The sequence below is a fragment of the Phyllostomus hastatus genome, unplaced genomic scaffold (assembly GCF_019186645.2).
Source record: "Phyllostomus hastatus isolate PE091 unplaced genomic scaffold, TTU_PhHast_1.1 phas_contig_38, whole genome shotgun sequence".
NCBI lineage: Eukaryota > Metazoa > Chordata > Mammalia > Chiroptera > Phyllostomidae > Phyllostomus > Phyllostomus hastatus.
Window position 1 is genome coordinate 1,327,863 of NW_025333869.1, and position 144,179 is coordinate 1,472,041.

A 144,179-nucleotide genomic window follows, 5' to 3' on the forward strand; every position below is an offset into this window, starting at 1 on the left:
ACTGAAAAATACTCAAACTCATGGAGATTAAATACATGCTATTAAAGAAAAATGAATGGTTCAAGAATGAGAACAAGGAGAAAAACAAAATGTTTCTCAAAACAACTGTAATGAACTCACAAAAACCCAAAACTTCTGGGACACAGCAAAGGCAGTCCTGAGAGGGGAGTTCATAGTGATACAGCCGTACCCAAAAGAAAAACAGAAATATTTCAAATAAACAACCTAACCCTACACCCACAAGAACCTGAAGAACAACAAAGATAGCCTAGAGCAAGTACAAGGAGGGAAATAACCAAGATCAGAGCAGAATTAAACAACATAGAGACTAAAAGCACAATTCTAAGGATCAATGAATTCAGGAAATGGTTCTTTGAAAAGATAAACAAAATTGACAAACCTTTAAGCAGACTGATTAAGAAAAAAAAGAGAGAGGACCCAAATAAACACAATCAGAAATGAAAAAGGAGAGGTCACAACTGACACCACAGAAACACAAAGGATTGGAACAAATTACTATGAAGAATTATATGCCAAGAAATTTGAAAACCTAGATAAAATGGACAAATTTCTAGAAAAAAAATCTTCCAAAACTGAATGAAGAAGCAGAAAATATGAACAGACCAATAACAGCTGATGAAATTGAAGCAGTAATAAAAAATCTTCCAACACACAAAAGCCCTTGACCAGATGGTGTCACAGGAGAATTCTACAAAGCATTTAAGGAGCTAATGTGGATGGGTTCCACTTGCAGAGTGCCCTTGTAACCACCAAGGATGAGAATAAGTCTACCAAGACATAATCTGCTTGGGGAGGAAAGATGGCCAATATCTCAAAGAAGAAGTGCCAGGAGCTTGTTCCTCAGTGCCCTTTTATTGGGTTCAATTTGCACAGGAATACAGGTAAATCTCATCAATCACTGTCAGGAAGTTAGGATCAAATGATAGCTAACATACAAAGAACTCTGAGCGCTTATTCTGAGTCAGAGTCAGATAGCTAAAGGAACAGAAACCTTTGGGGAGCCAAATTCATTCTATGCTTGGACCATTATCATTTAAATTGAGGGTATTAGCAAAGAAGATTTCACAGGATCTTATACATTCTTTCTTAGGCCTCATTGCCCTGGGTTACCTGCCCTTTCCTGCACAAGGCTGCACCAACCTCTGGCATTGTTTCAGACTTAAGTCATGATGGGAAGTAAGGCAGCCAAGAGGTTAGGAGACTTTGCACAGACAAAATGAGAATTCAGGCTTTGTGAAACCAGAGGAGCAAAAGTCCATAAAATTCTTTTTCTATAGTCCCCCAAGTTCTTCCCTGAGGGCCCCTTCATGACTATGCCTGTCTTAGGTTATTCCACCCTTGAAGAATCTTACCCATCACTGGCTAGCTAGTCATCTGCCTGCAGCCAAGCAGGGTGAAGTAAAGGTGGGCAGAGGCGGTGACCCTACCAGGATGATAAGTTTTGTCTCCTTAGTAGCTGATGGTCCCAAGGTCTCTTTACTAAGTCTTAGCCATGGGGGTTTAGAGTTTCTAAAACGAGGTGAGGTGGTTCCCCAAAAGCTGACCTCTATCATTCACAGACTATTCCAAAAAAATCCAAAAAGATGGAAGACTCCCAAACTCTTTTTATAAAGCCAGTATCATCCTAATCCCAAAACCAGATAAAGACACAACAAAGAAAGAAAACTTCAGTTCAATATCACTGATGATCATAGACACTAAAACCCTCAACAAAATGTTGGCAAACTGCATCCAACAATACATTAAAAAGATTATACAGCATAACCAAGTGGGATTCATCACAGAGATGCAATGATGGTTCAATATTCACAAATCAATAAACATACTACATCACATAAACAAAACAAAAGACAAAAATCACATGGTCTAGTGTCCAGGGTTCAATTCCCAGTCAGGGTACATGCCTGGGTTGCAGGCCATGACCCCCAGCAACCGCACACTGATGTTTCTCTCTCTCTCTTTCTCCCTCCCTTCCCTCTCTAAAAAATAAATAAATAAAATCTTAAAAAAAAAGATTCTCTCTAAAAAAATCACATGGTTTTATCAATAGATGAAGAAAAAGCATTTGATAAGGTACAGCACCCTTTTATGATAAAAAAAAAATCAGCAAAGTGGGAATAGAAGGAGCATTCCTCAATCTAAAAAAGGTCATATATGAGAGATGTACAGCCAACATCATACTCAATGGGAAAAAACTAAAATCTCTCTTACTAAGATCAGGAATAAGACAAGGTTGTCCACTTTCACCACTCTTAGTGAACATAGTATTGGAAGTCCTAGACACAGCAATCTGACAAGAAAAGGAAATAAAAGGTATCCATATTGGAAAAGAATAAGCAAACTGTTATTGTTTGAAGATGACATGATAGTATACATAGAAAGTTCTAGACACCACAAAAAAAAAACTGCTGGCCTAATAAACCAATTTGGCAAAACAGCAAGATACAAAGTCAGTATTCAGAAATCAAAGGAATTTTTGTATACCAACAATGAAACATCAGAAGCAGAAATAAAAAAAAATCCCATTTGATATAGCAACAAGAAAAATAAAATACCTAAGAATAAACTTAACTAAAGAGGTAAAATACCTGTACTCAGAAAACTACAGAAAACTGAAGAGGAAATCAAGGAAGACACAAACAAATGGAGACATATACTGTGTTCATGGATTGGAAGAATTAACATCATCAAAATGTCCTTACTACCCAAAGTAATTTACAGATTCAATGCAATACCTATTAAAGTACCAATGGCATATTTCACAGACATAGAACAAACACTTCAAAAATGTATATGGAACCATAAATGACCCCTAATAGCTTCAATGATTTTTAGAAAAAAGAGCAAAGTAGGAGAGATCACAATACCTAATATTACACTGTATTACAAGGCCGCTGTTCAAAACAGCCTGGTACTGGCATAAGGACAGACACATTGACCAATGGAACAGAATAGAGAGCTGAGAAACACACCCAAGTCTCTATGATTAATTAATATTCAACAAAGTGGGAAGCAGCACAAGATGGAGGAAAAAATAGCCTCTTCAACCAATGGTGTTGGGAGAGCTGGAGAGCTACAAGCAAAAAATGAAACTCAAGCACCAACTCACACCATACACAAAAATGAATTCAAGGAGGATAAAAGAATTAAATATCCCTGGCTGGCCTAGCTCAGTGGATTGAGCGCGGGCTGGGAACCAAAGTGTCCCAGGTTCGATTCCCAGCCAGGGTACATTCCTGGGTTGCAGGCCAAAACCCCCAGCAACCACACATTGATGTCTCTCTCTCTCTCTCTCTCTCTCTCTCTCTCTCTCTCTCTCTCTCTCTCTCTCTCTCTATCTATCTATCTCCCTCCCTTCCCTCTCTAAAAATAAACAAATAAAATCTTAAAAAAAAGAATTAAATATAAGTTGTGATACCATAAAAGTTCTAGAGGAGAATGTAGGCAGGAAAATCTCAGATATTCCACACAGCAATATTTTCACTGATATGTCCCCTAGAGCAAGGGACATCATGAAAGAATAAGCAAATGGGATCTCATCAAAATAAAAAGCTTCTACACAGCTAAAGAAAACAGCATTAAAATGAAAAGAGAACCAACCATATGTGAAAACATATTTGCCAATGATACCTCAGACAAGGGTTTAAACTCCAAAATATATAAAGAACTCACATAACTCCACTAAAAGAAGACAATCAACCCAATTAAAAAATGGGCAAAGGACTTGAACAGACACTTCTCCAAGGAGGACATACAGAGGATCCAAAGACACATGAAAAGATGCTCAGTATCTCTAGCTATCAGAGAGATGCAAATTAAAACCACAATGAGATACCACTTCACACCAGTCAGAATGGCCATCATAAACAAAACAACAAACAACAGTGTTGGAGAAGTTGTGAAGAAAAGGGAACCCTAGTGCACTGTTGGTGGGAATGAAGACTGGTACAGCAGCTATGAAAAACAGTATGGAATTTCATCAGAAAACTAAAAATGGAACTACCCTTTGACCCAGTAGTTCCAATGCTAGGATTATACTCTAAGAACCCTGAAACACTGATTCAAAAGAACCTATGCACCCCAATGTTCATAGCAGCACAATTTACAATAGCCAAGTGCTGGAAGCAACCTAAGTACCCCATCAGTAAATGAATGGATCAAAAACTATGGTACATTTACACAATGAAATTCTATGCAGCAGAAAGAAAGAAGGAACTCTTACCTTTTGCAACAGCATGGATTAAACTGGAGAGCATTATGCTATGTGAAATAATTCAGGCAGTGAGGGACAAATACCATATGATCTCACCTTTAACTGGAGCTTAATCAACAAAACAAACAAGAAAGAAAATATAACCAAAGACATCAAAATTGAGAACAGGCTGACAGTGACCAGAGGGGAGCAGGAAGGGGATAATGGGAGAAAAGAGTGAATGATTTGCAGGAACAATTATAAAGGACACATGGACAGTAACAGGGAGAATGGAAACAGGAGAAGGAGGTGGGAAGGACTGTGGTGGAGGGGAGGGATGTGTGGAATGGCAGAAAACTGTACTTGAACAACAATTTTAAAATGTTTTAAAAAAAGAATTTAACTTTTTGAAATAACTAGTGACTTAAAATGTTAAATAGCTGGAGTATCATAAAAGTTCAAAGATAATTTTATGGGCAAGTATCTTTTATTAATGTTCCCTCTTTAAAATATTTTTAAATATCAAAAATCCATATTGGGTAAAAATCAAAAGTATGTTTAAACCTATTAAAAAGAAGTGTTATTAAATTACATATAAGCTATAGAAATGTTATTACAGTTATAAAACCAATCTGTGTAACTTGAGGAGAAACACATATCCACTAGCATCCTCATAAATTATAGGGGTTTCTGCTTTTTTTCTCATCCTTTATAATGAGCATAAAGTACTAGATAAGATTATTTAATTAAAACAAGTATAAAACAGTGTTGTGGGAGAGAGACTAGTAACATTGCTTTTACTTCCTAGTGCACTCAGCTTCAGGTCTTAACTGTCTGTCTATCTTCAAATTGCAATATAACTCATTCAGTGTGTCACTTGATCCTTGAAACTGACATTAGAAAAGAAAGGTAAATTTCTTTTCCTATTCTAATTTTTTAAAGTCCATTTGTGATATTCATATATTCTAACATACATACCATGTGTCATTAACTCACCAACTGAACTTACTATTACAACCTTAAAACCAAAGACTTGTGCATAATTTTATTAACAACAATTTGTGACTCATTAATTTGTGAAAAACAGGAATGTTATTTATTTAACAGTTATAGTTGTCCAAATAATTCAAATGCACATCTGCAGTGGAGCCCAAGGCTCTTCCCTTGGCTGTGTAGGACCCAACCACCTCCAAGCATCATATTTGAACATCTCTGTATCTTGTCCCTATTCAGACAGTGCATTAGCCTAGGAGAGGAGCAGTTCCATACACCATTACAGAGCTCAGAGCTTGCTCACATGACACAGAAACAACATTCCAAGTTGAGAACTCATGCCCAGCTCAGTCTGTCTTCATACCCACATGGGAAATACTTTATAATTCAGAAATGTCACAGTGAGTTGTTATGCCCCCTCATGATTACACACCACTAGTCAATGCTTACCACCTGGTCACATCATGCATATACAAGTATGTAGCCCTTCATGCATTTCAATTATTACATAAATGATAAGTGAGTGACACTCTGGCTTCTGGCCTACACACATATGCACACACAGACACACATGGACACACACACACATAAACATATTTATGGGGTCTCAGGTGACCATGGGAGGATGAAAGAAAGTCCTGAAATATGACAGACATAAGTGATCTAACTTAGAGAAAAAGCAAATTTTATAGGTAATAGAGACTCAGAGAAATGAATGATTTTCTGAACATATATGCTCCCCATCTGCAATGCCTATGTCATTCTTCCCTGAATTAAATACATATGTCAAATTCTGATTTCTCGTCCCATTCTGTATTAGAATTCTGAGTGTGGAGTTGTCTAAACAGGGCCTCCCTTACAGTTATTCTGGTTTTAGGTGAAATGGAGTAAGGGAAGAAGCCTCACATCCATTAGTCATATAAATAATTGGAAGTGGCACAAATGCATGTCAGTTACTGCAGCACTCATAGCAGCCAGTAATGTATCACAAGAATGTCCAAATTCACACTGCATTTGAACTTTCTTTATATTTTTCTTCTTTCTAAATGTTTCATCTTTATATGATTCTCTGTGCCAGAATGAGAAACCAGAGAAGAAACACAGGTGAGCAGAAATGGTAAAAACCAGCTGAATTTGGTTTTGTTTCATATTGTCTCTTATTTTTTCTTTTTTAAAGTATATTTTATTGACTATGCTATTATAGTTGTCCCGTTTTTTCTCCCATTTATTTCCCTCCACCCTGCACCCCCATAAAAGCCCAACAGCATCCTCACCCCTTTAGTTCATGTCCATGGGTCTTACATGTAAGTTCTTTGGCTTCTTCATTTCCTGTACTATTCTTAAACTCTCTCTGTCTTTGTTGAACCTACCATTTATGCTTCATGTTCCCTGTGCCTTTTCCCACATTGTGCCCCCTCCACCTCCCCATGGATAACCCTCCATGTGATTTCCATTTCTGTGATTCTGTTAATGTTATAGATGTTTGCTTAGTTTGCTTTAGTTTTTGTTTTTAGGTTCAGTAGTTGATAGCTGTGAGTTTGTTGTCATTTTACTGCTCCTATTTTTTATCTACTTCAGTATTTTTTTGGTAAGTCCCTTTAACATTTCATATAATAAGGTCCTGGTGATGAAGAACTCCTTTAACTTGTCCTTATCTGGGAAGTACTACATCTGTCTTCCTATTCTAAATGATAGCTTTGCTAAACACAGTAACCTTGGATGTAGGTCCTTGCCTTTCATGACTTTGAATACTTCTTTCCAGCCCCTACTTGGCTGTAAGGTTTCTTTTGAAAAATCAGCTGACAGTCTTACGGGAACTCCTTTGTAGGTAACTGTCTCCTTTTCTCTTGCTGCTTTTAAGATTCTCTCCTTGTCTTTCATCTTGGGTAATGTAATGATGTGTCTTTTGTGTGTGTTTCCTTGGGTCCAAATTCTTTGGGGCTCTCTGAGCTTCCTGGGCTTCCTGGAAGTCTATTTCTTTTGTGAGAGTGGAAAAGTTCTCCATTATTTTTCCAAATAAGTTTTTAATTTCTTGCTCTTCCTCTTCTACTTCTGGAACTCCTATGTCCAGATGTTGGAATGTTTAAAGTTGTCCTGGAGGTTCCTAAGCCTTTCCTCATTTTTTTCATTTTTCTTGTTCCGTTTATTCTGTTCTGATTGAATGTTTCTTTCTTCTGTCTGCTGCAAACCATTGATTTGAGTCCTGATTTCCTTTCCTTCACTGTTGTTTCCCTGTACATTTTTCTTTATTTCATGTTGCATAGCCTTCACTTTTTACTCTATTTTTTTTTTACCATACTCAACCATTTCTGTGAACATCCTGATTATCAGTGTTTTGAAATGTGTATCTGATAAATTGGCTCTCTTTTCGTTGCTTAGTTCTATTTTTAGTGTTTTAATCTGTTCTTTCATTTGGGTTATGTCTCTTTGCTTGAATGCAGCTGTTACATTGTAAGGGGTGGAGCCTTAGGTATTCAACGGGAAGGGGAAGCCACTTGGCTGCATTTTTGTATGTGGAGGAGAGGTAAGAGAGGGAATAATGCCATTTGTTCTGTGACCAGCCAGCCTTGAATCACTTCCTATCTACCCACAAGCAAATTGGGCCCTTCTGGTACTGATTCCAGGTGGGTGGGTCTGTGCACATTCTAGGACCTTGTGGATCTCTTCCACAAACACTCCTGTGAGGCTGGGAGTTTTTCTCACCACCACAACCCCCACATGATTTTACAACCAGAGGTTTTGAGGCTTTCTTTTCCCATTCTGGAGCTCTAGTTTGCACAGTTTGCCTCAGTCTCCAGCTGTTCCTTCCCGCTTATCCACAAGCAAATATGGGACTGCCTAGTCCTCCAGCTGTCTTGCAGTGCCTCCTCTCTGCCTGGCTGCCACCTGTGCCCTTTCTACCAGTCTGAATGAATGTTTCTTCTTTAACTCCTTGATTGTTGGGCTTCCATATATTTCAATTTTCTATCAGTTTTGGTAGTTGTTTTTTTTTTTTAATTTGTTGTTGTCCTTCTTTTGGTTGTGTGACAAGGCAAAGTGTATCTACTTTTACCACCATCTTGGCTGGAAGTATTCTATTTCTTCTTTTTTCTTCTTTGTATTGTTGTTCAAGTACAGTTGTCTCCATTTTCCTGCTGCCACTTCCCACTTCCCCACTCATCCACACTTCCCACTTTCAATCCTTTGCCCCTTTGGCTTTATCCATGTGTCCTTTATACATGTTCCTTGATGACCCTTCCCTTTATTTCCCCTGTTATCCTCCTCTCCTCTCCACTCTGGTTACTGTCAGTTTGTTCTTTATTTCAATGTCTCTAGTTATATTTTATTTGCTTGTTTCTTTTGTTGATTAGGTTCCACTTATAGGTGGGATCATATGGTATTTGTCTTTCACCACTGTTCCCTAGAGCATCAGAGCTCCAAAAGGGAATATATTGTCTTTTAGACACAAGTTTGTTAAGCACAGTTTAGAACAAAATGTTATCATTCAGTATTGAGGTTAATATTTTGTTCAGAAATAATGATAAAGCCACATTTCCAGTCTCCAACAAAATTGGTAGAATAATGCCACAATTTAGCTAATTTTGGCACTAGGCCTTAAGCTGTGCTTGGGACTCAACTGTAGAAACTCATAATGTAACAAGAACTAGAATAAAGTTAAAGTTACTTATTAAGGAAAAGCAATTACTTGTCTAAAGTTTGTTTTCTTATTTTTCCACTTTTTGAAAAGTGAGATCAAGAGTTGAATTTTGGGAAAGGGAAATGGTGAAGGAGTGAATGGAAGTCACACTGACCTCCCAGGACCAATCTGGAATTACAATTCAATTGTGGAGAAACTACTCAGAACAAACAACTAAAAAATAGCCAGAGATATGAATATAACTTCAGACAGACAGAAAAACCACTTCAGCATCACCTGTGTTGTAAGGAGTACGGCAGAGACTTGAGAAGGCTGGCTGGATGTCCAAAGGCAGCAGCATAGGCTGGATATTTAAGCAGCTGGTTAGATACCCCAGAAAAGACTGGATATAAACTTTAAGATAGGATCCCCAGCCTAGAATACCAGAGCCCAAAAACTACACAAATAACAACCAGTGGTGAAAGGTGGCAGGCCTGTTCTCTAGCAGAGACAGACAGCTGGAGATGCAAGTGTCAATGTAAAGGGCCAACAAAAATTTTCATTTGCAGCCACTTACATTGGGCTTTGGCAAAACTAGGAGCAAAATTGGCTGGAGACAACTGAGGAGAGACAGGGGATGGAATCACTGGAGACAGAATTGAGAAAGTAGCCACTGGGATCCCAGTGCAGAGTCATCCCCCATACACAGCAACCATCCTGCTCAGGCAGACCACTCCTCTCTGAGTGGCAGTAACCTGAAGGGAAGCAATAGCCCCTACACAAGGAGGGTCTAAGCTCTGGCCCATTGCTGCTTAAGCCTGACTGCTAGGTCCTAGTGACCAGATGAACAACCAAAGGAGATAGCCAGAGACAATAGATCACTGGCAAAGGTGGAGCAGAGTGGACTAGAGGGACTTAGGAGAGACTGGGGTTGGAGTCCTTGGTGAGAAAATGAGAAAGTAGCCACTGGAAGCCAATACTCTTCCAACCCCTATATGCAGCAACCAGCCTGCTAGGCAGACCAATCCCTACCACCAGCAGCAGCCTGAGGGGAAACAATAGCACCCACCCAAGGAGGGATTCTTCCCTACCCTATGCTGCTTAAGCCTGACTGCTAAGTGCAGAGTGACCAGATCAACAATTGAAGAAGACAGGCAGAGACAGCACATCACTGCAAGTATTGAACAGTCTGCCTCAAGGCAGATAGGTTCAACATTTTACATCAACAGAGGCAGATCCAGAAAGGGGAAAAAAAACAGAGTGATTCCTTGCAGGTCCTCAGAGCACAGATCTCAACCAGAGCTGAACAGTGGGGAAAGTGCGCTAAACTCTGAGTCAGCAGCCAAGTTGGAATTAGTGCCTGAAACACAGGCTCAAGCGATCAAAGATCAGCTCTGGGGAAGTACATTACTCTCCAGAAACCACTCCTTATAAGAGAATTTGAAGTGGCAAAAGCAGCAGTGGAGTCTCTTTAAGCCTATTTCTAAGAAGGAGAAATACTTTGCTCTGGAGGGTGCCAAGCCTGAATTTTTGTTGTGCTGAATGAAGTTTCAGCATAACTTTGGATTGGTGCTGAAAAAGAGTAGGTGGGAGCTGTGAACATGAGGTACCTGCTGGAAGAGAAACCCCACCAACAAAGGAACTACTAATAGATAACAACAGAAGAAGGTGAAGAAAGGAATGGAAGCCACACTAAGCTCCACCCAGGACCAATCTAGAAATACAACTAAATGGTGGAGAAATTACTCAAACAACCAACTGAACAAGAGCAAGAGAGAATCCTCAAAACTTTATACACATGGAAGAATCAGCTTCAACACAACCTGCCCACACCTGCACAATAGAATACGAGAGGTGGTGGACCAAATGGCTCTCAGTTAACCAGCTGGAGGGAAGGACCCAGCAAAGAAAGGCCCAACAACAATCAAAACACAAATACATACAGAAAGCCAACATAAATGAAAGCCCATGAACAGTGAGTTCAGGAGATCAAGGAGATTGCACCACTGAAACTCACAGGTTTTCTACCATAGAAACAAACACCATAAACCCAGGGAGTCAGAACTACACTTCAAAAAGCAGATACTAACAAGAACAGTCTCATAAAAAAAGAAAAGACAAAGAAACAATCCTCAAATGAATGGAAAGGAGGAAGCCTCAGAAAGAAAGCTAAATATAACAGAGGCAAATCACCTATCAGATACTGAGTTCAAAGCACTGGTGATCAGGAAGTTCCATGAGGTCACAGAGAATTACCAGAAACTACAAGGAAACTACAATGAACTCACTGAAACCTATATAAACATGAAAAAGGAAATACAAATTATCAACAAGGGCCAAGAGGAAATGAGGAATACAATTTCTGAACTGAAGAACACAGTAGAAGGAATTAAAACCAGGATCAATGAAGCAGAGGACTGGATCAGCGAACTGGAGGACAAGGTAGAAAAAAAAAACACCCAGAAAGAGCAAGAAAAGGAAAAAGAGGCTCAGAAAGAATGAAGAGTAGTTAATGAAAATGCAGGACAACATGAAACATAATAATATTTGTATAATAGGAATACCAGAAGGAGAAGAAGAAGAGCAAGGGATAGAAAAACTAGTTGAAAAAATAATGATAGAAAACTTCCCTAATTTGATGAGAGAAAAAGTCACACAAATAGGGGAAATATAGAGAGTTCCATTCCAGAGGAACCCAAAGAGGCCCACTTTAAGACACATCATAATTAAAATGGCAAAATTTCAAGACAAAGAGAGAACCTTAAAGGCAGTAAGGGAGAAACAGGAAGTAACATACAAGAGAGACCCAATAAGACTAGCAGCTAACATCTCAATGGAAATGCTCCAAGCCAGAAATGGAATGGGAAGAAATATTCCAAGCAGTGAGAACCAGAGACCTGCAACCAAGACTACTTTACACAGCAAAGTTCTCAATTAAAATGCAAGCCCAAAGAAGGAACTTCCCGGACAAAAACAAAACAAAGCAAAACAAACAAACAAACGAAACCTCAAACAATATACTGCCTCCAAACCAACTCTGCAGGAGATACTAAAGGATTTGCTTTAGAGAAATGGAAGAAAAAATAGTGAAAGAGAGAGGAAAATAGAAAAAATGGCAACAAATAAGTACCAATTACTAATAACCTTAAATGTAAATGGATTAAATGCACCAATCAAAATACATAGAATAGCTGAATGCATAATAAAGCATGACCCACACACATGCTGCCTACAAGAGATCCACTTCAGGACAAAAGACTTACAAAGACTGAAAGTAAAGTCTAGAAATAAATATTCCAAACAAATGGACAGGAAAAAAAGCCAGAATAGCAATAATCATATCAGACAAAATAGACTTCAAAAAAAGAGCCATAAAAAGAGGCCCAAAAAGTGACTTGATAATAGTCAAGGGAAGAATCCATCAAGAAGACATAAACATTGTAAATATATATGCACCCAACATAGGAACACCCACATAGAAAAAGAAAATTTTGGAGGACTTTAAGGAAGATATTGACAGCAACACAATCATAGTAGGGGATTTTAACACCCCACTGTCAAATATGAACAGATCTTTCAAACAAAATATCAACAAAGATATTGTGGCATTGAACAATGCCATAGATTAAATGGAATTGACAGATGTATAGAGAGACAGCTTTTCATCCCAAAAAGCAAAAAATAAATAAATAAATTATTTTCAAATTCACATGGATCATTTTCAAAGATACACCTCATGACAGGACACAAACAAGCCTCAACAAATTCAAGAAAATTGAAATCATACCAAGCATTTCTTGGGATCACAAGGGACTGAAGCTAGAAACCAACCTTAAGGAAAAAATCCCAAAACACTCAAACTAATGGAGGTTGAATAGCATGATATTAAACAATGAATGGGTCAAGAATGAGATCAAGGAAGAGAAAAACTTTCTGGAAACTCATGAAAATGAACTCACAAGAACCCAAAACTTATGGGACATGGTGAAGGCAGTGCTGAGAGGGAAGTTCAGATCATTACAGGCTTACCTAAGAAAGACAGAAACATTTCAAATAAACAACCTAACTCTGCATATACAAGAATTCTAGGAATAACAACAAAGACACCCCAGAGAAAATAGAATGTAACAAACATCCAAAATCATAGCCAAATTAAAATGACATAGATTCCAAAGGAACAATTCTAAGGATCAATAAATCCAAGAGCTGGTTCTTTCAAAATATAAACAAAATTGGCAAGCCTTTAAGCAGGCTCATCAAGAAAAACAGAGAGGACCCAAATAAACACAATAAAAAAAGAAGACAAATTATAACTGACACCGCAGAAATACAAAGAATAGTAAGAAATTACTATGAAGCACTATGTGCCAGGAAATTTTAAAACCTAAGTGAATTGGACAAATTTCTAGAAAAACATATCCTTCCAAAACCAAATGAAGAAGAAGCAGAAAGCCTGAACAGACCAATAACAGCAGATGAAATTGAAGCACAAGTAAAATAACTCCCAATACACAAAAGCCCTGAACTGGACAGATTCACAGGAGAATTCTACAAAGCATTTGAAGAAGAGCTAACCCCTATACTTCACAGATGATTCTAAAAAATGGAAGACTTCCAATCCCTTTTTATGTAGCCAGTATCATATTAATCCCCAAACCAAATACATACACAACTAAGAAAGAAAACTACAAGCTAATACTGCTGATGAACATAGGTGCTAAAATCCTCAACAAAATATTGGCAAACTGCATCCAGCAATACATTAAAAAGATCATACAGCATAACCAAGTGGGATTGGTTCCAGAGATGTGAGGATGGTACAATATTCGCAAATCAATAAACATAATACACCACATAAACAAAACAAAAGACAAAAATCACGTGATCATATCAATAGATGTGGAAAAACATTTGATAAGGTACAACACCCAATTATGACAAAAATGCTCAGCAAAGGGGGAGTAGAGGGAGCATTCCTCAACATAATAAGGGCCATATATGAGAGACCTATAGCCAACATCATACTCAATGGAAAAAAATTTAGAGCTTTCCCACTAAGATCAGGAGCAAGACGAGGATGCCTGCTTTCACCACTTCTATTCAACATAATATTGGAAGTCTTAGCCACAGCAATCAGACAGAAAAAGAAATATAAGTCATCAAAATTGGAAAGGAGGCAGTAAAACTGTCATTGTTTGCAGATGACATAATAGTGTACATAGAAAATCCTATGGACTCCACCAAAAAACTACTCGGTTTAACAAATGAATTTGTTAAAATAGCAGGATACAAAATCAATACTCAGAAATCAAAGGCATTTTTGTACACCAACCATGAAATATCAAAACAGAAATCAGAAAAAAAATCTCATTCAATATAACAAGAAGAAAAATAAAATACCTAAGAATAAACATAACCAAGAAAGATAAAGACCTGTACTCAGAACACTATACAACACTGAAGAAAGAAATTAAGAAAGACACAAATGGAAGCATGTACCATGTTCATGGATTGGAAGAATTAACATCATCAAAATGTCCATATTGCCAAAGCAATTTTTAGATTCAATACAATCCGTATTAAAATACCAATGACATATGCCACAGATATAGAACAAACATTTCAAAAATATATATGAAACCATGAATGACCCCAAATAAGTGGAGCAAGTTTGAGAAAGAACAAAGTAGGTAGGATCACCATACCTGATATTAAAGTGTATTACAAGGCCATGGTAATCAAAACAGTCTGGTACTGGTATAAGAACAGACACATAGATTAATGGAACAGAATAGAGAGCACAGAAATAAACCCAAGTCTCTATGGTGAGTTAATATTTGACAAATGGGGAAGAAGTATAAAATGGAGTAAAAATAGCCTCTTTGACAAGTGATGTTAGGAGACCTAGATAGCTACATGCAAAAAAAAAAAAAGAGAAAACAAAAGAAACTCAACCACCAACTTACACTACACACACAAATCAACTCAAGATGGATAATACACTTAGATGTAAGTCGTGACATCATAAGTGTCCTAGAGGAAAACATCAGCAGGAATATCTCAGACATTCCACAGAGCAACATTTTCCTTGATATGTCCCCTAGAGAAAGGAGCATAAAGGAAAAAATAAACAAGTGGGACTTCATCAAATAAAAACCTTCTGCATGGCTAAAGAAAACAGCATTAAAATGAAAAGGGACACACCTGTATGGGAATATATATTTGCCAATGATATTTCAGACAAGGGTTTTATCTCCAAAATATATAAAGAACTCATATGACTAGACACAAGGAAAATAAAAATTCATTTGAAAAATGGGTAATGGACCTGAACAGACACTTCTCCAAGGAGGACATATAGTGGGCCAAGAGATATATGAAAGGATGCTCAGCAACAATACCTATTAGAGAGATGCAAATTAAAACTGCAATGACATACCACTTCACACCAGTGAGAATGGCCATCATAAACAAATCAACAGGACTTCTGGCCAAGATGGAGGCATAGGTAGACACACTGTGCCTTCTTGCAAAATCACAAGAAGGACAACAATAAATTTTAAAACAAAAGCAACAAGAACTGCCAGAAAATTGAAGTGTATGGAACTGCAACAACCAAGAATATAAAGAAGAAAGATTCATCCAGACTGGAAGTAGGGGCAGAAATGGGTAACCAGAGTGGAGAGGACTCACAGCAAGGTAGGAGCTGGCAGAGCAGGTGGACCCACATTTCTATGCAGGTAAACTGGGGGGATCAATTGGTGAACGATACAGACCATGCAACCCAGGGTCCCAGCTTTGGAAAGTAAAGCCTCAAAACCTCTGACCAAAACACCTGTGAGAGTTGTGGCATCAGAAAAAAACTCCCAGCCTCATGGAAGAGTTTGTTGGAGAGACCCACAGGGTCCTAGAACATGCAGAAACTCACCCACCCAGGATTCAGCACCAGAAGGGTCCACTTTGCTTGTGGGTAGGCCCAGAAGTGAGTGAAAGCTGGCAGAGAGCTGAGCAAGTGTCACTGTTCTCTCTCGGATCCCTCCCCCACTGTCAGCATCACAGCACAGTGACTTGGGTTGCCCTGCCCTGGTGAAAACCTAAGGCTCCACCCTTTACTACATAACAGGTGCACTGAGAGGAAAAAAATGGCCCAAATGAAAGAAGAGACTAAAGCTCCAGAAAGAAATACAACTAAGTAATAAAGAGATAGACAATCTATCAGATGCACAGTCCAAAACACTGGTAACCAGAAAGCTCACAGAATTGGTTGAGTATGGTAGCAAAATAGAGGGAAAAATAAAGGCTATCAAAAGTGAAATAAAGGAAAATTTACAGGGAACCAACAGCGATGGGAAGGCAACCTGGACTCAAATCAATGGTTTGCAGCAGAAGGAAGAAAGAAACATTCAACCAGAACCGAATGAAGAAATAAGAGTTCAAAAAATGAGGAGAGGCTGAGGAACCTCCAGGACAACTTCCAATGCTCCAACATCCAAATCATAGGAAGACCAGGAGAAGAGGAAGAGCAAGAAATTGATAACTTATTTGAAAAAATAATGAGAGGGGGAGAAAGATGGCGGCATGGTAGGAAGGAGTGGATTTCCCTTCCCTCTATGCATGGGAGAGAAACTAGCCCATCTGCAGGTGAACAGAGCAAGGGGCCAACAATACCGCAACATTTATGAAAATAGGACATCAAAAATTATCGCAGACATTGAAAAACCAGACAGTTAGGAGACTGCTTTAGGATAAGAAGGGTTCAGGGATCAGTGCAAGGAGCAGGGAGGTTGCATGCCCCAGGCCAGGTGCTCCCTGGTCTACCTCAGGGAACTCAGGAGTGAGCTGGGTCAACCGCTCCCTCCCCAGCCAAACAAGGATTGAGCAGCACTGGGGGAGGAGGTTTTGTTGCTTAAGGCACAGAGAGAGGAGCAAAGACTGAGAGACAATCACACAGGGGCTGCAAGCACCCATGCATAGCTCTGGGAAGAGTGAGTGCTCCAGCCTGCACAACCAAGGGCAACCTGGCCGTGCTCCCGCACCCTCAACCCTGAGATAGTGTGGTTTTCTGGAAGACCCAGACCCCACTTCCCTGAACAAAGAAAGGGCACGAGCAACTCGGAGGAAGTGCGAGCCCCCTCAGGATCCCCAGAGCTTGCACCATGAAGTGCGAAGTGCTCGCCCCCTTGGTACACACAGGACTTACACCATGAACCCAGAAAAGACTTGGGTGCTCTGTGAGACCCTGGAGCCTGGGAACCCCTGGCAGTGAGCTCCAGTGAACATGTTTGGGAGCACTCAGACCCACACCCAGGGCCCTGTGGAGAGGCAACAGATTGGCTCTGGGGAGAGCACACCGCACCACTAGCACTGGGGACAGTACTCCAAAGACTGAATGAATTCTGATTCAGAATGGTGAAAAGCATTCCAATCACCCCTTAGCCTGCTGAAGCCAGCAAGACCAGAAAAACTGGTTTGACCAGTTAGAAATCCACAAGAGGGTTTTTTTTATTGTTGTGGTTTTTTTATTGTTGTTTTGTTTTGTTGTTTTGTTTTTTATGTTTTGTTTTTAAATACGCACATACTCCAGCACCTTTTTTAAAGATTTTATTTTTTTTAGAGAGGGAAAGGAGGGAGAAAGACAGAGAGAAAAACCAATGTGCGGTTGCTGGGGGCCATAGCCTACAACCCAGGCATGTGTCCTGACTGGGAATCAAACCTGCAATGCTTTAGTTCTCAGCCCATGCTCAATACACTGAGCTATGCCAGCCAGGGCTTGTTTTGTTTTTTGTTGTTGTTTGATTTTGGATTTTATCTTTTTAAAGTAACTTTTTATTTTACTGTTATTCCTTCCTTTCCAAATTTATCTCTCCTTCATTCCATCTTCTGCATTTTTCCCTTTTTTTTGAACCTGCAAGTTACTACAAGTTTGTATTATCTTTTTTTATTATTCTTACATTTTTTATTTTAATAGTATTTTGGTATTACTCTTCTTTCTGTATAGTCTTCTTTGCTTGGCTGGTTATACTGTACCATTTGATAGATTTCCTCAGTTATCTTATTCACAGTGTATTGCTAATTTATTGTCCTTCACTTGTGTTCCATTAGTACATTATTCACAGCTCTATACTCCCTATTCTTATTATCTACATCCCATAGATTCTTCCATATGATTGTTGCTCTAATATTACTGTAAATAAGACCTATTCCATACAACTGTAAATATTACACAACACCCCTCCCAGATCTCAGCACACTTCGAGGTTTCCTGAACTCTATTAATCTAGTGGTTAACTCTATTTTCTTACACACTACTCCTATTTACTATTCTTTACTCCCACCCTACCTCAGAATCTGACCTCCCACAGCCTCACTGCTTTGTAGATCAAACTCCCAAACTTTTCCTCATGAATAAGAGTCTTATCTTCTTCCATCATTTATAAAATGTGGCTAGTGGGGTGGAAGATCATGGATAACACTATAAGTAGGCAAAGGATCTCCTATCTTTTTCCTACTGGCTGATATTCTAAATATGATAGAATACTCTCTTGCTGTCTTAAACCATTTTGCCTTACTCCTCCAACTAATCACAAAAAAAGAGTAGGGGGAAGCTGTGAACACCAGGATAACAGAAGGAGACTACATCATTGAATCTCACAGGTATTCTATGACAGAAGTTCACACCATAAACCCAGGGAACCAGAACAGATCAATTTAAGAAACAGAGGCTAACAAGAAGAGTCTCACAAACAACGAGAAGACAAAGAAACAATCCCCAAATGAAGGGAAAGGAGGAAGCTTCAGAAAAAAATGCTAAATGAAATAGAGGCAACTCAACTATCAGATATTTAGTTCAAAGAAATGATTATCAGGAAGCTCAATGAGCTCACAATGAGCTACCAGAAACTAGAGGGAAGCTACAACCAACTCACTGAAAATTATATCAACATGAAAAAGGAAATAAAAACTACCAACAAGGGCCAAGAGGAAATGAACAATGCCATTTCTGAACTGAAGAATACAGTAGAAGGAATGAAAAGCAAGATCGATGAAGCAGAATATTGGATCAGCGAGCTGGAGGACAGCGTTGCAAAAAACACCTAGAAATAGCAAGAAAAGGAAGAGAGGCTCAGAAAGAATGAAGAGAAATTAAGAGAAGTGCAAGACAACATGAAACGTAATAATATCCATATAATAGGGATGCCAGAAGGAACAGAAGAAGAGCAAGGGATAGAAAACCTATTTGAAAAAGTAATGATGGAAAAATTCCCTAATTTGATGAGAGAAAAAGCCACACAAATTCAGGAAACACAGAGAGTCCCAATCAAGAGGAACCCAAAGAGGTTCACCTCAAGACATGTCATAATTAAAATGGCAAAATACCAAGACAAAGAGAGAATCTTAAAGGCAGCAGGGCAGAAACAGGAAGTAACATACAAGGGAACCCCAATAGGGTTAGCAGCTGGCTTCTCAATGGAAACACTCCAAGCCAGAAGAGAATGGCAAGAAATACTCCAAGTAATGAGGACCAGAGGCCTGTAACCAAGGTTACTTTACCCAGCAAGGCTCTCAAGAGGCCAAATAAGAAGCTTCCCAGACAAAGAAATCTAAAAGAATACACCTCCACCAAACCAATTTTCCAATAGATGCTAAAGGAACTGCTTTAAGGAAAGGAAGGAAAAGAGAGAGAGAGAGGAACATAAGTACAAAAACATGGCAATGAATAAGTACCTATCAATAATAACCTTAAATGTAAATGGATTAAATGCACCAATTAAAAGACATAGAATAGCTGAATAGGTAAGAAAGCATGACCCACATATATGCTACCTACAAGAGACCTACCTCAGGTTAAAAGACCGACACAGGCTGAAAGTGAATGGCTAGAAACAAATTTTCCAAGCAAACAGGCAGGAAAAAAAAGCCGGGGTAGCAATCAGACAAACTAGGCTTCCAAAAAAGGGCCGCAGAGAGAGACCCAGAAGGTCACTTCATAATACTTAAGGAAAGAATCCACCAAGAAGACTTAAACATTGTAAATATATATACACCCAACATAGGAGCACCCAAATACATAAAGAAAATCTTAGAGGACTTCAAAAAACATATTGATAGCAACACAATTATACAGGGCATTTTTAACACCCCACTGTCAAAAATAGACACATCTTCCAAACAAAATATCAACAAAGATATTGTGCCATTGAGCAATGCCCTAGATAAAATGGACTTCACTGATATATACAGAACTCTCCATCCCAAAGAGGCTAAATACATATTCTTTTCAAATGTACATGGAACATTTTCAAAGAAAGACCAAATGATACGACACAAAACAAACCCCAACAAATTCAAGAAAATTGAAATCATACCAAGCATTTCCTTGGATTGCAAGGGACTGAAACTAGAAACCAACCCCATTGAGAAAAAAAAAAACAACTCAACATCATGGAGATTAAATAGCATGCTATTAAACAATGAATGAGTAAAGAATGAAATTAGGGAAGAAATCAAAAGGTTTCTGGAAGCAAATGAAAATGAACTCACAACAAACCAAAACCTATGGAACACAGTGAAGGCAGTCCTGAGAGGGAAGTTTGTAGCGATACAGGCATATCTAAAAAAGATAGAAACATTTCAAAGAAACAAACTAACCCTACGTCTACAAGAACTCAAGGAACAACAACAAACACAGACCAGAGCAAGTAGAAGGAAGGAAGTAACCAACATCAGAGCAGAATTAAATGACATAGAGACTAAAAGCACAATTAAAAGGATCAATGAATCCAAGAGCTGGTTCTTTGAAAAAATAAACATAATCGACAAACATGTAAGCAGATTCATCAAGAAAAAAAGAGAGAAGACCCAAATAAACACAATCAGAAATGAAAAAAGGAGAGATTACAACTGATACCACAGAAATGCAAAGGAGTGTAAGAAATTACTACAAAGAACTGTATGCCAAGAAATTTGAAAACCTAGGTGAAATGGACAAATTTCTAGAAAAGTATAATCTTCCAAAACTCAATGAAGAAGAAGCAGAAAGCCTGATCAGACCAATAATAGCAAAGGAAATTGAAGCAGTAATCAAAAAACTCTGGACACACAAAAGCCCTGGACCAGATGGTTTCACAGGACAATCCTGTGCAGCATTCAAGGATGAGCTAACCCCAATCCTTCACAGAATATTCCAAAAATCCAAAACGATGGAAGACTCTCAAACTCTTTTTATGAGGCCAACATCATCCTAATCCCAAAACCAGATAAAGACACAACAAAGAAAGAAAACTTCAGACCAATATCACTGATGAACACAGATGCTAAAATCCTCAACAAAATATTAGCAAACTGCATCCAACAATACATTAAAAAGATCATGCACCATGACCAAGTGGGATTCATTCCAGGGATGAAAGGATCGTACAATATTTGCAAATCAGTAAATGTAATACGCCACATAAACAAAATCAAAACAAAAATCACATGATCATATCAAAAGATGTGGAAACAGCATTTGATAAGGTACAGGACCCATTTATGATAAAAAACACTCAACAAAGTGGGAATAGACGGAGCATTCCTCAACATAATAAAGGCCATATATGAGAGACCTACAGCCAACATCATTCTCAATGGGCAAAAGTTAAAATCTTTTCCACTAAGATCAGGAACAAGACAAGGCTGTCCACGTTCACCACTTCTATTCAATATAGTTCTGGAAGTTTTAGCCACAGCAATCAGACAGGAAAAAGAAATAAAAGGCATCCAAATCGGAAAGGAGAAAACAAAACTGTCACTCTTTGCAGATGACATGATAGTGTACGGAGAAAATCCTACGGACTCCACAAAAAAACTGCTTGACCTAATAAATGAATTTGGCAAAACAGCGGGATACAAAGTCAATATCCAGAAATCAAAGGCATTTCTGTACACCATCAGTGAAACAGCAGAAGCAGAAATCAAGAAAAAAATCCCACTTGATATAGCTACAAGAAAAATAAAATACCTAGGAATACACCTACCAAAAAAGTAAAAGACCTGTATTCAGAAAACTACGTAACACTGAGGAAAGAAATCAAGGAAGACACAAACAAAAGGAAACATAAATCATGTTCATGGATTGGAACAATTAACATCATTAAATGTCCATACTACCCAAAGCAATTTACAGATTCAAGAAATACGTATTAAAGTACCAAAGGCATATTTCACAGGCATAGAACAAACACTTTGAAAATTTAAATGGAACCATAAATGACCCTGAATAGCTGCTACAGTTTTGAGAAAAAAAAAATGAAGTAGGTGGGATCACAATACCTGATACTAAACTGTACTACAAAGCCACTATAATCAAAACAGTGTGGTCCTGGCATAAAAACAGGCACATGGACCAATGGAGCAGAACAGAGAGCCCACAAATAAACCCAAGTCTCAATGGTCAATTAATATTTACAAAGGGGTCAGCAACATAAAATGGAGTAAAAATAGCCTCTTCAACAAATGGTGTTGGGAGAACTGGACAGCTACGTGCAGAAAAAAAAAAAGAAAGAAAGAAAAAAAGAAAAGAAAGAAAGAAAGAAACTGAAGCACCAATTTACACATTACACAAAAATAAATTCAAGGTGGATAAAAGACTTAAATATAAACTGTGACACCATTAAGGTCCTAGAGTAGGATGTAGGTAGAAAAATCTCAGATATTTTATGCAGAAACATTTTTACTGACATGTCCCCTAGAGCAGGGGACATAAAGGAAAGAATAAACAAATGGGATCTCATCAAAATAAAAAGCTTCTGCACAGCTAAAGAAAACAGCATTAAAATGAAAAGAGAACCAACTGTATGGGAAAACATATTTGCCAATGATACTTCAGACAAGGGTTTAATCTCCAAAATACGTAAAGAACTTACATGACTCCACTCTAAGACAAGCAACCCAGTTAAAAAATGGGCAAAAGGCTTGAACAGACACTTCTCCAAGGAGGACATACAGAGGACCCAGAGACACATGAAAAGTGTCAATACTGCTAGCTATCAGAGAGATGTAAATTAAAACCACAATGAGATACCACTTCACACCAGACAGAATGGCCATCATAAACAAAACAACAACCAACAAGTGTTAGAGAGGTTGTGGAGAAAAGGGGACCCTAGTGCACTGTTGGTGGGGCTGCAGACTGGTACAACCACTATGGAAAACAGTATGGAAATTCCTCAGAAAACTAAAAATGGTTCTTCCTTTTGACCCAGAAATTCCACTGCTAGTATTATATCCTAAGAACCCTGAAACTCCAATCCAAAAGAACCTATGCACCCCAAAGTTCATAGCAGCCCAATTTACAATAGCTAAGTGCTGGAAGCAACCTAGGTGCCTATCATTAAATTAATGGATTAAAAAACTAAGGTACATTTACCCAATGGAATTCTATGTAGCAGAAAGAAAGAAGTAGTTCCTACCTTTTCCAACAGCACTGAGGGAGCTAGAAAGCATTATGCTAAGTAAAATAAGCCAGGCAGTGAAAGACAAATACCATATGATCTCACCTTTAACTGGAACCTAAACAACAAAACAAAGAAACAGGCAAAATATAGTCAAAGACACTGAAATAGAGAACAAGCTGACAGTGACCAGAGGAGAGAGAAGAGGGAATTTCAGGGGAGAATTGGAAGGGTTTGCAAGAACAAATATAAAGAACACATGGACAAAAAAAAGGGGGGTGGAAAAGGGGGACAGGTGGGGAAGGATGGGTGGGTGGGCTGGAATGGGAATAAAAGGCAGAAAACTGTACTTGAACAATGACTAAAATTAAAAAGATAATAATAATGAAAGATAACTTCCCCAATCTGGCAAAGGAAATAGACTTCCAGGACGTCCAGGAAGCTCAGGGCATCCCAAAGAATCTGAATTTAAGGAAGCACACATCAAGACACATCATCATTACATTACCCAAGATGAATGATAAAGAGAGAACCTTAAAAGCAGCAAGAGAAAAAGATACAGGTACCTACAAAGGAGTTCCCATAATTCTACCAGCTGATTTCTTTAAGGAAACCATTAGTTAAGAATGGGCTGGAAAAATGCATTCAAAGTCAAGCAAGGCAATGACCTACATCCAAGATTACTCTATCCAGCAAAGCTGTCATTTAGAGTGGAAAGGCAAATAAAGTGCTTTCCAGAAGAGGTCAAGTTGAAGGAGTTCTTCATCACCAAGCCCTTATTATATGAAATGTTAAAGGGACTTATCTAAGAAAAAGAAGATCAATACTAAGAACAGTAAAATGACAACAAACTCATAACTGTTAACAACGAAACCTAAAAATATCAAAAACAAAAATGACCTAAGAAAACAACTAGAACAGGAACAGAATCACAGAAATGGAGATCACATGGAAGTTTATCAGTGGGTGAGTAGGAATGGAATAGAGAAGGAAAGGGTAGAGGGAATAAGTAGCATAAATGCAAGGTAGATAGGAGGAGATTAAGAATAGTATAGGAAACATAAAAGCCAAAGAACTTATATGTATGACCCATGGACATGAACTAAAGTGGGGGGATGCAGGTGGGAGGTGGTGTGCAGGGAAGAGGGGAATAAAAAGGGGGAAATGGGACAACTGTAATAACATAATCAATAAAATATCATGCAAATAAGTAAAGATAAACAAATTAACACACAGCAAATGTTGGAAAGGATGTGGAGAAAAGGGATCCCTAGTGAACTGTTGTTGGGAATGAAGACTGATGAAGCCACTGTGGGAAACAGTATGTAATTTCCTCAAGTAACTAAAATTGGAATTGCCTTTTGACCTGGCAATTCCACTGCTAGGATTATATCCTAAGAACCCTGATACACTAATCCAAAAGGACCCATGCACCCCAATGTTCATAGCCAAACAATTTTTTTTAAAGATTTTATTTATTTATTTTATTTTTAGGGAGGGAAGGGAGAGAGAGAGAGAGAGAGAGAGAGAGAGAGAGAGAGAGAGAGAGAGAGAGAGACATCAATGTGCGGTTGCTGGGGGTTATGGCCTGGAACCCAGGAATGTACCCTGGCTGGGAATCGAACCTGGGACACTTTGGTTCCCAGCCCGTGCTCAATCCACTGAGCTACGCCAGCCAGGGCCATAGCCGAACAATTTATAAGAGCCAAACACTGGAAGCAAACTTGGTGCCCTTCAGTAAATGAGTGGATCAAAAAACAATGGTTAATTTACACAATGGAATACTATGCAAAAGAAGGAGGGAGGGAGGAAGGAGGGAGGGAGGGAGGGAGGGAGGGAGAGAGAGAGAGGAAGGAAGGAAGGAAGGAAGGAAGGAAGGAAGGAAGGAAGGAAGGGGAAAGAGGAAGGAAGGAAGGAGGGAGAGAGAAAGAAAGAAAGAGAGAGAGAGAGAGAGAGAGAGAGAGAGATCCTACCCTTTGTGGCAATATGGATAGAACTGGAGAATATTGTGCTAAGTGAAGTAAGCTAGACAGTGAAAGACAAATACCATATGATTTCATCTGTAAGTGGAACCTAATTAACAAAACAAAACAAAAAAAAAAACAAGCAAAATATAACCAGACATTGAAATTAACAACAAACTGACTATAACCAGAGGTAAGAGGGAAATAATGTGGGAAAGAAGGAAAAGGGTAATAAATGAACATGTATTAAGGACCCATGGAAAAAGCCAAAGGGGGTAAGATTCATGGTGGGTGGGGAAGGTGGGTAATTTGGGGGAATGTGGTGGTGGGAAAGTGGATACAACTGTATTTGAACATCAATCAAAAACAAAGGAAAGGAAAAAAAGTTTTGAATTTTCAACAAAATCATAATGATTAACATGTCCAAGTATTTTACATATATTTATATATTTTTTCATGGTCTTTGTCTTAGAGAGGTGACAAAAGGCAAAATGGCAGATTTTTTCTTTTATTGATATATAACTTATTTTTAATAATATTATATATAGTCCAAACTAAAACTTTTATTTTATATGATGTATTTAAAAATAAGTGTTTTATTGATATTTTTAGAATTGTCTCCATAAGTCATGTCAAGAGAGAAATAAAGAACTTTTTATGCCCGTCTTACTTTTTCTAAGGCTTTAACATACCCCAAGAAATTTTATAGGGTATTTTATGCTGATGACAATTTTTAAAAGCTTATATTTAAAACTAAATATAAGATTTAATATAATAAATTATCACCTTCCAAAATAAGTCTTTCATTTCTTTTATTTTGCAATGGTATAAATCTTATAAATTTGAAGCAATCCCTCTAGAAAATTCCAGGCAAGAGACACTTCACTCCCAGTAAATATAAAATATCTTTCAGAACCTGTCAACATAAGTGGTCTGAAATCTGTCTATTTGATCATCTACACTGTTCCTCTCAGTAGAAAACATTTCTGAATTGTCTATTAAAGTTCCTTGTACACTAAACAACACCAAGCCTCAGCATATCTAGAAATGTCTTAACAAGGATCTGGAGTTTTCATCAGTGACTTTGATATGAGCTTGAACCCTGGTGGAATTACAATGAATGAGTGTATTATTTACTAGGATGAACTCAATAATTATACATGATAACAAGAATTTTTCACCCAACCCCTTTCTTGCAAACTTCTTTTTAAAGAATTCAGAAATACATATGCCCTACCTATTCTTCAGGTAGCACCAAGATTTCTCAGGTAACAAATCCTAATCATTAGCAGGAGTTTCATGCAAAGACCTTATAAGTGATCTGACTTCATGATCAACATGATAGTGTACAATTTCCTTCTTCATCTGTACAAGGTAAATAATAACACTTCTGAAAATCACCATGAGGATGTCAAGGTCACATTTAACGCAGAACATGAGCAAAATTGCAGTGTGTACATTCTGAGGAGACAAGGGTAGGGAGATGTACTTGAGCCAACAGGACTAGCATCTGCTCAACAGCCATGGCACCTGCTTCTCCAATCTATTCTTCCACTAGTTGTCAATGACTCGATCTGCTTAGATATCAAAATTCAGAATGTTTGTTATTTGAATACCAAGGTTCTAGCCCACTCCTCTTTTCTGCAAATACCCTGCAGCTTATCCTGAATGACTTCTTCTATATCTGGCCTCCCATTAGCTGCCTGCTAGGTCCTGTCTTAACCATGTCTCTATTCAATAACCCTGATCTATGTGGCATCACCTTGCTCTCTTGCAAACACAAAACCTCCAACAAGCATGGATCTAAGAAGTCAATCCCTTTCTCCTCCAACACCGGAAGCAGAAACAACAAAACCCAAGACCTTCTTTTCTTTTATATGTCACTGGTTTAAATTAGCAATCTAGCATTATCTCAGATTCTTTCTTTCCTCATCTCATAGTCATCACAAGCCTCACAATGTTGTTCACAAATAGGTTTGAATCTCTTTGCTTCTCCCATTTCCACAGAAGACTAGGACATAGGGATTCAATCCTTACTTCCCCCTAGATGAATGCAATAGGCCCTCAACTGCTCTCACTTCTTGTCTATTTCTGGGTTATCTGTTCATTTACTCTAACACTGTTCCTGAGAAAGAAGTAAAGTGTAAGGTGTCTCAATCCAAGAAAACCTATATAATACAATTTTCTGAAAGATGAAAGTGTTTAAATACATGCCTTTCTCTAACTTGTGTGGACACTGTCTATGGCTGATGGGTGTCTCTATTTCTTCCCCATACCCCTACAATCCCTTCCCCACACAACAAGCCACAGCAACCTCATTTAAACCAGATGTGCATCATGTTAAGCCTTTGCTTAAAACACTCCCATGATTCTCACTGCATTCTGAATAAGTTTCTCATTCCCTATCCTGCTCCTCTGACCAAGAACCTGACCCTGGCCTATATAAGCTCACCTCAAACCTGTCCCCCTGCCATGTGGTTAAGGTTCCCTGTGATCACTTTGGTCTTTCCCAACAAGCTGTCAACACACTAGAGTCAAGGTGATGTGGTTTTACATCTCAGGTTAACCTAGGGTGATGTTCAGAGAGTGTTTGAAGGTGAATGAATAAAAGAAAAAAATCAATGAATAATAAATAAGCAAGTGGGGAACAGGAAAAAACAATTATACAAAGGGTAAGGCAATTCCTCCCAACTGTCAGAGTTTATATTCCTAAAAATACCATGGTTAACATGCCTGAGATTGGCAGGCAAACTTGAGATCTCAGAAAATAAGTGACTAAAAACACATATTTATAGAGAACTAATTAGCATGGCAGTGGCAAATGTATCCCAGCATTGATCCAGAAAACCAGTCGAATGTGGGGTGGCACACAGGAGCCAGGTGTGCAGATTGGTGTTCCCATGGGGGATTAGGCCTGCATTGTACCTAGGCTGCTATGAGACTTGCTTTTGCTAAAACTACCTCACCCTGAGATAAGACTGCAGATGTTTAATGTATATCTCTGCAACAACTCCCTAAATCTGTGCTAAGATGTCCCAAGGACAAAATGTAACCAAATCATTTTATCACTCCCTTGCATTTGCAACATTTTTTCTTTTTTGTTATCTGTAATAAACAATAACTTAATGTAAATCTAAGAATAATAAATGAGAACCTTCTTTGATGTAATGCAACTAGAAAGCAATAAAAGCCTGTCCAGGCAAGGGTCAGTGCTTCTCCTCTTGAGAGAGTGGCCAAGGTGCTCTCTCTCTCTCAGAGAGTGGCCATGCTGTCCCTTTTTCTCCACAGGACTTCTGTAGTCTGTATGAATTTGTTTACCGTATCCACAACACATAGACCCTGCTGGCTGGTGTCTGCATCACATATGTAGTTGTATGTGTGTATGTCTATATAGGTCATATGTATATGAGTATGTGTGTGTATGTGATCACTACAAATTTAATTTTAGAAGAAAACAGCTGTCAAAACATACTATTTTTAAAAAAAGAGTTAAGCCTGTTCTGCTAGGTAACCATTTTCCTGAATCTTTCATTCAATTGTTAGGATATCACCAGTCAGCAATCTGCTGAGTGAGCTTCTCCCAGTTTTATCCTGCAGATGAAATCCTGTCTTACAATATTTTGACCCAGAACTTAAGGGTTGAATTGCATTCTCACCTGTAAATTCCCTTTTGCCACTTAATGAAACACATTCACAAGTTCTGGGGAGTTGGATAAGGACATCTTCTAGGAGCCACTGGCCCACCAACCACAAAGGTATTGTGCAATAGAAGCAGAACCCGTACCTGTGATTTTCTGGACCTACCATCTACCAAATAGTACTAAGGAAATCTATTTGTCATAATCTATAAAGGAGAGGGCAAAAGATTTTAGGTACTCTATAAAAGACTGCACCAAATGTATATAATAAGATGAAAATTTAAGAATTATCATAAAAACATCAGCCTGATTAATCTTATTTATTTAATATTGCTGTTCAGTTACAGTTGTCCCACCTTTTTCCCCATTGCTCACCCCAACCTGTCTCCTCCATTCCCACAGTCAATCCCCACCCCCCAAATTGTACATGCCCATGAGTCCTCTGTTGGTGTTCCTTTGCCTGCCCTTTCCCTTTATTCCCCCTGTTGTCTGCCTCCACCCTCCCCTCTGGTCACTGTCACTTTGTTCTTTATTTCCAAGTTCATTAATCTAAAATAAGTATTGATTAGAGATACTTAAATAAAACTTTCAATGTATACAATGGAATAAAACACACAGCTGCTTTATTCAGTGTTTTTTTTTCAGTATTTTTTAGTCAGAATACACTTAAATGCAGAAACTATCAGATTGGCTAATAACAAATTAAAATCTAAGTATATACTGTCTTCAATAAAACTAATTTAAACATAATGACATGTAGGTAAAAGGATAACAAAAAATTAGTGAGTGAACACAATTTTTTAAAAAAGTAGAAGTAGGTACATTAATGTTACAAAAATGTAGATTTCAGACCAAAAATTTCCTAAGGAGAAAGAGGGCCATTACCTGGTTACAAAGGGTCAATTCATCAAGAAGAAATAGATGTGTTAAATGTCTATGCACCTAGCAATAACACCAAATTCATGAAGCAAAAATTTTAAAAATTGAAAGCAGTAACAGGCACATATATCCTAAGAGTTTAATACTTCTCTATCAATCACAGATAAAACAAATGGATAGATAATAAACAAAAATACAAAAAAAACTACCAACCACATGATCTAATTATTATTTATAGAAATCTCCATCCAATAACCGCAGAATCCATATTCTTCTCAAACATATGTGAGACCTTCACAAACATAGACCATATTCTTAAGCACAAAACTTCCAGCAGCAGAATCCACATTCTTCTCAAGAGTATGTGGAACCTTCACAAACATACACCATATTCTCTCTCTTTTAATTTTTTATTGTCATTCAATTACAGTTATCCCTACTCCCCTCCCATTACTATCCCCTGCCCTGCCCACCCCCACCTTCCAGTTTCAGTCCTCCCTGCCTTTGTCCATGGGTCCTTTATTCTTAAGCACAAAACAAAATTTTATATATTGAAAAGGATAGAAATCATACAAAGTACAATGTCTGTCTAGAGCATATCCAGCCATATAATATGAAAAATAGAGACATTTATTTAAGATACAAGATACAAGAAACATTATAAATAGAGCAATGATGCCTCAGTCTCCTACAAAGTAGGCACCAAAGTAGGCAACTGACACAGTTCTCCCAATCACCATCAGCTGCCCTGTCATATTTTCCTTAATCTCATCAATGGTCTGAAATCTCTTCCCTTTCAACGGTAATTTTAGTTTTTAGAAAAGCCAGAAAGTTGCAGTGTGCCAAATCTGGGCTTTAGGGATGGGACTGCATCACCTGGATTATTTAATGTTTTGCCAGAAAACTCTGAATGAGAAGTGATGCATGATCAGGCGTGCTGTTATGGTGAAGCTGTTAATCACCAGTTCCACTGAGAAATGTTCAAGCTTAATGCAAAATTGGATGTAGATTAATTGCTCTACTCACTCATTCTGAATTCAAGAGTCTCACAGTACACATGCTCACTCAATGATGTCTATCACCCACACTGACTAGTACTGTGAAGTCATTATTGTTCATGAATGCACATTCCAGTCCACTCTCCTTAGATGCCAGGTTACATTGATGTCATGCAAATCATTCTCATTATATTAACAATTGTTGGACTTTTTCTGGACAGACCTTGTATATTCTTAGACCACAACACAATTAAACTAGAAATCCAAAATAGAAAGATAACTGAAAAATTCCCAATATTGGGATTTAAAATAATATGTACTCATATAATTCATGGAACAAAGAAAAAGCCTCAAAGAAATTAGAAAATATTTTAACTGGATGAATGAAAATAAAACATCAAAATTTTATGAGGTAAAGCAATGTTTGTGGGAAATTTACAGCATTAAAATGCCTTTATTGGGGAAAAAGGGTCTCTGTGGCAATTTAAAATGTGTTATCAAACCTTTTTATTCTCCCACATTCAAGAGGCAGTGCTTCTCTCTTGAAGTTGGACTGAATGCTAAGTAATTTCAGGATGGATTACAAAGCTACAGTAATTAAGAAAGGTTGCTGTTAGTGTCACAATAGACAGTTAGATCAATGCTCCAACATGGGGGTCCCACACATGTATAGGGATAACTGAATATTGTAAAAGACACACAGACAGTTTTGTAGAAAAAGGATCATCTTTTCAACAAGTAGTGTTGACACAATGGGACTTTCATCCTAAGCAAAAACAACAACAAAACTTCACCCCACCCCATCTACAAAATTAACTCAAAGTAAATCACACTTAAATATAAAATGTAGAGCTATAAAACTTTTAGAACAAAACATTGAGGAAAAGCCTCATGACCTTAGATTAGGCAAAAATTTAGATATAATGAAAAAAGCACAATCTATAAAAGAAAAACCAGATAACTGAATTTCATCAAAATTAGGAAATTTTATTCTCTTAATGAGAATGAAGAGAAGCCAGATGTCTGATTAAAGACTAGTCTTAGGATTATGTAATGTGCTTTCAAACTGAACAATATGGGGACAACACTACTGTATTTAAAAATGGGCAAAATATTTTAATAGACACTTCACTCAAAGATATGTGTATGGCAAATAAGTCCATGAAAAGATGCCTGTAGAATAACTCAGGACATGGCCTCAGAGAACAGATTGCCTGGCCAGCAGCCCTAAGAAACAAGGAAAACAATCTGAACCCAAATGTCCCAGTCTCCTTTGTTTATCATAAGAATGTAGAGCTTTCACTGACCCTTGCTGTTTCCTCCACTGCTGCTACCCTCTCCCTAACCCTATAAGTAGTTCCAAGGCCAGAGGCAGAGTATGGTCTCTTGCCTCATCCCCTGACATTGGTGCACTACCCTGTAGCATGAGTAATAAACAGTATGTCCACATCTACTAGTCCTCTGGGTGGTTTATTCGGAATATGACAAGCACAAGTGTACCTCCCCAGTTTGGAGCTCTTCCATTACAATTGGCATAGTCATAAGGGTAGTACAGAAAAACACCCCTGTTGAGTCAATCAAGAGTACCAACATGCTGAGTGTGGGATTACCGGGGGGGATCCCAAGCAGGTTCTTTCGTTCAATGTAGTATGAGATGGCAAGACTGCGGCCCTCTTCAGGATGGAGGGATGCCTCCAACACTCCCTTAGGCCTGGTAGAACTTTAAAAAGTGGTGGAGGTACACTGCCACTAGGGAAAGAAAAAAGAATAGTGTGCTGCAGTGGCAGCAGTGGGCTGGCTCCTACTTCATGAGCTACATGATTGCACCTCCAAGCAGCTGGTAGCTGAAGCAAAAATAAGACAGTTAGTTAAAGGTGAAATTAAGTTGAGGAGGGATATGAGGTTGATTCAGACAGATCCTGAGGAACCCCTAGGGTGACAACTGGAACAGACCAGCAAGTAGTTTAAGGAACTGGTCTGTTGGTGTGTGCATGTTCATGGGCATAGGCTGACAAGGGCTAGAGTGAAAAAAGTCATAGCCCAGTCAGACTGGAATCCATGTAAGTGAGATCCTACAGCAAAAAGTGAAACTAAATTGGGTGAAAAGATAGAGATCACAGACAAGGAGCCAAGTGAGAGCCATGTCATTCAGCCAGTCATTATCCAAAAAACTGAAAACACAGCAGGAGAGATTTGACAAGGAGGATGCAGCCCTCTTGCTGCCATCCTTAAAGTATATGCACACATCAGCTCAGCCATACACCCCTTTGAGCTCCTAGAGCTCGCAGGAAAGTTCACACAGAAGAGATCTGAGTTTACTGCAGGTGGATGTTGTGTCTCTGGGACTCAGGGACTGATGGCATTGTGTTGTCTGGAGATAAACTGACCAGGATGGTGTGAGTGACCATGCAATTGTTATGGAAACACAATCATGAGACCTAAGGATATGATGAAAATGCCTCTCTGCTCACATGTTTGATGGCAGATTGCCACCCGCTTAGCCCAATGAGGGAGAACTCCATGTATCAAAGCCACATTGGACCTCCATTCTTGAATTACAACCATTCCTCTGGGAAATGGGCACACACCATGCCATTTACCTAGATGAGTTTAAGGGACCCGAAGCAATCTCATTCACTGCTGGGATGTGCGACTGTCATCCAGGCATCACCTCCTGCATACTATGGAACTTTAATACCTGTCCTATCTACTCTGGTGGATGAGACAGTCCAATGAGCAGCCCAAACCATAGCAGATTTGGGAGAAGTAACATTGTCAAAACTGTATAAGGGAGTAAGGAAGGTCAAAGAGAAAGACATTCCTCAGTAGCTTACAACCAAGGCCAAGGGAAAAGGAGAACTGGTCAAGTAACCCATAATCAACTCTGGGTAGATATGATCAAGGTAGGATCATATCTACCTTGAAAAAAAAATAGATAAACAACCCAATCAGGTGTTGGTAGCCTTGTGGCAATAGCTAAAGCCACACCAAGGTTTCTAATCTCTGCCTGAGAAAAAACTGACTGTCCATATTCTGGAATGGGCTCCCTAGTGGATCTTTCAGGGAGTGACCCTTTTGGCCACCCTGTTGCATCGCTCTGCTGATTTCATGGGCTCACACCAAGGTCATGGCCCAGAGGTAAGCCTCCCTCAGGCCCACCCAGAAGACAAACCATGTCATGGCTTGTTCTGGTACAGAGGAGGCCAAGGACCCCAGTGAGTGGGGGACTCAACCTCTGGGAATTAGATGCCACATATGGAAATAGCTATTTATTGGTTCCTCAATAGTGTATAATAAACATTGTCCCTAGTGGACATGGGGGCTGAATGTACCCTCATTCATGGCAACCCAGAATGTTTTTCAGGACTCTTCCATGCCATTGATGATTATGGAGGCCAATATTTCAAGATATATAAGGTCACCCTAATCCTAGCAACTGGCCAGCTGAATCTGTAGCCCTGTGTGGCCTATATCTCCCCTACCCCAGAGTACACCTTAGGGATGAATATCCTCTTGATATTGCAGCTACAGACAACTGTAGGTGATTTCTGCCTGTGGGTTCAGGTGGTCAAGGCAGTTCTGCAGGGAAAAGCCAAACATCCCCCTGTACAATTTCTTATCCTTCATTGGGTAGTTGCAGTGAAGCAATACAAGCTGCCCGGGGATATCAGGAAATTGAAGAGACCATCCAGGAACTTGCAAAAGTAGGTATCATCTGTCCCACACACATCCCATATAATACACCAGTGTGGCCGGTCTGAAAATCCAATGACACCTGGCAAATGACAGTAAATTACTAAGAGTTGAAAAAAATCAGTCCCCCTCTGTATGATGTAGTGCCTACATCACAGACCTCTTAGATACCTTGAGCCATGAATTAGGCCCTTACCATTCTTTTTAGATCTTGCTGTCTAAACTAACTTCTTCTAACTTTTTCTGTATTGACATCCATCCATATTTCTAGGAACAGTTTGCCTTTACTTGGAGGGCTGGCAGTAAACATTCAATGTCCTACCACAGAGGTATTTACATAGTTTGCTATTTGCCATGACTTGGTGGTGGGGCATATGGCATCCTGGCATCATTCAGATACCATAAAGTTATATAAGTACATTGATGATACCATACTAATCTCTGATTCTGTTCCAGACTTAGAGAAAGCTGCCCCACTCCAGGTTCATCACCTACAGGAGCAAGGATGGGCAGTCAACACAAATTATAGGGACCCCTCATATTCTTAGGGGTTATCTAGTCAGATAAGACAAAAGTCATGCCTTCAGCAGTGGTGGATAAAATCCAAGATTTTTCCACCCAACAACCCAATGGAAATTGCAGGATTTCATTGGGCTTTATGATATTGGTAGGTGTTCATTCCCCAGTTAGCTCAGCTGTTGTGCCCCTGTACTTGTTAATACAGAAAGGAACTAGGTAGAAGACACAACAGGAAGTCTATACAGCTTTTAAGAAGGCCATGGCTATTATCCAAGCCTTAGGGGGTTTTAGATCAGACCCAGCCTTGTGAGCTGGATGTTAATATAACACCAGACAGCTGTGCCTGGGCTCTGACAATGACAAGGGCAAACCCGATACCCATTGCTTTATGGTCAGAACTATGAAAAGGGACAAAGGTAAGATACAGTCTCATTAACAACAAGTCAATGCCATGTACAAAGCTCTGTTGGCAACCAAACCACTATCAGGGCCTGTAGTGGTCATAGTCTGAACCACCTACTCCACAGCATGATGGATCCACAATGTGACAATACAACCACACAGTTTGGTAGCACATACATCTACCATCACCAAATGGAGTGCCTCCCTGCTACAATGCAACTCATACTCAAGCGGCCCTCTGAATCATAAATTATGATAACTTTGGGGACCTGTCACCTATTGTGATGACAATAAGGTAACCCCAGCTAACCCAATCATATTGGAATCACCAATCAAGGAAGGCCATCTGCTAATCTTCAAGGATGCCTGGTACACAGATGGCTTCTGCAAAGGATAACCAGCATCCTGGAGAGATGTCTACCAACCACTGACTGACAGTATCTGGATGGAAGATAGAATGGGGCACAGTAGTCAGTGGGCTGGACTAAGCACCATCTGGATTGTCATTACTCGAGAACACAGACCTCTAATTATCTGTACAGAAAGTTGGGCAGACTTCCATAGGGTGACCCTTTGGCAGCCTTGGTGGAAACACTAACAGTAGAAGATAATGGAAAAACCGTACTGTGGGCAGAAAATATGGAGAGATATGTATCTCTAAAGCAAGGAGAAGGACCTCACACTCTACATGTTTCTGGTTACTCACCCTTGCAATGTTCTGATAACAATGAAGCAGATGTGTTAGTATGAATCTGATTGCTAGAAGGTCCAGTGTAAGATACAGATGCCTGACTGCATTGTATGTTAAAACATTTGAGACAAAAACTTTATGGGAAGTGGCCAAAGCTTGAGGACTGCCACAGCCCTATGCTGACAGTTGCTGCCTGTCAGTCCTGTCTACTGTATCCTGAAAGGTACTTTCACTGGCTTCCCCAAACTCCCAGAGGTCTCCAACATGGAAATATTCTTCCCTTCATGTGCTAGAAATTCGATGACATTGGCCCTTTACCCAGCTCTGAGGGGACCTGATTTGATCTGACCTTTGTGAAGACCATAACTGGCCTTCCCCAGGCCTACCCATGCCAGCTCGGCACTCAATGAGTTAACATTTGAGGCCTTTGACAGCTTTGCACCACTGTTGCCATGACCAAACTCATTGACAGTGACTAAGCCATTTCAGAGGCCACCAGGTCCAGCAATGAGTGGACCAGATAGACATTGACTGGTGATTCCATCTCCCCTACAATCTCATAGGAGTGAGACTAATAGAATGGTACAATGTTTTGCTGAAAGACACCTTCTGCACCAATCAGTAGTCTTTTGCAGGGTAGACAGCATGCCTACATGAAGCACTCCAGGTACTCTATGAATGGCTGAGAGTGGGGTAAGCTACCCCTGTGAACCTGCTCACCCAGCCCTGGACTGCCCCCATCAAGATGCATATCCATACCACTCATAAGGTGAAATTACCAAGGATAGGTCAACAGAACAAAGTGGTGTTGCCAGAACTGACATAGCCCCAAGGAAGTTTACCCTGTGCTGGCCCTTGGAAACCCTGGTTGCTACACATTGGTGTTCCCTGATGGCTCCTTGAGGGAAAGGGATGACCCATGACCTGCTGCTCCAACCACTAATTTCCAATACCTGGCTACTCATCATTTAATGTCAAAACCCAGAAAACTCTACCTTTCCTCAGGGAATATTTATTGCATCTCCATGGCAAATATGAATGCCCTCCCTTTAGCTTTAACTATCTTTGATCACACCCATCCAGGACCTGACCAGGCTTAGTACACCTGACTAAGGTGTACTAAGGACACCTTAGTATGGACAAGCCCCCATAGTAGTCATGGTTCTTACCCAGCCAAGACTGAATGGTTGCATGTGTCTTACCAGATGGGCAGGATCTGCCCCTGTTGGTGCATCTTAAACATTTTTCCTATTAGTCTTATATTCTGTGGAAGCAATAACTTCCTCCAATGGGTGGGAATTATGGCAACTGCTCCAACTGTTGGATCTGAAAAGAGTTCCTGAATGCAGCTTCCACAGGACTCTCCTGGTGGATCCACCCCACCAATCAGACTGAATGGGGTTGGCTGCAAACTTGGAACAACTCCAACACCCTCTACAGTCTCACCCATGCCTTGGTGTTTGTGCTTGTATGGGAACAGGTAAGCCAGTCCAAACTGTGGCTTAGCTACAAAGTTTGAGACAGATTGCAGTAGTTGGCAGCCCTACAGGTAGAACTGTGGCAACTTGTGCCACCATTCACTGAATGTTGTAATGGAACCACCAATGAAACCACCCAACTAATGGGTGGACCCCAGAGATCTCTGCCAGTACATCACCACCTCATAGCAGAAGACTTCTGGGGGAAACAAAATGCTTCATTCTGAACAGGGGCTCACCCTGTACCATGGAGAACCCTCTGGGTTTGTGGACCCTATGAGTGGTCCTACCTGCCCTATAATTGGACTGGACTCTGTACCTGGATAAAGCCCTATGTCCTGGGTTGAGTGCTGGGCACCCTCCTGGACATCCCCCAGAACTGGTACTCCTTTTGGGACCACCACCAACTCAGATGGACTGACTTGTAGTTCCACACTTTAGCTATATTTGTACCCCCTGCTTGACAATCCTCATGCACACTGCCATAAATGCTTTATCAAATCACACTGCTTTAGCTCTTAACCACACCAGAAATGCTGTCTCCCTAGTGTGTGAGGAAGTCTCACAGATAGGAGGGGCTCTTTTTCAGAACTTCATGGTCATAGACTTATTAACAGAAGCCCAGGCAGGAACCTGTGCCATCCTACATACTGAATGCTGTGCATACATCCCTGATGACTCCCATAATGTGTCTCAGGCCCTGGTCACATTGGGTGATGAAATCACACACATTTTGGCTTTGACCACAGACCCTTTCACCTCTTAGTATAATTCTTTGAGAAGCAAGTAGCATCATATCCTCTTTGGCCTTCTTGGTCTCAGCCTCTTCTTGGGGTGTAGCCTGTACTGTCTTTGTGGTATATGGATGTGATTTGTCAATGTTCTCATCACCCTGAGACTTCCTGTACAGAAGAAATAATGTAAGTATTTGTAAGTTGTAGGAGCAAGGTGGAGCATAGAGTAAATCAGAACATGGCCCCTCAACAACCTCTAGGAACTGATGGATGCCTGGCCAGCAGCCACAAGGAACAAGGAAAACAGTCTTCACCTGTATGTCCCAGACCCCATTTTTTAAATAAGAATGTAGAGCTTGCGCTCACCACTACTATTCCCTCCACTACCACTTCCCTAACCCAATAAGTAGTGCCAAGGCCAGAGATGGAGTGTGGTCTCTTGCCCCAACCATTGCCACTGGTGCAGTCCCCTGTAACATGAGCAATAAATGATATGTCCACATCTCCTGGTCCTCCAGGTGTTTTTTCAGAATATCATGAGCACAAGTGCAGCTCCCCAGTTTGGATCTCCTGAATTACAATGTTCAACATCACTATTCAGAAAACAAAAATTAAAGTCACAATGAGATACTACTAAAGGCTCGTTTAAGTGGCTAAAAGTTAAAAGAAATAAAATACAGTGAACTGTCACACATTTCTGGTGAGAGAGCAGCCTGACTCGGGTACTTTTCAAAGAAAAATTAATTTAGTTCCTACAAAAACCTGTATGTGACTATTTAAAGCAACTTCATCCATAACTTCAAAAACCTGAAGTAACACAGACATTCTTACACAAATACATGAATTAAGAATGGTAGTCCACCCCAGTGATGGAGATTCAGTAGTAACAGGAAAAGCTTTAGAAGCACAGCAGTGTAGTTGAATGCCAGCTGCATGGAAGGTGGGCTCTAGGTACAGGATAGAGTGGCAGCTGCCAGGCTGCACAGAGCCATGGGGAATATTCTGGGTGGAATAGTGGCCAAAGAGTTTGATAATGAATTTTTCAAAATCCTTACAAAAAATTTTCAAAACAACTTTTCTTCCCTTCTTAAAAAAATAATTTTTTGGTAGAAACAATTTTCATTGAAGGGTGACTAGATCCTGCAACAAATGTACACACACACACATACATATACACAAACACACACACAAATGTGCATGTTCATATACACATACATATGTGCACACACAAACATTCTGGCACATGTGTGCAGATGTGTGTTTGTGTATACACATGAATGTGCATGCAATGTGTACACATATGCAAATACATGTGCACATGTGTTTGTAGCTTCATAGTCAGTGTCCACAATGCTTCCAGTCATCTGTGGTATGTGCTCATCTGGGGTTGTGATATGCACATTCCAGCCTAGATTGAACAGGCTAGCAAATTGAGTTCTTTTTTTAATTGTTGTTCAAGTATAGTTGACTCCATTTTCCCTCCAACCCTTGATCCTAACCCCCTTTGGCTTTTTCCATGTGGCCTTTATACATGTTTCTTGATAACCCTTCCCATTTCACCCCACATAATCACCTCCTCCCTGTCTTTTTGTTACTATCAGTTTGTTCTTTATTCCAATGTCTCTGGTTATATTTTGCTTGCTTGTTTGTTCTGTTGATTAGGTTCCACTTATAGGTGAGATCATATGGTATTTGTCTTTCACTGCCTGGCTTATTTCACTTAGTATAATGCTCTCCAGATTCATCCATGCTCTCATGAAGGGTGTGAGATTCTTCTTTCCTTCTGCTTCCTAGAATTCCACTGTGTAAATGTACCCTAGTTTTTTGATCCACTCATTCACTGATGAGCACTTAGGTTGCTTCCAACACTTGGCCATTGTAAATTGTGCTACTATGAACATTGGGATGCATAGTTTCTTTTGGATTGGTGTTTCAGGGTTCTTAGGATATAATCCTAGCAGTGGAATTGCTGGGTCAAAAGGCAGTTCCATTTTTAGTTTTCTGAGGCAATTCCATACTGTTTTCCACAGTGGCCACCATGTACTAGGGTTCCTTTTTCACCACAGCCTTGTCAGCACTTGTTGTTTGTTAATTTGTTTATGATGGCCATTCTGACCTATGTGAAATGGTATCTCATTGTGGTTTTAATTTGCATCTATCTCATGGATAGTGATGCTCAGCATCCTTTCATACATATCTGGGCTTTCTGTATAGAACAAACATTTCAGAAATGTATATGGAACCATAAATGACCCCAAATAGCTGCAACAATTTTTAGAAAGAAGAACAAAGTAGGAGGGATCACAATACCTAACATCAAATTATATTACAAGGCCATGCTAATCAAAACAGCTTGGTACTGGCATAAGAACAGACATGTACATCAATGGAAAAGAATAGAGAGCCCAGAAATAAACCCAAGTCTCTATGGTCATTGAATTCTTATTCTGTAAACACACCTTCTTTTTGTGGTCTACCCAGTGCCACACTTTTCATATGATGTGGTTTAGTTTTTGACTTCACTGTGTATAATGTCCCCAGTGAAGTACTGTCTCATGTCTAAGAGCAGAAAGGCTGTAAGGCACCTTGTGCAGCAAATGCTCATATAAGAGAAGGTGGTTCAGGCAGGTATTACAGTGCTGTTGGATGGGAATCCAATGTAAATGAACCAAAAACTCTATGAAATAAGGGGTGTTTAACCAGAAATACACACAAATCCAGGCTATGCATTGATCAATTGAGGAAATGCTGTGATCAGTGTCTCAGAGGATTCTGCCCAGGAGCACAATTCAGCTTTACTAAGTCATCATTCACAGTGACATGGCATCACCTATGTGACTAATGAAAACTGAGTGTATTACTTAGGTATATACATACAACTTATGTACATAATTATGTAAATTTAATTTTAAATATTAAAAACATTTATAAGCAGCCATTTTTTTAATTCCTAGACTAGATTTAACACTTGTACAATGTCTGCTGAAATCTTTGCCATCATCTCCCATATGACCCTGATTCTCATTTCAATGACTTTCTATAGGTTTGGTGTCATAAGTCCCTTTTCATAGTCTCCCTCAATTTTCAAGTGGTTTGGTGATAAGGGACACTGGAAGGGCATAACTTAATGCCTCATTCCGTGTAGAAGGAATGTAATAAACATTTTGTTCAATACATGCTTTATCAGAGCCCTAAATTGAATCTCTCCCTCTCTTAACTAACAGAAAAATGAATTATATGAGAAAAAGACATCTTTCCTTCTCTCCAGTCTCTGCTTTTACTTTCATTTCTAACACATAAACACACAATCAAACAAACAATGCCATATAATGTTTTCATCTACATTTGAAGGTCATGGCTACCATCACTTATTCAATAATCATAAAGAATATGTATTGCACCTTGGATGGCGTAGCTCAGTGGGTTGAGTGTGGGCTTTGAAGCAAAGTGTTGCCAGTTCAACTCCCAGTCAGGGCCCATACCTGGGTTGCAGACCAGGTCCCCACTGGGGGCCACATGAGAGGCAACCACACATTGATACTTCTCTCCCTCTTTTTCTACCTCCCTTCCCCTCTCTAAAAATAAATAAATAAAATCTTTTAAAAAAAATTTATTGCTCTTTCTGAAAATTAGAGAACTTTTTTTATAAATAAAAGTTATAGAATTTAACTGCTCCACAGAGGTTCCTGGAAATACACTAACACTTCTCTTACAAGCTGTCACATCCAGCATCAGAAACGCTTTTAAGCTTCTTTAGTTAAAGGGACAAACACATCTGTCACTGAAATTTAAAAAACATTAAAGGTTACTTAGGTTTTTATATAAAGGATATTTAAAATGTTCTCAAAAACTCCATTAAATTGAAACATGCTTGAGGAAGTGGCAACAAAGAAACATGAAACCAACATTTCAATGAGATGATATAGTCTTAAGTTTCATTAGCTCCCTTCCTTCCTTCATATTTCTTTTTTCCTTTTGATTTCATTCATTTATTGATTGCTTACCAAGTTTTTGACCTTTTGCAGGACTGTATTCCACCTAGTTCAGCTTATTTTACTTTATCTTTTATAAGAGTATTTGTAGCCCTGGCTGGTGTAGCTCAGTGGATTGAGCGCGGGCTGTGAACCAAAGTGTCGCAGGTTCGATTCCCAGTCAGGGTACATGCCTGGGTTGCAGGCTATGACCCCCAGCAACCACATATTGATGTTTCTCTCTCTCTCTCCCTCCATTCCCTCTCTAAAAATAAATAAATAAAATCTTTTAAAAAAGAATATTTGTTTTATATTCTACATAAGTAAAATCATATTGCTGTTGTTTTTCTGACTTATTTCACTTACCATAATGTTCTCAAATTTTATCATGTTGTCTCAAATGGCAATATTTATCTTTTTAAATTTTTTAAATAATTTATATATATTTTTAAGATTTTCAAAATGGCGTCAGAGTAGGAAGGAACATGTTCGTCTTCCTTCTACACATGGTAGAGAATCCTGGCCGATCTACGGAGTGGAGGAGCAAGCAACCAACACACCTCAGCGTATGTGAAAATAGGGGACCAAGGATTGTGGCAGAACTGAAAAACCAGACAGTGAGAGGAGTGCTGAAACATGGTAGGGTCCCAGGGACCAGCATGGGGTCTGGAGGGGCTGCAGCTCCAGGCCCAGCGCCCGCTGCTGGGTTTGCCACAGAGTACTTGGGAGAGAGCTGGGACAACTGCTCCCTCCCCAACCAAACAGGGTCTGACTAGCACCCAGAGGAACCCAGTGGCTAGCAAACACACAAGGGTTGTGAGCACCCTGGGCCCTGACTCCCACAGTCACCAGTCTGGCTGGAGAGTTGGGCTGTGGGAGAAGTCAGGCCACAGTGTGAAGCAGCAGGCTTGAATAGGAGGAATTTCTCAAGAGGAAGGAGTGAAAAGACAGACACTGTTTGGGAAATTCTCCTATAGCAATCGCTGGCCTCTCTGCCACCTAGCTGGGCAGTGATCCCGAGTTTGCACAGAGGGTTGTGCTGCTGTGGAAGAACTGCACACCCCCATAGCCCTGGGAAGGGTGAGGCAGTTGGCCAACGGCACCTGCGCTAGTGCCTGGGAGCCCATCACCAGCACTTCACAGCACCCCAGTCCACAGCAGTAACCCTGCAGAAAGACCTGATTCCCACACTCAGGACGCAGGGCCTAGGAGCCACCATAGCTCCCCAGACAATGTGCGCCACTGACCAAGTGCTGATTCCAAAGGAAGAAAAGCCATACCAATCACCCTTCAGTCTGCTGCAGTCAGCAAGACCAGAAAAACTGGTTTGACCACTTTGAAACTGAGGGATTTTTAATTACATTCTATTTTATTAAACAGTTCTTAATTTTTTAATTTTTATTATTTTTATTCTTTTTAAAGTTTTTCCTTCTCTTTTCTGCTCTCTTGTTTTATTCCTTCCTCCTTTCTTTCCTCCAATTTTATCTCTTCTTCCTTCTTTTGTCTGCCTTTTTTATTTTTATTTTTTAAATACTTAAAAGTGAGACAAAAACCTGGATCTGTGAAAAGAGCAGAGTTGAACCCAAAGAAGGGAAATCACAACAGCTGTGACAGTGAGACAAATTTCACTCTGCTATTAGAGAACCTGTAAGTTACTGCATATTTGTATTATTATTTTTCTATTATTCTTACATCTTTTTAAATAGTATTTTTGTATTCCTCTTTTTTCTCTATAGTATGCTTTGCTAGGCTGGTATATTGTATCACTTGACAGGTTTCCCCTGATATATCTTTTATAGTGTATTGCTAATGTACTGTCCTTCACCTCACCTGTGTCCCATTAGCACACTAATCAAGGTTCTATACTCTCTATTCTTATTATCTCAATCTCATAGATTCTGTCATATGATTATTGCTCTAATATTATTGTAAATAATTGCTGTTCCATGAAATTGTAAATAATTCACAACACCCCTCCCAGATCTTAGCCCACTTCAAAATTTCCTGAACTCTATTACTGTAGTGATTAAGTCTATTCTCTCACACACTACATCTATTTATTATCCTTTACTCTCACCTTACCTCAGAATCTGACCTCCCACAACCTCACTGCTTTATAGATCCAATTCACAATCCTTCCTTTCCCAACAAGAGTCTTATCTTCTTTCCATCCTTTCTAAAAATCAGTTAGCTGGGTGGAAAATCACAGTTAATACTATACATAGTCAAAAGATCACATATCTCTTCTCTTCTGGCTGCTACTGTAAATATCATAGAATACTCTCTTGCTGTCTTAAACCATTTTCCCTTCCCCCTACAACGGATCACAAAAAAAGTGTAGGTGGCAGTGGTGAACACCAGGATACCCACTGGAAGAGGAAACACAACAAAAAAAGAACCACTAACAGATAACAACAGAAGAAGGTGAAGGAGGGAGTGGAAACCACACAAATCTGAATCCAAGACCTCTCTGGAAATACAAATAAACAGTAGAGACAGTACCTGATACAAACAACGGAACAAGAGCAAGTCAGAATCCTTAAAACTTTATACACATGGAAGAACGAGCTTCAACAAAACCTGCCCTCACCAGCACAACAAAATACAAGAGGTGGTGGATAGAGTGACCCTCATTTAATCAGCTGGAGGGAAGGAACCACTAAAGAAAGACCCAACAACAATCAAAACCCAAAGACAAACACAGAACCAACTTAAATGACAGCCCAACACCAGTAAGCTTGGGAGGTCAAGGAAACTGCACCACTGAAACTAACTGGTATTCTACCACAGAAGTTCATACTATAAAACCAGGGAGCCAGAACAGATCAATTTAAGAAGCTGAGGCTAACAAGGAGAGTCTCACAAACAATGCGAAGACAAAGAAACAATCCCCAAATGAAAGGAAAGGAGGAAGCCTCAGAAAGAATGCTAAATGAGATAGAGGAAACTCAATTATCAGATACTGAGTTCAAAGCAATGGTTATCAGGAAGCTCAATGAGCTCACAATGAGCTACCAGAAACTATAGGGAAGCTACAATGAGCTCACTGAAAACTATATCAACATAAAAAAGGAAATAGAAACTATCAACAAGGGCCAAGAGGAAATGAAGAGTACAATTTCTGAACTGAAGAGCACAGATGGAGTAATGAAAAGCAGGATTGATGAAGCAGAAGATCGGATCAGCGAGCTGGAGGACAAAGTAGAAGAAATCACCTAAAAGGAGCAACAACAAAAAAAAAAAGGAGACTCAAAAAGAACGAAAAGGGATTAAGAGAAATTCAAGAAAATATGAAACATAATAATATCCATATAATAGGGGTACCAGAAGGAGAAGAAGAAGAGCAAGGGATAGAAAACCAATTTGAAAAAGTAATGATGCAAAACTTCCCTAATTTGATGAGAGAAAAAGTCACACAAATCCAGGAAACACAGAGAGTTTCAATCAAGAGGAACCCAAAGAGGCCCACCTCAAGACCCATCATAATTAAAATGGCAAAATTTCAAGACAAAGAGAGAATATTAAAGGCAGCAAGGGAGAAACAGGAAGTAACATACAAGGGAAGCCCAATAAGGTTAGAAGCTGACTTCTCAATGGAAACACTCCAAGCCAGAAGAGAATGGCAAGAAATATTCCAAGTAATGAGAACCAGAAGTCTCCAACCAAGGCTACTTTACCCAGCAAGGCTCTAAATCAAGATAGAAGGCCAAATAACCAGTTTCCCAGATAAAAGAAGTCTAAAAGAATACACCTCCACCAAACCAGCTCTGCAAGAGATGCTAAAGGGCCTGCTTTAAGGAAAAGAGAGAGAGAGGAACACAGGTATGAAAATGGCAATGAATAAGTAACTATCAGTAATAACCTTAAACGTAAATGGATTAAATGCTCCAATCAAAAGACATAGAATAGCTGAATGGTAAGTAAAGCATGCCCTACACATATGTTGCCTACAAGAGACCCAACTCAGGCTAAAAGACCTACACAGGCTGAAAATGAAGGTCTGGAAACAAATTTTCCAAGGAAATGAACTGGGGAAAAAAAGCCAGGATAGCAATATTCATATTAGACAAAATACACTTCAAAAAAAAAGGGGCCATAAAGAGAGACCCAAAAGGTCACTTCATAATACTAAAGGAAAGAATCCACCAAGAAGACTTAAACATTGTAAATATATATAGACCCAACATAGGAGCACCCAAATACATAAAGAAAATCTTAGAGGACTTCAAGAAAGATATTGACAGCAACACAATTATAGTAGGGGATTTTAACACCGCAATGTCAAAAATGGACAGATCTTCCAAAAAAAATATCAACAAAGATATTGTGCATTGAATAATGCTCTAGATGAAAAGGACTTAACTGATATATATAGAGCCCTTCATCCCAAAGAAGCAAAGGACACATTCTTTTCAAATGAACATGGAACATTTTCAAAGATAGACCACATGATAGGACACAAAGCAAGCATTAACAAATTCAAGAAAATTGAAATTATACCAAGCATTTTCTCTGACCATCAAGGACTGAAACTATAAACCAACCCCAAGGGAAGCAACACAAAATTATCAAAATCATGGAGACTGAATAGCATGGTAATAAATAATTAATGGGTCAATAATGAAATAAAGGAAGAAATCAAAAAGTTTCTGGAAACAAACGAAAATGAACTCACAACAAACCAAAACTTATGGGACACAGCCAAGGCAGTCCTGAGAGTGAAGTTTGTAGCAATACAAGCATACCTAAGAAAGATAGAAACATTTCAAACAAGCAATTTAACCCTACATCTACAAGAACTTAAGGAACAACAACAAAGACAGCCCAGAGCAAGTAGAAGGAAGGAAATAACCAAGATCCAAGCAGAAATAAATGGCATAGAGGCTAAAAGTACAATTCTAAGGGTCAATGAATCCAGGAGCTGGTTCTTTGAAAAGATAAACAAAATAGACAAGCCTTTAAGCAGACTCATCAAAAAAAAAAAGAGAGAGAACACCAAATAAACACAATCAGAAAAGAAGAAGAGAGATTACAACTGATACCACAGAAATACAAAGGATTGTAAGAAATTACTATGAGGAACTGTATGCCAAGATATTTGAAAACCTAGGTGAAATGGACAAATTTCTAGGAAAATATAATCTTCCAAAACTCAATACAGAAGAAGCAAAAAGCCTGAACAGACCAGTAATAGCGAAGGGAATTGAAACAGTAATCAAAAAACTCCTGACACACAAAAGTCTGGGTTTGGAGGGTTTCACAGGAGAATTCTACAAAGCATTTAAGGAAGAGCTAACCCCTATCCTCCACAGGCTATTCCAAAAAATCCAGAAAGATGGAAGACTCCAAAATTCTTTTTAAGAAGCTAGCATCATCCTAATACCCAAACCAGATAAAAACACAACAAAGGAAGAAAACTTCAGGCCAATATCAGTGGTGAACATAGACGCTAATATCCTCAACAGAATATTGGCGAACCATATCCAACAATACATTAAGAAGATCATACACCATGACCAAGTGGGATTCATGCCAGGGATGCAAGGATGGTTCAATATTCGCAAATCAACAAATGTAATACATCACATAAACAAAAGCAAGGGCAAAAATCACATAATCATATCAATAGATGTGGAAACAGCATTTGATAAAGTACAGCACACATTTATGATAAAAAACACTCAGTAAAGTGGGAATAGACGGAGAATTCCTCAACATAACAAAGGCCATATATGAGAGACCTACAGCAAACATCATAGTCAATGGGCAAAAAGTAAAATCTTTTCTACTAAGGTCAGGAAGAAGACAAGGCTGTCCACTTTCACCACTTTTATTCAATATAGTATTGGAAGTTTTAGCCACAGCAATCAGACAAGAAAAGGAAGTAAAAGGCATCCAAATGAGAAGGAGGAAACAAAACTGTCATTGTTTGCAGATGACATGATAGTGTACATAGAAAATCCTATAGACTCTACCAAAAAACTGCTTGACCTAATAAATGAATTTGGCAAAACAGCAGGATACAAAGTCAATATCCAGAAATCAAAGGCATTTTTGTATACCAACAATGAAACAACAGAAGCAGAAATCAAGAAAAAAATCCCATTTGATATAGCAAAAAGAAAAATAAAATACCTAGGAATAAATCTAACCAAGGAAGTAAAAGACCTGTATTCAGAAAACTACACAACACTGAAGAAACTAAGGAAGACACAAACAAATGGAAAAACATACCGTGTTCATGGATTGGAAGGATTAACATTTCAAAATCCCCATACTACCCTAAGCAATTTACAGATTCAATGCAATACCCATTAAAGTACCAATGGCATATTTCACAGACATAGAACAAACACTTCAAAAATTTATATGGAACCATAAATGACCCCAAATAGGTGCTGAAATTTTGAGAAAGAAAAGCAAAGCAGGAGGGATCACAATACCTCATACCAAACTGTATTACAAGGCCACTGTAATCAAAACAGCCTGGTACTGGCATAAGAACAGACATGAACCAATGGAACAGAACAGAGAGCCCAGGTGTAAACCCAAGTCTCTACGGACAATTAATATTTAACAAAAGGGGCAACAACATAAAATGGAGTAAAAACAGTTTCTTCAGCAAATGGTGTTGGGAGAACTGGACAGCTACATGCAAAAAAAAAATGAAACTCAAGCACCAACTTACATCATACACAAAAATAAATTCAAGGTGGATAAAAGGCTTAAATATAAGCCATGTCACCATTAAAGTCCTAGAGGAGAACATAGGCAGGAAAATCTCAGATATTTCATGCAGCAACATTTTTACTGATATGTCCCCCAGATCAGGGGACATAAAGGAAAGAATAAACAAATGGGATCTCATCAAAATAAAAAGCTTCTACACAGCTAAAGAAAACAGTATTCAAATAAAAAGAGAACACATTGTATGGGAAAACATATTTGCCAATGATACTTCAGACTAGGGTTTAATCTCCAAAATATATAAAGAACTTACACAACTCCACTCTAAGAAGACAAGCAACCCAATTAAAAAATGGGCAAAGGACTTGAACAGACACTTCTCCAAGGAGGACATACAGAGGATCCAGAGACACATGAAAAGATGCTCAATATCGCTAGCTATTAGAGAGATGCAAATTAAAACCACAATGAGATACCACTTCACACCAATCAGAATGGCCCTCATAAACAAAGCAACAAACAACAAGTGTTGGAGAGGTTGTGGAGAAAAGGGGACCCTAGTGCACTGTTGGTGGGATTGCGGACTGGTACAACCACTGTAGAAAACAGTATGGAATTTTCTCAAAAACTGAAAATGGATCTGCCTTTTGACCCAGCAATTCCACTGCTAGGATTATATCCTAAGAACCCTGAAACACCAATCCAAAAGAACCTATGCACCCCAATGTTCATAGCAGCACAATTTACAATAGCCAACTATTGGAATCAACCTAGATGCCCATCAGTAAATGAATGGATCAAAAAACTATGGTACATTTACACAATGGAATTCTATGCAGCAGAAAGAAAGAAGAAGCTCCTACCCTTTGCAACAGCATGGATGCAACTGGAAAGCATTATGCTAAGCGAAATAAGCCAGGCAGTAAAAAACAAATAGCATATGATCTCACCTTTAATAGGAACCTAAACAACAAAACAAACAAGCAAGCAAAATATAACCAAAGATACTGAAATAGAGAACAGACTGACAGTGTTCAGAAGGGAGAGGAGAGGGAATTTCAGGGGAATTTCAGGGGGAAAGGGGAAGGGTTTACAGGAAGAATTATAAAGGGCACATGGATAAAAACTAGGAGTGGTTGGAAATGGGAAGGAGGATAGGAGGGCTGGATGGGTGGTTTGGGATGTGAGTAAAAGAAAATTGTACTGCAACAACAATGAAAATAAAAAATATTTTAAAAATAAATACAAATAAATAAAAATAAAAATATCCCTTAGCGCAGTAACAAAAGAAGTGTAAATTAAAACTGAGATGCCAATTCTCTCTCATAAAACTGATAAATATTTTAAAGTTGATAATTCCAAGAATATGTGAGGATGGTAGAAGGAGGAGCTCTTACATGTGCTGGTGGGAGGAAAAATTGGTACATTGAGCAATATCTGATAAAACTGGAGAAAAAATTTTGAGCCAGCTCTTCTACTTCTAGTTATATGTACTAGACAAAATGTTCCTATGTATACTAAGAAGGGTGTATAAGAATGTTAACTTCTTCTGAAAGCAAAAATAAATTGGGGAAAGCTACAAAAAAAGATTTTATTTATTTAGTTTTAGAAAGAATGTAAGGGAGGGATAAAGAGAGGGAGAGACACATCAATGTGTGGTTACCTTTTGCATGCCCACAACTGGGGACCTGGCCTGCAACCCAGGCATGTGCCCTGACTGGGAATCAAACTGGTGACTCTTTGGTTCGCAGGCCAGCACTTAATTCACTGAGCCACACTATCCAGGGTTAGGTTTTTAAAAATGTATGTTTATTTTTTATAAACAGAAAGCAACAATGAATAAATGAAATAAAACAAGCTCATAGACACAAACAACAAAATTGTGGTTGCCAGAGGCGATGGGGGAAGGATGAAGAGGATAAAGGGGTGAAACACATGGTGATAAAAGGAGACTAGGCTTTGGGAGCACACAGTAAATTGTACAGATGCCATATTATAAAGTTGTACACCCAAAACTTGTACAATGTTATTAATGAATGTCACCCCATTAAATTTAACACAAAAAATTTTTTGAAAGACTATTTGTTAGGTAGGAATGGACCTAAACTGGATCATAGAGCCTACCTTCTTTTCCTGTCCCATTGGATCCCACCCCAAACCCCAGACTCTAAGACTCTTCTCCCACAATCAGAGAGGGACTTTGAACATGCCCCCATCTGAAGGGGAAGAATCAGGCAGTTGTACTTCTGTTTACTTATTGGTGACAACAATACCTTGTACACTTTAAATAACAGGGCTCTGATTATATTTTTAAATTCACTTGTAATTTTCTAAAGCCTGGTAACTGGGAACATCTTGGAGCCTTTGGAAATATTAAAAGGACTAGGAGAGAAATCTCAGGAAAAAGATAAGGGAACATTAGAAGAGACTTGAGAAATTCCATGGAGGTAGAATTGTCTCTGGCTGAGGGTTAATCTAAGGAATTTGTACATTTTCTACATTTTTATTGTGAGTAAGAAATACATCCCCAATTAAGATAAGCACAGGGACTGAAACACATGTGTGTCTGGGTGACACTGCAAATCTTCCCCAGTATGAACAGGAACCAGTAAAAAATATCAAATATTTAATTGTTTCTGAAAATGGATCTCTGAGCCTCCTACCAGGCCTAGGGACATGGCAGAGAAGACATGCCTCAGCCTTAGACTCTGGCAGAGAGAGTATTCTGTCATTTTTATGCTTTCTGTCAGGAGATGTTAGGGCTTTTTGTGAACAAAATTACTCTATAAACATCCCTCCAGCCACACTAGTATGTATAGATATTGAGAGCAGGTACATAAGGGTTTTAGGGTAGGAAAAACCCAAACAGCTTCCTTCACTGTGAATAAATATTTATTGATCCAATGAATTTGACAGATTTGTACTGAAGGTCTCCTGACAGGTGCTGCATGAGATACCAGGGGTAAGTGATGAGGAACCAACATTCTCTGTCCCTACCAAAGAATTCATCTAGGGAAAGATACATCAAAAATAAATATAAGTTGATAAAAACATGGATGGATAGACAGCAAAATTTATGACTCATTAAACTGATTCAAACATATGTGAACATACATGCACATGTGCATACACACACATTTGCCTCCAACTGAACCTCAGAACTCCAACAACTGGCCCTAATGATTAAGGCCACCAGCCTCCAAAGCCTGTGTCACAGCTCTCATGTCACCAGAACCTGCTGTATTTCAAAATTTGCTATAATAATATTATTCTTGTTCCCCAAAACAATGCCCATAATATTATGGCAAATTATACCATGGATTAGATTTAGTAGCATTTTTAATAAAGAGTACCAAACCAGGAATCTAAAGATTTGACTGCTAAGCTCAATTATGTATTCTTATATTTTAGTTAAATTTATTGGTGTGTCACTGGTTAATAAAATTATATAGGTTTCAACCATGTATTATTGGTAATAATGTTAACACAGTCACCCAATTTCCTTTACACTGTCTCTTCCCCTATACAGGACAAAAAGAATACTTGTCCTGCCCTGGCTGACATAGCTCAGTGGATTGAGCACAGGCCTGCAAACCAAATGGTTACAGGTTCCATTCCCAGTCAGGATACATGCCAGGCTTGCTGGGCAGATCCCCACTAGGGGGTGGGAAAGAGGCAACCACACATTGATGTTTCTCTCTCTTTCTCCAACCCTTCCTCTCTCTGTAAAAATACATAAATAAAATCTTCTTTTAAGGAATAATTGTCCTGATAATTAAAAATAAAATTAGACATAAACAAAAATATTTATTAACCAATAACAAGACAAACCAGCAAATATCCTTAATTTTCATGCCAATATGTAAAAACTTCTTTTATGAGTTTTATTATCATGAAGAACTTGCTTGTACCAATATTTTATTAAACAAAATTAGGTAGATAAATTGAGTGGGTAAACGTGTCTCAAACTTGCACATTAAATATTCCCAAGTAAATTTTAAGACCACTTTTAAAACAGAAAAGCAAAAATAGTATGTAACAGAAGTGACTTTTAAACTATCCTGCTCAGCTTGTGTCTTTATTAGAAATATTTTAATTAGCACTTATTTATAAGTCATAAATAACTTATTTTAATAAGTTATAACTTATCCTATGCCTTCCCTGTGTCTAAGTTCTTTTAGAAGAAAATAGAAATTCAATTCTATCATTCAAGTAAATGTGGTTTTATTTTTATGCCAAACTTCTGGAGCTTATTAGCAATCTACAATGAGAGTGTTCAGCCAGAATGCCTTTTCACAGAAAGCATAAACTCAGATGCAAAAGAAATGAAAAGCCACCTGGAAAACCACAGCCTATAATGGTACATCTTTAACAATGAAAAAAAGTCTTCCATTCCCTTCCCTGTAATCCTATAAGAGTTGCCACTTTAAAAATGTATACCAAAATAATCAGTATAAACTAAATGATTTTCCTCAAAAAGCACTTCTCATCTGAAATGTCACTACTTCAGTTTTTTCATTGTTGTTCAAGTAAAACTGTCATTATATTCACCCCCACACACCCCCTGCCCCACACATCCCTGCTTCCCACCCTCAAACCCCCTTTGGCTTTGTCTGAGTGTCCTTCATAGATGTTCCCTGATGCCCCCCCACCATTATCCACTATTATCCCCCTCCACTCTCAACTCTGGTTACTGTCAAATTGTTCTTTCCAGTTTATTTTTTGTTCTTTTATTAACTTTCTAAAAATTGTTGTTCAAGTACAATTGTCTCCATTTCTTCCCCACTACTCCCCCAAACTCAGCCATCTCTACTTCCAGCCCTTGATTTCTCTACATCCCCCCTTTAGTTTTGTCCATGTGCCTCTTACAGATATTCCTGAAATCCCTTCCACCTTTTCCCCCTCATTATGGCCTCCTACCTCACTCTGGTTACTATCAGTTTGTTCTTTATTTCAACTTCTTTGGTTATATTTTGATTGCTTGTTTGTTTTGCTGATTAGGCTCCACTTATAGGTGAAATCATATGGTATTTGTCTTTTACCACCTGGCTTATTTCACTTAGCATAATGCTCTCCAGATCCATCCATGCTGTCATAAAGGATAAGCGCTCCTTCTTTCTTTCTGCTGTGTAGTATTCCATCTAGTAAATGTACCACAGTCTTTTTCATTTCATTTACTGATAGACACTTAGGCTACTTCCAGCACTTGACTATTGTAAATTGTGCTGCTATGAAAATTGGTATGCATAGGATCTTTTGGATTGGTGTTTCAGTGCTCTTAGGGTATAACCTCAACAGTGGAATTGCTGGGTCAACAGGCAGTTCCATTTTTAGCTTTCTGAGAAAATTGAATACTGTTTTCCACAGTGGCTACACCAGACTGCAATCCAACAAACAGTGTATTAGGATGCCCTTTTCTCCTCATCCTCCCCAAAACTTGTTGATTGCTGATTTGTTGAAAATGGCCATTCTCACTTGTGTGAAGTTGTATCTCATTGTGGTTGTAATTTGCATCTCTCTGACAGCTAGTGATGCTGAGCATCTTTTCATATATCTCTGAGCCCTCTGTATGTCCTCCTTGGAGAAGTGTATGTTCAAGCCCTTTGCCCATTTTTAAATTGGGCTGTTTGTCTTCCTGGAGTAGACTCCTGTGAGTTCTTTATATATTTTGGAGATCAAACCCTCATCCAAGGTATCATTGGCAAATATGTCTTCCCATATAGTTGGTTCTCTTTTCATTTTAATGCTGTTTTCTTCAGCCATGCAAAAGGTTTTTAATTTGATGAGGTCCCATTTGTTTACTCTTTCCTTTATGTCCTTTGCTGTAGGGGGCATTTCAGTAAAAACATTGCTGGGTAGAATATCTGAAATTTTTCTGCCTTTGTTCTCCTCTAAGACTGTTATTTTGTCAAGACTTTTATACTTAAGTCTTTTATCCACCTTGAAATTATTTTTGTTTATGGTGTAAGTTGGTGATCAAGTTTCATTTTTTTAATGCGGTGGTCCAGTTATCCCAATATCATTTGTTGAAGAGGCTACTTTTATTCCATTTTATATTTCTGTCCACTAAGTCAAATATTAATTCACCATAGAGACTTGACTTTATTTCTGGGCTCTCTATTCTATTCCACTGCTCTGTGTGTCTCTTCTTACTCCAGTGCAAGGCTGTTTTGATTACAGTGACTTTGTAATACAGTTTCATATCAGGTATTATGATCCCTTCTACTTTGTTCTTCCTTCTCAAAATTGCTACAGATATTCAGGGTCATTTATAGTTCAATAATTTTTAAATGTTTGTTCTATATCTGTGAAATATGCCATTGGTACTTTAATATGGATTGCAATGAACATAAATTGCTTTGGGTAGTATGGCCATTTTGATGATGTTAATTCTTCCAATCCATAAACACCGTATATGCTTCCATTTGTTTGTGTCTTCCTTAATTTTTTTCAGTATTGTTTAGTTTTCTGAGTATCAGTCTTTTACTTCCTTGATTAGGTTTATTGCAAAGAACTTTATTTTTCTTCGTGTTATATCATATAGGATCTTTTTTTCTGATTTCCGTTTCTGATATTTTGTTGTTGTTGTACAAAAATGCCTTCAATTTCTGAATATTGACTTTGTATCCTGCTGTTTTGACAAATTCACTTATTAGCTTCAGTAGTTTTTAGTTAGGGTCTACAGGATTTTCTATGTATACTATTATGTCATCTCCAAACAATGACAGCTTTGTGTCTTCCTGCCCAATTTGGATGCCTTTATTTCTTTTTCTACTCTGATTGTCATGGCTAGGACTTCTAGTACTACACTGAATAGAATTGGTAAGAGCAGACATTCTTGTTTTGCTCCTGAACATAGTGTGAAATTGTTGTTTTTGCACGTTGAATATGATATTGGCTCTAGGTCTCTTGTGCATGGCCTTTATCATGTTAAGATATGCTCCCTCTATTCCTATTTTGCTGATTGTGTTTATCATAAATGGGTGTTGTACCTTATCAAATGCTTTTTATGCATCTATTGATATGATCATGATTTTGCTTTTGTTTATGTAATATTACATTTATTGATTTGTGAATATTGTACCATCCTTGCATCGGTAGGATGAAACCCACTTGATCATGGTGTATAATTTCTTTAATGCATTGCTGGATGCGGTATGCCAATATTTTGTTGAGGATTTTAGTGTCTATGTTCATCAGTGATATTAGTCTGTAGTTTTCCTTCTTTGTTACATCTTCAGCTGGTGTGGGGATTAGGATGATGCTAGCTTCATAAAGAGTTTGGGAGTTTTCCATCTTCTTGCATTTTTTGGATACTTTGTGAAAGATAGGGTTTAGCTCTTCCTAAAATGCTTTGTAGAATTGTCCTGTGAAACTGTCTGGTCCAGGGCCTTTGTGTGCCAGGAGTTTTTTGGTTACTGCTTCAATTTTGTCTGCTGTTATTGGTCTGTTCAGGCTTTCTGCTGCTTCTTCATTCAGTTTTGGAAAATTATATTTTTCTACAAATTTGTCCATTTCACCTAGATTTTCAGATTGCTTGGCATATAGTTCTTTGTAGTAATTTCTTACACTCCTTTGTATTTCTGTGATATCATTTGTAATCTCTCCTCTTTCATTTCTGATTGTGTTTATTTGTTTCTCTCTTTTTTTCTTGATCAGTCTTATTAAATGCTTGTCAATTTTTGTTTATCTTTTCAAAGAACCACCTCCTGCATCTATTGATCTTTAGAATTGTTCCTTTAGAGACTGTCATTTAATTCTCCTCTGATTTTGGCTATTTGTTTCCTTCAACTTGCTCAGGGCTTTGTTTGTTGTTGTTCCTCCAGTTATTGCATATGCAGGGTTGGGTTTTCTATTTGAAATGTTTCTATCTTTTTTAGGTAGGCTTGCATCTCTATGAACTTCCCTCTCAGGACTGCCTTCACTGTGTCTCATAATTTTTGGACTATTGAGTGATAATTTTCAGTTTTTTCCAGAAACTTTTTGATTTCTTCCTTGATCTCATTCTTGGCCCATTCATTTTTTAATAGCATGCTATTCAATCTCCATGACTTGAGTATTTCTGAGTTTTTATCTTGAAGTTTGTTTCTAGTTTCAGTCCCTTTTGGTCAGATAAAATGTTTGATATAATTTCAATTTTCTTGAATTTGTTGAGGCTTGTTCTGTGTCTTATCATGGGTCTGTCTTTGAAAATGTTCCATGTGCATTTGGAAAGAATGTGTATTTTGTTTCTTTGGGATGAAAGGATATATATATATATATATATATATATATATATATATATATATATCAGTTAAGTTCACTTGATCTAGGGCATTTGATCACTGCTGCAATATCCTTGTTGATATTTTCTTTGGAAGATCTATCCATTTTTGACAGTGGAGTGTTAAAATCCCCTGGTGTAAGTGTTTTGCTGTCTTTATCTTTCTTTAAGTCTTCCAAAATTTTCCTTATATATTGGGTCCATATATATTTATAATGTTTATGTCTTCTTGATGGATTCTCCCCCTGGGTATTACTGTTGTGGAAAATAACTCACACACGGGAGAGATGGCAGAGCATGATCCTTTATTACATGTGCGGACTCAGAAGAGAAACCCCAAATTCTGAGCCATGGGCTCAAGCTGGAGTTTCTTTTATATGCTTGTTATACAGGCAGAAGGAGGAGGGGAAGGAGTGCAGCTGCTAAAACAGGGGTTAGTGTATGACCTTGAGATAACTGCTTATCTGGGAATGGCTGCTGTCTGGGAACTGCTGCTGGTCAGCTCCTACCTAAGAATAGCTACTGCTCAGCTATGTTCTGTCATATTCCCCTCTTTGATGCTATAAGGTATTTTTTATCCCTTTAGCAAAACTATATACCTGGCTATATGGCTGAGGTCCTTGGGAGGGTTGAAACTGCTGATACTCATGATGGTACCGCTGGAGGGCTAACACTTTGCAGCTGCCCTATGAGTCACTGTAGCCCCAGGGGTTGAACCAAGGTCCAGAGGATGCAGGGTCCCATATGCCTGGGTCTGGTATCCTATGGTCCTGGATATCACTCCAGTCCGGTATACCTTCCCTTCCCAAGTGCAGAAGGATTCCTGTGGCTGAACACAACCCGATGTCATGTCAGTGGAGGAGCTGAAAGCTGATCCTGGGAGATAGTAAGAGACCACTCTACTGCTAAGCATAATCCTATGCCCGGGGGTATTACATTTGCAGGCTGGGGCTGAGACAGGGCTATATTTGTTAAGTGAAGCATACAATAAACCCAAATTCAGAGATCAAACAGAGATAAACTATTCCTAGGGTGATCCACTCCACGGAATTTTATTATGCAGGGGTCACAGTCACTAGTCCAATTCCCAATGCTCCTCCAAAGGTGCCAATTAAAGTCAGGTACCCTGCGGAACAATGGTGCATTCCTTGGTGTCTTCTTTACAGGCTGGCATCCTCCGGTGGCTCAGCATGGGTATTCTAGGTGCAGGCCTAGTCCTCAGGTCCTCGGGATCTGCTGCTGTTTTGGCCCAGCTGTATTGGATCCAAGGGGTGACTCCCCTTGGATATCCACTACAGCTGGCCAATGCTAGCAGCAGCAAGTCTGTACAGGGCAGTCCATTTTCCTGGTAGAATTTAGCTAAGGTTCCATTTTCCATCGGTGCCCCTGATCATACCTTGAGTACTTGTGACAAGCCTGGTTGCTGAGCGCTGCACTGGGCAATGCACCGGAACCCCAAGGGAGCTCGTAGGCCGCTGGGGCAGGCGAACACAACGGAGCACCGTAAAGGGCCATGACAGAGGACTGCGAGGAGGGCTGTGCAGGCACTCCAGATACACAGCACCTGCCCTCTGCAACTTGACATGAAGAGTAGGAGTGTGTTCAGTATGTGCTTCTTGTGTTCTTTCCTTAATTCAGCCAGGAGCTTCAGCAGTGTGTGTGTTCCCTCTCAGTGCTATTCCTGGGATGGGCCGCCAGGAGGAGGTCATTCCTCCATGTACTGCAGAATTGTCAGATCCAGCCCCCCTTAGCTAGGGGCTTCAGGTCTCCTGCTAGGACTTCCCCAAATAAGGTTGGGGAGTTCTTAAACCCCTGGGGCAGTTTAGTCCAGGTCAACTGAGTCTTGACAGCTGGGTGCGTATCTTTCCATTCAAAGGCAAAAAATGGATTGGACGGAAGGTGCCACAGAAATGCAGGAGAAGGCATCCTTCAGAGGTGAACCACGTTGCTTTTGAAGGAAGCTGGCTCAGGAGGGTGTACGGGTTCGGGACGACCGGTGAAGGGTGATGGCTGCTTCACTGATGGCCCGCAGATACTGGACGGGCCAGTACCTGGTCCCGTCCAGCTGCCATCATGGGTCTGGGCAGGTGTGGCCCCATGTTATGCAGCCAGTCTTCTCTGAGCTCCCACGCAGGCGCTGTAACTCAGGGGACCTGCCTCCCAGTCACATTTGGGGAGGGGGGGGGAGTCTTTCCTTATCTCCCTGGCCAAGAGCATGGCCACAGCTATTCAGCATACCTAAGTGACCAGCCGAAGGCTATAGGTATGTCAAATGACTATGCCATGGATTAGCTGTAAAGCTGTTGCTGTACAAAACAGCCCTGCATGTTCTTGCTCTGTGTGTCCCTCCCACAACTCACACCTGTTGGGGAAGGGGTGAAGACATCTTAAAATCTCCTGGATGCCTTGAGTTCTGGACCCCATTTTAAATGCCCATTTGGGGTCCCCTCTCTTGGCTGCACCCTGCAACAATCTCTCATTTCAGATATACACCCACTTTAAATTCCTTTAAAGGACAATGGATGAAGGTCTTATCTTCTTGTAACTACTTCTGTCTGGAAATGGACGTTGTCCTACCTACCCATGGGTCAGGGGTGCCCTGAAGGGGGGGCGTGCAGCACGGAGGGAGTCCTTCCTGAAAGGGGAAGGGCCTTACAGAATCCTGGTCAGTTGGCTGTCACCAGAAAGTCGCAGGCTTGGTGTCCAAAGACTGGCATTACTGGACCATTGGCATCCTGGTCATATTCTGGAGATGACAGATTTGGAAAGAGTTGGAAGGCAAAATTAAATCATAACCACTAAATGACAAAGGCAGGAACTTAAGTAAAGAATGGCTTATCTGAGGAAGGTGTACAAGGCATGCTACACCCATCCAAAACTATTGTGGCCCATTATACTTCACTCGGGCTGAGGGGAATATATAAGGATTTCCCTCCTTCCAGATCTATGAACCCTTCCTGTCCAAGCCATCAAGACAGAAAAGGGAAAATCAGTTCTAAAGTGAAGCCCACAGATCGCCCAAACTGCTCACCAACCCAACCACTCAGTTCAGCCAAAGCCTTGAGTTTCAGGGGGTGATGAAGAAGAATGGGCTCCTTAAGTGAGGCCTATATTGCAACCAATTACACAGGTAATGAAGTCATAGGCATATGTCCTATGAAAACAGAAGAACACACAGGTTAATTCACACAATAGTCCCCAAACCAGTCTCTGTGCCTGTCTCTCTGACTGTCTTTTGGGAAGACATTCAGTTGCAAGGTCCTTCCTGCAATGACATTTAGAAATGGCAATTTGACAGGTTCTCCATACCTGTAAATTGTATATCTTTGATGATATTACAAAACCAGTTTCAACTTTCAAACAAAAAGACGCTTTTAAGACAGTTAGCTGCGTCATTTTGGTGTCCAATACTGAGCATTGTGATTTTCCTTAAACCACAAATTTTCTTCTTAAGATCACCCACACTGTTATTAAAAGGACTACTTTGAGATCCACTTTTCATTTTGACTGTTCGTTTGCATAAACACACCAAGAGCAGCCTGGATTACTTATGATCTTTAAGTCTGCTTTGCTGGAACTCATACACAGAACCTTTAGATTGACTTCTAAGTCCACCCTTTGGGGCACAGAAGCAGAGCCACACATCCACCATCTGGCTTCGCCTATACCGGTTGTTTTACTCAGATCCTTGAGGCTTCCATTGTGCCCACAGGTTTCCTTTTGGCCATCTTTCATGAAAACAACCTTCGTTGCTTCCCTGGAAAGACTTCCATGAACTGCACCACCAACCAAAGTATCAGGCTTTTCTTGTGAGCTTACATTTGCTTTGTAAGTCAATCCCAGTTCCTCAGGGCTTTCTGGTGATGACCAGAACCCATATATGCCTCCTTCAGATGTGACATTCCAGTCAAAGTCTTGACTAACAAAACCATGACTAATGACTGGTCTTATTCATTTTATGCAAAGAAACCTTATGTCTTCACATACTCCAGAATGCCAGATTCTGGAGGGATCAGATAGGGAGAAAAATACAAAGCGTGAAGGAAAATCCTTTCCCTTCTGATATCTACCAGGTTTCTCAAAACCTTCACTTCCAGACATTTTGCAACACTCACAAACCCTCTATTCTTTCTTTCATACAGCTTCTGATATCCACCAAGATTGCATCTCAATGCTTTATACCTTCTATTATTAACTAACACCACGTAATCCCTTCCTAAAACTTTTACTTTTCCATTTATTTTTTCAGTTTCCACGGACTTTCTTCATTTATATATATCTATATAATATTATATAATAATATTATAATATTATTAATATAGTATAATATTATCATAATATATTAAATATATTTATTTATATGTATTGAATATTATGTATTTAATATAATATTAAAATATTATTACAATATTTTAATATCATATTAAAATATATTATATATATTATATATAATATATTATATGTTTTATTTGCTTCCCTACAGAGTGTGAAGTTTCAACCTTCCCTGGAATCCTCAATTTCCTTCTTAGAGCAGATACAGAGCAAAATCCAAAACACAGAGTTCCAGAACAATACACAGGTAGGGTCATTCTCTTGCATCAATGCGTCCATTGGTGCCTCACATAAACATGCTCCTTCAGGCCCGGTCTTTTGGCAGAGACATGCTGCTTTGCCTCTGGCTGAAGCACTCATCAGCCCCAAATGACCCTTCCTGGGTCCTGAGTGGCAAAGGCATTCTCCCTGACCAGTTACAGGTGACCTTTCTTAGGTCTTACAGGTGACCTTAACCAGGTCTTCAAGTACAGAGGGTTTCTGATCAGAAACAACACCAATGTTAAAAATTTGCTCTTTTCCTACAAAACCAGAAAACAAATAGTTGAGGTTTCCTTTACTCCAGGTTTAAAACTTTACATTCTTTTTTTTTAAAAAACACTTCTTTTTTTTTTTAAAGATTTTATTTATTTATTTTTAGAGAGGGAAGGGAGGGAGAGAGAGAGAGAAACATCAATGTGCGGTTGCTGGGGGTTATGGCCTGCAACCCAGGCATGTACCCTGGCTGGGAATCGAACCTGGGACACTTTGGTTCCCAGCCCGCGCTCCATCCACTGAGCTATGCCAGCCAGGGCTACATTCTTTATACATAATTTTACTCATTCAGATTTAACCATCATTCTGTTTTAATTCTGTTTCTTTTCCCACTCTGGGAAGGACTATACTTAAACTCAGTACTTAAACTCAGGATGTGGCAGCCAAAAGTCCCTGGCACTGCAGGAACCTTCCACTAAAATTCCCTAGATTTGCAGGGACATCCTTCAGGATTGAAGTTTTCTGAAGCTCAGACCCTGAAAACACCCTATAGGTCAGATGCTCACCCTTGGACCTCAGTTCATGTCCTTCAGAACCAGAGCCATTCTTATCAGAACCAGTTACACAGAGAACCAGACTGATGTGGTCCCCAGACAGCAGCAGCATACAGCCTATAATCTGAAGAGAGCTCTTAGCCTGGCACTTGCCCAGTTCCAAGATGGTGGGGCTCTCACGTGACCCATCATCCAAGACGATGACAACCATGCATGCTCCACCCTCCACGGTGGGGCACTCACATGGCTCATCCTCCATTTTACCCAAAATGGCAGCGTACCCACATGGCTTGCTGTCCCATCTCCAACATACATGCAATATAGTACTGTGGCAGGACCTCTTACCCCCATGATGAATTCTCCCAATCGGCACTGACAGACAAGGGAAGGGACTCTCAAGTTGCCTGCCTGGCCTTGCCCCTCTAGGAGTACTTAGGGTTCCATCTTAGCTAAGGCTGCCCATGTAGAATTTGGGTTAACTCCCAGCCGTTATGCTGTATGACCGACCCAGGAACTTCAGGTGAGGTCCCAATCAGACTCCAGAAGCCTGGCTGGCTCTTGGAGTCACAGATACATTCACACACACAGTCGCACAGAGTTTACAACTTTTTCTCCCCCAAGTAGGAGTCCGGTGGTCTGAGCCTTGGCTCAGATTCCTGAATTTTTCCAGTTGAGAGGTGATCAGCCTCTCTCTGGTCTCAGGTCTGATCCCTGGGGCACTTACCGATTCTGATTTGGTGCCTCCAACAGTTTGTGGTTGGTCTCTTCCCTTCTGTCCAGGTCTTAGAGTGGTCGGGGACGCAGCATGGGAGTCTCCACCCCAGGAAGCCCAAAATGACCGGGGCATATGCTCCTTCCCCTGTGGCAGGGCTCCCCCGCCGAGCCCCCCATCGTCTTCACCGGAGGCAAAATGCCTGTTCACGTGAGTCGTTTCCCGGTCAGGGAACCAAAATGTTGTGGAAAATAATTCACATGCAGGAGAGATGGCAGAGCACAATCCTTTATTGCACATGTGGGCTCAGAGGAGAAACCCCAAATTCTGAGCCATGAGCTCAAGCTGGAGTTTCCTTTATATGCTTGTTACACAGACAGAAGGAGGAGGGGAAGGAGTGCAGCTGCTAAAAGGGGGGTTAGTGTACAACCTTGAGACAACTGCTTATCTGGGAATGGCTGCTGTCTGGGAACGACTGCTGGTCAGCTCCTACCTAAGAATAGCTACTGCTCAGCTATGTCCTGTCACATTGTGAATTGTCCTGCTGGGTCTCTTTTTATGTACCTTGTCTTGAAGTCTATTTTGTCTGATATGAGTACTGCTACCCCAGCTTTTTTTCCTGTCAATTTGCTTGGAATACTTTTTCCAGCCCCTCACTTTCAGTCTGTGTAGGTCTTTTGTTCTTAATTGGGTCTCTTGTAAGCAGCATATGTGTGGGTCATGTTTTCTTATCCATTCAGCTACCTTATATCTTTTGATTGGAGCATTTAATCCATTTACATTTAAGGTTATTATTGATAGGTATTTATTCATTGCCATTTTACTTCCTTGTGCATGTGTTCCTCATTCTCTCTCATTCTTTGTATTCCTTTCTTTAAAGCAGTTTCTTTATCATATCTTGCAGTGCTGCTTTGGTAAAGATGTATTCATTGAGCCTTCTTTCATCTGGGAAACTCCTTATTTCATCTTACTTTTTAATTGAGAGCCTTGCTGGGTAGAGTAGTCTTGGTGCAGGCCTTTGCTTTTCATTACTTGGAATATTTCTTGTCATTGCCTTCTGGCATGGAGCATTTCCATTGAGAAGTCAGTTGCTAGCCTTATTGGGACTCTCTGTATGTTACTTCATTTGCCTCCCTTGATGCTTTTAAGATCCTCTCTTTGTCTTGGAATTTTGCCATTTTAATTATGATGTGTCTCTGATTGGGCCTCTCTGTGTTCTGCTTGATTGGGATCCTCTTTACTTCCTGGATTTCTATGTTTTTTTCTATCACCAAATGAGAGAAGTTTTCCACCATTACTTTTTCATACAGGTTTTCTTGCTCTTCTTCTTCTGCTTCTGGTATCCTTATTGTATAGATATTATTACATTTCATTTTGTCCTGCAGTTTCCTTAAAACCCATTAATTCTGTTTGAATCTTTTTTTCCTTTTCTGGCTGTTTATGAGGTTTTTTTCCTACCTTCTCCTCCAGTTCATTGATCCATTCCTCTGCTTCATCCAGCCTGATTTTGACACCTTCTACTGTGTTCTTTAACTCATAAATTGTATTCTTCATTTCCTCTTGGCTCTTGTTGAAAATTTCTCTTTCTTTGTTCATGTTGATATAGATTGCAGTGATTTCATAGTAGTTTCCCTGTAGTTTTGGGGTTTTCTGAATGAGCTCATTGAGCTTCCTTATAACCATTGTTTTGCACTCAATATCTGATAGTTGACTTGCCTCTATGTCATTTAGCATTCTTTCTGAGGTTTCCTCTTTTCCTTTTATTTGGGGCTTGCTTCTTTGTCTTCCCATTGTTTGTGAGACTCTTCTTGTTAGCCTCTACTTCTTAAATTGATGTGCTCTGACTTCCTGAATTTGTGGTGTGAATGTCTATGGTAGCAGATTTGTGAGATTCAGTGGTATAGTCTCCTTGATCTTCTGAACTTGCTGCTTTTGGGATGCCATTTATGTTGGCTCTCTGTATGTCTTTGGGTTTTGATTGTTGTTGGGTCATTCTTTGGTGGGTCCTTCCCTCCAGCTGTTTGACTGAGGGTCACCCTGCCAACCAAGTCTTGCATGCCTTCATGCAGGTGCAGACAGGTTTTGCCAAAGCTGGTTCTTCTGTCTTCCAGGGTTATAATGCGTCTCTCTCACTATTGTTCAGTTGTTTGTTCTGGGTAATTTCCCCACAATTTAGTTGTAATTCCAGATTGTCCCTTGGAGGTGGTTAGTGTGGTTTACAGTCACTTCTCCACCATCTTGCAGCTCTGATGTGTTTTTTCTTTTTGGTACCTTTTCAGTATCTGCTTAATGGTAAAGTTCCAGTTGTTATTGTTGTTGCTGTTGTTTAAGTATATTTTATTGATTATACTGTTACAGTTGTCCCAATTGATTTTTCTTTTTGCCCTCCTCTTCCCAGTGCCCCCCTTCTGTTCAGCAGTCCAGACCCTTAGTTCATGTCCATGAGTTGTGCATATAAGTTCTTTGGCTTCTCCATTTCCTATACTATTCTTAACACCCCCCTATATATTTTGCTTTTTAATCTCCTATTCTTCTCCTTCCTCCTCCCCACCAATAACCTTCCATACAATCTCCATTTCTGTTCTCTTCCTGTTCTAGTTTGTTCTAGTTGTTTGTGTAGTATATTTTTGCTCTTTTAGTTGATAGTTATGAGTCTGTTTTCATTTTACTATTCATAGTTTTTTATCTGGCATGACTTTAATGGCCAATCCCAACCTCTGGAAAGAGAATACTGAGGGATCTTTAATCAAATACTGGCTGGATGTATTAACTGCAGTTTTTTATTCTTTTTCTCATTTTCTTCATAGAGGACTTTATGACTGCAGAAAAATAGTAAATAATTAATCATCACAGTCTTACCCATAAAGATTAGTGTGTGAATTAGGGAAATAGAAATGTATCAATCCCCCTTCTTAAGTATTTTTTCTGATACTGAATTCAACTGCATGACTTTCTAGCTGTATAAACAAAGATTAATTCTTAACCATTTATTTGTTTCAGTGATAGGAGCAGGTTGTGTTTGACTTGAATGTGACAGGAACTGAATTCTAAATCACTAGGAAGGGTTTGGGTTTGCTAAAAACCATTAAATAACCAGGAAATGAGGATTCATGTACTGGCTGCTGGTTCTGCAGCCCCACTTCCCAGATGACAGAAGGGGGAGTGCAGAGAACACAGCTTCCTGTTTCCTTTTGTTTCTATGACTCCATTTAAAGGTATAGGATATCAATACAGGTGTGGGTGGGACCAAGCACCTGTCAAATTTGTGTTCCTCACCTGGCTTGAGGAGGGCAACAAAAAACAACAAAGTAAATGAATAGTAAAGTGAGATAACTATGGATTCAGTCTGCCTGCTCTTCCTCTAACCCTACCACTGCTGCCCTTTCTTTCCCTGTATCCCTGTCCTATTCAAAATTTGAGGAAGCCAGGCTAAAAACGTCAAAGACAACTGACTTCCAGACTCTCTATGCTCACTCCTGCCTCTTAATCTAATCTTCTCTCTTAGTAACTCATGGTTCCACCTAAACCTTCCACACCTAGAAGCTCACTCCCCCAAGGTGATTTATCCCCATCTCTATACCTTTATTCATATAGCTGCTTCTTTCTGTACAATCTCCCTCCACAGCCTCCCTGTTCACTCACAGGCTGACTACCTGTCCCTGACCTCAGCCTTGATTCCCTTCTCCCTAGTTTTGCACTCAGAGCTCTACATCATTCCTTTTATTTCTAATGCATGGTATTATGTACATCAAGGTTGAGAATAGTATAAGCAATTTGAGAGGGAAATTAAATGTAAAACTTCATTTCCCACACAAGTCAAAATGCTGTCCTTTCATAGAAAGTCCTGATGGCTGACTCATTGTCTTGTTCAAACTTATGTCTTTTAATAAATTAACCAACTAACAATTAAAAGAAATATTGGGAACATAAGTATAAAACACATTTTTGGATGGGGAGAAAAACCCAGCTGCTTATTAAAACCAACTATAATTTTTCAGCAAATTATTAACTCTTTCATCTTTGGTTTCTTAGGAGACGAAGCAGACATCATGTCTATGTGACACATTGGTTAAGCAGTGTGTCTCACACAATCCGACCTTGATAAAATGCTGGAAATTTTACATTAAAAAATGGAAGAAATAGCCCTGGCTGGTGTGGCTCAGTTGGCTGGGGCATCGCCCCATAACTCAAGGGTCGCAGGTCCAATTCCTAGACAGGGCATGTACCTAGCTTGCCAGTTCCATCCCTGGTCTAGATGTGTAAGATTCCCAATCTAGGCACAGACAGGAAGCTAACAACGGATGTTTCCCTCTCACATCAACGTTTCTCTCTCTCCCCTCCTCTCTCTAAAATCAATGAAAAATTGTCCTTGAATGAGGATTAGAAAAATTAAATGAAAAAAATAGCAGAATGCATTGATATTGCTTTTTAAAGTGTTGCTCAATATAGATTGTATGGGGATTTTCTAAAATTTTATTTTTATTTTTTGAGAGAGGGGAAGGGACAGAGAAAGAAAGGCAGAGAAACATTGCTATGTCAGAGAAACATAAATCAGCTACCTCTTGCACACCCTCAACTGACATGCCTACAATCCAGGCATGTGCCCTGACTGGGGATCGAACAAGTGACCTTTCAGTTTGTAGGATAATACCTAATCCATTGAGCCACATCAGGCAAGCCACTAAATAGCCCATGGGGATACTTTTTATGGTAACTACCAGATCAAGGTGTATGTGTCTGTAGTGGGTAGATGAAGATGAAGAGAGGGAGAATGGGTAGGGGAAAAGAGAGCAGGGGAGAAGGCAAGAGAGAGAGAGAAAGAGAGAGAGTGTACAGACCTCACCAACAAACTAACACTCTTCAAGTTCATTAGCCAGAAAATATGTCATCTGAAATTGAAACCAGAAAAGACACTGGCATTCAGGCTGCCTGTCACTACCAAACCCAATAAGCAATGACAGCGATTGAGTCTTTTATGGACACTTTATTCAGATGGCCGGTGATCTGAGAAGATGGTGGGTTCATATCCTGACAGATCATCTTGTCTTTTCTTTCCAGGCCAGACCCTTTATAAGGTGGGGGGTGGGTAATAAACAAAGTGAGGTGTGGGTTTTGAGATTCAGAAGCTGCAACATTCCTGTCCTGGGCAGTTAGCTGTTTCTAGGGGAGGGTGGTCATCTGTCTCTCTTTAGAACACAAAGGCCCGAATACTTCCAGTTTTCCTCAGGCAGTAATCTCTAGCATTGCCCCAGGAGCCAGGATGGGCCTTATCTGTAGTTTTTGAAACAAAATTTTTACTTGCAAGACTTATAACTTTTATCTTAAGCTACTCATCCTCTTTTTTTAGTGTCTGTATTTCTTTCTTTTTTAAAAAATTTTATTTATTTATTTTTAGAGAAGGAAGGGAGGGAGATGAGAGAGAGACACAGAGAGAGAGAGAGAGAGAGAGAGAGAGAGAGAGAGAGACATCAATATGCAGTTGCTGGGGGTCATGGCCTGCAACCCAGGCATGTACCCTGACTGGGAATCGAACCTGTGACATTTTGGTTTGCAGCCTGCGCTCAATCCACTGAGCTATGCCAGCCAGGGCTAGTGTCTGTATTTCTTATAAGTTTATATGGTACAGAACAGACCAGGGTGGTGTACTATATACTATTACCAAAAGGACCCCCCACTAGTTTTGCTATGCTCGCCACAAGAGGAAAGACATCTCTCAATGCCAGAGATTTGTGAAAAAGAAGGAAATATTTATTTAAAAGCTATACAGACTTAGAATAGTGACTAAATGTCTTTATTAAAATATTAAAATCCTTTAGAATACCCACAGATGCAGATGCACAGTCCTTCCTTCTCCCTCTGCCCTAGTCTTGTGTACCTTATCTCAGGAAAAGAAGTAGAAGTCCATGATTAGGGCTCCCAGCACCATCAGCTGTGTTGCCGCCACGATTTCCAGTTAATCCAAAGCCATGTGACACTTTCTCCTGGCCTAACAGCAAGAGTCCTTTCACCTCTCTTCTTCTAGGCAAAGTCTCTCCTGTTTCCTAAGCCATGTGGCAAAAGGGAGCACCCCAAAGCCACAGGGTCCCCACTCTACCAAAGCTGTGTGGTTCTCCCTTGCATGGCTGCTGTCCTGGCTTTAAATACCCATACCACTCTATCTCTGCAGCCCCATTTCCAACTCCTCCTACAATCAGTTACACCTGCCAGCATTCCCATATTCTTCCAGCTTTACCGGGCTGCTATTGTAAGTCTGGGCAGGTGTGACCCCATGGCATGGAGCCTGTCTTCTCCAAGCTCTCATGCAGGTGCTCTAACCAGGGACAGCTGCCTCCCAGTTGCATCTTGGGTGGAAGTCACTTCCATCCCCCTGGCTCAAAGTATGGCCACAGCTATTTAACATATCTATGAAACCAGTTAAAGATTATAGATATGTTAAATGAACATGCCAGAGGTTAGCTGCAAAGCTGTTGCTATACAACACAGCTCCCAATGGCCCTGTTCCATATGTCCCATCCTCCAGCTTAGGCTTGTGGTGGGGGGTGGGGGTGGCCATGAGGACATCCTGTATATTTTCCTAATATTTCCTGGACACCTTGAGTTCTGGACCCCATTACAAATCCCTATTTGGGGTCCCCCTTTTGGCTGGACTCTGTTACATAGAGATCATTCATACCTCATCTTCTTTTCCTAGATACTACCATTGTCACAATTCAGAATATAAATGTATAATACACACAATATATACAGACATACATACTCACACACTTCTATTGTCCTGCACTATGACAAATAATATAAAGCAACTAATTTAATTTCAAACCTCTTTAGCAACACAAAAAATATCCCCTATTTCAGAATACCATTGAGCAGTTTTGTGATCAAAATATAGGACAAAATACTCAGAACTCAACTCACTGAGACTCAAGAGCTACAGGAAATTTTAATTGTGAGTGAAAGTGTAGGAGCCATGTTACATTTGTCATTTTCACATTGTGCCAGGAGCATCAGCTTCTACATTTTCAAATATTCCTTTTTTAAAATTACCAAAATTCAATATTCACTTTGTAAAACATTTTACATCAGAAGAAGCTAATGTTGTGAACAGGGTAATCATGCCCCCAAAACCATCACATTTTGGCTTATCTGTGTTAAGTTCCTCCATAGGTTACCTTCATACTGCAAAATAATATGCTATTTTTTAACTTATTGCCCTTAGAAAAATTGCATTAATTTTCAGCTATTATAGGTGAGGGTTTATTTCTCATGAGTCTCACCACCACTCCTTGGTTTTCCTGGTTGGAGTATTATTTTTGGTACCTATGCTTTCATAGCAGATATCATACATACTTAAATTTCAATTTTTTGTTCCATCAACCACAGGCTGTATCCTCCAACTCCTCACTTTGTGACATAATGTTCCATCAAGGTGACATGGCCAAGCTTTCAAATTGTAAGGGTAAGATGGTCAAGAAGGAAAGATACTGTCTCTCAACCAATGCAGCCTTGGAGTGGCTCCTTTAAAACACAATATGCCTTGTAAAACCTCAGGTCTGTTATGCTCACAGTTCAGGCTATGTGCAGCAGAATCCTCAAAATTGTGGCCATATCCATCCAACATTACATGGGAAGTCTGACAGGTCCTTCAGGAGGCGGTTGCAAGGCTAACAGAATCCACATTCTTTTCTAATCAGATCATCTCCCACACGTTGACTGTAAATTGAAGTTCAATAAAACAGTTAAAGTTATTGTGAATATGCAGATATTATTCATTACCAAGTAACAGAATGATGAGACTTCTTTTATTTCTTGTTTTTGGTGACACCCATGTACCAGTTAATAAATGTCCCTAGCGTCAAGATCAAAAAGTCTACTTTTCAGGCTCAAATCATGTTTGTGCTAATCTACATAGTACTTGAAATAGTTTTCTTAAATATTTTTGTGGCATCTCCTTCTTTCCTTTTTGAGATAATTAAAAGATATTTTCTTCATAATGACCCTAAAGTCTGTTGTCCTACTTATCCCACAAAATTTATATCATTGTTGGAGTCCACTGCACCATTCTAATTCATACCAACTTTTAGAAAGAAACCTGATACACAGCTGTTATGTTACTCACTTAATGACTGAATTAATTCCACAATTTCCTATATTCTCTATTATCTTTTCCTTTTTTTCTAGCTTCATTTTCCTGGAATGTACACTCCAATGACTTTGTCATAAACAATGTAGGTTCCCAGTGATACATTTGGGAAAATGATTGCATTGAAATAGAACTATTAAGCTATAATCTTAAGTTCAAAATTCAAAACTATTTTCACCTAGACCCATGAAAGCCTTTCTTCCCTGGGTTTCCCAATATTCTACCTGTGACAAATGAGAACTCCTACATCAGTAGCTCCCTGCTTGTTGGCAGCTGATATTTTGCTGTTGGCTTAGGATTTTGTTGAATTTTCATTGGTTGTTCTTTCCTTGCCTATGAATGCAAGATCTTCAGCCTGTGATTTCTCTACTTCATTAAGACTCTCTCCACTTTTTATCTTACCAGGGTTTATTAAGGTGTTTAGTGAAGAAAATGTCAAGAATTTGACCTCAGGGCATCTTTAAGGTCTGAGCCAAAATGGAAAAGTTACCTAAGAGATTGTGCTAGAAACACCAAAGAGGTAAGATGAAAAGCAGAGGAAGGATAAGTCAGTCAGTGTCACAAGTGCCTAAAAATCATGGAGTTCCCAACATGAATTCATTTCTAGAATGAGGAAAGCCTTACCTGTCCACTTGTTGGAAACTTCCCTGCCTGGTCTCAGGAAGCTGTAACCCCACATGACTTAGGCTGAGTGAAAGACCTCCAGACCAGGAGCCACTAAGGAGACAAAACTTATTCCCCTGGCATGAATGCTGCCTGTTCTGTGCCTGGCCTCCTAGGCTTGATCAGTTAGCCAATGATGGGTAAGATTTCCCACAGAGGGAATTTCCTAAGACAGGCATGATCATGAGGAGGCCTCAGGGAAGAGACTCGGGGCTGTGGAAACGAAGGGGTGATGGACATCAACCCCTGCCCCCTTGGCTTTGTCAAAGCCTGAGTCCTTGTTCTTAGATGTGAGAAATCCAAGTCTCCTTGCTGCCTTTGTCTCCTCTGCCCTACTCAGGCCTGCAGAAATAACAGGGGCGGTGCAGTCCAGACCAAGTTGGTGGACCCCCAGGGTAATCAGGCCTGGGACATAGAATATGCAAGATCCTGTGAGATCTGTTTGCTGGAGAATGATTACATTAGAATTTGAAGGCACAGTCCTTTCAAAAGATAAAACTCCAAATTTTGCCCAGAATCACAGCGGGGGTTCTGTCAGCATCTTTGAAAGTCACCTATTTCTTTTGATCTTTTCTGCCAGACTGTGAATCCACAAACCAAGTCTGTATTCTTAATAAAAACCTGCTTGGGAATGGAAATGGGGTGCTCCCCACTAGAGAAAGTGGCCATTCTGTCCCTGCTTCCCCACAGGACCTGGTTGTCTCTGTGTATGTTTTTCTCGTGTTTTGATGAGCCATCCGCAGCATTCCATGATCACTACAGGCCAGTGAGCACACGTCATCCACTCCTCACCTTCCGTAGTTCTACCTCTGCTCCAGTCCAGTAGCTCACTGTTCTGGCTTCCCCTAGACCTTTCTTCACACAGAAGTGCATGCCCTGTACACCTGTGTTCACATTAGCACTGAAACTCTGACCACAAGAGGCTTTTTAATCCAGTGTAGCCCCAGTCCCCTTAGAATTGGCTTCACTTTCTTGCATATCCATCACTTTATATGCCCTGCCCCAGGTAATCTGTTGTCCTTTTTTGTTTTGCACTACTGCTTTGCCCACAACTCAAAGTTTCTTCAGAAACATTGAGTGTATCTGATAAAACTACAGCACCATACTTCTGATTCTATGGCAAGTTCCTCGTCTTCACCCTCAGGGCCCAGTGCTGCTTGATTATGCAGCAAGTATTGGCATCTGTCATCCTTGTTACATCCATGACAAGTGACTGCATAGTAATGACTATTGCCCATCATGCTGCTGTTATATCACCAGCAGGACTGTTCCCACATCTCAGCAGAGTGAAGCTGCAGGATTTACATGCCCTCAGCTACTTTTCAACTCAACATAACCTGCTTTCCTCACCTTGACAGAGCCAAGATGGCTCTTACCTTCAGAATACCTCTCACTGACTTATGGAATAATTCTACATGGAATCTAGTCCATATATAAAGCCAAAAAGTAAAATTGCACAGGCCATTCAGTCTTATAATAACACAATATAAATATAAAGTAACCAGGCCAATCTGTGTTCAGTTTTTGTTAGTTTGGGCATGCACCCACAAACACACATGCATGCACATATATACACATACACATGCATAAACTTACATATATACATGCACACTCACATACACATGCACATACTTACACACATATGTATGCACAGATAAAGTCTGCCCAGAAAACATCCAGCCATTGTTAACATAATGAAAACGGTTTGTGCAACATTAATGTAACATGGCAGCCAAGGAGAATGGGCTGGAATGTGCATGCATGAACAATGAAAACTTCACTGTAGTACTTAGTGGGGATGGTAGACACCATTGAGTAAGAATGTGTACTGAGTGCATAGAGCAATAAACCTGCATCAGATTTTACATTAAGCTTGAACACTCCTCTATGGAATCTACTTAGATGATTAGAAGGTCACAGGTATAGGCAACTGATGATTGCAGCTTCATCACATCAACATGCCTGCTCATGTATCACATCTCATGCAGAGATATTTGGCGAGATATTTGGCAAAATATCAAATCATCCAGGTGACTCAGTCCCCTACAGCCCAGATTTGGTGCCCTGTGACTTCTGGCATTTCCCAAAATTAAAATCACCTTTGAAAGGGAAGAGATTTGACTGTTGATGAGATTCAGGAAAATACAGTGGGGCAGCTGATGGAGACTGGGAGAACTGTGTGAAGTTCCAAGATGCCTACTTTGAACAGGACTGAGGTATCATTGTTCTATGTACAATGTTTCTTGTATCTTCTTTAATAAATGTCTCTCTTTTTTCCTATTACATAGCTGGAAACCTTCTGGACAGATCTCATATATACACACATATACAAGCACATACACATACATGCACATATGCACATACACATGTTTATATGAATGCATACACATACACTTACACATATACACACACATAAATGAATACAGATACACGTGTAAATGCATACATTTGTGTGCACACGCTGACATATACACACACAAGTATATGTATGTGTATGTGCATGCACACACATGTACACCAGCATGTGTATACACATATGAATGCACACATATACACATGCATACATATATAGTTATTTATGCTTATTTAATTCTACACCAATCCTTTGGAGTAAAAAAAGTGTGAAACAGAGCATGTATAAGCAATTTTCCCAAGTTCACAAACTAGACTCAGGATGTAATTCTGGGCAACATGGCTCAGCTTCACATATATTGAATTTTATCATCACATATATTGAATTTTCATTCACGGAAACCCCACACACTAAGAAAAACTTTTAATCCTCTAGATAAGTATTGGCTTACATAGAAAATATGCAGAAAATTAGTGTAACAGGCAGTGAAAATAATATATGCAAGAACACAGCCATGTTGTCTTTACAAATAAATTCATAGATTTGAATTGTCTAATGACTCTATTCAAAGAAAGATCGAATGTACTTAATCTTTAGGATGACTCAGAATCTAGACCATGAATCATCATCTAGCTGTTTTTGCTCAACATGATCACAGAAAATATTCTGAAGTAGCCACAGACTCTCCAGCATTTCTCCTTTGAAATGGGGCCATAGCAAAGCACCACTCATGCCCTGTGATTTATGTCAGGAAACTGCCCAGGGTTCCTCATCCACAAAGAAATTTACACCTATAAGTGTTATTCTGCCACTTGGAAAATACAGGCAACTGAGAAATTTTCTGGATGAGAAGAGCATCATCTTTAAAAAAAAGGTACCATGAAAAAAGCACAGTCAGAATTCTAAGAAAACTTTCTAAGCAGGTTACCTGATTCAGCAAATAAAATAACAGAATGCCCAGTTATATTCGAGTTTCTAATTAAACAACAAATAACTTTTAGTGTATGTATGTGTTTTGCAATATTTTGGGACATATTAAAAAGTAATTGTTTTTGATCCAAAATTCAAATTTCAGTGGATGTCTTTTATTTTATCTCGCAACCCCTGTTCTAACATTATATTCAATAAAAATATATTCAGTAAAAATTTAAAATTTAAATTAATTCTAATTTATGCACATGCATGTCACCATACTCTTTTATTAATTTTTTCCTCTGTGACTACCCTGATAGTAATTATTACTGTGTAGTTATATTGAAATGAAGTTATTGTAACAAGTCATTGTAGATGTTCCCCACACAATTCAAACTGAGTGAATGTATAAAGTACTAGTGTAAAGACCTGGAAATCACCCTTTCCCCAAAACCTATACAAACATATAAGTAATGTAGAAACCATAGAAAATATCTGAAACTTGGAAAAAATTGTTTTTTATTTTCAGAAAATTGTGATTATTTTAGTCGTACAACTCTTTTTATATCTATTGCTATAAAGTACAGACACATAAGTAATGTAGAAACCATAGAAAATATCTGAAACATGAAAAAAAAGTTTTTTTATTTTCATGAAATTGTGATTATTTTAGTAGTACAACTATTTTTATATCTATTGCTATAAAGTACAGACACATTACATAACTTCAGTTATATAAATGCTTGTTAAATATATAGGAATATAGATAAAATTACATTCTCAAAATTTTCAAAACTTACAAAAATTACTTTTTCACAATAATTATTAATTCTATATCCTCCTGTGAGTTGACTGAATATTTATGATTAGTGCTTTATAATTACCTAATGCTGGGATTTTTTCCATTATAGATATAAATCACTATTTCTGTTTTAAAAATATTAAAAGGTAATCTTGTAATAATCCCACAAAATCAATAAATAAATTTTTCTAAAGATTCCATGGTGCTTCTCATATTTTAAATAGAAATATACAGTTTTCTACCCAAACTTATTCCAAAGTATCTAAGAAAAACTAATGCTTAAAAATAGCGATTTAAAACTTAATCCACTGTGGCAAAGCCATAGCAATCCATGTCACATTAAAAAAAAAGTTCTCAATTTCTTGAAGTGAGCTGAAAAATTTAAAACACTGTCCTTATTATCAGAGTCAAAAAGGAAAGCCAGGAGTGCAGTGGGTATGTGTATAGACTGAAAAAAGTCCCCAATTATCCTGAGCATGCTCCCTTCCCACCCATGAAGTAGCATCTTAGACACACACCCACACTTTACTGAGAATTACTATTCTGAACTCTTGGTGCAATTTAGCTGTCTTTTGTAAACCCTATGTTATCTTTAAATATTGGCCATGAGAAACTAAAAAGGAAACTACTCTCATATAATTACAATGGTCTCATAACTACTGAGTCATACTGAATCAGGTCACTCATTCTTTCAAGTGTCTAATCACATGCGTATATTTGTAAGCTCCAAGGAGGCTCCAGGAGCAGTGTGGACACTAGATAAGGAGACTGGAACTTGTTACTGTGGAGAGGGAAATGCATAATACATGAACATTTCAGATATACTTGGAGTCCCCAAACATGAGCCCTGTGCCGAAGGTACAACAGGGCCCAGTAGGAGAAGTCAAACTATGAGGAAGTGACATGGCTGGTTACCTGGAGTCATAGATGGGCCACTTGTGAAGTCATTCCTGGTACTGGAAACAGTCTGGAGCTGGAGTGCTGTGCAGAGTAACTCACACTGCCAGCTACTGTCTCACACCAGTACTGGGAACACAATGGCACCTTATGGCATCAGAGGGTAGCAGGACAGCTGGGACCTCTATCACTGGGGATGGGACATCATATTGCCATTCTGGAATAGCAGTAGACAGCAAGGATTAGTGTCCTGGGTTGTTTCATGGATGTGGACATATCATATCATATATACATTCTCTTCCTTGAGAATTTCTAGAAATTACTGCAAATGACTGGAATATCTAAGTGACCAAATGCATTTAACACTGGAGATGTTAGAACATCAGTGTTTATGTAACTTCTCTTTGTACCCTGGGACTAATAACCTGTCCTTTTCAAGATGCATATCCACTGTTTTCATGTCTGCAAAGTATTACCAATGTAGCATATCAGAGAGGTGCACCCACCCATACAGAAGCACTGACTGCATCCTTCATTTGTCCCTATTCCTCACCCTCACACCATCCAAAGTACTCTCAGTGCTACTTCTTCCATGTCTCATAATATAGCCCTTTGTCTACTTCCCTTGTCATTAACCTCTGTGATGTCAACATCTACTCTGGTTGGACATTATGGAATCTGCTCACTTGCTTCCCTTGACTTCCTCCCTCCCAATTGTTCATGTCTGCTGGGCTTCTCTAGTAAGCACATTAGAATCTTCCCCTCCATCTCTCAGCTCTGATCATGACCCTCCTTTTTTGAAAGCCCCTTCATGTTTTCTTGTTCCTCTCATGACAAAGGTCAAGTTTCTACCCGACACTATGGGATTTAGGCTCTGTCTTCCTTTCCAACCTTGGGGAAGCCTTCCTGGCACACAGACAAGGTGAATCCCATTATTTTATACCTTCATACCTTCTTTTTCTTCCATTGGACATCATCAAACAAATAATTAATCATCTATGTCACAGTATATGTGATTATTTGTGTCATTTGTTTAATGTCTATTTTCCCTACTAAACTGTAAGCTGCCCACAAATCTGGTTGCTATCTATATTTTCCCTGAAATACCTATATTTATTAGATAGAAGAGAAATATTTACTATATAAATAAAATATTGAACATTTGTGACTCCTCATGAACAACTATCATAGTGGGGACTTGTTCCCACCTAATTCATTTGCACATTCCAGCAGAATAAGTTGTATCAAAGTTGTACAAACTTTCAAACTTTTAAGTAGACTTTATATTCTTTCTAGGAAATTTCATTTGAATATTCACACCTTCTTCTCTGGCCAACACTTCTCAAAATCACACACTGAGAAAAAAATCTGACAAAATTGTGAGAACAGCTGGTTAGCATATTTCTGGATTTTCCTTTTTAACTTCTATAGGAAATAAGTAGAAATAAAGCAGTGAAAATCAGGCCTGCATGTTGTCTTCTCAGAGAAGAAAACCTGAGCATAACCTTTTCAGTTGAATTTGTTTTAAAGGCACCAGCACAACAAATTCTAGAAATCTCTTATCAGAGATTTAGGCTACCAGACTTTGGTTGCTTCTCCATTTTCCCATTAAGAAGCCCATGTGGAAGCTGTTGAAAGCCATTCAGATTTGGTGGGAGCTAACACCCACAGTGGAAAGTGGAGTTTGTTTACTGGGAAGAGGGGTGCAAAGAGTCATTGCAATTTTTTCTAAATGCTAACACTATGCTCTAAATTTATTTGGTTTTAAGCTAATGAGGACAATTTAAAAGATAGGAATGAACAAGAAACAAGGGACCATTTAAGCTGATCATTCTAGCTTACAACAAATTTAGTTACAAAGAAAAGGAAATCACTAAATAAATTATTTCAAGTATATTAAGAACAGTATGATAAGGATAATGAAAGTTAGAAAGAGGGCTGCCATCTTACTGGAACTATTTGAAGAGATGTAATTAAGCAAATAAAGTACCTGAGAAAGAAGAAGACAATGACTTCTGACATCATAGACTTCCAGAATAGAAATATATGCTTCTTTATTTAATAGGTCTAAGAGAAAGTACACCAGAACTAAAATTAAGATAGCATGTACAGTTGCTTTCTATTCCTGCCCTAACAATGTACCACAGACTGGGTGGTTTAAAAAACAAAAATTTATTTCCTCACAACCTAGAGGCTGAAAGTCCAATCACATGATGGACAGGCTGGTTTCTCCTGAGGCTTCTGTCCTTGGCATGTAGATGACCATCTTTTTTCACTGTCTTTATGTGGTCGTCTCTCTGTGCCTATCTGTGTCCTCATCTCTTTTTCTCATAAGAACACCAGTCATGGTGAATCATAGGGGAAGCCACCCTAATGATGTCATTTTACATTAACTACTTCCTCATAGGCTTATCTCCAAACGTGGTCATGTTCCGAGGCCCTGGGGTTAGGACTTCAACTTGTGAATGTTGAAAGGACACAGGCAGCCCATAACAGCTTATCTCTTAAAAAATGATCTCACATTCTCCTACTACTTTATAATTATTTTTAAATTTTTTAAATTTTATTTTTTACATCACCATTTATCCTTCCTATACCCTCTTCCATCTCTACCTTGCCCCTGCAATCAACATGCTGTTGTCCATTTACATGAGCTCTTTATTTTTTTCCTTTTCCTCAATCTCTCCACCCCACAGCTCCATGGTCCTTGATAGATAGATGTCAGCCTTCTCTTTTTCTGTAAGTCTGTCTATATCTGCTTTTTAGTTCAGATTGTTTATAAGATTCTACATGTGAGCAAAATTATATGGCACTTGTCTTTCTTTTCCTGTATTTCAGGTAGCATAATGTTCTCCAGGTCCCTCTATGCTGTTGCAAAGGGTAAAAATTTATATTGTCATGTAGTATTCCATTGTTTAAATGTACCATTGCTATTTTATCTACTCATCTACTGATGGGCCTTGAGCTGCTTCCAAATTTTGGCTATTGTAAATAAAGCTGCGATGAACATAAGGGTGCATATACTCTTACAAATTAGTGTTTCGTGTTTTTTTTTTAGATAAATTCCCAAAAGTGAAAATGCTGGGTCATAAGGCAGCTCCATTTTTAATATTTGAGGTAACTCAGTACTGCTTTCCACAATGGCTGCAACAATCTACATTGGCACCAACAGTGCACAAGTGTTCCCCTTTTTCCACACCCTAGTCAACACATTGATTTATTGATGATAGCCATTCTGACCAGTGTGAGGTGATATTTCATTGGGGTTTTAATTTACATCTCTATAATAATTAGTTACATTGAGCATTATTTCATATTAATATATTTCTTGATCACCTGTGTAGGAGATCATTCTGCGGGGTGTGGGACCAGCTCCCACTTGGAGATGCACAGGACCCATGCCCTGGGATAGGTTCTCCCATGGGGAATAAAGCCTGCAATGTGCCTAGGCTGCTTTGAGTCTTTCTCTTGTTAAAAAACTCCCTCACCCTGAATTGAGGACATTTACTGCAAAGTAACTTCCTAAAAACCATGCTAAACCTTCCAAGGATCAGTGTAACCTGTTCAACCACTTGTGCCTTTTCATTTACAAATATCCCTCTTCTGTGATGTGATTAGTGGCATTGGCTCCTTTGTTTTCTGTAAAAGGTAACCACCCAAAGAAATCCTGTGCATAGAAAATGAGGACCATTATGTAATGTGGAGAGATACAAATAAAGGCCTGTCATGGTGGAAGCCGCAGATTTTGCTATGCTTGAGAGGAAAGCCATGCTGTCCCTTTTCCTCCACCAGACTCCGTACTTCATGTGAATGTCTCATTTCATCCATAATGATGCAGACACTGTGGGCTGGTGTCTGCATCAATCTGTATGTCCTCTTTGGAGAAGTGTCTATTCAGGACCATGGTCCATTTTTTAATTGGATTGTTTGGTTTTCTGGTGTTGAGCTTTATAAGTTCTTTATAAATTTTGGATATTAACCCCTTATCAGATATATCAGAAAATATGTTCTCCCATTCAGTGAGTTGTCTTTCCATTTTTTTGAACATTTTATTTGCCCCACAATGACATTTTTTGTTTGATATAGTCCCATTTCTTTATTTGTTCTTCTGTTTCCCTTGCCTGAGGAAATATATCAGAAAAAAAATATTGCTATAAGATATGTCTGAGATTTTACTAGCTAGGTTTTGTTCTAGAATTTTTATGGTTTTGAGTCTAACATTTAAGTCTTTACTCCATTATGAGTTTAATTTGTGTGTGGTATAATAAGGTGATCTAGTTTCATATTTTGAATATACCTGTTCAATATTTTCAACACCACTTGAAGAAGAAACTATCTTTGCATGTTTTTGTCTTATTTGTAAATTAATTGACTGTAAAGTAGTGAGTTTACTTATGGGTTTTGTATTCTTACCAATTCATCTCTGTGTATGCTATAATACCAGTACCATGCTCCTTTCATTACTATGGCATTGTAGTAGAGTTTGATATTAGGTAGGATGATAACTCTAAATTTGCACTTTTTTCTCAAGATCACTGTGTTGGGAACAAGGAAATTAAGAACTAAATTTTAACCTTAACAGGCAAGAACCACATTGTAGCTGAAAAGAAATGATAAAAGAGACAGAGTACAGTTAAAGCAAACATCCTGTGTCTGGCAGATGCTCTCCCCTGGGTAGGCTAGATAAGCAGTGCTTTGTAGTTTTTAATGAGAAAATAGAAAACTAGCTAGCTAGAGCCAGGAGATTACTAGGTTAATGAACAAACATCCTGCCTTCCCACCTTATGAAAGAATGCTTGGTTTGAAATTCCCTGCAGCGGTCTTTGTAAGCGAATTACTAACTGCCACGTCTGCTTCTGTATAACGCTTGCTTGCCTGCCCATATGTAAGAAAGTAGTTGTAAGCGCTCGGCGCGGCTCTCGTTTGCATCTCCTTGTGGGCACTGTGTTGCTGGACACTTTAAGAGTTCGCCCCTGCACATGTTAAACTTGGCCAATAAAGTAACATCTTTGATACCCTGAAAGTCTCCGATATTTGTTCTCGAGTTTGCTGGATGCTACAACTGTTGCTATTTGAGTTATCTGTGGTTTCGTACAAATTTTTGAAATATTTGCTCTAGTTTTATGACATATTCCATTGGCATCTTTTATTGTTGTTCAGTTATAATTGTCCCCATATTGTCCCCTTTCTCTCCACTGCCTCGTCCAACTCTGTTTCCAGACACAAGCCACACTGCACTGTCATTTTCCATGTGTCCTTTGTAGCTGTTCCTTGACAATCCTGCCCCATATTTTCCCCATTATTCCCCCTACCTCACCTCTGATTACTGTCTGATTGCTCTTAATTTCAGTGTCTCTGGTTATACTTTGATTGCTTCCTTGTTTTGTTAATTAGGTCCCACTTATAGGTGAGATCATATGGTATTTGTTTGTCACTGCCTGGCTTATTTCACTTAGCATAATTTTCTCCAGAGCCAGCCATGCTGTTGCAAAGGGTAGGAGCTCATTCATTCTTTTGGCTGCATAGTATTTCATCATATAAATGTACCGTAGTTTTTTGATCCATTCATTTACTGATGGGCACTTAGGTTGCTTCCAGCACTTGGCTATTGTAAATTGTACTGCTATGAATATTGGGGTGCAGAGATTCTTTGGAATTGGTGTTTCAGAGTTCTTAGGTTGCAATCCTAGCAGTGGAGTTGCTGAGTCAAAAGGCAGTTTCATTTTCAGGGGTTTTTTTTCCAGGAAATCCTATATTATTTTCCACAGTGGTTGCACAAGTCTGCATTCCCACCAACAGTGTACTAGGGTTCTTTTTTCTCCACATATTCATCAGCACTTACTGTCTGCTGATTTGGTTATGATGGCTTTTCTGACCAGTGTGAAGAAGTGATATCTCATTCTGGTTTTAATTTAAATCTCTCTGATGGCTAGTGATCCTGAGCATCCATTTATATGTCTCTGGGCCCTCTGTATGTCTTCCTTGGAGAAGTGTCTGTTCAGATCTTTTGCCCATGTTTAATTGGGTTGTTTGTCTTCCTGGAGTAGTGTCATGTGCATTCTTTATATATTTTTTTAGATCAAACCCTTGTCCAAGATATCATTGGCAAATATATTTTCCCATACAGTTCATTCCCTTTTCATTTTGCTGATGTTTTCTTTAGCTGTGCAGAACTTTATTTTGATGAAGTCCCATTTGTTTATTCTTCCCTTTACATCCCTTGCTCTTGTGAACATATCAGTGAAAATACTGTGTAGAATATTTGAGATGTTTCTGCCTTTGTTCCCCTCTAGGATCTTTATGGTGTTGTAACATATTTAAGTCTTTTATCCATCTTGAGTTTATTTGTATGTATGGTGTAAGTTAGTGGTTGAGTTTCATTTTTTTTGCATGTAGCTGCCCAGATTTCCCAACACCATTTGTTGAAGGGGCAATTTTGACTCCATTTTATGCTTCTTCTCCCTTTGTTGAGTATTAATTGACCATAGTGACTTGGGATTATTTTGGGGCTCTCTATTCTATTCTATTGGTCTGTTTCTGCTCTTCTATAAGTACCAGACTGTTCTGATGACAATGGACTTGTAATATGGTTTTATGACAGGTATTGTGATCCCTCCTGCTTTGCTCTTCTTCCTCAAAATTGCTGTGCCTATTTGTGGTCACTTACGGTTCCTTAGAAATTTTTGAAATGTTTATTCTATATCTGGGGAGCATGTCATTGGTATTTTAATAGGGATTGTGTTGAATCTATAAATTGCCTTATGTAGTATGGATATTTTGATGATGTAAATCAATAAATGAAATATGTCACATGAACAAGAGGAAAGACAAAATCACATAATCTTATCAATAGATAGGGAAAAAGCATTTGAGAGATATAGCATCCATTTCTGATAAAAACACCCAGAAAAGTGGAATTAGATGGGGCATACCTTAACATAATGAAGGCCATTGATGAGAAACCTACAGCAAACATCATACTCAATGGGCAAAAACTAAAACCTTTCACACTAAGATCAGGAACAAGACAAGTGTGTCTGCTTTCACCACTTCTATTCAGCATAGTATTGGAAGTTCTATCCACAACAATCAGTCAAGAAAAAGAAATAAAAGGCATCCAAATTGGAAAGGAAGAAGCAAAAGTGTCATTGTTTTCAGATGACATGTTTGTGTAACTAGAAAATCCCATAGACTCCACCAAAAATCTACTTCAACCAAATAAGTGAATTTGGCAAAACAGTGGGATACAAAGGCAATATTCAGAAATTGAAGGCATTTTGTACACCAACAATGAGACATCAGAAACAGAAATCAGGATAAAATCCCGTTTGATATAGCAACAAGAAAAATAAGGTACTTTGCAATAAACCTAACCAAGGAGGGAAAAGACCTGTGCATGGAAAACTATAGAACACTGAAGAAAGAAACTAAGGAAGACAGAAACAAATGGAAGCATGTACTGTGTTCATGAATTGGAAGTCAAGAGATTATTTCTGGGCTTTCTGTTCTGTTCCATTCATCTGTGTGTCTGTTTTTATGCCAGTACTGGACTGTGTTGATTACTGTATCCTTGTAATACAATTTTATATCAAGTACTGTGATCCCTCCTACTTTGTTCTTCTTTCTAAAATTGCTGAGACTGTTTGGAGTCATTTATGGTTCCATATAAATTTTTGAAATCTTTATTCTGTATCTGTGAAATATGTCATAATATATTAATAGTGATTGTGTTGAATCTATAGACTGCTTTGGGTAGTATGGACATTTTAATTATTGTAATTTTCCATTTCATAATCATGTTTTATGCTTCCATTTATTTATATCTTCCTTAGTTTCTTCAGTGTTCTGTAGTTTTCTTAGTACAGGACTTTTACTTTCATAGTTAAGTTTATTCCTAGGTATTTTATTTGTCTTGTTGCTATAATAAATTGAATTTTACCCTAATTTCTGTTTCTGGTATTTCATTATTGGTGTACAATATTCAGAAGAGCCTTCAACTTCTGAATATTGACTTTGTATCCCACTATTTTGCAAGTTTCACATATTAGATCAAGTATTTTTTTTTGTGGAGTCTGTAGGGTTTTCTATGTACACTATCATGTCATCTGCAAGCAGTGACAGTATTACTTTCTCCTTTCCAATTTGGATGCTTTTATTTCTTTTTCTTGTCTAATTGCTATCACTGAAACTTCCATAGGTATTTTGACAGGAATTTTGTTGAGTCCATAGATTGCTTTGAGTAGTATGAAAATTTTAATGATGTTAATTCTTCCTATCCATGAAAACATATATGCTTCCACTTTTGCATCTTTTTCAATTTTTTTCGTGTCCTATTATTTCTGAGTAAATGTCTTTTACATTCTTGATTAAAATTATTCCTAGATATTTCATTATTTTTGAAACAATTGTGAATGGGATTCTTAGTTTACCTTTTTGATAGTTCATTATTGGCATGTAAAAATGCAACAGATTTCTGAATATTTATTTTGCATCCTACTACATTACTGAATTCTAGTAGGATTTTTTTTTGTCCTCTTTAGGATTCTCTATATACAATATAATTTCAACTGCAAAAAATCACAATTTCACTTCTTTTTCGATGGATACCTTCTTCTTTTCCAATGCCTATAATTAGAATTTCCAGCAGTATAGAGAATGTTTATGTTTTACCCACTGAGTACCATGTTGGCTATGGGTTTGTCATACACAGACAATATAAGGTTTAGGAATGTTTCCTCTGTTCCTACTTTCCTAAGAGGTTTTACCACAAACAGATGCTAGATTTTATTAAATGCTTTTTCTGTATCTATTAATATGATCATGTGTTTTTATACCTCATATTGTTTACATGGTGTATCAGGTTTATCAAATTGCAGATATGGTACCAACCTTGCATCCCCAGAATAAAGCCCACCTGATCATGCTATATGATAAATTTAATATATTGCTGTATTTGGTGTGCTAATATTTTCTTGAGGATTTTAGTATCTGTGTTTATCAGGGATTTTGGCCTATAATTTTCATTCTTTGTAGTGTCTTAATCTGGTTCTGGAAATATGAGATTGCTGGCTTTGTAAAGTGCACTTGGGGGACTTTCCTTCTCTTGAAATTTTTGTAAAATTTTCAGAACAATAAATGTTATTTCTTCTCTGAATATTTGGTAAAATTCAACTGTGAATCCATCTATTCCAGAACTTTGTTTGCCTGGTGTTTTGTTTTATTACTACTTCAATATAACTAGTTATAATCTGTTTATTCAGATTATCTAATTCTTCCTTATTTAGTTTTGAAAGATTGTATGCTTCTATGTTTATACAGTTCATCAAGATTGTCCAATTTGCTGGCATATAGTTGCTCAAAATTTTTAATAATTGTTTGCACTTCTTTGGTGTCATTTATTATGTCCCCTTTTTCTTTTCTGGTCTTATTTGAGTCCTCTCTTTTTTTCTTCATGAATCTAGTTATACTTTTGTCAATATAATTTATCTTTTCAAAGGATCACCTCATGGTTTTGTTCATCTTTTTTACTGTTATTTTAGACTTTATTTGATTTATTTCTTCTCTGATCTTTATTATTTTCTTCCTTCTACACACTTGGGGCTGTGGTTTTATTTTTTCCAGTTCTTTTAACTGTAAAGTAAGATTGTGTCTCTGAGCATTTTCTTGCTTCTTTACATTTATCTTTAATGCTATGAATTTCCTTCTTAGGACTGTTTTCCTTGTGTCCCACAGATTTAGGGTGGTTGTGTTCTCATTTTCATTTTTTTCAAGGTATGCTTTGATTTCTTCATTGATCACATTGTTAACCCATTCATTGTTTAGTAACATGTTATTTAGCTTCCATGTATTTGAGTGTTTTCAACTTTTCTTTCTGTGATTTATTTCTAGTTTTATAACATTGTGGTCAGAGATGCTTGATATGATTTAAGTCTCATTAAATTTATTGAGACTTGTTCTGTGCCCTAACATGAGGTCTATCCTAGAAAACATCCCATGTGCACTTGAAAAGAATGTATATTCTGCTGCTTTGGGGTGAAACACTCTGAAAATATCAATTAATGACATTTGATCAACTGTGCCATTTGTAATGATTATCTCCTTATTGATTTTCCATCTGTGAGATTTATACATTGAATCAATGGGGTGTTAAAATCACCAACTATAATCGTATCCTGTCTTCTCCCCATTTATGTTCATCATGATTTGTTTATATAGAGAGAGGTCCTATGTTGGTTCCATGAATGTTTACAAGAGTTATATCCCCTTGTTGAATTGCTCCCTTTATCATTATTAGTGTCCATCATTGTGGTTTTTTTTAATATTTTATTTTTATTTTTAGAGAGTGGGGTAGGGAGGAAGAAAGAGAGAAAAAGAAGCATCAATGTGTGGTTGCCTCTTACATGGCCACCAATGGGAACCTGGCCCACAACCCAAGCATGTACCCTGAATGAGAATTGAACCAGCGACCCTTTGGTTCACAGCCCATTCTCAATCCATTCAGCTACAACAGCCAGGGTGTTTTGTGTCTTACTATAGCTTTGGCTGTAAAGTCTATTCAGCTTTTTCTTACGTTCCACCTGCATGAAACATTTTTTTTTTCATACCTTTACTTTTAGTCTTTGTGTATCTTTCATTTTGAGGTAGATATCTTGAAGACAGCATATACGGGCCTGATTTACTTATCCATTCAGCTCCCTATATCTTTTTTCATTCACTTTATTTTTCTTTTTATTTATTTTTTTTTACTTTTTTATTGATGTTCGAATACAGTTCTTTCCATTTTCCTACCAAGATTTCCCCCCACTGAACCCATGCACAACTCCCACCCTCAATTCTGCTCCCCACTGTCTCTGTCTATGGGTCCCTCATACGTGTTCATTTATGTCCATTTTCCTTCCTCCCCATGTTATTTCCCTCTCACTTCCCCCTCTACTTAATGTCAGCGGTTTGTTGATTTCAATTACTTTGGCTATATTTTGCTTGCCAGTTTGTTTTGTTAATTAGGTTCCAATTATAGGTGAGATCATATGGTATTTGTCTTTCACTGCCTGACTTACTTCACTTAGCATAATACTCTCCAGTTCCACCCATGTTGTTGCAAATGGTAGGCACTCCTTCTTTCTTTCTGCTGTGTAGTATTCCATTGTGTGAATATACCAGAGTTTATTGATCCACTCATTTGCCAGTGGGCATGTAGGCTGCTTCCAGCATATAGCTATTGTAAATTGTGCTACTATGAACATTGGGGTGCATAGGTTCTTTTGGAGTAGTGTTTCAGGATTCTTAGGATGTAAACCCAGCATGGGAATTGCTGGGTCAAAAGGCAATTCTGTTTTTAGTTTCTTGGGGAAATTTCATACTGTTTGAACACAGGCTGAACCATATTGCATTACCACCAACAGTGCACAAGTGTTCCCTTTTCTCCACAACACACCAGCATTCGTTGTTTGTTGATTTGTTTATGTTGATTATTGTGACCGGTGTTAAGTGGTTTCTCACTGAGGTTTTCATTGGTATCTCTCTGATGGCTAATGATGCTGAGCATCCTTTCATATGTCTCAGGGCCCTCCACATGTCCTCCTTGGAGAAGTGTCTATTCAGGTCATTTGTCCATTTTTTAATTGCATTGTTTGTTTTCCTAATATGGGATCATGTGAGTTCTTTATATATTTTGGAAATGAAATCCTTGACTGAGATATCATTGAAAAATATATTTTCCCATATAGTTGGTTCCCTTTTCATTTTGCTAATGTTTTCTTTAGCCAAGCAGAAGCTTTTGATTTTGATGAAGTCCCATTTGTTTATTCTTTCCTTTATGTCTCTTGCTCTAGGGGACATGTTGGTGAAAATATTGTTGGGTGGAATATAGGAGATTTTCCTGCCCATCTTTTCCTCTAGGAGTTTTATGATATCATGACTTATATTTAATTCTTTTATCCACTTTGAGTTTATTTTGGTATATAGTGTGAGTTGGTGGTCTAGTTTCTTTTCTTTTTCTTTTCTTTCTTTTTTTTTTTTTTTTGCACAATGCTGTCCAAATGTCCCAACATCTTTTGTTGGAGAAGATATTTTTACTCCATTTTATGCTTCTGCCCACTTTGTTGGCAGAATATTAATTGACCATAGGCACTTGGGTTTATTTCTGGGCCCTCTATTCTGTTCTATTAGTCTATATGTCTCTTATACCACTGCCAGACTGTTTGGATTACCATGACCTTGTAATATGGTTTGATATCAGGTATGGTGATCCCTCCTGCTTTGTTCTTCTTTCTCAAAATTGCTGCAGCTATTTGGGGTCATTTGTGGTTCCATATAAATTTTTGAAATGTATGTTCTATATCTGAGAAATATGTCATTGGTACTTTAAGAGGGATTGCAGTGAACATAAATTGCTATGGGTAGTCAGGACATGCTGATGATGTTAATTCTTCCAATCCATGAGCATCACATATTCTTTCATTTATTTATATTTTCCTTCATTTCCTGTTGGGGACTGCCCTGCCTGGTATCAGAAGCTGGAACTCCCACCTAGGCTAAGGCTGAGGGAGTGGCCTTGAACCATAAGCCAGCAAGGAGACAAAAGCTTATCTCCCTGGCAGGAGCACTGCTTCTGCTGCATCATTCATAACTGAACCCCAAAGCTTGGTCAGTTAGCCAATGACAGATAAGATTCCCCAAGGGGGGAATGACCTGAGACAGGCACGATCACGTGGGAGGCCCCCAAGAAAGGACTTTGGGGACTACAGCAAAAGGGGGTGATGGACCCTCGCTCCTCGGCTGTGATATAGCCTGAGTCCTCATCATCTGGGAGAAAATCTCCTTATCCCTTGGCTGCCTTACTTCCCTTGCTCCACCTAAGCCTGAAACAATGACATGGTGGTGCAGCTCTATGCTGAAAAGGGCGGGTTCCCCAGGTGATTAGGCCTAAGAAAGAATATGTAAGATCCTGTGAAACCTACTTTGTTCAGAATGCTCTCAGTTGAATGATAAGGGTCCAAGGAAGAAGTAAGTTTGTTCTTTAAAGTTTTACAGCTCTTTGATCCTGACTCAAAATTGGCCCTCAGACTTCCTTGCCATCTATTGTTTGATCCTTACTTCCTAGCAGCTTTTTACCTGAATGAGCTTTTACCTGAATTTTTATTTCAAAGGAAACCAATAAAAAGCCTCTGCAAAGGGGGAATGGGACACTCTCCCCACCAGGGAGGGTGGCCAAAGCAGTGCCCTCCAGGAGAGAGGGTGGCCAAAGTACTCCCTACGTGAGGAGTGGCCCTGCTGTTCCTATTCCCCCACAGGACCTGGTTGTCTCTGTGTATGTTTTTAGCATGTTTTGATGAGCATCCGCAGCTGAGATGGATACTGCTGGACGGTATCTTCCACAATTTCCAACCTCAGTGTTGTATGCCTTTCTGAGTACAGGTCTTTTACCTCCTTGGTGAGGTTTAGTTGGAGGTATTTTATTTTTCTTTTTGTTACAGCAAATGGGATTTTTTTTTCTGATTTCAGTTTTTGATATTTCACTGTTGGTGTACAAAAATGCCTTTGATTTCTCAATGTTGAGTTTGTATACCAGTGTTTTACAAAACTCACTTATTAGATCAAATAGTATTTTGGTGGAGTCTATAGGATTTTCTATGTCTATTGTCATGCCACCTGCAAACAATGACAGTTTTACTTCCTCTTTTATAATTTGGATGCCTTTTATTTCTCTTTTCTGTGTGACCTTTGTTGGTAGTACTTCCAATATTATGTTGAATAGAAGTGATGACAGTGACCAGAGGGAAGAGGGGAGGGAATTTGGGGGGGAAAGGGGAAGGGTTTACAGGAACAAGTTAAAAGACACATGGACAAAAACTAGGGGTGGGGGTGGAAATGGGATGGAGGTGGGAGGGCTGAGGAGGGCTGGGATAGGAGTAAAAGATAGAAAACTGTACTTAACAACAATTAAAATTAGAAAAAGTTTAAAAAAAAAGAAGTGATGAAAGCAGAGAGCTTTGTCTTGTTCCTGAACTTAGTGTAAAAGCATTTAAATTTTGTCCATTGAGTATGATGTTGGCTCCAAGTCTCTCCTATATGGCCTTTGTCATATTGAGGAATGCTCCCTCTATTCCCACTTTGCTTAGTGTTTTTATCATAAATCGGTGCTGCACCTTGTCAGATGCCTTTTCCACATCTATTGATGGGATGACGTGATTTTTGTCTTTGCTTTTGTTTATGTAATGAATTACATTTATTGATTTGCAAACATTGCACCACCCTTGCATCCCTGGGATGAATCCCACTTGGTCATGGTGTATGATTGTTTTAATGTATTGCTGTAGGTAGTGTGCCAATATTTTGTTGAGGATTTTTGCATGTGTGTTCATCAGCAATATTATCCTGTAGTTTTCTTCCTTGTTGTGTCTTTACCTGGTTTTGGGATTAGGATGATGCTGGCTTCTTAAAACAAGTCTGGGAGTCTTCCACCTTCTTGAATTTTTTAAAATAATCTGTGCAAGATGGGGGTTATCTCTCCCTTAAATGTTTTGTAAAATTCTCTTGTGAAACCATCTGGTTCAAGGCTTTTCTGTATCAGAAGCTTTTTGATTAGTTTTAATTTCATCACGTGTTATTGGTCTGTTCAGGGTTTCTGTTTCTTCTTACTCAGTTTTGGAAGATTATATTTTTCTAGAAATTTGTCCATCTCATCTAGGTTTTCAAATTTCTTGGCATATAGTTTTTCATAGTAATTTCTTACAACCCTTTGTATTTCTGCAGTGTCACTTGTAATCTCCCCTCTTTTCTTTCTGATTGTGTTTGTTTGGATGCTCTTTTTTTTGTTGATGAGTTTGCTTAAAAGCTCATCAATTTCTTTATCTTTTCAAACTACCAGCTCCTGGTTTTATTGATCCTTAGAATTGTGCTTTTAGTTTCTATGTCACTTAATTCTGATCTGAAATTGGTTATTTCCTTCTTTTTACTTTCCTAGGCATTGTTTCTTGTTCTTCCTCCAGTTTTTGTAGGTGTAGGATTAGGTTGCTTACTTGAAATGTTTCTATCTTTTTGACGTAGGCCTGTATAACTGTGAACTTCCCTCTCAGGACTGCCTTTACTGTGTCCCATATGTTTTGGGTTGTTGTGAGTTCATTTTCATTTGTTTTCAGAAACTTTTTTATTTCTTCCCTTATCTTATTCTGAACCCATTCATTGTTCAATAGCATGCTATTCAATCTCCATGAGTCTGAGTGTTTTTGAGTTTTTTCCTTGGGAGTGGTTTCTAGATTCAGGCCCTTGTGGTCTGAGATGCTTTCTATGATATCAATTTTCTTGAATTTGTCAAGGTTTGTTTTGTGTCCTATCATGTGGTCTATCTTTGAAAATGTTCCATGTGCACTTGAGAAGAATGCATATTTTTAGTTTGGGGAAATGAAAGGCTCTATATATATCAGTGAAGTCTATTTGATCTAGGGCATTATTCAATGCCACAATATCCTTGTTGATATCTTGTTTGGAAGATTTATCCATTTTTCCTTATGTATGTGGGTGCTCCTATGTTGGGTGCATATATGTTTATAATATTTATGTCTTCTTGATGGAGTCTTCTCTTCAGTATTATGAAGTATCCTTCTGGGTCTATTTCTATGCCCTTTGATTTGAAGTCTATTTTGTAAGATATAGGTGTTGCTACCCCAGCTTTTATTTTCCTGTTTATTTGCTTGGAATATTTTTTTTCAAGCCTTTCATGTTCCATCTGTGTAGGTCTTTTGTTCGGAGGTGGGTCCTTTGTAGGCAGTATGTGTGTGGATCATTTTTTCTTATCCATTCAGCTACTCTGTGTCTTTTGACTGGAGCATTTAATCCATTTGCATAATGTTATTATTGATAGGTAGTTATTCATTGCCATTTTTCTCCCTTTGTACCTTTGTTCCTTTCTTTCTCACTGTTTTTCTATCTCTCTTAAAGCAGTCCCTTTAGCATATCCTGCAGTGCTGGTTTGGTGGAGGTGTTTTCTTTAAGGCTTCTTTTGTCTGGGAAGCTCCTTTTGACCTTCAGTTTTAATTGAGACCCTTGCTTGATAGAATAGTCATGGTTGCAGGCCTTGTTTTTCATAACTTGGAATATTTCTTGCCATTCCCTTCTGGCTTGTAATATTTCTGTTGAGAAGTCAGCTGCTAGTCTTATTGGAGCTCCTTTTTATGTTACTTCCTTTTTCTCCCTTCCTGCCTTCAGGATTCTCTATTTGTCTTCCAATTTTGCCATTTTAATTATGATGTGTCTTGCAGTGGGCCTCTTTGAGTTCTTCTTGATTGAGACCATCTCTGCTTCCTGGACTTGTGTGGCTTTTTCTCTCATTAAATTAGGGAAATTTTACATAATTACTTTTTCAAACAGGTTTTCTATATATGGATATTATTCCATTTCATGTTGTCCTGCATTTCGTTAACCCCTCTTCAATCTTAATCAGACTTTTTCATCTTTCTTTCTCTTCTTGGGAAGTTTTTCTACTTTGTCCTCCAGCTCACTGTATTAATCCTCTGCTTTATTGACCCTGCTTTTTTATTCCTCCTACTGTGTTCTTTAATTTAGGTATTCATTTTTTCTTGGCCCTTGTCAATGGTTTCTATGTCCTTTTTTATGCTGATATAGTTTGCAATAAGTTCTATATAATTTCCATGTAGTTTTTTGTGTTTCACACTGAGTTCATTCAGCTTTCTTAAAACCATTATTTTCAACTCAGTATCTGATAGGTGACTTGTGTCTATTTCCTTTAGCCTTCTTTCTGAGGATTCCTCCTTTCCTTTTGATTGGGTGTTGTTTCTTTGTCTTCTCATTGTTTGTGGTTCTCTTCTTGTTTGTTTTTGTTTCTTAAATTGGTCTTTTTGACTTTCTGACTTTGTTTAGTGAACTTCTATGGTGGGATACCTGTGAGATACAGTGGTGCAGTCTCCCTGGTCACCTGAACTTGATGTTCTTGAGATGTCTATGCTTTTTATGCCGGTTTTCTGGATGTAATTGTGCTTTGGTTGTTGTTGGTTCATTCTTTCGTGGGTCCTTCCCTGCTGCTGGTTGAATGACAATCACTTCACCCACCACATCTTGTGTGATGTTGTGCAGGTGCTGCCTGAACATAACCACAGATCCAAAGAAACAAACCCACACCCACAAATATAGCTCTTCTCCACAATCTCACTATCAATAGCAAATGAACCAGTATTAATAAAGGTGTAATTAGATTAAGAATATTAAAAGAAAAGAGAGTTGATATGAGATGACCTACTAAAGAGAAATGATTTTGAGGGGGGAGAAGCAGGAGCACTGATAAGAGTTGGGAGTTGGAGCAATAGAAGGAGAAAAGGTAAAGTTTACCTCATGAATAAAGAAAGGTAAGAAAAAGTGTGAAATGGAGTATGAGAAGGGAAGTGTATAATATTAGGCTTAAACAGAAATTAAAATAGTGTAAAATAAAATTAAGTGACAGAGATAAAGAAAAAGGGAGGAATATTATTAAGTAATTATAAAAATATAGGAGCCAAATTGAAGACAAAGACCCACCAGAGTACTATCAATGACAAAGGAGCTAAAGTTAATATAAGTGGTATTGGAATAAGAGGGGAAAGGGAAACAAAAAAGTCTAAGAGATGTTTAGAGGAATGGAATGTGATTTTATAATGATAGAGGGAAAGGGAATACTAACAATAAGGAACAAAAACCATACTACATAAGGTAAAATTAAAATTAGGGATTAAAGGGAAAGAAAAAAGGACAATAAAGGAAAATAAAAGGGCAGAATGAAAGAGAAAAAGAAGACAAAAAAGAAAAAAAGAAATACAGGCTAAGATGGCATAATTAAAATTTGAGTAAAAAAAGAGTAGGAAAGAGGTCAAGTACAAATTGTTATTTGAACTACAGAAGAGTGAAGATCTAGAGACAACCTTAAAAAAACAATGCAACAACAAATACCCTACCCACAACCTACTACCAAAGTTTGTTACAGGTATAGTGAGAACATGGGTATTTACTAGCTGGGAAAAAGTATGTGAAATGACCCTTGACAAGAGAATTCTTTTTAAGTGTCTGCACAGGGGAAAAAACAGGAAGAGTGTGGAATGGATATAAGTTGTAGATAGAAAGAAAATCAAATTTGAAATGAGAATTTTGCAAGAAAAGAGGAAAGTAAGATGGGCTAAGAGAAGGGAGAAGCAAAATATGTGAATTGAAATACACTATAGTATAAAATCTAGTGACATTACATACAAATTTGCTGAACAAGACATGAATGTTATAACCTTTATAACATTATGTAGGAAAAAAATATCACAAACGATGAAGAAGACCACAGTGGCTTTCATCTCGGTAGCTCTTGTATTTATCACATTTTTTTTTTCTTTCTGGATCTGCCTTTGGTAATGTCAGATGTTGATCCCATCTGAACTTAGGCAGCCTATTTGATACTTGCAGTGATGTGCTATCACTGGCTGTCTTTTTCAATTGTTAATCTAGTAACTCTGCACTCAGCAGCTTGGTTTTAGCACCATAGAGCAGGGCCAAATCCCTCCTGGTGTGGGACCTATTGTTTCCCCTCAGGTAGCTGCTGCTTGGAGGGGAGTGGTCTGCCTGACTAGGATGATTGCTGTGTATAGGGGTTGGCTCAGCACTGGCTCCCGGTGGCTACTTTCTCAGTTCTCCCTAAAGCCTCTGTCCCCAGTCTCTGTTTAAGTCTCTCTAGTCCACCCTGCCCCTCCTTTGCCAGTGATCTACTGGCTGTCTCCTTTGTTTGTTTATCTGGTCACTAGGACTCAGTAATCAAGGTTAAGCACCAAAGGGCCAGGGCAGAGACCTCCTGGACTTGGGGGTATTGTTTCCCCTCAGGCTACTGCTGCTCAGAGGGTAGTGGTTTGCCTGAGAACCAAGGCTGCTGCCATCTGTGGGATGACTCAGCACCAGGATCCCACCAGCTACTCTCTCATTTCTCTCCCCAAGGCTTCCATCCCCAGTCTTTCCTCAGGCATGTCCAGCCCACTCTGCCCCTGCCTTTGCCTGAGCCCCAGGTAACTGGCTACAAATGAAATTTTGCATGTTGGCCCTTTAAATGACCCTTGTGTTTCCAACTGCCTGTGGCAGAGAGCAACCCTGCTGCTTTTTCCATTGGTTTTTATCTGTGTACTTTTTGGACTCTGGTGTTCTAAGCTGGGAATCCTAGCTTAGGGTTTAGACCCCAATCTTCTTCAGGGTATCCAAACAGCCGCTTAATTATTGTCCCAGCACTGCTACCTGTGGGCACCCCGCCAGCCATCTTGAATCTCCACCACACTCCTTACTAGACTGGTTGTGCCGAAGCTGGTTATTTATGATGGAAATTATATGCTTCTCTCTGGCTATTGCTCAGTTGTTTGCTCTGGGTGGTTTCCCCACAATTGAGTTATAATCCCAGAATGGTCCTAGGAAGAGGTCAGTGTGACTTCCATTCACTCCTCCACCATCTTTCTCCTACCCTATGCCTTTGATGGAGTACTGAAGCCATTTACATTTAAAGTGATTATTGATGGGTATATATATTTTGTTATTTTACTGTATTTTAAAACTATGTTCCTCAGCTTGTTTTTTTTTTCTTTTTTTTTTCTTTTTCTTCTTCTTAAAGCAAGCCCTTTAACATTTATTGGTGGAAAAAAATTCTTTTTGCTTTTTCTTATGTCTGAAGCTCTTTACTTCTCCAATTTTAAATGATACCTTGGTGATAAAGTAGCCTTGGTTGTAGGTCCTCACTTTTCATTACCGTGAATATTTCATGCCAATCCCTTCTGGCCTGAATTGTTTCTGTTGAGAAACGGGATGACAATCTTATAGTAGTTCCCTTTTAGGTAACTAACTGCCATTCTCTTGTGGTTTTTAGGAATGCCTCCTTGTCTTTAAGCTTTTCCATTTTAATTATGTTGTGTCTCAATGTGGGCCTCTTTGGGTCCATCCTGTTTAGGACTATCTTCACTTCCTGAACTTGCGTATCTTTTTCCTTCACAAAGTTAGGAAATTTTTTGGTCATTATTTCTTCAAGTATGTTCCTGATCCCTTGCTCTCTCTCCTCTATTCCAGGTAACCCTTTGATACTAATGTTACACTTCATGTTGTCTCAAAAGTCCCTTATATAGTCCTCATTTTTGTATTATTTTTTTCTTGTTGTTGTTCTGATTGGGTGTTTGTTTCTACTTTGTCTTCCAATTTGCTGATTCAGTCATTTGCTTCATCTAACCTACTGTTCATTTTTTACACCATATTCTGTATTTCATATATTGCATTCTTCATTTCCAGCTCATCCTTTTTTATAGTTTATGCTTTCTATGTCTTTTTTCATGATGTTGAAAATACTCATAATCATTACTTTGGCCCTGACTGGCATGGCTCAGTGGATTATATGTCATACTGCATACCAAAATTTTGCTGGTTCAGTTCCTGGTGAGCACATGCTTGGGTTCTGATTCTGGTCCTCAGTATGACAGATCAAGAGGCAGATCAATCTATTTTTTGCACATTAATGATTCTCTCAATCTCTTTCATCATCTCTCTAAAAACAAATAAATGAAATTTTATAAAATAATTACTTTAATCTTTGTATCAGATAAATGGCTTGCCTTCATTTCATTCAGCTCTTCTTCTGGAAAATTGTCTTGTTCCTTCATTTTGGTACTGTTCCTTTGTCTCCCCATTTTACCTGCCTCTTTGTGTTTGTTTCTATATATTAGGTAGATCTGCTATGACTCCCAGTCTTCATAGAGTGGCCTTATGTAGTGGAGTATCCTGTGGGACCCAGTAGCATAGTCTTTCTGAATTCCTGAGTTTGGTGCTCCAGGATTGTCCCTTATGCACATTATGTGGGCCCTGCTGTTGTAATCAACCTTTGTTTGCTATTGGCCTATTCTTATATGGGATAAACCCTCATTTAGGCTCAACACTCAACACAATGTGCAAGCATGCTGTGCAGGTGCTCACCCCATGAAATGGAATTAGCCTTAGCAAGTTTTGGTGCCTACTGAGATCTCTCTCTAGGTATGTTGCTTGAGATGCTTATTAGATCCTGTTCTGTTGTTGTCTGAAGCTGGACACTGGGTGTGTTGGTTCTGAGACTCTTCTGAGGGATTCTGATCGATGTCAGTCACTGCCTGTAAGTGTCCCTGGGTCACCTGTTTGGAACTCTCAGAAACCCACAGCTTGTGTTTCCTTCTTCTGGGCTTGGGTGCATGTGGAAAGTACCAAGCTGCACACAAAGGCCAACTTTTAGTAGCACCAGGCCTGGGGCAGTTTCACAAAAGTCTCAGAGCACTGAGAGATCTACTTCCATCTTTAGGCTGCCTGTTAGTCTTAGTCACTCAATGAGCCTCTGGACCTATTCCTTAACAGTGCATAAGCTCCACAGGGTGGGGTGAGATGGTTTCAAGCTGCCCCCAGGCTGATGTCACAAGGAGGGGAGTGCTCTGCCCAAGAAAGATGGCTTTTGTACTATGAGAAAATGACTCAGCACAGAGATCCTTGTGGCTTACCCTTCAGCTCTCTCTCCAGTGCCACCAACCACAGAATCTCATGTGGCTTTAGAATGCTCTGCCTTCACTCCCTTGGAGCCCAATGGAAGTGGCTGTGAACAAAATTTTGTGCACCAGCTCTTTAAGAGGGTGGCTGTGTCTCTAGCTGTCTCTCCTTGGCAGAGAGAAACCCCACTGCTTTTCACAGCCAGATGTTATGTGGGTTAATTTCCAGCTTCTGGTGCTCAAGGCTGAGAAGCTCAACTTGGGATTTAGACCCCTCCCTTCTCATAATTAAACTTTTGCAGCTGAGATATCCCTCAAGAACTCCAGCTAACACCCATGAAAATCCAACCAGCCCTCTTCACCTCCACATTTCAATGTATTTTCTACTGTAAGTCATTGGTTTTAATGGTTATTTCTAGCTAGTCTTGAGTTGGTTATTCAGGGTGATTTTTCTATAATTAATTGTAATTCCAGTTTGGTCCTGGGAGAAGTTTAGTGTAGTTTCCACCTAATCCACCACCATCTTGGATCCTCTCTTCCTATTTGTTTATTTTTAAACTTATACATAATTCTCACTCAATAAAGCTCGCCCTTTTGAAGTATGCAATGCTGTTTCATAGGGATGGGAGTCTGCACATACCTGCTTCCAGGAGGAAGCCTATATTTTCTTAAGTAGGAACTTATGGAAACCCAGCAGACTTCATAACTTGATATGAAGATCTGAGTTGAGACACAAATGGCATTTTTACACACTGAACACATTTCAAAATTTTGAATTCTTATATTTTCATCCTTTAATTTTTTAGATCTTTAACCCAATTTTTTGTTTAAGCCTTGGAATTCAAATATATACAAGTTTATTGCCCAACTCAACTACCAACTATTTAGATGGCAGTTGACACATTCCATAACAGGAATTCAGCACTTGACCAGAGACCTCTGATCTTTGAGAGGAAGTACAAAGTGGTCTTCATAGTATACAGGAAGCTGACAGCAACACCTCGAAGCTTTTGTCTCACAATGACTGTTGATATCTCCCCACCTACTACACCTTTGTGAAAATGTAGTTTTCTTTCTTTGATTGGTTTAAAAGTTTTCTGCTCCCCTTAATGATAAACTTTGCTTTTTCTGTAATAAAAGATATAATGAGTATCTCCCCAACAAAAGATCAGATACAGTATACCTTCCCCACAACACACACACACACAGATCTGCACATTCATGGGGAATAAACATTCAAACCTACACAATGAGTATAATCTTTAAAACAAAATAGATATATTATCTCATCTGTAGTAATCTTATAAAAGTTCTCTAATTGTTAAAATAAAATACATACTCACTTATGTTGCTATTTTATTTAACTACCTGCACTGTTTTCATATCTGATATCACTCTGTATAAAAATATTTTCACCATGTAACTAGCTCTTACTAGAAAATTAGTAAATCACATCATAGATTTCCTAATATCAAATTGCATTTCAGCAATTCAATGGAATGGCCTTTTCTTGTTGTGGAAACAATTACTGCTCTTCTGCTTTTTGCCACAGGCTTTTGGTGTCCACGTAAGAGTGTAGAAACACTTAGATCAGGATTATTTACCCTGGTGACCCTACTGTGCCTAGGCAATTAAGTCAATTGGAGTTTATTTTTAGTGGAATTGCTGCCATATTGCACTTAGATGGTACACATAGTGCACTATCCATAGGGAAAAAAAACAGGGAAAAAAAGACATGGCCCAAATATCTCACTTACTTTTGAGCAACCAGCATAATGTACTTAAAAAGATATAAAAAGTTTCTTAACCAGATTCATCAAGAAAAAAGAGAGAGGACCCAAATACATATAATCAGAAAAAGGAGAGATTACAGCTCATACCACAGAAATACAAAGGATTATAAGAAATCACTATGAACAACCATGTGCCAAGAAATTTGAAGACTTGAGTGAAATAGACAAATTTCTACAAATATATGATCTTCCAAACTGTATCAAGAAGAGGAAAAAAGCCTGAACAGACCAATAACAGCTAGTAAAACTGAAGCAGTAATAAAAAAAACTCTTCGCACACAAAAGCCCTGAGCTCGAAGGTTTCACAGGAAAATTTTACCAAACATTTAAGGATGAGCTAACCCTTATTACTCAAATTATCCCACAAAAATCCAAGAGAAGAGAAGACTCCTAAACTCTATCCATGAAGCTAGCATCATTCCAATAACAACACCAGAAAAAAAAAAAACAACAAAGAAAGAAAACTACAGGCCATTATCACTGAAAAACATAGATAATAAAATCCTCCATGAAATATTGGCAAACTGCATCCAGCAATATATTAAAAGGATAATATACCATGATCAAAGGGGGTGCATCCCAGAGATGCAAGGATGGTTAAACATTTGCAAGTCAATAAATGTACTGCATCACATAAACAAAAGGAAAGACAAAAATCATATGACCATATCATTAGAGGCAGAAAAGGCATTTGATAAGGTATGACACCCATTTATGGTAAATACACTCAGCAAAGTGGGAGTAGAGGGAGAATATCTCAACGTAATAAAGGCCATATATGAGAAACCTACAGCCAACATCACATTCAATGAGCAAAAAATAAAAGCTTTCCCACTTAGATCAGGAACAAGACAAAGGTATCTGCTTTCACCAATTCTATTCAATGTAGTATTAGAAGTTCTACCCACAGTTATCATACAAGAAAAATAAATAAAAGGCATCCAAACTGGAAAGGAGGAAGTAAAACTGTCATTGTTTGCATGTGACCTGATAGTGTACATAGAAAACTGTAAAGATTCCACCAAGAAACTATTTTACCTAATAAGTGAATTTGGCACAACACTGGGATACAAAGTCAATATTCAGAAATCAATGGCATTTTTGTACACCAACAATGAAATATCAGAAACAAAAATAAACATCCATGGTACATTTACACAATGGAATGCTATGCAGCAGAAAGAAAGAAGGAGCTCCTACCCTTAGTAACAGCATGGATGGAACTGGAAAGCATTATGCTAAGTGAAATAAGCCAAGCAGTGAAAGAAATACTATATGACCTCACTTATAAGTGGAGGTAAATGACCTGCGCTCAGAAAACTACACAACACTAAAGAAAGAAATTAAGGAAGACACAAACAGATGAAAGCATGCACCATCTTCATGGATTGGAAGAATTAACATCATTACAAAGTACATACTACCCAAAGCGATTCATAAATTCAATGCAATCTCCACTAAAATACCAATGACATATTTCACAGATATGAAACAAACATTTCAAAAATTTATATATAACCCTAACTGACCCCACATAGTTGCAGCAATTTTGAGAAAGAAGAACAAAGCAGGAGGGATCACAATACCTGATATCAAACTGCATTATAAGGCCACTGTAATCCAGTCTTGGTACAAATATAAGAATAGACACATAGATCAGTAGAACAGAACAGAGAGACCAGAAATAAACCCAAGTCTCTAAGGTCAATTAAATTTTTTCACATTTTAAAAAAGTTTTCACTGAATTTATTGGGGTGATATTGATTGATAAAAATTATGTAGATTTCAAGACTACAATTCTATAATGCATCATGTGTATATTGAATTGTGTGTTCACCACACAACATAAAGTCTTCTTCCGTCACATTGTACCACAATTCCCTGTGGTTTACGTAATGAGAGCAAAGAAGAAGTTCTTTATCCTGTGTGTGATGGCACATCCTCCCAGACTCCTGGGGGTAGGTTTTCTTTGGCATATGGAGAGGGGTACTGCAAGGAGGATAGCAAGAGCTGCAACAGAAAAGGTACCACCTTGGCCTCTTCCAAAGGCACTGCAGGGAGAGCCCTACTGCCCCCATTGAACCCCTGTAATTCATGCAATCTGCCCCATAAAATCAATCATTATAGTCTGATTCTCCACATGGCTTTGGGACCTAATCACAGCCAAATAATTTCCTGGCCCTCTCTTTTCTTCTCTTCTCTTCTTTTCTTTTCTTTTCTTTTCTTTTCTTTTCTTTTCTTTTCTTTTCTTTTCTCTTCCTTCCTTCCTTCCTTCCTTCCTTCCTTCCTTCCTTTCTTTCTTTCTTTCTTTCTTTCTTTCTTTCTTTCCCTTTCTTTCTTCTTTTTCTTTCTTTTTTTGTTGTTCAAGTACAGTTTTCTACCTTTCAAACCCACACCTCCCAACAACCCCAGCCCTCCCCACCTCCTTCTCCTGTTTCCATCATCCCATTTTATTATCCATGTGGCCTTTATAGTTCTTCCTGTAAACCCTTCACACTTGTCCCCCAATATCTCCTCCCCTCTCTGCTCTAGTCACTGACAGCCTGTTCTCAGTTTCAATGTTTTTGGTTATATTTTGCTTGCTCTGTTCAATTTGTTGATTAGATTCCAGTTAAAGGTGAGATCATATATTTGTCTTTAACAACCCGGCTTACTTCACTTAGCATAATGTTTTCCAGTTCCATCCATGCTGTATCACAATGTGAGAACTCCTTCTTTCTTACTACCACATAGAATTTCATTGTGTAAATGTACCATAGCTTTTTGATCCATACATTTACTGATGGCACTTAGGTTGCTTCCAGCACTTGGCTACTGTAAATTGTGTTTCTATGAACATTGGGGTACATAGGATCTTTTTTATTGGTGTTTGAAGTTATTAGGATATAGGAGTTGCTGGTTCAAAGGGTAGTTCCATTTTTAGTTTTCTGAGGAAATTCCATACTGTTTTCCATAGTGGTTGCACCAGTCTACAATCCCATCAACAGTACACTAAGGCTCCATTTTCTTCACAATCTCTCCAACACTTGTTTGTTGATTTGTTTATGATGACCATTCTGACTGGTGTGAAGTGGTATCTCACTGTGGTTTTAATTTGCATCTCTCTGATGAGTACCAATACTGAGCATCTTTCAAATGCCTCTGGGCCCTCTGTATGTCCTCCTTGGAGAAGTGCCTGTTTACCTCCTTTACCCATTTTTTACTTGGGTTGTATGTCTTCCTGTCATTGAGTCATATAAGTTCTTTATATATTTTGGAGATCAAATCCTTCTCTGAGATATCATTAGCTAATATGTCTTCCCATATAGTTGGTTCTCTTTTCATTGTTATGTTGTTTTCTTTAGCTGTAGAGAAGTTTTTCATTTTGATAATATTCCAATTTTGAATTTTATCTTTGCTCTGGAGAACATATCAGTGAAAATATGAAATATCTGAGATTTTCCTGCCTATGTTATCCTCTAGTACTTTTATGGTGTAATGACTTATATTTAAGTCTTTTATCCATCTTGAATTTATTTTTCTGTATGATGTAAGTTGGTGCTCGAGTTTAATTTTTTTTTTCATGGAGCTGTTCAGCTCTCCCAACACCATTTGTCGAAAGCTACACTTTTCCTTCATTTTATGCTGCTGCCACCTTTATCAATTGGTCAATTAATGGTCTCTTTGATCAATTCAGCCAATTAATGGTCAATTAACAGTTAATAAACCTTATCTGGTTTATTTCTGGGATCTCTATTCTGTTCCATTGGTCCATGTGTCTGTTCTTATGCTACTTCCAAGATGTTTTGAGTATAGTGGCCTTGTAAAACAGTTTGATACCAGGTACTGTGGTCTTTCCTACTTTGCTCTTCTTTCTCAAAATTGCTGCAGCTATTTGAGGCCATTTATGGTTCCACACTGATGCAGATACTGCAGGCCAGTGTCTGCATCATTATGGATGAAATGAGACATTCACACAGACTACTGAGTCCAGTGGAGGAAAAGGGACAGCATGGCTTTTTTGCTCCTCCAGAGGAGCAAAAAGCCTCAGCCTCCACCATGACAGGGCTTTATTAAGTTTCTCTGCCCATTACATGATGGTCCTCATTTACTGTGCACAGACTCGCTTTAGGTGGATACCTTTTACAGAAAACAAAGGAGCCAATGCTGCTAATCACATCACAGAAGAGGGATATTTGAAAATGAAAAGGCAAAAGTGGTTGAACCAGTGACACTGGTCCTTGGAAGGTTCTAGCATAGTTTTTAGGAAGTTATTTTGCAGTAGACATTTGCCACTGGGGGCTGGGCCCATGCCACACAGGATGGACTACTACACACACAAATTTTTGAAGTGTTTGTTCTATATCTGTGAAATATGCCATTGCTATTAAATACATATTGCATTGAATCTATAAATTGCTTTGGGTAGTACAGACATTTTGGTGATGTTAATTCTTCTGAATCATCAACACAGTATATGTTTCCATTTGTTTGTGTCTTCCTTAATTTATTTCTTCAGTGTTGTGTAGTTTGCTGAGTACAGATATTTTACCTCCTTGGTTAGGTTTATTCCTAGGTATTTTGTTTTTCTTGTTGCTATATCAAATGGAATTATTTTCTGATTTCTGTTTCTGATATTTCATTGATGGTGTACAAAAATGTCTTTGATTTCTGAATATTGACTTTGTACCCCACAGTTTTGCCAAATTCATTTATTAGGTCGAGCAGTTTTTTGGTGGAGTCTATAGGATTCTCTATGGACACTATGATGTCATCTGCAAACAATGACAGTTTTCTTTCCTCTTTTCCAGTATGGATGTCTTTTCTTTTCTTTTCTTTTCTTTCCTTTCCTTTTCTTTTCTTTGCTTTGCTTTGCTTTTCTTTCCTTTCCTTTCCTTTCCTTTCCTTTTTTTTTTCTTGTCTGATTGCTGTGGCTAGGACTTCCAATACTATGTCGAATAGAAATGATGAGTGTGAATAACCTTGTCTTGTTCTTGATGTAAATGGGAAAGCTTTTAGTTTTTCTCCAGTAAGTATGATGTTTGTTGTACGTCTCTTGTATATGGCCTTTATTATAATGAGGAATGCTCCCTCTATTCCCACTTTGCTGAGTTTTTATCATAAATGGGTGCTGTACCTTATCAAATGCTTTTTTCACATCTATTGACATGAGCATGTGATTTTGTCTTTGCTTTTTTGATGTGATGTATTATGTTTATTGATTTGGGAATATTGTACCAGCCTTGCATGCCTGGGATGAATCCCCCTTGGTCATGGTGTATGATCTTTTTAATCTACTGCTGGATGCAGTTTCTAAATATTTTATTGAGAATTTAGCATCTATATTCATCAGCAATATTGGCCTGGATTTGTTTTGTTTATTTGTTTTTCTATCTTTATCTGGTTTTGGGATTAATGATGTTGGCTTTACAAAAGGAGTTTGGGAGTCTTCCATTTTCTTGGATTTTTTTGAATAGTCTGTGAAGGATAGAGGTTAGTTAGCTCTTAATTAAATGCTTTGTAGAACTCTCCTGTGAAACTGTCTGCTCCAGGGTTTTTGTGTGTAGGGAGTTTTTTGATTACTGCTTAAATTTTGTCTGCTGTTATAGGTCTGTTCCAGCTTTTTGCTTCTTCTTCATTCAGTTTTGGAAGATTATATTTCTCTAGAATTTGTCCATTTCACCCAGGTTTTCAAATTTCTTGGCATACATTTCTTCATAGTAATTTCCTACAATCCCTTATATTTCTGTGGTATCCGTTGTAATCTTCCCTCTTTTATTTCTAATTGTGTTTATTTGGGCCCTCTCTCTTTTTTCTTCATGAGCCTGTTAAAGGCTTGTTGATTTTATTTATCTTTTCAAAGAACCATCTCCTGGATTCATTGACCCTTAGAATTGTGCTTTTAATCTCTATGTAATTTAATTCTGCTCTGATCTTGGTTATTTCCTTCCTTCTACTTGCTCTGGGCTGTTCTTTGAGTTCTTGTAGGTATAAGGTTAGGTTGTTTATTTGAAATGTTTCTATTTTTTTATGTAGGCCTGTATCACTATGAACTTCCTTCTCAGGACTACCTTTGCTGTGTCCTATAAGTTTTGGGTTGTTGTGAGTTCATTTTCAATTGTTTCCAGAAACTTTTTATTTCTTCCTTGATCTCATTCTTGACCCATTCATTGTTTAATAGCATGCTATTCAATCTCCATGAGTTTGAATGCTTTTGAGATTTTTGTTGAGGTTCATTTCTAGTTTCAGTTCCTTGTGGCCAGAGAAAACTCTTGATATGACTTCAATTTTCTTGAATTTGTTGAGGTTTGTTTTGTGTCCTATCATGTGGTATCTTTGAAAATATTCCATGTGCATTTAAAAAGAATGTGTATTTTGCCTCTTTGGCATGAAAGGCTCTCTCTATATCAGTTAAGTTCATTTGATGTAGGACATTGTTCAGTGCCACAATAATTGTGTTTATATTTTGTTTGGAAGACCTATCCACTTTTGACAGTGGCGTGCTGAAATCCCATACTATAAGTGTGTTGCTGTCTATATCTTTCTTAAGTCCTCCAAGATTTCTTTTTATTATGTATTTAGGTGCTCCTATGTTGGGTGCATATATTTTTCAATGTTTATGTATTATTTTTCTTATATTTTATTTATTTTTTTCTTTTTAGAGGAATGGGAAGGGAGGGAGAAAGAGCAGGAGAGAAACATCAATGTGTGGTTGCCTCTCATGTGCCCCCAACTTGGTGTCTGGAGACACCAACTGTGTCTCTATTCCCACCAGCAACTTCCAGTATCCAGGTCCCTCCTAGTGTTGGGTTGCCCTCCCTGATCTGGGAGGGGAGGAAGCTAGCGATCTAACTCTCCTCCCCATATCTTGTGGCAGGTGCCAGGCCAGGAGCTTCAGCAGCCTTGCTCACTATGCAGATCCCAGGGACCTTACTGTCCCAGTTCAATCTCCTCACAGTATCTTTTTCAATGTCTTCTGCAATTTTTGGCCTCCAAAATTCATATAAACTGGGATTCTGTTGGCTGTTTACTCTGTTCCTCAGAAGATCTGCTAGGCATTCCAGCTGGGCACAAGGAGAACTGGGGTCCACTCCCACCTACCTCGCCACCATCTTCTCTGCCCTCTCTTTTCTTACTGATCTGTTCAATGCCTTCCTATGGTAAATTAACATTCAACAAAGGTGGCAGAAGCATAAAATGGAGTAAAAATAGCCTCTTCAACAAATGGTGTTGGGAGATCTGCACAGCTACATGCAAAAAAAAAAAAATTGAAAGTAGACCACAATTTACACCACACACAAAAATAAATTCAAGGTGAATAAAAGATTTAAATATAAGCTGTGACACCATAAAAGTCCTAGAGGAGAACAGAAGCAAGAAAATTTCAGATATTCCATACAGTAATATTTTCACTGATAAGTCCCAAGAGCAAAGAATATACAAGAAAGAGTAAATAAATGGGACTACATCAAATTAAAAAGCATCTGCATGGTTAAAGAAAACATCAGCAAAATGAAAATTGAACCAAATATTTGGGAAAACTTTTGGCAATGACACCTCAGACAAGGGTTTCATCTCCAAAATATATAAACAACTAAGAGGACTCCATACCAGGAATAAAAACAATCCAATTAAAAATTGGGCAAAGGACCTGAACAGACACTTCTCTAAGAAGCACCTATAGAGGGCCCAGAGACATATGAAAGGATGTTCAGCATCACTAGCCATCAGAGAGATGCAAATTAAAACCACAGTGAGATACCACCTCATACCAGTCAGAATGGCAATCATTAACAAATCAGCAAACAAGTGCTGAGAAGGTTGTGGAAAGAAGGGAACCCTAGTACACTGTTGGTGGGAATGCAGACTCATGCAGCCACTGTGGAAACAGTATGTAATTACCTCAAAACAGTAAAAATCAAACTTCCTTTTGAATAGACAATTCAATTGCTGGGATTATACCCAGAACCCTGAATCACCAATTCGAATGATCCTATTCACCCCCATGTTCACAGAAGCATTATTTACAATAGCCAAGTGCTAGAAGCAATAAGTGCCCATCAGTAAATGAGTGGATCAAAAAACTCTGGTATGTTTACACCATGGAATACTATGCAGCAGAAAGAAAAAGGGAACTCCTACCCTCCATGACAGCATGGATGGAAATGGAGCATATCATGCTAAGTGAAATTAGCCAGGCAGTGAAAGACAAATATTATATGATCTCACTTATAACTTAATCAACAAAACAAATAAGCAAATTAGAACCAGAAACATGGATATAAAGAAAAAACTGACAATAAACAGAGGTGACAGAGGGAGGATATAATAGGGGACAGAAGAGGAAAGGTCAAATGTAGGAATCTTTATAAATGACCTGTGGACAAAGTCGATGGGCAGAGGGGAGGATTGAATGTGAATTGTGGGGTTTGGGGAGGCAGGGGAGAGTAATGGGGAGAAATGAGGACAACTATAGTTGAACAACAACAACAATTTTTTAATAAAATGATAAGGTGGGTACAGAACATTATAGTGTGTATAATAGTGGTATAATGCATTTTAAGAAAAAATTACTTATTAGGTTGATATTTAATGAGTTTCCTCCCTTTATTGAAATACTAATTTTCTATGGATTCACATCAATGTTTCTTTAAAAGAATGACACAGCCCTTGTCACATGGCACACTTGGTTGGAGCATAAGCCCAGATACCAAAATTGTGGGATCAATTCCCAGTCAGGGCACACACCTAGATTGCAGGTTCCATCCATGGCCAGGGAATGTTTGGGCTTGTGGGAGGCAACTGATTGATATTTATCTCACACATTGATCTTCCTCTCTCTCTCCCTCTCTCTCTCTCTCTCTCTCTCTCTCTCTCTCTCTCTCTCTCTCTCTCCCCCCCCCTCCCTCCCTCTGTCTCTATCCCTCTTCTTCTCTCTCTAAAATCAATGAACATCCTAGGGTGATGATTTTAAAAAAAATAACATAAAAAATAAACTACTGACACCATAGCTACCAAGTGCCTTTGGCAAAAAAAGTCACAAAGAACCAATCATGAAGCCTTTTTTCACTGACTGCTAAGAGATCTGACTTTTCGGAGACCTTCCTTGGCTTCAGGACAGAATCAGACACACTTCTCTGAGAAAGTTTTTTCTGTCTCTGTCATAATCTGTAAAGTCCACCCCAGGATTATGGGGAAGATTAAATACCATGAGATTTGCAAATGTCTGGTACACAGTAGCTCTCTAGAAACACTTTCTGTAATTACTTTGCCAATTTTCTTTGCATTGAGTGTTTAGATGTAAAAAAAATGTTTTTAATGTTCAACAACCCAGACCATAACTAGTCACTGTAACACTTTTTTTTTCCAAAAAGCCCTTGGAATGGAGTGACTTAATATTCAGTTTATATGACAGTCATCTCTTCACCTGCCTAAGCAGATCATCCTGATTATACAAGAGAACAGAATGCTGCAGAAGGACATTAGAATTTTGTTTGAGCCAACATTCCCAGTATCATCAGCTGTCAGAAAGAAAGACAGTATGATTTTTTTGTAAGTTATAAACACGTCAACACTATTGCTCATATGTCATGATACACCTATTCAGTTTTCTCTGTTTTGAAAAAAAGGGTTTTTTTTAATCTCTATGCAATTTTTCTCCTTTTTTTCATTTTCTTCTACTGTTATTGACTCAGCAGATACTGTATAAGTACTGAGAGCCAGAACTTAATTATGAAGGTTCTTAAGGATGACCTCATTTTAGTGAAGAAAACAGGTGTAGAAACCTGCCTGTTTCACATTGGATTCTACATTTTTGTCTTGGTTCTTAGTTCTAATTATTTTGCTTTTATTCTAAAGGCCCAATTTTAAAAACAAATTTGATTCTTTTTGTGTTTCTATCAGAGAATGGACCCAGGGTGACTTCATCAATCATTGATTACTATCCCACTGCTTAGTAAAAGACAAAGTGACTAAAGCTGTAGAACAAATATTACTGTTCCAAAAAACAAACTTCCAAGGATTTCTTTCCAGATGCTGAAGAATAACCACTAAGTTGTCCTGACATCGTATCCACCCTGCACATCATCTACCACCATGGGCTCCTGTGCAGGCCTGTGCGGGTCCTGGTCGCTTCCTCCAGACATGCCTATGTCTGGACATCCTCCAGTACAGTTGAACTTTTTATAGCCTGGCTACATTATGTTTATATGTTTAGCATCATTTAAAACAGGCTTTATACCTTTAAAAGTGGAGTCCTTTTTACAAGAGACAGAAGGAAGATAGCCTTCATGAAATGGCTGTCTAGGTACAAGATGCTTGTGAAGGAAAGGAAGACCTGAGACAGAACTCAGCAAACTCATGCTGTCAGTGGAGAGCCAGAGTAGATACTTTAGGTTTTTCATGATGTGCTGTGTCTGTCACACTACTCGGCTCTGCCCTGGAACCCAAGAGCCACCACAGACAACAGTAAACAAATGGCTGCTCTGTTTTCCCACAAAATTCGTTGGTGGACCCTGGAACTTGCATTTCATATAATTTTATGTCAGCAATAGTGTTCTTCTTTTGATCTTGTTTCAACTAATTTAAAATGCATAAATCATTCTTAGTCCAAAGAGGGAACAGAAATGGGCAGCAGGCCACATGTGGGAACAACCTATGAACTGCCAGCCCCTGACCTGATGTAATGTACTGGCCTGGTCAGAACCAGGATAATATCTCTGCCTTTTCCGTTGCATGACAGAGATGAGACACTGGCTCAGGAAAACAGTGGTAACTGTAAGATATTGAGTCCGCCACAACAAAGGGCATGTTTCCAAGTATCAGCTCCCCCTTGGTTGGGTAGGTACATGGTCACAGAGCTGAGTGAAGCTGGATGGGTTTTAATCTCATCTTTGAGTTCAGTTTATTGCATAAACATGAGGAAGAAGGCAGGTGTCATGCCCAGCCCAAATAGCATGGTTTTCAGCAGGAATGACCACACTCAAATACAATCAACTGTACAAATGTGGTGACCAGACACTACCCTCCTGAGATCTGCTCTGCACCTCCACCCTCTTGTACCAAAATTCCATCCAGCATTTAAGAGCCCTTTATATGTTACCTTTCCATGAGTCCTTCTCTACTTTTTCCAGATGGCTGATGGGAGTTATAGTTTGCTTCTCTGTCCTCCAAAATCATCATTATTTTAGTGGAAACATGTTTTGCATGGGGAAAAGCCAGGTTGCCCCACTCTTCCCTTCAGAAATGAAGTCCAGGTCCCCTTAGTGAGTGTGTAGTCTCAGAGCACAAGTTCCCAGTACACTAACTAGGCTGAACAAACTGCCCTGAAGCCAAAACATCCTAAGGGTGTTATGGGTTCCAGATGCTTCACTCAATCCAGAAGTTCAGTCTACAGATCTGACAACACAGCAATGGATGTTAGCCAAAGCTACAACCCAAGAGTGAGCCCCAGTTCCAGAGATTTTGCTCTTACTGGATATGGAAAGAAAGTGATGCAGAGACTACAGCCATAGGAGGACCCACGTCACAAAAACTGAGGTTCAGAACAGGATCTCAGGCCAAATAGAGGATTAGTAATTATAATAACAATGATAACACTAGTAGTAATAATAAGTCTTGAGGAATTATACCATGTCTAATGCTAAGTTATGTGTTTTATAATCATTAGGTCATTTAATCCACAAAACAATCTTACAAGCCAAAATTTGTATATGAGGAAACTAATTCTCCCAGAGTTTGAAAATCTATTCCAAAGTTCATTAGACAGTGTTGGTGTTTGACAAAGGACCCCACCCCAAAGTCCTACAACTCAGGGGAGTTAGCCAGCTGAATCAGTAGAGGAGTGGTTAATGTGAGCTGAATGCCTGGGTTATTGCTGATTCACCAGTTCCCAATGCAAAAAGGGTAAAGCTTTTCAAAACAATATGAAAGTACAGCAACTCTGTGATTTGTCCCAAATCTTGGGTATGAGACTTAATTCTAATGTAAGGAAGTCTGGAGGTTGGAATAGACCATTGAGATTGGCTTAGAAGTTATACCAAGTACGGTCTGGGGTTTGTCCAGTGGGAAAGACAGACAGATGTCCAGAGGCCAGGAAACCAGACAAGAGTTTGCAGGTGAGATGGCTGTTGGGAAGTAAGTATTATAGGCTAGGTTCTAGATTTTTGGTTTGATGATTAGATATATAATATAGAATTTCAAATGGGAAGGAATAGTGAGATGATTTACATTTCTGAAGGATGCCAAGTAATACAAAGACTAAAAACTTAGCATTGACAGCAATTCCACTTCTGGGTGTGTATCCAAACAAAACAAAACACTAACTCAAAAAGATAATGGCACCTCCATGTTCATTGCAGCATTATTTATATAATAGCTAAGATTTGGAAGCAACCTAAGTGCCCTTCAGTAGATGAGTGGATAAAAAAACTGTGGTACATATACACAATAGAATATGACTCAGTCATAGAAAAGAATGAAATCTTGGCATTCACAACATGGATAGATCTAGAAGACATTACACTCAGTGAAATGGGTCAGACAGAGAAAGACAAATAACATATAGTCTCTCTTATATGTGGAATCTAAAAAAATATTTCATAAATACAGACAATAGATTGGTGGTTGCCAGAGGCGGGGAAAATGGCTGATGAAGAGAGTCAAAAATATTTAACACTAACATAGAATGTTTCAATCGGAAAGACATTGATAACCTTGACTTACATTCATTTAGTAGAATAACAGGGCCAAAATGCAGAAGTCAAGAGAGTGAAAGTTAACTGAGAGTGGAAATAATGAAGAAACTCAGAAAGAAGTCTCAAGATTCACATTCCTCAGGGGAATACTACAGAAAGCAAACATAGAGTATCTGAAAAGTTGTTTTAAAAAAAAAGCTTTGGGAGAACTCCAGCTAACTTCCCTTGAACACTGCTATTTCCATTTAGACACTGCCTTCCCCAGAAAGCCTGACTAGGGCCCCTCAAGAATACTGCTGACCCCCTGACTTACAGCGGTCTATACAAACTGGTTCCACTGAAATATTTGTTTTGCTTTCTGTCTGCTTCATGATGATGTTAACATAAAGGGCTTCACAGGGTCACTTAGAGAATGGTGCCTGACCTATCACACAATGTCAGGTCTTACTTCTGTCATCATCACAATTACTAGATGAATCTGAACTACCTAAATGAGCAAAAATTCCATACATATTGTCGACACTAAGGGTGAGCTTTCAATAAATATCCTGGCACTTACTGATTGGGTGGAGGATCAAATTTACTAATTGACAACTGATTTATAAATACTATGCAAATACACTTTGAAGTTGATTTTTGAGATTATTTTCCCAAAAGGAAAACCAATAGCTACATACAAGATTGAAAAATACAATATTTCTCATTAGAACCTTAAGAATCTCCAAGTTCTCCAAATACCTATGGAGAAATTAGGCTAAAGTGAAAGCAGCCATCAGAAAATTTAAATGTATGCCACTGGAACCAACCTCCCTCTGATAAGCTGCTTTCAGAGTAGTATTTCCAGGATGCTTCCTGTCAAAGGGCAGGTGAGTTGTGAGTACCTGGAGACAATGCCCTCTGAACAACTGGGTGGTATTTACCAGAAGCCTTAGAAATGCAGAAACTTCTTTCCTAGAAATATCTTAAAATAAGACTTAAGACTCAGTAAATGTTTGGCTTTAAAAACACTTATAACAACATGGTTCATAAATTTAAAGAATGTAAACAACCTAAATGTCAATCATAAGAGATTAAATAAATTATTCCACATCCATACAATGAAACACAGAGCAGTTACTTAAACTTATATTTTACACCATGTTCATTATAATAAAAGATGTTCATGTTATGTTATTATAGGCTACAAAACAATACATAGAGCATGAAACCATTTTTGTTATATTGAGAGAGTAAACATTCCAAGAATAGGGGAAGACAAGAGAATTGACAAAATAATCATCTAAGCTCAAAAGCCTGGAACTTTCATGAATGTTCACTGCCCCTGTTTGTATCCTATCCATCACCTGGTCCTGATCTTTCTACTTTTTAAATCTCACTTCATCATTCTCTTTATTACTACTGTCACACTCTTCATTTTGAAATGTATATCATTTTTCATGTTTTTTGTATAAAAGCATTTTCCTCACTGCAGCCCCTTCTTCTGGAAATGGCCTATTAACATGGCCAGAACCTAGTCCAGGCTACCTGCAAATCTCTCCCTGCGCCCAAGGCAGCCTGCAGCCCATGACTGAGATGTAGGAATACCAAGGCCTGATCCCTTTTCCCAAGCAAGGACAGTACTGGGGTGTCATGTTTATTGCAGAACTCACTGTGGGATCCACTGAACCACATTTCTGCCTAGTTTTCCCTTCATCACACCTTGGTTTCTTCATTCCCTCAGAGTCATGGGAACCACTCTAGCACATAAGTCACTGCCCCCAAACCCATCTTAACCTCTGCTCCTCAGGATCCCAATGCAGAGTGGGACTTTCCAAAACCAAGAATGTGCAATACTGAATTTTAAGTATTTTTACTGTGGAGATGAAAACTCTCCCACTAACATCTTCTGAACATTGTGCAGCACACATATCCATTAAGACACACCCTAGCAAGATGCCTCCCATATGTGTTCATAAGAAATCACAGGTCCTGGCCAAATACCACACTGATGTGGCATCAAATGGAAGGAAACATCTATGAGGTGATGATTCACTGGAGTTAGGAACTCAGAACATACCAACAGCATGAGACATCATGGACATAATTGTGGGGATGTGACTCACCATCAAGAATGGCAAACAGCACACATAGATCATCCATGTCCCTCAGGTCCCCTGCATTTACCTTCCATGGCTCTGATCCTCCACGAGGGCTTCATCTATGCAGGGGATATTCCAGCAGAGATGAATGCACAAGTGTGAAGGGAAAGCCCCAAGGCAGGAGGGCTGACAGTTCAGTCGGGAGGTAGGAGCTATAAAGGACTGGCCTGCCTGCCACCAAGGTGCTCGGTCACCCATGGAACTGAATCTCAGGTGCCTACACTAATTTACAGTCACATCTTGGAAATACTGCAGATTCAGCTCCAGAGCACCTCAACAAAGCCAGTGTCCAAATATAGCATGTAGTAATCTTTTGGCTGAGAGAGGGTCTTGCTTTCATTTGTAAAATCACATTTGTGAATCACTATGAAACAATGTGTATCTGTGTTCATTAACCCTCTCCATCCTACCTCATTTTCCCCACTGCCTCACTTGTGCCTCCTACAATTACCTTCCACAAACATGACTCTTTTCCAAGTCCTTGTGTCAGGGTCAGCTTTTAGAAGACCAAAACTTAAGTAGGAATCAGGCCAATTGTATTTAAATGTACATTTCCTCATAGCCTTAATTTAAGTATCACTTTCCTGGGGAGCATTCTCTGACTGGTTCCCTCCAACCTGTGCTTCATTATCACTCCATGAATAACTCTCATACATTGGAATAATGTGTGTGAGCATGTATGAGTGTGAATGTGTGTATGTGACTGTGTGTATGTGTGTGTAGGTACATGACTGTGTATGTCTGTGCAGGAATGTGTTCCCTCAAGGACTGAGTTCCTTGCAGTCAGAACAGTGTTTTCTATCCATCTATATCCTCAATATCAAGAGCAGTGCCATTAATTTTTATGACTGTACCAGTTAGAAATATTTCTGCTATTAATAACAACTTAAGTCAAAGGAGGAGGGAGGAGGATTATTATATCAAATAACTAAGCATTCAGGTCATGGATATGGATGCCTATCTTCATCTAAATCTCCAGAGTCAGAAGTTGGTACAAAAGTCATTTTCTCATATCGATGTCTTTCAACGGCTCACCTTGAAGCTGGCTCCATTCTCCATGTGACTGCAAAATAGCTGCCATCCAAGAAGTCCCTAATCCTGTAAAGCTCATATCTTTACATATAGGGGAAAATGCAGACAACCGTAATTGAACAATAATAATGTAATTTTAAAAATTCTCATCAAATGAAATGGTACTCAACTACATAATAATCATGAGATTATTATGGGGATAGAGGGAAAATGGCAATTAAAAAAGCAGTGGAGATAATATGCATTGGATATTTTTAAAGAAAGCCTTACCAAAAATTCATTAAAAATAAAGAAATCCGCCCTGGCTGGTGTAGCTCAGTGGATTGAGCGCGGGCTGGGAACCAAAGTGTCCCAGGTTCAATTCCCAGCCAAGGTACATTCCTGGGTTGCAGGCCACAACCCCCAGCAACCACACATTGATGTTTCTCTCTCTCTCTCTCTATCTCCCTCCCTTCCCTCTCTAAAAAAAATAAATTAAATATTTAAAAAAATAAAAAAAATAAAGAAATCCCTTTAAATAGCAAGATGTATAGTACATTTTAAGAAATGTATTATATTTATATTTTTCAGAATTTTTTCCAGAAATATATCATAAAATACCCAACAGTGAGGGTAATGAAAGAAAACTTAAGCTGTTTTATGAGCTCCACTCAGTCTCTTTGTCTGTCTCCCCATGAATGTTGGAAAGCCCTATCATACATTCCTAGAGTGCAAAGCTGGGTCTGGCACTTTGTGTTTCCATATGCTCCATGAACTAAAAAACAGCAGGGATGGGGCTTTATCATCTCCTGAATAAATTATGGGTGTGATCTTCCAGTATGACTGGGCAATAGTCCAGCTGTCTTAAAAACTTAAGAAAAGGAAGAGAAAGAGGTACTTTTTCTCTCTGTGTCAACCTGGAAAGGAAGACACAAGTTCAAAATTAATGGAATCAGTTAGTATCTCAAAATCAAAATACTTAAGTGTCTTTAGTTTTTGGGAGGAGGAAAAGGAGAGCAATTTGGTTTAAGTAACGGCCAGTATTGGGGACCATATATCTTGTCATGGACAGTGCCAAATTTTAAACTTCAGTTTTTTGGTCATTGAACAGAGAAGGATACAGGAAGTGAAGGAGGAATCTTTAAGATACAGTATCTGTCTGAATATATGTAGAAAGCAGTAGCAAGATTCTGAAGTCTAAAAATAAACCAAAAATCTAAACATAATAAAAGATATAGTATCTCTATCTCCTTGGTTTTTTGTATCCCTTAAACTTCATGCCCAAGTAGATGCAAATAAAACCTAGATAGCCCCTAGCTTGACAAGGCAAACACACCCAGGGCTAAGGGAGACACACTGGGTACAGAGCAAGGAGAGCTATACACCAGGAGAACCCAAAGCTTCAGGGACAGTAGCAAGCACTTAACTGGTAGACTGTTAAATATAATAGGAAGAAAAGTTATTCCCATTTCCAACACATCATTCATGACCTAGGAGCCCTTCCTTTGAAAGAGGAAGCACCAGTAAGTCACATTGAACTATGATTCAGTCACTGATGTAGAGCACATAGCCCAGCCTGAAGAGTATCACTCCAGCCCACAAGGTGTTCCTACCCAGATGATGCTGTGAACTGAGTATACAAAAATAAAGATAAAAAATAAAAACAAAATTTTAAGCTACTGATCATGTCCACCATCTCAGGATGATGGGAACATGATAATATCAGTGAATTCCAATCTCATATCTTACTTCCTGTAAAGTTATTTTCCATGTTAAAGTATCATTGTGTGAATTGCCATGACAATGAATAAGGCATTTAAAAGATCATGGATGGTGAACATTCAAATGAAAAAACATTTTGGGCAGAGAAAGCAAATGCATATTTCAATAATAACTTTTTACAAAGCCCTGCCCTTTATATGGTAGACTTGATCCAGTGTTTTTGATCTCCCGGTAGGGAACAGACTATTCCCTCAGGAACAGTGCCACATCAGTGCTCAGTGTTGGCCCTAATGCTGGAGATTGAGCACTCAGCAATGGCTGCACCCAGGTTGTTCTTAGTGAGTAAAAATCCAATTTGCTGAACCCATGACCATTTTATTCATGCATCTACTGGATAGGAACAGAGTTACTGGTGAAAGATGCTTAGTGACATCTACAGAGCAAGTGGTTATTAAGACTTTTCTCTGTGAAGGATGCCCTTTACTGAGCAGTGACCTGGGATACAAGTATCTTCACTCTGCCCATTTGCAGACATTCATCTGTGCAGCATCTAAATTCCTCCTTATCACCATTTTCCCAGCCATGTTCCTTCTAAAACAAGTGACTAATTCAGGCATGGCAGCATATCAAGCAGAACCACCTATCATCCAGGCCCGGAAATGCTCTTCCCCAGAGAATTGGTCTAAAAGAACCTCCTATGAGACCATAAGTGTGTCCTTGAGACACATAATCAACTAGCTAAAGACAAGGGTCTCTGTAAGTGACACCATTGTGCTCATTGCCTTAAATCTGCTACTCATTAGTAATTCTACCCATATTGTCTCAGTCAGATAAGTGCCATCCTTTGGCCTTGCCACTGGTGACCCCATTTCTCTATTGAATTTAGGGTCTCACTTTGATGGTCACACTTCCTGTTGTCATTCCTGGCCTACAGAGAAAAGCCATCATGGAGCTGTCAAAGAGGACACTACTCCCTTCACAATTTATTTTGCAAAGCCTTGGTAGAGGAAGTACCAATTTTGCTTACACAAATTTGTGAGTGGGTGAGCAGATCTTACATGATTAATCTTTCCTCACACTCAAATACCTTAATTCATACTGTCCTTCTGGCAATTCAACTTCGTTTTAGTCAACTAACCAAAAGTTAAATCCATTACCAGGATCCCAGCATGTAATACAGAATCTCTGCTTCATGAACCAATTTTAACACAAACTCACCCAACACTGCAGTCTCACCTTGATCCAGCATCCTTTACACACATTTCCATACATTGTCCCCAGGTTCATATTAATATGAATATAACTTAAATGAATATAACTCTTTACATGAGTACAGTACTTCTTTTCAGGTTATAATTTCTATAAGATCACCAGGACCATGCCAGAACCTGAGCCTGGCGGCCAATCTAGGACCAAGGTGGTGAGGTGTGTCTGGGTGGGATTCATGTTCCCCTGCAGATCAGGTTCCTTGGACCAGGACAGTTAAGTTCTTCAGGCCAGGGCACACTAAATTCCTCATACTTGAGGGAAAGGTGCTTCTACTGGCAAATGAATTTCCATAAAATGAAAAACTTCAAATTCCTCTGTATCACCAAAATCAACACATGAGTCTCCACCCCAGTTTCCATGGTCTTTCTTTCCGATCAGTGCCTTCATTCTAATATAAAAAACCCCAGAAGTTCAGGTTGAACTGTGATTTAGGTACTCTGAAGATTAAACTTTGGATTTGGTTTGAAGAAATTTTGTAGAAAATATGGGCTTCTTTTAGAGCAGTCATAGCAGCTTTCTAATCCATCACCCAGACCTTGATCTGGGAATGTAAAACCCTGAGCTTTCTTTTATTCCCCATAGTTTCCAGATCACTTAGAAGTACACAAACAACAGGACTATACTCATTTTATTGAAGTGTTCTAGAGCAGCAACTACTTGGCCACCTACAGCCTTGCATTTTATGAGCAGTTAATTACAGGTGATAATTTAAGAAACTATTTTGTGTCTACATGCCATCAACTGTCAGTGTCTCCTTTGCTACTGGCAGCAAAAACATTAATGTCTTTTGATCTAATCATATCACAGAACCAATTATTAATTACCATCTTTAAAGTTCTGTTCCCCTGGAACCAATTCTGGCACCAATAACTACAGCAATCAGGGTTCAGTCATGGAAGAACCTATATGACTATTATGAGATAAGAGATTTATTATAGAAATATGACCATATGCAATTATTGGAGGTGAAGAAATTACTGACCCAAAAGAGATGCTGGAAAGTTAGAGAAAGGGGTCGTCTTTTTCTTGGAGTAAGCGGACAGTAGCAGTTTTCCAAGGAATCCTGAAGGCCAAAATAACCAGCTGCTGGCTGGAACCATGGGAAAATAGAGGAATAAAGAGTGAGGCTCCTGATGCTTCATTTATTAGTGATCTGGAGCCTCTATTGGTTAGTATGGCATCTGTAAAAAATAAAAAAGCTGGACATGAAAAGGGAGTAAGGATGCATCTGCAACACTCTCTCACCATTAGTGACCAAGAGGACCATGATCTTCAGCTCATGAAGCTACTGCTTCACTTCTACCTCCAAAAAGTCACAAAAATTTCCCTTTTAGCCAACTCATTTAGAACCATATGGGGAAAGGAATTCTGGGAAAGAGTTCCAAGCTTAGCCAAGCTGGCACAGTATAAAAAGACGGTGGCACAGTTTCCGTATTTAAATCCTATTAGATTTAAATCATGTGTTCCTGCTATTAAGTCATGAGCATGTTGGTTTTTAAATGATACGCTAACTCTGACTGAATAAAAATGGTATTGATTATGATTTTGGGGGGTGTAAGCCACAGAAATTCACTCTGGCTAACTTGGGGAGGATGTGGAGTATTAAAATAATGTAACTGGAGAAACTCACAATTCTGATGGGAAAGCTAAAAAAATGCCTAGAAATAAGACACCAGAAATGCAGCAGGTGACTCTCTCCTGCCTCATCAAGGTTTCTTCTGGTAGGAATGTATAGTTTTGTTTCATTTTTTTTTAATCTGGAATAACTCTGCTCAAGATTCTAGCTCTTCGGATGCTTTTGTCTAGCCAAGCTTAGGTCACAGGCTCAATTCCTGGTCTTATTGAGACAGTGATATCTGGTAGGAGGGTCCTGCCCCAGCCCCCAGGAAATTCTTCATGTTCCTTAGAGGATGATCTGCCTTTACAACCTCTCCCAGTGTGCTCAGAAGGGTGGCAAGTGAACTCCTGGTAAGAACAGTGCAGTGATGTTCAGAAGAAAATATGGTTATGGCTTAACCAATAACTTCTAATAAATATCAACCAGTAAAGGTTTTGAGGCTCTATCCAAGCCCAGTAAGAAATAGCATATCATCTATTAGCAGTCCCTGCCGTGGTTGCAGGAAAGAATCAAAGTAGCAATCTTGCTGTATATTTTTGCAAAACCCTTAATTATGATCCTGTCTTTCCAATTCTGCCAAATAGACAGCTGGGCACATGGTACAATACTGAACAGAGAAGGCACATACACTTTCTCTGCTTGACTATGAATACCTGCATGATCTGGGTCCAGATTTACTTTCATGATTCCAATCCCACATGTACATTCTGCCCATGGGACATTAGCCCATTGTAGAGAAAGCCACTTTGAAGAATAGGCAGAACTGATTTGAACATTATGTTCCAATGTGACAGCCATGTGAACTTTATAAAAAGTTTCTTATCATTGGTTCCCTCAACTATCCACCTCACAGAGTCAATGAGAGAATTAAATGAATAAAATAATGTAAAAGCACTGCAATGTCAGGGTCAGCTTTCTGCTAAGCATGTAGAAGATGTTCCATACACATTACCTCCCTCAGCCTTTGACTCCATACAACTGTTTCCTAAGAATCCCCTCTATTACTTTTACTCCATTGAGTCATGTACAACCAAGTAGCACATAGCAATGTTTCAGTCAAAGACAGACCACATATGATAGGGGTCTTATTAGATTACAATGGAGCTGAAAAGGTCCTATCTTCCAGTGATATCACAGCCACAGTTAACACCATAACACAAGGCATTACCCAAGTGTTTGTGATGATGCCACTGTAAACAAATCCCTTGTGCTTTCTGTTGTTTAGAAGTACAGGACACAAAATTATGTGCCACACATAATACTTAATAATAAATGACTGTGGTACTGATTTATGTATTTTCTACACTATACACTTTATCTTTGTTTTAAATCTTAATTATAAATATGTTTGCTGCACAATAGTATGCGTGTTATGCAGACAGCAACCTCACATGTCTCTGGATGGCATTATTTTCTCTTATGCTTGATTCATCTTGTGTTGTTTGTACATTTACGTGCTGCACAGGCTTGTACTCCAAGTGCAATAGGCTGCACCAAACTGTAATGATATATTTCTCAGGAAGTATCCCTATTGCTAAGCAGCACATGCCTTCAAAATACAGTTCAAATATTATCCTTTCCTTGAAATTTTCCATATTGCTTAACATTTTCAACATCTATATACCTTCATATATGTTCTATAGTATTTCAATATAACTTTTAAAACTGTAATATATTGGAGTACTATATATTTTTATTGTTGTCCAAGTACGGTTGCCTTCATTTTCCCACCACCACTTTCCCCTGTCACACCTACCCCACCTTCCACCCTCAGTCCTACCCCACTTTGGCTTTGTCCATGAATGCTTTTTTTTTAATTTTTTTTCCATGGATGCTTTATACATGTTTCTTGAAGACTGTTTCCCTTCTTTCCCCCATCGTCCCCCTCCTCCTTCCCCTCTGGTTACTGCCGTTTGTTCTTTATTTCAGAATCCGTGGATATATTCTGCTTGCTTGTTTGTTTTGTTGATTAGGTTCCTATAATTTCTTATATAAGTGTAGCATTCACCTAGACATTTTATTATCTATTTATTTTAATTATTAATTAATTATTTTATGCATTATATCATCTCCATGCTGTGTCATTATCACTACAAAGACTCATACCTTTGTACAATTCGATATTTGAGTGCCATCTACTGTTTGCCAGGTACTGGCTGGAAATCAGTGACATAGGATAAATAAGACACTGTTAGTGTCTGGAAGACAAAGTCTCTTGGAAAAGATAATGCTAATATGCTGAATGACTTAGTATTGTAGAGTCATGTGTGCACAATAAATTTGGGAGCAAACAGGACACTTGATGTACATTATGATGAGAATAGCAGGAAAATTCTGTAGGAAAGATTAGTGGAACTGAATTTAAAAGAATGAGCTCGATTTAGCTTGGCAAATAGTCAAAATCAAAGCATATTTTTAAATGTACAAAAGAAGAGAAAGACAGAGTACTGTAGGAAAAACTATAAATGATTCATTATGATTAGAAGGGAGAGTGAGAAAGGAAAACAGCAGGAACTGAGAAAGTGTTACAGAACAGACAAGGGGGGCCTGGGACGATATACTATTATTGAAAGAAGGCCCTGGGTCTGTTATGTCTGCTGCCCTAGGAAAGACGTCTCTCAATGCCAGAGATTCATGAAAAAGAAAGGAAATGTTTATTTAATGCTATACTAACTTAAAGTAGTGACCTAATGTCTTTATCAAAAATTCTAAAGTCCCTAAAAACACCCACAAACACACAGTCTTTCCTTCCTTCCCCCTTTGCCCAGTTCAGAGTACCGTATCTCAGGAAAGGAAATAGAAGTCCATGGTTCAGGCAGTCCTCTGGTTCTTAGTTAGTCCTCCATCTTGACTGGGAGACCTTCCTGGGTTCCCGGCACCCTCTGCTGAGTCGCTGGGATCTCTGCTAAAACCAGGTGGTGGTTCCCCCTTCTAAAGCTGTGGGGGTCCCCACTCTGGCACAGGCACGTGGTCCTCTCTCCCAGGGCCACGGGAGTCTCCACTCTGTCAAGGACGCGTGGTTCTCCTCCTCTGGGATGCAGGAGTCTCCACCTCTGCCAAAGCCGCGTGGTTCTCCCTCCTCAGGGTTGCGGGAAGGGAGAGTCCCCACTCTGTCCAAAGCTGCATGGTTCCCCCTCTCAGGGATGCCGTGTCTGGGTTTAAATCCCCCGTGCCAATCTTCTGCAGCCCCATTTCCGACTCCTCCTACACTTGGGCACACTTGCCCTCAATCTGCTGTCTTCTCCAGCTTTTCTGGTCGCCATCGTGGGTCTGGGCAGGTGTCACCCTATGTCCTGAAGCCAATCTTCTCCCAGCTCCCACGCAGGCGCTGTAACTCAGGGGACCTGCCTCCCAGGTCCCATCTTGGCCGGGGTGGGGGGGGAGATCCCTTTCCATCCCCCTGGCCTTGAGCATGGCCATAGCTATTTAGCATATCTAAGTGACCAGCCAAAGGCTATAGGTATGCTAAATGACCATGCCATGGATTAGCTGCAAAGCTGCCCTGCATGTTCTTGCTCTGTGTGCCCCTTCCCCCAACTCACACCTGTGGGGGGAAGGGGTGAAGACACCTTAAAATCTCCTGGACACCTTAAGTTCTGGACCCCATTTCAAATGCCTATTTGGGGTCCCCCTTCTTGGCTGCACCCTGTAACAAAAGGAGAGGCCAATCAAGGCACCTTCATAAAAGGCATCCTATATTGCCTGAAGCTTAAACATTTATCTTGAACCCAATAGAGAAAACATTCAATAAGTTCAGCCAGGAGGAGACATATAAAAAGAACAATAAAAAGAAAAATCATGGTAATAGCAGCAGTCAAATATGAACTGCTATTTATTGGCAAGGCTCTGTGCTAGAGAGATGACTTACTTAATTCTCAAGATGATGTTCTGATATAGGTACTTAATCCCAATTTACCAGTGAAGACATGTAGCCTAGAGAGATTAAATACCTTGTCCAAGGTTCCAGCTAGTCAGTGTTAGAACTGGTTATAAATCCATTATCTCTTTTTATCCAAAACCCCAAGTCTTAACCACAACATTCAGATTTATAATTTAGAAAGATCTCTTTCACAGCCATGTGAGAACTGATTAAAGTAGGCCAAGCCTAGAGGCACCTATTTTATTTAGTAGAATATTGCACAGATACATTTTTAGAAGATTCAGAGCTAACCCCCAAGCAGAGAGAGGGAGACAGATTTAAGAAATGTGAAGATTTAAGAGGAAAGAGTCAGCAACTTCCTGGAGATGTAAATGAGCTGCAGAGATCATGGTAACAACCAAGGAAACAGCTGATGACTGTGTCATCCACACAAGGTAATTGGGATGGAGAAAATGGGAATCAGTATTGAGATTGTGGTGCTATAGAACTGAGTGTCTAGAGCAGTGTGAAGGCCTCAGAATATAGATCGTCAGTATAGCTGTGGAGCTGGGAACGGAACACCCCCAGAGAGTCTACAGCAGAGATGTCAAACTAATTTTCACAGGGAGCACATTAGCCTCACAGTTGCCTTCAAAGAGCTGAATGTAATTTTAGGAGTGTATAAATGTAACTACTCCTTAACTAAGGACAAGGAGCTCGGCACTGCTGCCAGGTGGAAACAAGGTGCTGGGCTGGATAAAACAAGGTGGAAGGCTGAATTCAGCCTGCAGGCCTTGTGTTTGCCATCTGCAGTCCACAGGGTAAATAAAAGAGTGAGGTAAGGATATGCAGCTGGAAATGTCAATATTGGCAGGTATTGGGGGTACAAAATAAAGGTTTATTATGTAAAGCTGAAGAGGAACTTCCATAGGATCATGAATATAACCAGAATAGTTTTTGAAAGGAGTCATAAATAATTTGTAAAGTTGTAAAAAATGACAAAAGCCTCAGAGAATATTTTTTTTTAGTTCTGCATGGAGGAATTATGGGTAATTCTGTTGTTCTTTATAAGCTACTATGGTTTATTTTCTAAATTATGACTATTCTTAAATCACAGATAGAAAGACACATTTCTCATAAAATTGGTAACAGGACCACTGGCAATCGTAAAAGAACAGTTCTATTGTTGCTAATCACACAAGGACCCTGTGATTCATATGGAAGTAAGGGGAGCAACATTCATTTTTTTTCAAACTGAGTAACCAGGAAGGGAAGAAGTAGACAGGTCGGAGATGGCGAAGGCAGCTGAAGTGTAGGAAGTGTGAGTTTTGTGTCTAAGATGAAAAATACTTGTACATGATTACATTTTTAGAGAATGAAAGGCTGGGGGAGCAGTCTTGCCCAGGCATCACCTCCCAGTAGAAGGCGGAGGGACTCACACAGGGCACAAGGGGAATATTCCATAGCAGAAGGAGCTCTGGGAATAAGGATGACACTGTAAAGCCTGCCCTAGACTGGGTCATGCTCTGATGTAGGTAACAAAGTATGGGCATGGATGGGAGAAAGGCTCTGTTGAGCTCAGTGTCGCATAGGGAAGAATTCCTGTGAGCATGATGGGACTCAGCAAATGCCCCTTGAACAATCTGCTGAGGGGACCTCTGCTTCATACCTCTGCTGAGGTATGAAGCAGAAGGCACAGCACAAAGAAGATAACTAATGAAGCCAGGTTCCCAGCCATACATTCTCCATGGATGGGGTAGGAACTTAAGAAAGTTCCCACCCCATGGCTCCTATTTTCTTAGTGAAGTAGAAGACTAGACCTTTCATAGAAAGTAAGAAAAATGCTGTTGAAGAGAAGGTGTGAAACTAGGGTGACCAACTCATCCCACCATCCTTGGGACTGATCTGGCTTTAGTATTGAAAATTTATGAACATACCAGATCATTGGTCAACCTACATGAGACTTTGATTAGCGATAGTATCCAATAGTTGAGGACAACAAATACCTTGAAGATAAAATAACATTAAGTCATAATAAAATAAGTAATTGGAACCTAACCACAGCTGGAGACCAGGCATAATCATTCTAATATATACAATCCTGTGGTTAAGCAACACTCTATATTTAGTAAGTTTCAATATGTCCAAAATGGTGGGACAAAAAGATTTTAAGATAAGAGATTCAGGCACCAAATATCCATATTTTTTGTAATTTCTATACTTCCTGAGAGGCAATGGGATAAACTGCAGCAGAGTTGGAGGGAAAGAGAGTAGATATAGCTGGAGTGTTTGATATCTCCTAAAGGGAAAGTTACATGGGACTCCCAGATACTATACTATCCCTGGAATTTCAATTATGTTTCCAGAATAATAAGTCACATGTCTTCCTCCCAGAGGAAGCAAAGCCAGGTGAGACTAGTATAGAAGACTCACATACTATTGGGTTATTGCCAACAAAGTAAAGAAAGAAAATCTTTCTTTGTTTTTAAGTCAGAAGCAAAGAGCAGAGGGATATGTTAGCAGAGAAGCCCAACATTTTAAGACTCATAATTGTACCTCAGTGTCAAAACTGCTTGAAGTTATGGAGCACTGTTTGGCACCTGACTGTGTGTTAGGATCACCTGTGGAGAATAAAATTGAAAAGTACCCATGTGGACTCCTGCAGCATCTCTGGGGCCAACTTGGAAACAGAACCTGTACCAGGCTTCCCAGACCATCTGATGCACTGGTTGCCTCAGCATCCAGAGATCCAAGGTGACACCTGGAATGCATATCCCAGGAGCTGCAAGGAGAGCTGTGGGCAAGTTTCCATCCCTGGAAAAGGCCACTCATAAAAGAAAAATAAATTATAGCCATCCTTGACCCTAACTGGAAATAGCTTTGTGTCTCCCTCATCCTTTTCACAGTGGATTTTCATGCTCTTATAAGTAACTGATCAGCCCTATTTTGAGTTTTGCTCTTTTGGAGGGAAGGAGTGAAGGCTCATTCAATGAGCCACAGGAAGATGGTAACTTATTTTCAGAATATATGAAGAGGAGACCTACAACCAGACAGTGCTCAGGAAGTGAATCATCACAGCTCAAGGGAGAAAGGACAGAGATGAAGGGTGGTGTAGTGTCAGACACAGTCCTTGAAAACAGCTTGAAAATGGGCAGTTATTATGAGAACGGTTGTGGGCAGTGGGTGGGCTGTTTTGTCAAATATTAATTACAGTGGAAAACCTAATCATGTCTCCATATCTATCTTCATAAATACCTAAAGACTGAACCCTGTTTATTTTTTTCCCAAAATCCTCTTCACATTCAGTCCATATGCATAACTCTTGCTGGGACAGTGACACCTCTTTTTCAAAGCCTTGAAAATCCCTCATTTTAAAAAAGATTTTATTTATTTATTTTTAGAGAGGGAGGGGAGGGAGATAGAGAGAGAGAGAGAAACATCAATGTGCATTGCTGGGGGTCATGGCCTGCAACCCAGGCATGTACCCTGACTGGGAATTGAACGTGAGACACTTTGGTTCGCAGCCCATGCTCAATCCACTGAGCTACACCAGCCAGGGCTGAAAATTATTCATTTTAAAGAGGACATTCACACAGTTCAAATTCACTGGTATGCCTGAAGCACAGACCCAGGTAGACTGAAAAGTACCCAATGTTGTGTTTCTTTCCCATTGCCCCTGGCATCTACCTACATGACCAGAGAGCCACATAGATACCCTCGTGGAACATCAGAGATAATAAAGGAGATCTGCAGAAATGGCTACCACTGCGGTGGTAAGGGTGAGCCACAGCCAGGCCTCTGCTCCTCTGTCTTTCAAATTTCCTGCGGAAAATTGATGTGAACAAAACTCTAAACTTATAGGGCTGCAATCAACTTACATATTTTTAGGTTAGAGGATAAACAATCTTAATAAAGTGTTATTTGATTCTAACAGTCCGAAATACATCTAAAAATAAATATTTTCTTTGGAATGTTCAATGGCTGAAAAACTATAAACTCAACTAATTTTATATAGTTTAGAGGTTAATGTATGGATTAATTTACTGGCTTGGTCTTTAAATACTATAGTTGTTTTTAAACATATCACCTGAATCTGCTTACTCCACTGGGTTTTTTCCCCTTTAATATTATCTTCTTTAAAAAAGAAAAACAAATAAAGAGGGGAGGGGAGGGGAGACAGTGGGAAGAAGGATTTTCAGGAACTACTATAAAGGAAACATGGACAAAACCAAGGGGGAGGGTGGAAGCAAGGGAAGGAGATGGGTTTGGAGGAGGGGAGGGGAAGGGGTGGGGAGAAAATACAAACAACTGTAACTGAACAACCAAAATGTAATTTAAATAAAAAAGAAAGTAGAAAAGGCAACCTTCAGGTGATAAAATATTTATGAATTATACATTTGTTAAGGAAAAAACAAATAATATTGTCAAATTTAAACTAAATTCATTCCTTCAAACAATTCTAATTCAGGGTCTGTGAGAGGTGACCACAATTAGTAAGGTATGAGCCCTCAAGGTACTGGCTAAGTGTTGGGGAAGCAAACACATGAACAGGTAATGTCATTGTGATATGAAAGTGCAATGATAACTGCCCCCTGGACATGGTGATAGCCCCACTTGCAGAGGTCAGAGAAGATCCCCTGACTCTCCATGTTAGTCCCTAAGCTGCCTTAACAAACTGTGTCCCTATGGCCATCAGCAAATCCTGATAAACATGTACTGACACCCTAAACTTCTATAAACCACCATTACTTCTCAGCTCTACCATTAAGATAGCCTCCTGCCAAGTGTGCTGGCAATCATACAATAGTATTTGAATATTCCAAACTGTCTAACTGGGCTTTTCTTCCTATGCAAGGAAGAAATAGTGATTTATAATTTTGGAAAACGTATATTTTCCCCCATTCTATTCTTTACTTCTGTACATTTAGCATCCACATGGCATCGAGAGTAGCAAATCAGATCATGCTATGTTTCTGTGTTATTCTTTTGTGACTTCCAATCACATCCAAGCAGCCTCATCCTCATGTGGCTGATAAGCTCATGCAGTGGCCAGCCCTTTGTGTATGTCCCATGATTCATCCTCTCTTCCTCCTTCTCACTCCCCTGTGTCTTAAATACAAGTTCCATATTCTTCCAGGGACATCTCACACTGTTTCTCTGCCTGGAACACTCTTGCTTTTCATCCTTTCCTCTCCTTCTCTGCCTACTACTCACCTTTCAGGTCTGATGTTAACTCTCTCCCTTGCAGAGATTTCCTAATATCTGAACTAGACCTTGCTTTTTATTTATTTTCCACTTGGAATCTTTATTTATACCTTTGTAGCACCTGTTACACATTGAAGCCATATGTTGGTGGCTTGTTTATTGCCTGTCTCATCAGTTCGTCATTTACTCCATAAAGACAGAAGCACTGTCTATTTTGTTCACCACTGCACACCTGGTCCCCAGCAGAACACAGTCTCAGAAGTGAGCTCTCAGTAAGTAGTTGCCACAGTCATCAATGAATGCATGTACCATTGAGTTAGCAAATTGAGACTGTTCAATGTTTTAACTGACTCTGCAGACTCTTACATCAGCCATGAATGCTCTCTACCACTCATTGATTCTGCTTGCAGTGGGGCCATTATCAAAGTTCTCTAATAATCATCATTCTCTCCATTGACTTTTGCTTCTTTTAGGCCTGCTTACTTTATAAACTTGTGTGCACTTGCCTATTTCCTTGGCTAGGTCATTAGTACCTTACAGCCAAGAATGACATCCCAATCTCTTGAATCCATCAGTCACCATAGCAGTCACTCTTAAGTGGTGATGACTGAATAGACTAATAAAATACTTTCCCAACAAGTTAAAATGAGAGGCTTTTTAGAAGTAGAATTTAAAGACAGAACTTGGTTTTCCCCCCAACACACGGAAGAAAAACCTAGTTGATCTACAGAGGAACAGAGCAAACAGCCAACAGTACCCCAGCATACATGAAGATAGGAGATCAAAAATTGTAGCGAACATTGAAAAACCAGATGGTAAGGAGAGTGCTTCAGGATAATAAGGGCCCAGGGATCAGCGCAGGGACCAAGGAGGTTGCAGCCACAGGCCTGGCGCTTCCGGGTCTGCCTCAGGGCACTCCAGACAGAGCTGGGTCAACCACTCCCTCCCCAGCCAAACAAGGATTGAGCAACATGGGGTGGGGGGTGGGGGCTGGTTTCTTACAGGCACAGAGAGGGGAGTGAGGACTCAGACACAATCACACAGGGTCTGTGAGCACCCACGCATACCCCTAGGAAGAGTGTACATCCCAGCCTGTGTGACCACACCCACAAACCAGAGAGAGTGTGGTTTTGTGGAAGACCCAGAGCCCACAGCCATGAACAAGGAAAAGGCACAGGCACTCTGCAGAATCCCCAGTGCCCATCGCCATGAACTCGGGGAAACTGTGTGTCTCTCAGGATCCCCAGAGCCCACACCCCTGGAGTCGGGGGAAGTGTGGGCCCCTCAGGAGCCCAGAAACATACACCCATGAACCTGGAAAAGGGCCAGGCACTCCACAGGATACCCAGAGCCCAAAGCCTTGAGCTCCAGAGAGTGTGCTTAGGAGGACCGAGAACCCACACCCAAGGCCCTGCAGAGAGGCACCAGATTGGCTCTCCGGAGAATGCACAGCTAGCCTTGTGGATAGCCCTGGGGGGAGGATGCCAGAGGCTGTCTGAGTACAGAATGAGATAACAATCGCCCTTTAGGCTGCTGAAGCCAGCAAGACCAAAAAAACCAGTTTGGCCAGTTTGAAACCAACAAAAGGTTCTTTTGTTTGATTGTTTGATTTTTGTCTTTTTTTATGCAACTTTTTATTTTTAATTATTATTTTTATATCTCTCACTCCCTTATGCTTCTCTTTCTTTCTGGTGTTATTCCTTCTTCCTTTCTTTCCAAGTTTATCTCTTCTACCTTCCACCTTCTGCTTTTTTCTCTTTTTTTGAACCTACAAGTTATAGAATATTTGCATTATCATTTTTTCATTATTATTACATTTTTTATTTTAATAGTATTTTCATATTCTTCTTCTTTCTGCATAGTCTTCTTCGCTTGGCTGGTTATACTGTATTATTTGACAGGTTTCCCCTGTTCTCTCTTTCATAGTGTATTGCTAATTTGCTGTCCTTCATTTGTGTTCCATTAGTACACTACACAAAGTTCTATACTCCCTATTCTTGTTATCTAGATCTCATAGATTCTATCATATGATTGTGCTTTAATATTACTGTAAATAACAGCTATTCCATACAGTTGTAGATGCTACACAACACCCATCCCAGATCTTAGCCCACTTCAAAATTTCCTGAACTCTATTACTGTAGTGGTTAACTCTATTCTCTCACACACTACACCTATTTACTATTCATTACTCTCACTTTACCACAGAATCTAACCTACCACAACCTCACTGCTTTCTAGATCCAAATCATGATCCTTCCCTCCCCAACAAGAGTCTTATCTTCTTTCCATCCTTTCTAAAGAGTGGTTAGTGGGGTGGAAGATCACAGTTAACACTATACATAGCCAAAGGATCTCCTATCTCTTCTCTACTGACTGCTATTTTAAATATCATAATATACTCTCTTGCTGTATTAATCCATTTTCCCTTACAACTCCAACTGATCACAAACAAAGAGTAGGGGAAAGCGGTGAACACCAGGATACCTGAAGCAGATTGCACCACTAAATCTCACAGGTATTCTACCACAGAAGTTCACACCATGAACCCAGGGAACCATAACAGATCAAATTAAGAAAAAGAAAAAAAATAAGAAGAGTCTCACGAACAATGAGAAGACAAAGAAACAACCATCAAGTGAAGGGAAAGGAGGAAGCCTCAGAAAGAATGTTAAATGAAATAGAAGCAACTGAACTATCAGATCCTGAGTTCAAAGAAATGATTATCAGGAAGCTCAATGAATTCACAATGAGCTACCACAAACTACAGGGAAACTACACAACTCAGTGAAAACCATATCAACATGAAAAAGGAAATAAAAACCATCAACAAGGGCCGAGAGGAAATGAAGAACACAATTTCTGAACTGAAGGATATAGTAGAAAGAATAAAAAGCAGGATTGATGAAGCAGAAGCTGGATCAGTGAGCTGGAGGACAACGTTGAAAAAAAAAAAAAACACCCCAGAAATAGCAAGAAAAGGAAAAGAGGCTCAGAAAGAATGAAGAGTAATTAAGAGAAATTCAAGACAATATGAAACATAATGATATCCACATAATAGGGATACCAGAAGGAGAAGAAGAAGAGCAAGGGATAGAAAACCTATTTGAAAAAGTAGTGATGGAAAACTTCCCTAATTTGATGAGAGAAAAAGTCACACAAATTCAGGAAACACAGAGAGTCCCAATCAAGAGGAAACCAAAAAGACCCACTTCAAAACACATCATAATTAAAATGGCAAAATTCCAAGACAAAGAGAACCTCAAAGACAAGGCAGAAACAGGAAGTAACATACAAGGGAGCCCTGATAAGGTTAGAAGCTGACTTTTCGATGGAAATGCTGCAAGCCAGAAGAGAATGGCAAGAAATATCCCAGGTAATGAGAACCAGAGGCCGGCAACCAAGGCTAATTTACCCAGCAAAGCTTTCAATTAAAATGGAAGGCCAAATAAGAAGCTTCCCAGACAAAAGAAGTCTAAAAGAATACGCCTCCACCAAATCAGCTGGGCAAGAGATGCTAAAGGGACTGCTTTAAGGAAATGAAGGAGAGAGAGATAGAGATGATAGAGATGATAGAGATGATAGAGATAGAGATAGAGATAGACACAGATAGAGATGACAGACAGAAAGAGATAGAGAGATAGAGACAGAGAGGGAGAGAGAGAGAGGAACACAGGTACAAAAATGGCAATGAATAAATACATATCAATAATAACCTTAAATGTAAATGGATTAAGTGCTCCAATCAAAAGACATAGAATAGCTTAATGGATAAGAAAGCATGAACTACACAGGCTGCCTACAAGAGAACCACCTCCAGATAAAAGACCTACAAAGGCTGAAAGTAAAAGGCTAGAATCAACTTTTCCAAGCAAATGGGCAGGAAAAAAGAGCCGGGGTAGCAATACTCAAATCAGACAAAATAGACTTCCAAAGAAGAACCTTAAAGAGATACCCAGAAGGTCACTTCATAATATTCAAGGGAAGAATCCACCAAGAAGACTTAAACATTGTAAATATATGTGCACCCAACATAGGAGCACCCAAATACATAAAGAAAATTTTAGAGGACTTCAAGAAAGATATGGACAGCAACACAATTATATTGGGTGATTTTAACACCCCACTGTCATAAAATGGACAGATCTTCCAAAAAATATCAACAAAGAGATTGTGGCATTGAACAATGCCCTAGATGAAATGGACTTAACTGATATATGTGAGCCTTCCATCTCAAAGAAGCTAAATACACATTCTTTTCAAATGTACGTGGAACATTTTCAAAGATAGACCACATGATAGGACACAAAACAAGCCTCAACAAATTCAAGAAAACTGAAATCATACCAAGCATTTTCTTGGATCACAAGGGACTGAAACTAGAAACCAACTCCCTCCCCCAAAGAAAACCCAAAACACTCAAAGTTATGGATATTAAATAAGATGCTATTAAACAATGAATGGGTAAAGATTGAAATTAGGTAAGAAATCAAAAGGTTTCTGGAAACAAGTGAAAATAAACTCACAACAACCCAAAACTTCTGGGACACAGCAAAGGCAGTCCTGAGTGTGAATTTCATAGCTATAATGGCCTACCTGAAAAAAGATAGAAACATTTCAAGTTAACAACCTAACCCTACATCTACAAGAACTGAAGGAACAACAAGAAAGACAGCCCAGAGCAAGTAGAAGGAAGGAAATAACCAAGATCAGAGCAGAACTAAATGACATAGAGACTAAAAGCACAATTCTAAGGATCAATGAATCCAGGAGCTGGTTCTTTGAAAAGATAAACAAAATTGACAAGCCTTTAAGTGGGCTCATCAAGAAAAAAAGAGAGATGACCCCAATACTACAACTGATACCACAGAAATACAAAGGATTGTAAGAAATTACTACAAAGAACTGTATGCAAAGAAATTTAAAAACCTAGGTGAAATGGACAAATTTCTAGGAAAATATATCTTCCAAAACTCAAAGAAGAATAAGCAGATAGCCTAAACAAACTAATAACAGCAAATGAAATTGAAGCAGTAATCAAAAAACTCCCTATACACAAAAGCTCTGGACCAGATGGTTTCACAGGAGAATTCTACAAAGCATTTAAGGAAGAGCTAATCCCTACCTTTCAAAGACTATTCCAAAAAAATCCAAATAGATGGAAGACTCCCAAACTCTTTTTATAAAGCCAACATCATCCTGAAACCAGATAAAGACACAATAAAGGAAGAAAACTTCAGGCCAATAATGCTGATGAACATAGACACTAAAATCCTCAACAAAATATTGGCAAACTGCATCCAACAATACATTAAAAAGATCATACACCAAGAACAAGTGGGATTCATTCCAAGGATGCAGGGACAGTTCAATATTGTAAATCAGTAAATGTAATACATCACATAAACAAAAGCAAAGACAAAAACCACATGATAATATCAATAGATGCAGAAAAAGCATTTGATAAGGTACAGCACCCATTTATGATAAAACACTCAGCAAAGTGGGAATGGAGAGAGAATTCCTCAAAATAATAAAGGCCATATATGAGAGACCTACAGCCAACATCATACTCAATGGGCAAAAAGTAAAATCTTTGCCACTAAGATCAGAAACAAGACAAGGTTGTCCACTTTCACCACTTCTATTCAACATAGTACTTGAAGTCCTAGCCACAGCAAAAGAGAAGAAAAGGAAATGAAAGGCATAAAAATCATAAAGGAGGAAATAAAACTGTCATTGTTTGCCAATGACATGATAGTGTACATAGAAAATTCTATAGACCACCAAAAAACTGCCCAGCTTAATAAATGAATTTGGCAAAAACAGTGGAATACAAAGTCAATACCCAGAAATCAAAGGGATTTTTGTACACCAACAACGAAAGAGTGGAAGCAGAAATCGAGAAAAAAATCCCATTCATTATAGCAAAAAGAAAAATAAAGTACCTAATAATAACCGAACCAAGGAGGTAAAACACCTGTATGCAGAAAACTACACAACACTGAAGGAAGAAATCAAGGAAGACACAAACAAATGGAAACATACACCATGTTCATGGATCAGAAGAATTAACATCATCAAAATGTCCATACTATCCAAAGCAATGTACACATTCAATGCAATACCTATTAAAATACCAATGGCATATTTCACAGACATAGAACACTTCAAAAATTTATATGGAACCATAAATGACCCTGAATAGCTCCTGCAATTTTGAGAAAGGAGAGTAAAGTAGGAAGGATCATAATACATGATACCAAGCCGTATTACAAGACTAGTGTAACCCAAACTGCCTGGTACTTACATAAAAACAGGCACAATGACCAATGGAACACAACAGAGAGCCCAGAAATAAACCCAAGTCTCTACGGTCAATTAATCTTTGACAAAGTGGGCAGCAACATAAAATGGAGTAACAATAGCCCCTTCAACAAATGCTGTTGAGAGAATTGGACAGCTATATGCAAAAAAAAGAAACTTGATGCCCAACTTATACATACACAAAAATAAATTCAAGGTGGATAAAACATTTAAATATAAACCATGACACCAATAAAGTCCTAGATGAAAACATAGGCAGGAAAATCTCAGATATTTCACCCAGCAACATTTTTACTCATATATGTCCCCCTAGAGCAAGGGACATAAATGAACGAATAAACAAATGGGATCTCATCCAAATAAAAAGCTTCTTCTTGGCTAAAGAAAATAGTATTAAAATAAAAAGAGAGCCAACTGTGTGGGAAAACATATTTGCCAATGATACCTCAAAAAATGGTTTAATCTCCAAAATATATAAAGAACTTACACGACTCCACTCTAAGAAGACAAGCAATCCAATTAAAAAATGGGCAAAGGACTTGAACAGACACTTCTCCAAGGAGGACACACAGAAGATCCAGAGACACATGGAAAGATGCTCAATATTGCTAGCTATCAGAGAGATGCAAATTAAAACTACAATGAGATACCACTTCACACTGGTGAGAATGGCCATCACAAACAAAGCAACAAAAAGTGTTGGAGAGGTTGTGGAGAAAAGGGGACCCTAGTGCACTGTTGCTGGGATTGCAGACTGGTACAACCACTATAGAAAATAGTGTGGAACTTCCTCAGAAAACTAAAAATGGATCTGCCTTTTCACCCAGCAATTCCACTGCTGGGACTATATACTAAGAACCCTGAAACACCAATCCAAAAGAACCTATGCACCCCAATGTTCATAGCAACACAATTTACAATAGCCAATTGCTGGAAGCAATCTAGGTGCCCATCAGTCAATGAATGGATCAAAAAACTATGGTACATTTACACAATGGAATTCTATGCAGCAGAAAGAAAGAAGGAGCTCCTACCCTTTGCAACAGCATGGAGGGAGCTGGAAAGCATTATGCTAAGTGAAATAAGCCAGGCGGTGAACGACAAATACCATATGATCTCATTTTAATAGGAACCTAAACAACAAAACAAACAAACAAGCAAAATATAGCCAAGGACACTGAGCTAGAGGACAGGTTGACAGTGACCAGAGGGTAGAAGAGAGGGAATTTCAGGGGAATTTCAGGGGAGAATGGGAAGGATTTACAGGAACAAATATAAAGGACATATGGACAAAAAATAACCAGGGGGTGGAAATGGGACGGAGGTTGGTAGGGGTGTGTGTGTGAGCTGCGATAGGAGTAAAGAGCAGAAAACTACACTTGAACAGTGATTAAAATAAAATAAAAAAAATAAAGATAGAACTTGGATAAGGCCCAGCAATCATTTATTGTGAATTCTTTTTTTCTACTCTCTCTGAATACTGGTGTCTGGATCCCAATGTGTCCTTTCTCAGAACGCCATCAAAGCCAAGCTGGGCTGATCAGTGAGACATTGGGCTTCTGTGACAATGCTTCAAAAAAATAAAACCAGTGTTTACAAGAAAAGGAGGACAATATTAAGAGTAATGTTAAGGGAGTTTCTGCAGTATTTAGAAAGAGCCCAAGAGAGACAAGATTGTTTGAACAAAGGGAGAATCCAAGATGGCAAAGGAGTAAGTGAAAGCTACACAAAACTCCTCCTAGGACCAAACTGAAATTACAACTAAGTTGTGGAGAAATAATCCTGAATAACCAACTGTACCTTAGTTGGAGAAAATCCTTATAAGCCAGGACAGACAGAAAAAAACACTTGACCACAATGTGACTTGTAGGGAGTGTGGAGGAGGTGCAAAAGTGTTGGCTGGGCTCCCAAATGGGCAGCTGAAGTTCTGGAAAGATATTTCAATACCTAGGGGTTTCCTGCTGTGAAGTGCAGTGTCTAAACCCCAAGCTGGGCTCCACAGCCTACAGCACCAGAAATGAGGAACCCAGATAACATCCAGCAGTGAAAAGAAACAGGGTTTCTGTCCACCAGAAAGAGATGTCTAGAGACACAGAGAGCTTATTAAAAGGCCAATACACAAAATTCCACTTCCAGCCACTTTATCCTGGACTCTGGAAGAGGGAGGGCAAGGTGGACTAGAAATATGTGAGGAGAGCCTGGGTTAGGAGCTTTGGGGAAAGAACTGAAGAAGATCTGCCAGGATCCTTGTGCTGAGTAATGCTTCATACTACAGAAGCCATTTTTGTGAGGCACAGAAACCTGCTCCAGGTGGCATCAGCCTGAGAGGAAACAGTAGCCTCACATGCAAGAATTATGCTGCCCCACGCTGTGGAGCTTAATATGTGCTGCTGAGGAGTACAGCTACAGTTTATCTCATTGGTTAACAACTAAGGTGGATCTCTGGGAGCTCTGAGACTTTAGAAGACACTCCCCTGGAGCCAGTCCTGGTAAAAGGAGGCCTTGACGCACAGCCCGGTCCTCTAGTACACAAACAGGTCCAGCAGAGGGAGTCATAAAGTATAAATAGCTGATACCTCCAAACATGTTGCCCAGGGTCAGGCACAGGCAGCACCTGACATAGGCCTACACCAGAGTCTTTGCAGATCTACATGATACATAGAAACAAATACAAAGAGGCAGCCAAAATTGAAAGACAAAGAAACAGAGTGCAAATGGAAAAACAAGATAATACCCCAGAAGAACTAGATGAAATTGAGGCAAGCAATTTATCAGATATAGAGTTTAGAATAATGATTATAAGGATACTCAACAGCATGAAAAAAGACACAGAAACAGTAAAACAGTAAAATAGAACTAGTCAGAAATAAAAAATATAATATCTGAAATAAATAATACACTGGAAGGAATAAACTGTAGGTTAGAAAGCAAAAGATCAAATGACCAATTCAGAAGACAAGATAGAAATAAACACCTAAGCAGATAAAAAAAAAACTTTAAAAAATGAGGAAAGCAGGAGCACAAATAGTGGACAATGAGGGGAACGACTCTGGTAAGAGGAAGGGCAGGACAGAGAGGAGCCATGGGGAAAAAGGTGGGATGACTATAACTGAACAACAATTTAAAAAGGAAAAAAAAAGGAAACCTTTGGGACAACATGAAGCATAATAACATTTGCATCATGGGAATACCAGAAGAGAGTGAGCACAGGATCAAGAACATACTTGAAGAAATGATGACTGAAAATTTCCCTAGTCTGGTGAAAGAAAAAGACACACAAGTCCATGGAGAGCAGGAAGTCTCAAACAAGATGGACCCAAAGAGGCCTACACCAAGACACATCATAATCAAAATGGCAAAGCTTAAAAACAAGGAGAGACTCCTAAAAGCTTTAACAGAAAAGCAAGTAGTTATCTACAAGTCAGCTCCATGAGACTGTCATCTCATTTCTCAACAGAAAATTTCATCCAGAAGGAATTTGCCTGAAACATTTAAGGTAATGAAAGGCAAGGACCTCCAACCATGGCTACTTTACCAAACAAAGCTCTAATTTAAAACTGAAGGAGAAATAAAGAGCTTCCCAGAAAAGAAGAATCTAAAGGAGTTTGTTACTACCAAACCAGTACTGAAATTTATGTTAAATGTGTTTAATAATAATAATACTAATAATAATAAGAAGAAGAACAACAACAACAACAAGACAATGGCAGAGGAGGAGGCAAAGGAGGGTGAAGTGGGGGAAGAAGAGGAGGAAAAAGAAACAGGAAAATATTTTTAAAATAAAATGGCAATAATGCATGTTTATAAATAATCACCTTAAATGTAAAAGGCTTAATGCTACAACAAAAAAAACATGTTAGCTTAATGGATAAGAAAACAAGACTCATATATATGCTGTCTCCAAGAGACTCACCTCAGATAAAAAAAATACACACAGACTAAAAGTAAAGTGATGAAAAAAGATATATCATGCAGAGAGAAGATGGTAATGAAGTAGGTGGAAGCTGGGCCCACTTGCTCATGCAACCAACTGGGACCCTTAGCCATACTTCCAAAAAACAAAGTGAACAGCCAACACCATCTTAGCTGATATGAACTTTGGAAGCCAAAGGGCTTCAAAGGGCAGTACAGAGGTTTTATAGGAAGATGTGGAAAGTCCCCAGACACAGCATTACAAGTCATTTATGCTTCAGGGACATCTGAGGAGAGCTGGGTCAGTGATAGCAGCCTAGTGTTTCCCTCCACTCCCTGGGCAGGGAAATCCCAGACTGTCACCAAGGGAGACTTGAACACGGAAAGTCATTGGGGTGGGGGGGTGGGGTGAGGAAGGCAGCAAGCATACACACAGGTGGAGGAGCATGCAAGCTGCGGCAGGAGTCACCAGCCAGGATAGTGCCAGAGAGTGGGGCAAGGGGATCCTCACAGCACCTGGATCTGGGAGAAGTGGTGAGCCATGACTGCCTGTGACTGAGGCAGACTCTGGACTTGTCAAAGAGTTGGAATCTATGGAAATCCAAGCAGTGGCTTAGAGCAACAGGGGATCCCACAGAGACTTTTTTCGAAATGGGAACTGAGGCACACTAGTCAGGAACCTGACACCTGCAACTTCCCAGCGAATAAGGAAGGAGGACTGTGGGCACAATTTGCTCCCCATTCAGTACACTTCATGGTTTTATCAAAGGGTGCAAATGAAGGTGATTTATCTGTGCCAGCCTGAAGAAACTGAGCAGAGTAGAGTGTGGGCAGAACAGTGCTCTGAAGGTGCAGGCTGAAAACTGGGCACCTGTGATTATTGTGGCCCAGACTGAGCCCCTTTCCTACCCAAATGATTGAAAGGAGAAAATGGAACCCAGCCATCCATTGCCTGCAGGGACTAGAGAGACCTGCAAAACCAGCTAGGCAGGCTTAACACCAAACTGGGGGTAATTTTTTTTTTCCCAAGAGTTAGACACTAAGTCGTGGTTCTGAGAGAAAAACAGAGACAGATACAGAAAGAAGTCAGAAAAGAAATACCAACAGCTGAGATAAATTTCACCTTGCTCTTCATAAGAACTTGCAAATTTTTTATTTTTCTTCCTTTTATTTTTTTAGTGTTTTTATTGGTTTGATTGGTTTTCTCCCTTTCACAGTGCATTTTAATTTTTCTTCTCTCACTTCATTCCTGTTCCAAATAACTCACTACTCTTGTTCTTTTCATTTTTATTTTTTTATTCAGGTGATATACATATTCATCATATTATTGTTATTCCAATCCTCACACAGCACCCTTCCCTGGTGCTAATCCATTTCACTATCTGAGCTTTATTACTGTTGTTGTAAGCCTTATTTTCTCTCAAACTATGCCATGTTCCTGTCCCTTACTCTCACTTTTTCTCCTCCATCTAACATCATATAAGCACTCTTCTTCCTTAAGTCAGCTCACATTCCTTTTCCCCTCTAATAAGAGTCTCTTTTCTTTTCCACCTTTTATAACAGTGGCTACTTGGGTGAAATACCATGCTTATTGCTGTACTTCTCCAGCAGAACGCCTGTTCAGTTTTCACTATTGGTTTGTGCTTCAAACCCCATAGAATACTCTCACCCAGTCTTACTTCCTTTCACCTTACCACTACTCCTGATCAGATGAGAGGAATTTTATTTCATTTTTTTCCTCTCTCAACCTGGGCTTTACTCCTTACTCCTGGGCTTGGTTTGTTTCCCCATCCTCTCAAAATCATTTTTCTTATAGTAGACATCTCATATTCATTTATCAAACTTCCACAATATTCTTATTCCCATTCCATATTTACTAAACTTGATTCAACTTTCATTGTGATCAGCCCTGCTGTGGGTTTCATGAAACTTTGATCCCATAGGTACGATGCCTTTTCAATTTTACTTCAAAACTCATAGTAAACTCTTCCCTTTTCATACTTCATTGTTCCCATTTCCCTTTGGTATTTTCCTTACACTTTAAATTTTGTTCTCTCCCTTTCTTCACCGAAGTTCTATCCCTACTCTTATGAATTCTATTTCCTCTTACCACTCAGTAACATTTTCCCTATTTTGGTCATCTCATATTACCTTTGTCATATCTTATAATATCCATAACATCATTCATCTTTATTGATTTTTGCTGAACTGTAGTTGAGATTGCTGATATAGTAGGGGGATACACTTTGCTGAAGTAGGTTTGGTTGTCTGACAATACTGTTTTGTTAAACAATATCTATACAATGGCAAAGAAGACAAGGTAAGAGTTGTGACTACCAGTAAGCTTTTTACAGAGGAGAAGCCAACAAGAAGGAATCCACCAACAATTAAAACACAAGTACAACAAGAGAGCCCACACAAATGTAAGATAGGGCAACACAAAAGCATCCGGACAAGAAAATAAAGAGACTGTACCACTGAGTCCCACAGAACTCCTACCAAAGAACTCCAACACACAAGAAAGGCAAGCACAGTAGAGCGCCCCGAGATGCACAAACAAAAATGGTCACCTAAATGGGAAGACAAAAAAGAGGCCAAATCAAAATAAATGGAAAGTACGATGGTGGAGGCATGAATAGAACCCACATTAACTTCCTCCAGGAGCAATCTGGAATCAAGTAAACTGTGGAGAAATGACCCAGAACACACAACTGAACAATAGTGTTAGAGAAGCCTTATAACCTCAGACAGACAGAAAAATCAGCTTCAGCACAACCTGTTTGGTACAGAGTGTGGTGAAGATTTGAGAGGGCTGGCCCAGTGCCCACAAGGAGCAGCACTGGAAGTTCAATTAAGCAGCTAGTTGGATCCCTCTGAGAAAAATGGGGTCTAAACCCTAAGCTGGGATACTCAGCCAGGAACAACAGAGCCCCCAAAAGTACACAGATAATAACCAGCAGCAAAAATCAGCAAGGTTGCTTAATGCCAGAGACAGATGACTAGAGAAAAAAAAGAACATTTAAGGCACCAACACACACTTTCACTTATAGCCACTTACCCATGGCTCTGGCAGAAGCAGGGGCAGAGTGGGCTAGAGATGCCTGAGGAGAGGCTACAGATGGAAGCTTTGTGGAGAGAGCCAAGAGAGTACCCACCGGGATACTGGAGCTGAGTCATCCCATATACAGCAGCAGCCATTGTATTCAGGCAGCCACTCCCCTCCAAATGGCAGCTGCCTGAGGGGAAACAACAGCCCCACCCCCAGGAGAGACTCTGTCCCCCCTCTGTGGTGCTCAACCTGACTGCTGAGTGCAGAGTGACTAGATTAACAACTGAAGGAGACAGCCACAGACAATAGATCCCTGGCAAAGGTGGGGCAGAGTGGACTAGAAATGCTTGAGGAGAAACTAGGGAGAGAGGTAATTGGGAGAGAACTGAGAGATTGGCTGCCAGGATCCCAGTGCTGAGTCACAACCCCTACAGCAGCAGCCATCCTGCTTAGACAGACCACTCCCCTCCAAGCAGCAGCAGTCTGAGGTGAAACAATAACCCCAAACAGAGGAGGAATTCTGCCTTGACATATGGGGCTTAAACCTCAATGCTGAGTGCAGAGTGACTAAATCAACAACTGAAATAAACGGTCATAGAGAGCATGTCCCTGGAAGTCTCTGAGCAAGCTGTCTAAGGAAAGATGGGGTCAATATTTGACATCACCAGAGGCAGACATAGAAAGAAAAAACAGTGGTAAATACTACAGATTAAACAGATAAATTCCACTGTAGTCTTTTCCAAGATTAGTGATATTTTCTACACTGCATACACAGCTACACTGCATATTTTCTACACAGCTTTCTAACATTCATTTTTGTCTAACAAGTTTGTGTATATTGTCACTAAATTTATACTATAGTTTATATCTCTCTTTTGTTATAATAGTCTTAATAGTCTTAATCTCTTAATCTCTTTGCATCCTTATTAATACTGGTTCATTTGCTGTTGATGATGGGATTGCATATGGAAGATATTTTTGAAAATGTGGGTTTTCTCCCTGGGTTTTGTGGTTTTCTTCTGGTAGCACCTGCACAACAGCATACAAGATGTGGTGGGCAGAATGATCCTAAGTCAACTGAAGAAAGGAGGGAAGGACCCA